This window comes from Mastacembelus armatus, chromosome 19 (genome assembly GCF_900324485.2).
Source record: "Mastacembelus armatus chromosome 19, fMasArm1.2, whole genome shotgun sequence".
NCBI lineage: Eukaryota > Metazoa > Chordata > Actinopteri > Synbranchiformes > Mastacembelidae > Mastacembelus > Mastacembelus armatus.
Window position 1 is genome coordinate 2,395,913 of NC_046651.1, and position 144,179 is coordinate 2,540,091.

Below are 144,179 nucleotides of genomic sequence, written 5' to 3' on the forward strand. Positions count from 1 at the left end.
CTGAGAAAAATTACCACCTGCATTCTGGCAAACTTGAGTTCCTGGCACTAAAATGGGCCATCTGTGACAAATTTCGTGACTACCTGTACTATGCTCCAACCTTCACCGTCTATACAGACAACAACCCCCTAACCTATGTACTGACTTCAGCCAGATTAAATGCAATGGGCCACAGGTGGGTTGGGGAATTAGCCGATTTCCACTTCGACATCAAGTATAGACCGGGTAAGAGAAATGCAGATGCAGATATGTTATCCAGGCATCCATTAGACCTGGAAACAGACGAGTACACTGAAACAGTATTGCCCGAAGTAGTATTTGCAGTGTGGCAAGGGAGTAAGGCAGCTCAAGACAATGATATACCTTGGATAGCTGCGTTACAACTGATCTCCAATGACAAGAATGTTCCAGTAGACAAGGTTCCGAGCATGACACCAAAGGACGTCAGGGATGCTCAACAGAAAGACCAATCGATTAAAGAAGTGATGTCACTGAAACAAAGAGCTTGGGTACCAAATGAAAAAGATAAACGGACAATGACTAAGGGAACAAGGAGGTTACTCTATGAGTGGAATAAGCTGGAGGTTGATGATGGACTATTGTACAGAAGAACAGAGCACAACAAACAACTGGTTCTTCCGGAACAGTTAAAGCCTATGGTGCTCAAGTGTTTACATGATGACTTAGGTCATATAGGTTGTGATAAAGTGACCCATTTGGCTCGCGAGCGTTTTTATTGGCCGTATATGCAACAAGACATTGAAAATTATGTAACGAAGAAATGTCCATGCATCAAACAGAAACACCCAAATGTTCCTCAGAGAGCTCCAATGGGATCTATCACAACCAGTGCTCCCTTTGAGTTAGTCTCCATTGATTACTTACACCTCGAGCCCAGCAAAGGAGGGTATGAGTATATTCTCGTCATCCTTGATCATTTCACGCGATTCGCACAGGCATACCCAACTAAAAATAAGTCTGGTAGGACAGCGGCAGAAAAGATATTCCATGACTTCATCCCTCGTTTTGGGTACCCAGAGAAATTGCATCATGATCAGGGACGTGAGTTTGAGAACCACATGTTTCAAAGACTACAACAACTGGCAGGAATTTCTCATTCACGAACCACACCATATCACCCACAGTGCAACCCGGTGGAACGTCTGAACCGTACGCTACTCCAGATGCTTCGTACGCTACAGGAGGAGAAAAAAAGTGAATGGAAAGACCATCTACCTCAAATTGTGCATGCTTACAATTGCACACGGCATGAGTCAACGGGGTACGCTCCATTTTTTCTTTTGTATGGCAGAACCCCACGGTTGCCGATTGACCTCATCTTCAATCACCAGACCGAGGCGGAAACACGTGACCATCAAAGCTATGCTGAAAAGTGGGCTGAAAAGATGCGTGTAGCTTACAAGATCGCAACCAATAACAGTCAGAAATCCTCAGAAAAAGGGAAGCGATTGTACAACAGGCATATCAGAGGAGTCGCACTTCAACCAGGTGATCGAGTTTTGGTTAAAAATCTCTCGGAAAGAGGTGGCCCAGGCAAGCTGCGCGCCTATTGGGAGACGGTAGTACACCGTGTAGTGGAGAGATTAGGAGATGGGCCAGTTTACAAAGTGCAAGCAGAGAAAGGTAGTAAAGTCATGCGAGTACTACACAGGAATTTGTTGTTGCCAGTAAATGACTTACCTCTTGAAGAAGAATTGCCGGTTTTAGGAAGAACAAAACGAACAAGGCACCAAACAGTGGACAGAAACCAAACCATGACGAACAATAACAAAACAGAGACGGACAGCTCTTCGGAGGACGAGGGATACACTTATCACTATAACCTCCGGAGCCGAATTCCACGTTACAACCTTGCAAACCCTCAGCAAAATGGATCTAGTCAGCCAACCCATATTCCTCAGCAACAAGCACCTGAAGTGCCTGGAGAATATTTGCAAAATCAACAAACACTCCGTGCAACAGCAAGGGCATTTGAACCGCAGGGACTGGTGACCCCACAACAGGATGGGTTGGAACAAATGGATGAACCACCTTTGCTGCAGGATGATCCTCAAGAGCGAGTGGAGCAGATGGATGGTGGAGATACTAGAGGACAGGAACTGAGAAGGCCGCACAGGTCAGTGAGACCAGTAGAGAGACTCACATATGACACCCTAGGACAGCCGTCTTATCACTCTGTGAATGTTGAAGCGAAGCCTCTCTTATGTGCCACACCTGTGCCGGTAACTCAGAACTTTTTGCCGTATCCTTACCATATCCAACCTCAGCCATATTGTTATAATTGGTACACTTTGGTGCATTAAGTCATCTTAGTACATCAAATGTCAGGAGACATTTATTTTAGTGGGGGAGAGTGTAGAGACTTGGAATTAATTAGTTAAAACAGGTACCCCATAATTTTCAGCAATCTTCAGGGTTTGTTAATTGATAGTTGTATTTTTATTGTAAATATGCACTGGTTCCAATTCAACTCAAAATGAGTAAGTGTATTACCTAGGCCTGCCGATAGAGGGCGTATGCGGCGCAGGTGATGGAGAGTAAAGCTGCACATCGCCAGAGGAAGAATAAATCCTCTCGTTGTGGAGTTACAGCAGCTCAACATGTGTGCTCTCTTTATTCTTTGTCACAGGTTAGTCAAAACATGGAAATAAGTACATCTTATGGTTTTGCATGCTACAAGATATCGCTGATGATGTAGTTGCATGTTGTGAAATGCGAAACGGATTTTGTTGTGAAAGATATCCGAGTATTGAGTGAATAAGTGTCGGGGTAACCATGCTAATGCTAGAGGTAGCGTCTAGGGATACGATGTACGACAAACTAGTCTAAACCAGCCACGGTAAAGGAACCATTTGTGTACTGAATAAGAGTATTAGGAAACGTTTTCATCCAATGACATTTTTCTGGATATTTTGTCACTGCATTGACATAGTGTAGGTTGTTTCCAATCGCCAGAAGAAAATGCTATTGAAGTTTAGTATATTAAACACAGTACATGGCGGCTAATGTGAAGTTAGCTAGTAGAAGGTGCTATGTAAGAAGTACCAATAATTCATGATTGTATAAATATGATTTCATGGATTATGGTATTGTAAATAATTGTACATGTTGAAAGTGAACGTGTTATGACCATTGTTTTTGTACTGCAATCTCATGATAGAATGTTAAAAAGAGGAAGAATAAATCCTCTCGTTGTGGAGTTACAGCAGCTCAACATGTGTGCTCTCTTTATTCTTTGTCACAGAACATAGGCCCCCCTGAGCTGAGTCTTCTGGGGGAGCAACAGCTGCTCATTCTGTATGCAGTATACAGAATGAGCAGCCAGTCACATAACTGGCCCCATCCTCTTGGCCTTTATTGACAGACAAAGACATTCTGCTGAAAGTTTGAAAACAAGCAGGGCAGTGTTCCTTGAGGACTAGGGTTGGGAACCACTGATCTAGAGGGTGCCACCGGGATTTCTAGAAGTGGGCACAAGATCTCTGAGACAACCTGTAGTTTTTCCAAAACCTATGATGCCACTGGTTCTTGGAAGAACTCCTGCTTTTGAAAGAGAATGCGAAATAAAAACTGATGTTTTTGTTCACACTACTGTAATAATTGTAATTAAGATAGATACGGTTGAAAATCACTAGAGTAATCCGTTAAAACCCACTACTTGTAATTAGTGGTCGACCGATATGGGTTTTCTCTAACCGATGCCGATATTTAGAAATCAGGTTAGCCAATAGCCGATCTATGATGCTGTTTTTTTTTTGGCCGATTTGTTTGGCCGATTTTAATTTTCCCCTTTCATCTCACAAGGTATAAAAGTGCCCAGGAATAAAAAGTGTAGTATTTTTTGTCCTTGCTTTTTCTGCTCCCATGCTCAGCAACTTCTGCCAGATATTGCACTTGGCCTTCCCTGATGTTGGCTGAGTGAAATACTGCCATACTGGGTTAAATTTGTTTTCAGCCATCAGACTATAATTTAAAAAAAAAAACAAGATTTGTCATTTTATTGCAGGGTACCTGTCATGATCCTTATGTTTGTTGACAGACATTGCTATAATTCAAAGGGCCATGGTCTAATATGTGCAACAAGTCATTTGCATGTGAAAGTAGAAACGTGCGCAGTTAAGACAAAACTTCAGGCTAAAACGTGCACATTAACTTTCCTCATTAAAAGTGTATTTTTTGGTGGGAGCATCGTGCCATGTTCTGTGTGTTGGACGCACAGACATTTATTGAGGAACGTTATCCTGCGTGTTTTAACAAGAATATTCGTCTGAATTTCATGTGTTTCTACTTTCACATTTGTTGCACACATGACCGTCAGCGTGAATTCTAATACGCTACAATGTAATTATCCGTTGGAAACGAAGGGTTTTCAACGGCCATCAATAGCTGAAGCCGTGTGTGTGTGCGACCATAATAATGTAGCCGCTGGGCTTGTTAGCAAGTTTTTTGTACCCATGCCTACAGCCTAAACTACAGCTCGCTAATAATACAGACCAGACAATCGCTCTCCAAAAGTAGCTTCATATTCAACCAATGAAATGTATAAGGCTAAATTAAAAATGAAAGATAAGTACTTTCTTACCATTTTTGGATGCTTTTCAGCTCACTAAACACTGGTGGTGACAACCTGCTTGTAGCAACACATCTTCACGTGTTCCACAACAACGCTTAACTGGTCGCAGATGGTTGCAGTGAAATAGGCCGATGCCAATTAATTAAAATGTGCAAAAAATAGTCGAATTAATCGGCTGTGCCGATAGATCGGTCGACCTCTACTTGCAATATGCTTGTGGTTTCAGCATGAAAATCAGAAAGTCTTAAAGGTCAGAAAACAAATATCTTGTGCATCAACTGTGGTCTCAAAAGCCTTTTCTTGCTAGCAAGAAAGGTTGAAAGAAAGAGAATGAAGGCCAGTGCATTCACAGCATTTCATAGTAAATTAGTCAATTTTTACATCTCCAGCTGACATAAGGTTGAAATAAACATTTTAAATTTAAGGTTACAATTATAATTCGATACTCAAACAGTTGACAAGAGGGTTCTTTTTATCAAATGACCTGTCTTCCATTTCTAGTTGACTATAAACTGTGTGCTGACTTTGCCTTCTAAGACATTTGAGCCCTTACCTCCCCTGCCTGTCCCTGCAGTCTCCTGCAGCATGACTGACTGGCTGACAGAGAAAGTGCTGATTATAGGTTATCATCTCCAGTGAGGGTGATTAGTGGAGGTGCTGAACAGCCCAGAAGCCAGGCTTGTCAGGGACCCTCTGAGGCAGATCAAGGGGGGCTACAGAGCTTCTCCCCAGCTCCACCGATCACCATTTGCCCTCAGGCACAACCTGGATCAACCTGCCATCATCCCTCCACCTCCTCAGAAAGTACCATGGAGAGAGAACAACAGGGGCAGACTGAGAAACATAGTTTTGTGTGGGACTGTGAACATTTTAGTAATAATTTCAAGACCAAAGCAATATCAGCAATTTTAGACTGAAGGTGCTTATTTACCAAGAGTTCCCACATATGATAAGTCCCTTGAAATTTCTTCATTCTGATCATGTCACTAAAAGCCTACAGTAATTTATGACAAGATATGGTCCTATAGACTAAACTCTAAAGAAATGTATAAATATGCACTTCATATAAATGTATCTAAAGAGATTAATTTTACACCAACACAACACAATGCACCCCACAGGCAGCTGCCCCTCCCATTCACCCCTACAGATCTGCCCCCGCCTTGCTTACATGCCCAGTATATTACATTCAGGGCTTAGTACATTAAAAACTCACTGTATCATGCAGATGATACCTGGTACTTTCCTGCTACTTTGCTGAATTTACCTGCATTTGATACAAAATACATCAAATTGATCTGGTTGTTGCATTAAATAATTCTATTTGATGTAATCATTCATTACAGATAACCGATTAAGGTGGATTTAATAAACAATTGTTGAAATGTTAAAGACAAATGTGAAAGCTCTTCATTGTTTTTCTAATCAGATGTTTCCTTTGACTTGTGTTCCGCTCAGAGATCCAGTATTCAGTACAGATGCTGTACCTCTACCTTAATAAAACAAATTTAACTTGCCTTGGTGATGGTAATGTGCGCTGACATACTGCTGCTCTGAGTAAGTGCATTCATACCACAAACCACTGTATTTGTCACAGCGTGCACAGACTAGACTGTGCCTGCAGGGTTTGTCTAGGAAGGTTTTTCTAGCTTTATTGTTAATCAGGGTAAGCCAGGTTCCTCTGAATTGCTACACACAACTCCGACTTTTCCGGTGATTCAGTCTGATGTTGTCCTCAAAGATTGATCGGTGTTTCACATACCGTAGCTGGAGAAACGTCTGAGACAATGAGAGTTTCATAAGCAGCGTCATGTGTTAGACCCAGAATTTGTTACAAACAGGCCCTGCACGACAACATAGTTACACTGTATACCAAAATAAAGTTTTATTCTTTTTTATCAGTGAGACTGCTACTTTTTTTCTCACTATTCAACCAACAAATTAGTTGTGCAGAACTATGTAATTTCTTTGATCAACATGACAACTACTACCAATGCCAAGTGGCCAGAAACATTAACACCATGTCCAGCTAATCAATTCAGTGAAAACAAAGACAAGACAATGCCACATCAGGGAAACCTATCCTTAATTACTAATACACAAGATAATAAATAAGTGTAACCAACATAATAATAAATGTTCTGCTCACAAATGGCCAACATGTGCACTACACAACTTCAGTGAACACTTTCATGTGGAACTACAAAATCCCTGCCAAAAACCTATGTCACTCATACACATGTAGCTGGTCAACCTGGGAAAAGTAGCCATATATCAGACACTAAAATACATCAGAACTGAATCAAAGTGCTGATTATCATGATATTTTAAATAGTACATTCACACAGTATTACCGGTTTCTGTTACAACTAAGCGCAAACTAGTGATGATGATGATGACAATGTTCTTTACCCAATGAAGAAGAAATAGCCATGTGATGTGACAGATGACAAGAAACTGAAGATTGGAAACTGTGGTATAAGAGAAATCAGACAGTTGAAATGAGCAAAGAGAATTTTCAATGTGGAGATGGACAGTGTCCTTTCAAACAACACACAGAGTCATAATAGCAGCTTGCCTGCCTTTAAAAGCATGAGTGTCATTAAATCAATAATTCATTTACTTTAATGAGATAAGTACTCACAAAACTAATTGCACACCGCCCCATTTAGCCCAGCCAGTCAGGGTCTTAATGCAAAATATCTCATTGCTATTGTAGCTGCAGGACAGAAAGAGAATGAGAGGGGAGATGGATGAATGGAGATGGAGGGATTGAAGAAGTAACAAAAAAGTGGTGAGAGGGAAAAGGAAACAGAAGGCAGAGACAACAAAAGTTGCGCAGAAAGCCAAATGGGAAAAAACCTTCACATATTTTTTAGATTTATGGTGACATGGCAGTGTGGTGGTTAGCACTGTTTCTCTGGGTTTGCATCCAGAGATGGAGACTGACTTAGACTTGAGTCCCACTTTACACAAACAGTAAGTCAAAATACTTGAGACTTGACTCGGACTTGATGTTTGGGACTCATGAACAATGTTTATATCCATTCATCCATTTTCTATATCCGCTTATTCCTTAACCAGGGTCACGGGAATCTGCTGGAGCCTGTCCTAGCTCTCTTTCGGGTGGAAGGCACAGGTACCCTGGACAGGTCACCAGTCCATCACACAATGACAAACAACCTCACACACTCACACTCACTCCTATGGATAATTTAGAGTCACCAATGACAATCAGACATGCATGTTTTTGGACTGTGGGAGGAAACCGGAGTACCTGGAGAAAACCCACGCAAGCACGGGGAGAAAATCAAAACTTCACACAGAAAGGCCGGGTTGTGAACCCAGGACCTTCTTTCTGTGAGGCAACAGTGCTAACCACTCAGCCACCATGCTGCCCAATGTTTATATATTTGTTAGAAATTTACGTTAATGCACAACAATAAAATAAATAAACTGTATGTTTACTATTTGCTTTTTCTTCTGGGAAGTGGCAGAATAGACACAGCAAAGTTGTATTTCTGCCCTCTATTGGTAGTCAGCATAACCAATTCGTGGCACACCTTGCCACAGGTGACTGTAAACTGCAAGTTAGTGCCATGAACATTGCAAACATCCCGACAAGTGCGGTTCAGTTTGTTATCAAATTTGATTATTATAACTTCATACAAAGCCTAAATATATTACCTACAATGTATCCTGGTACACCCATGGTCACTGAAGGGCAGGAGCTGACCCTGGCTGACATTTAGTGAGAGGCAGGTACACTCTGGACAGACCACCAATCTAGCGCAAGGCTGACATATTAAAAACAGAAACAACTCACAATCACATTTGCACCTAGTTACCAATTTGCCTAACTACAGACTGCATGCATTTGGAAAACTCCTGCAGGAACAAGGATAACATGCAAACTCCAGACAGAAAGTTCCCAGGCCCAAACAGGATTTGAATCCAGAACATTCAAGTTGTGAAGGGACAGTGCTAACAACTGCACTGCTGTGCTGATGTAACTTCCATCCATCCATCCATCCATCTTCTACCGCTTATCCGGGGCCAGGTCGTGGGGGCAGTAGCTGAATCAGGGATACCCAGACTTCCTTCTCCCTGGACACTTCCTCCAGCTCTTCTGGGGGGACACCGAGGCGTTCCCAGGCCAGCTGGGAGACATAGTCCCTCCAGCGTGTCCTGGGTCTTCCCCGGGGCCTCCTCCCGGTGGGACATGCCCGGAACACCTCCCCAGGAAGGCGCCCAGGAGGCATCCGAAACAGATGCTGGAGCCACCTCAAATGACTCCTCTCGATGTGGAGGAGCAGCGGCTCTACTCCGAGCTCCTCCCGGGTGACCGAGCTCCTCACCCTATCTCTAAGGGAGCGCCCGGCCACCATGCGGAGGAATCTCATTTCAGTCGCTTGTATCCGCGATCTCGTTCTTTCGGTCATGACCCAGAGCTCATGACCATAGGTGAGAGTAGGAACGTAGATTGACCGGTAAATCAAGAGCCACAACGGACCGGTACACCGACCGCATTACTGCTGCCGATGCCCCGATCCGTCTGTCAATCTCACGTTCCGTCCTTCCCTCACTTCTGAACAAGACCCCGAGATACTTAAACTCCTCCACTTGAGGCAGGATCTCTCCCCTGGCCAGGAGATAGAAAACCACCTTTTTCCGGTTGAGTACCATGGCCTCGGACTTGGAGGTGCTGATTCTCATCCCAGCCGCTTCACACTCGGTTGCAAACCACCCCAGCACATGCTGGAGATCCTGGCTCGATAGAGCCAACAGGACAACATCATCTGCAAAAAGCAGAGATGAAATCCTGTGGTCCCCGAACTGGACACCCTCTGGCCCCTGGCTGCGCCTAGAAATTCTGTCCATAAAAGTAATGAACAGAACCGGTGACAAAGGGCAGCCCTGCCGGAGTCCAACGTGTACTGGGAACAGGTCTGACTTACTACCGGCAATCCAAACCAAGCTCCTGCTCCGTTTGTACAGAGACCGGATAGCCCCCAGCAAAGGGCCCCGGACCCCATACTCCTGGAGCACCTCCCACAGGATGTCACGAGGGACCTGGTTGAATGCCTTCTCCAAGTCCACAAAACACATGTGGACTGGTTGGGCAAACTCCCATGAACCCTCGAGCACCCTCGAGAGTGTGTAGAGCTGGTCCAGTGTTCCACGCCCAGGACGGATGATGTAACTTATTTATTGTTATTATTATGCAAATGTTCTTAACATCAGCTCCATCGTATTAACCACCCTGATTCACAGAATGGTGATCAAGGTCCTGCTTGAACTTGTGGGTGTATAATTTTCATTTTAAACGTGCTTATCGTAAAGTATGCAGTAGAGGCTCAGTTACACTCAGTTAGCAGAGTTTAGACTGGATTTGGAGCTGATGTAGAAGACTATGGCTTGGTGTTAGTAGGCAGGTCCTGCTCATATCTATAGGGGTTGACCAAACAGCTGACCTGGCTTTTTGGAGGAGGGCCTTAAAAAAACAGGAGCTAAAACAAACTGTATCAGACAGAAGGTAAGAAGAGGTGCTGCTGAAATGCAGTGTGAAAAATGACATTTTTTTTTAACTTTAAAGCAACACTATGAAGCTTTTCGACATTGAAATTATTTCGACATTGTCTCTACAAGTATTTCAGCAGTAGAACAACTCTTAACCGAATGAATTCTACCGCCACTGCAGCCTGAGTGGGCTCACAACAGCACTACACAACTTTCATGTTCGGGTAGGATCACTTAGCCAGCGGAAGAGTGCGACCTGCTTTACGGCATACGTCACATGTTTTATTCATAGACTGGGTGGAGTTAGCCAACAGCTAACTATAATGAAGATGAAATGATCTAACACAGTATTCTCAAAACTAACGAAGAAACCAAAGAAGGTTTTATCGGAGAAATCGAAGAAAAGAAAGAGAGAGTGATCAGACACGAACCAGAACACTAATCAATATCAGACAGGCTTACACTATGGATTCGCCGGTTCCATCAGCTTAGTCAACAAATTCACATGTACTTTGCTGCCGACGGGGAAGCTTCATACAGCGAAAGTATTTACGACACTGGTAACAGACAATTGTGCTTCTTAACGAGATGTGGAAAACCGTGAGCACAAGGTGCACAGTGTTGCTTTAAAGCCTGTAAACACAGTAGTCAAAAAAACAGCATAGCATGTACCCTTTAACCTGGAGGTTGTGGCTTAATTGCACATCAGTCAGTCTTATAGAACAATGGCTGTGTAACAGGCAAGGGTGTGCATTACAGCTTCATCAAAACATAGCAACAGTATGTCACCTTCAAATCACCTCACTGGGCATACTACACATTATTAGTCCTCCCCATATCTAATTACACCAACATTGCTTTGTCCTGTTTTGATGAAACCACAAGGAATTATCCCCTGTAGTGTCTTGGCAGGGTTTAAAAATCACCTTTCCATTTCTGATATTGAGCAGGGATTCCGGAGTGATCAGTCTTCACAGAGATCCACAGCTCATAGCTCATCCTGTGTGTCAATGGGCCTGTAATGGATCACAAGGCTCTGCAGCACTGTGCTGACAGGGAGAAATTTGACTATATAGAATATACCCTTACTGTGCTTCCACTACCCAGTTTACACACCAATAGTCACAGATGAACTCTTACATCTCTTACAAACTGTCTTAGCCATACCTACAAACCTAGGTTTAGGAACTGGTGTTAGACAGACTCTAATCATTAAACATCCAATGACTATAAAACTGTTTTTTTCAATGGTGTCACCTGTTAAATATGCAAAACATGATACGATAATGCTTTTTGGTAACATTAAGGCATTTCAAAGATGCCAACTGCACACTTTAAAACAATAAACACCACAATGGTTTAAGAAGGCTTCCACATTCCAAACTCTCCCACACCTGATCAGCAATCAGTTTTTAAGTGACTCTTTTTCAAACTTTGAGGATTTTGCATGATATAGTGTCATGCATCAGAACTTCACAACAATGCACATTCTAAAACTTGGATTAGACAATTACCTGCACAACACTATGATAACTGGAGCATCCCTTGCATGACATGTCTATGTGTGGACAACACTTCTGAGGTTTCAGTCAGTACAGAAGAGCACTCTGTGATCTTCAAGTGTTTCTTATGGATATCCTGTGGTCCCTCCCTCTCTCTGTCAGCTGTTTCAACCCCCCGTCCAGCATGTATCTCTATAGAAACTGCACTCCTTCTTGAGCTGTCAACAGCCAAATCATGATGCTGATCAATGAGACCACAATCCTGGGACTGCAGCTGAGCAAATCAGAATATCATGTGTCTACTTAGGGATCCAGCTGTCCACCAAAGCCTCCTCTATCACAGCAGATGAAAGGATGGCCTGTCAATGTTGAGGACGAGTGATACATGATGCCCATTGATCAGGCCAGAGATACTGAGTGAGGGATGATGGGGATGGATTGATAAGATTGGGGTGCTGTCTGGAAAGAGCGATGACTGTGTGCAGCTGTGTGTATGTTTGTGTCTGTACAGCTGTTTTAGTGTCTGTTCTCACATGTCTAATCTGAGGTATGTGTGTTTGTTTGCCTGATCATGTCGTCTCAGATCTGTTAAGCTGATTAATGACTATGTCTCAGTGATTCACAAAGATCTTTAAAATGATGAAATCTGTGATAATGTCTGTAACTTTTCATAGATGTGTCAAGCTGTAGCAGCAGCAACCATACATGCCCCTAATGATTTCAGAAGCAGATGTGATAATGTTGATTCACTGTTTATTCAGGATGCGTAAATGTTTGTTATGCCTTGAGACTGTTGGAAGGTGGGCAGATGATTTAAAGGTGCATAGATTGGAGAGTTCAACCCATGGCCAGAGTTACTGACTTGGCTATCAATCAAAAAGGAGACTGAGAAAAAGAAAGATATGCTGCAATCAAACCGACTAACACTGAGGAAGTGACTATATGGGCTGCTAAGATAAAACACTAGGATTATTCCAATTACTCTAATATCTTTACAAATAAAGAAAAAATATGCAAAGATGTGGATGGATTGATAAAGTGGAGGAAACTTTTCCTTGTGGGACAGATGTGGATTTTATGAGTTTGAATGTCATTAAAACATACAAAGTGATGCCTCTTTGGAAGGTGCTGACAAATATGGTTTGTCATTAGGTATGAGCACTTACTGGCCAAATGAGAGTGTTGTTAATCCCTGGGCTCTGTGACACAGATGTGGTCAACTGAAACTGGCCACCACTATAGAGGCAGCTAGACAGAGCTCTTTGATGTATATCAAAGCCGAATCGAACATTCAGTTTCTAAGTTATGTGTTGCTGCTGCAGGAGGAAAGAGTAACATTTATTTCTCAGATTTATATATATTTTTTCACTTTCTGACTCTAGTAGAGTGTGTGTGTGTGTGTGTGTGTGTGTGTGTGTGAGAGAGCGCTTGTGCACTTGGCGTGAAACGGCCATGACTCACAGCTGAGAGTGTGAAGTCCTGAGGTACCCAGTGTGGTAGCTGTCAAACTTGAATCTCTCTCTCACTCATACACTCACACCACTGGGGACTTTTTGCTGTGGGGTAGTGAAACGCAGACTTGTAAAATATTCAACAGGTTTTGATACGTCCTCTCTCTCCATCCATCCTTGTGTCTGAAAAAAAGACATCTCACACACTAGAAGAGAGAGATTTGATAGAGCTCACTCTGTCTTCACTGGGAAAACACTATGTATCATGGTTTGGGCCTAACATACACAAACACACACATATATACAGAAAGACACACACACACACACACAAACCACATACACACGAAGAGCCTGAGAAGACATGAAGTAGTACTGTTGTCAAACCTTTCACCATTCAATATTATAGATGTGCATTTTACACTTTTCTTTGTGAGTTCCATTTACATGGTTCAAATGTTGTGATGGTCTTGGTCTCTATAGAGTGTGTATTGTCTGTGTGCACAGATGTAAAAAACTAAACTCAATGCCTCTTTTTAAATATCCCCGAAAGGACTGTGTCATTGATTTTATTTGTTACAGCATTTCTTATCCTTTTAGTGTGACAAAAGTGTGTGTGAGTGAGAAAGAGAAACATAAAGCGCAAAGGTTGTGGTGTGTGTGTGTGTGGGGTTTGGGGGTGGGGGAGGGGGGTAAAATGATCCCTCAGGGCAACATTGTAATGAGCCACTGGTTTAACACCAGGCTGCATAGCTAATCCATCATACATACACCTTGTATAACATGGCCTTGTTTCCATAAACACTAAATTACACACACTGAGCAAAATCTAAAACCAGCAAGACAACCTAAACTACATCTTAGACTGTTTATCAGTGCCGTCCAAAATTTATCATTAATATTTTACTTATCATCTTTATGGTTTATGTTTGGTAAAGCAAATAGGACTACAGTTAAGATTAGTTTTTATGAGCAACTACACAAAAAATTTTGGATGACAGAATCCACAGTCCTTGTTCTTTCTAAAAAGTATGGCAAATTTCAGCTGAAGTTAATGTAAGACTTTGGTGTTCTGAGTTAGTTCAAATGTGTGGCCTTTAGAGTTACCTGATTCTTCCATGTAGTGTTATATAAAGAGGGTTGCAACAAGTCCTCCACTGCTATAAAGCCTTTCGCAACAGCACTCCATTTCCCCACTACTAATCTGGAGTTTGTCTGAGACAGATGCACATTGGGTTGCCACAGCATATCCACAAAGCAAGCTGACATTTCTGCAAAGTTAGTTTATATAATTATGTTTTTATTTGATGCCACAAAACTGCATATTCATGCTACTGTAAAAAGGAGTGATGCAATAGCCTACATGAAAATGGATGGAGACAGGCAGAGACGTGTAACTTACACACAGGATGCCAGAGACTCCCTTATCCTTTTAGAATCTGAATCTTACCCAAAGATCACTGCTGCTCTCCAAACACTCAATGCCCACAGGGAGGCTACTCTTGGACTCACAGCCTGTTCCAAAAATCAACTTGTCCCTGACATGTTTTCTTCTGCCTTTGCCAAGATGGATGCCAATTTTGACTGTCATGGCCATAGTGAATGCCAAAAAGGCTCTCTGCTGTCCACATCCAGGTAAAACCCGAAACCTGGAAAATGGCAGCATCTGGACAAAGCCATCACCTAGTTAAACAGAAAATAACTTCCAACATTCATATAATACCACTTTACTATTATACAGTTTTAACTCAACTCGGTTTGGTCATTTTCCATTACAATTGAGTACCACCTCAACACGGGTGGGGTCATCATAGCACAGTGGTGCGAAACTGCTGTGACCTCCTTTATATGCGACACAAACACACACATACCTCCTCATAGGACCACGGTGTTGTTTTGCCAGTAGAGTTAGCCATTTGCCTTACTAAAGACTACTAGGTCACTCTCTGGCCAATCAGTGACCTACAATCTGTTGATGTCACATTTTAGTATCGGCTCGGCTCGCTTGGAACCTCAGCTGAAGAGGTACAAAAAAAGTACCTGGTACCAGGTACTATCGCGTAATGCAAAACCCAAAACACCAAGTAGAGTTGAGTACAGCTGAGTAGTGCTCGTGGAAAAGCCCAATAATACAACTAAATTTCCACACATTCAACAAGAGAACATGATGTTGACATAGTAGGAGAAACTGTACCCACTGTACATTCTGCCAGCAATCAATGCTGTGAAGCTAGGAGCGATGTGTGAATATAGAATGTGTTTTAGTGTATAACATAAAAAAAAACAAAACTAAACAAAAAAAAAAAAAGGCAGTCACGATACGCTTTGTTTCATCAATTTTGCTTTTCTTTGCAAACTTTAAGATGTTAAAATGATTTTGCTCCGTTACATATAAAATTTGAATGCCAGTAATGGTGACAGCCTGTTAATTGAAATAAAATTTGGCATTTTGTCATTCAATCAGAGTGACCACACACACTGTGAGGACAGGCACACACACAAACACGCTTCCCTGCGCTTCCAGCCTCCACCACTTATCATAGACTGACTATCAAAAAATATCATGGTCCAGGCTAAGCTGCAGTTTTGCCCAGATTAGGACTATGTATTACTATAGCTGTACAACTGCTTGATTGTGTTCAAGCAAAACTTCTAGATCAAACGTGCAGTGCCTGCAAATTGTATGACTTCCATTGTTGTTGTTTTTTTTTTTTTGTTTTTTGTTTTGCTAGTCTGCAGATTAACTGTTTGTGGCAGCAGTGCTCTAACAATATGTACAATATATGCAATGCTTCAAGTAATGATTTTCACTGATTTAAATGTGGACATAAACAACTCAGGTTTGAAAGCAAAAAACTGACCTTGTAAATCCTGCATGAGGAAGGAAACAAACTTTTTTAGGTCTAAAAATTACACACAATATGCATTTTTAATAGAGGATACAGGGCACAGAAAAATTGCTATGAGTTTAGAAGGGAAGCAGTGATGGTCAAATATTCACACATGTAAACCAAATCCCCCCTTCAAAATATATAATGTAAACCACCTGCAGTATATGGAAGTGAGAACTGATGTGAATACACCCAAAGCAAATACAGTAGGTCAAAACACTTTGGCTTTGTAATATGTGTTTGGTTTTGGTTAGTAATTAAAATTTTGATTTTCTTTCTATATTCTGTATTGATTCTGCTGGTAGTTTACCACACTACCACAAAAGTGTAAATAGTCTCCTGGATGTAAGCTATAAAGTGGCATTACAGTTTGGTACAGTAACTGGTATGTTATAATGCGTGCTGCACTGTATGGAGTGTTTGTCTCAGCTCTACTTGTTACTTGAACTGGAGTGCTGTATTGACCCAAGTCTAATTACATGAACATCTAACTGAACAGCACAGTCATCCAACTAGGCATATAGACTATAGTGTAGGTGCTAAGATACAGTTGTGTATTGTGATGATCAGTTTGAGTTTTATACCATGAGAATGAGAACATTTATGTATCACATTGTGAAACTTGCACTGGTTTAACTCCTTTAAACCCTCATATATAAAAGCATGTATGTATTAGCAGGGCTCTCCTGCTTTCTCCTCACTGTGTGCATGGCAGGGCCAACAGAAAAAAGACAATCAATGCTTGGCATCTCAGGAAAGCGGTGAGTGCTGGATTGATCACAACTCTAAATTGGGTCAACTAGATTGTCTATTTAAGGGGCAAGACCCCTTAATCGCCATTTTAGTTGAGATAGACTCTCAGACACACACTGTTCTTTCTGTAACATGCTGTTATCTTCATCTCAATGGAGCAAGACATGAGTTACAAACTAGCACGTAGGAAAACATTCCTGCCTGTGACACCCATGTCAGCACCCATGGAAAAAATGCATACCTTTTCATTTATGCACCATCTACAGTATTCTTGACATACAGTACACAATATAAAATATACTCTTTGCTTATTTGATATGACACATATAATACATTTGATATGACATTTTGCTAGTTGGTAGTCACTGAAGTCTACTTTCTGTATTTCGAGAAATGAACATGAGCAACATGTTCAGCTATTTGGCCTGAAGAATACCTCAGCTGCGAGATATACAATAGTGTTTCTTACATTAATTAATAGTTAAATACTGCATCATAATTACTAGATGTCTGTCTTAAGCCAAGCTCCAAACTGAAACTGAGAAAACACACACACACCCTCTCCCCTGTTGTCCTTGAGGCTGCCCTGTGACCCTTCCCCTTCAGGAAATTCAAGGTCATTGACTATAGAATTGTGGTAAGGCGGCAGAGGCCATTAACAGACCTGTTTATTTAGTTTCTAAAATGGCTTTCCGTAACAGCCCCCCCCCCCCAAGGAGCAGAGAAACAGCCATTTCAGCAGCTTTTCCTCCATTGCCCGCAGGCTCCATGTTTGTGTGGGTATACAGATTTGTGCTAAGTGTATGTGGAGGGGTGGGGTGGTGGGGAGTGTATTCCTGTGTGTGTGTGTGTGTTTTGAGAGGCTGTGCTTATTAAGCACATGGCATATGCAGAGTCAAAGTTGTGCCTCTTTTCTGCTACATCACAGCTCCCTTCTTTTTTTCCTTCTGTTCACCCTATATCCCCTTGTTGGCTGATGCATACACTATAAAAGAGAGGGTTACTCTTATTCATCCCTGAGTCTAATCCCAAGTCTAAGTGGTGTCCAGCAAACGATGTGGGCTTCATAGACAATTGGGCCACTTTCTGGGGAAAACCTAGTCTAATAGCAAGGGACGACATCCATCCCACTTTGGATGGTGCAGCTCTGATCTCTAGAAATCTGGCTGAGTTTATTAGCCAACCTAAAGTTTGACAATCCATAGTGTGTCTGCTCCTCATCATCTAAATCAGAGGTTAACACGAGAAGTTATTAATGCCTAATAAAAATTAAGACTACTCCTCTTACTGAACAGAAGAACAGAACAGTCAAATGTGGATTATTATGTCGGTGGGGTGGAGTGAATAGCCAGCGCTCTCTCCACCTTCAATACCATGACTGAGGTAAAACCCTTGAGCAAGGCACCGAACCCCAACTGCTCCATGGGCGCCACAGCAATGGCTGCCCACTGCTCCGGGTGTGTGTTCACAGTGTGTGTGTTCACTGCTGTGTGTGTGCACTTTGGGTGCTAATGCACTTTCCCCATTTGTGGGACTAATAAGGGTAATAACATAAATATCAGGACTCTTTCGTCTAAATCTCTGTTAGCAAATGATTTGATAAGTGATCTGTCAGGATTTGGGGTTTTGCGTGTTTTCTGCCTGTCTTCCCTTGTTCCCCTTTTTTCTCCTTTTTGTCCCTTCCTTCTTTCTCTAGCTCCAGCTCCTTGGCAAGGGGCATGGTTGAGGTGAATGAGAAGACATATGACGAAATCAGCGAGTACCATTTATACCTTTTGCCATTGGACGATTCACGAGTTTTCCAATGAAGAAACAAACTAAGAAGATGGATACTATGGATACTATCAGTGTCAGACTTACCTTAGTTAGTTGCCTTATCTCCAGCATAAAGAATCTAGTTACAGGATTTTTGTATGTGGACAGATTAAGTTGTAAAAAGATCTTCAGTTTCCTTTCTCTACTAAATGACATGCTCATCTCTGCATTTGGGTCCACCAGCGTATCATCACCGAATCCTCCGACCATGGACCATGCATAGGTAGACAAGATGCGCCAGGCTATCGCAGCCCAGGGCACACTTATCGGGCAGCACGGAATAAACCTTTACTGGACAAACCAAGTGAAAAAAATATATATTTTTGTATATTTTCTAAAAGTATATTGAGAATACTTTTTAAATATTAAATTTCATTATACTTGAAGTTGTGTTAAAATGAAACCACGAAAGTTGCACTTAATACACTGGAAGCTGCACTGTAAATCCGCTTTAGTACATTAAAAACATATTTTTCACATATTCAGTTCACGAGTAAGTATAACAGAAAAAACACCAAAAAACTTCAAATAGTAAAATGCGACCACTTGATAACCACTACTAGCAACAATTAGCCAAGTTTTTCCTGTCATATCGATGGGGCAGTTTTGAGAACGATAGTTCAAACTGCCACTGTTTTATCATTTCTGCTTAGATCAATAATGAATTTTGAAAAAATGAAAACCTGTCATATACTAGCACACCCAGGAACACATATATTGCGTACTTTAAATAAGTATATTGAAATATCGCTAAAGTTAAATATAGGCATAGTATTATATTTTGAAAAGAATTACACAAAAGTAAAAAAAAAACCATTAACATACTTTTAGAAAACATAACTAAATGTACTTACAAATATGTTTAAAGTAAAGGGAACTTTTAAGAAATATGCAAAATTATTAATTAAATATTGATAGTTGATTAATATATTGATAGTTGATTGTGTGGGATTAATAGATATCAATCCCACACAGACCTTGGTCCCATATTTCCATAGACTTTGTGAGTGGACTGCCACCTTCAAATGGACATAAAGTCATACTCACCATTGTAGATACGTTTTCCAAGGTCACACACTTTGTTCCTCTTACCAAAATCTTACTCAGAGTTTTTAACTGAATTTCCAGACTTCCTGTCTGATTTAGTGCTTAGTTCAGATAAAGTCATTATAGTGGGAGATTTTAACATTCATGTAGATGTTGAAAATAACAGCCTCAGCATTGCATTTAATTCTATATTAGATTCAATTGGTTTCACTCAAAATATTAACAAACCCACCCACTGTTTCAATCACACCCTTGATCTTGTTCTGACAAATGGCATCGAAATTGAACATTTAACAGTATTTCCCCAAAATCCTCTTTTATCAGACCATTTATCTGGCAGATGTTTATCATTTAAGAAAATGATTCCATCTTTATTTACATCTATGCCATGTGCCAACACAGTGGAGGGTAGCTGCCTCAATCCTATTCCCTGGCAAGTTTAATTAATTAATTTAGAAACTTTCTTATAAACAGACCAGTTGACCGGTTGTGTATACCTTTAAAACTTTGCTTAAAAAAAAATTTCTATGGAAGACCAAATGAAAGTTTTTGGTCCCTACCAAGTTGATGTATAGTTAATGTATCCATGTCTTAAAGCAGGCATCACAAAAGCTGGAAAGGAAGTGGCATTACACAAATTTAGAAGAATTTTATCTAGCCTGGAAAAACAGTCTAATGACATATTAAAAAGCTCTCCGTAAAGCCAGAACTGCATACTATTCATTACTAATAGAGGAAAATAAAAACAATCCCAGGTTTCTTGTCAGCACTGAATCCAAGCTGACAAAAAGTCACAGCTCTGTTGAGCCCAGTGTTCCCTTAGCTCTCAGCAGTGATGAATTTATGAGTTTCTTTACAAATAAAATCACAACTATTAGAGATAAAATTCAGCAGATGCTTCGTATAGCTGATATAAATGAATCTTCTACTACAGTAGCTCTTGAATCATCTGTAAGACCTCAGTTATGTGGTCACATAACTGCCCTTAGATAGATCTCTCTGAATAGATCTCTCATAGATCTCCCATAGATCTCTCTGAATTCACATCAACAGTTGCTTAATCTAAATCATCAACAGGCCTGTTAGACCCCATCCTAGCGGGGTTGCTAGGCTATCCCTGCCATTAATCAAACCCCCTCAATCAGGATTTAGAGCACATCATAGTACAGAAACAGCACTATTAAAAGTCGCCAATGATATTCCCTCAGCCTCAGATAATGGACTCTCTGTACTTGTCCTGCCAAACCTTAGTGCCGCATTTGACACTGGACTGGAGCATGTGATTGGAATCAAAGGAACAGCATTAAAGTAGTTCCAGTTCTATTTATCAGACAGATTCCAATTTGTTTATGTTCATGATGAACCTTCCACACACAAAAGTTAGTTATGGAGTTCCACAAGTTTCTGTGCTAGGACCGATTCTCTTCACCTTATACATGCTTTCCCTAATCAACGTTATTAGGAAGCACTATTAATTACCATTGTTATGCAATACTTCTCACATACAAATCCCTTCATGATCAAGCTCCTTCATACCTCAAAGACCTCATAGTACCATATTATCCCAACAGAGCACTTCGCTCTCAGAGTGCAGGTCTACTTGTGGTTCCAAAAGTAGAATGGGAGGCGGAACCTTTAGCTATCAAGCTCCTCTTCTGTGGAACCAGCTCCCAGTCTGTAATCAGGAGGCAGACACTCTATACTTTTAAGTAAATAAATAAATAGGGGCCCAGATAGCAATTGACATACAATCACAATAGCATTAACCTAATGCTAAGCTAAAATACCTACTAACCTAAAATACTGTATAAATCCTAAGATCATAAATCACAAATCAAATAAATACATATAGACACTGGCACCTGAAAATAAGCCATGGCAGCATAATTGAAATACCACAATAATAGGAGTAACAGTGATGCCACTTGACTTTGTTTTAAAATGGACAGACAGGGTTTAGGAACTAGTGTACCTTTGAATCAACTTTCCCTTTAGGCTCATTTCAAAGCTAGACAGAGATGTAGATGCTTTAATGTTGCTTTCAAGCTTGTTCCAGATCTGTGGGCCTCTACAGGTCACACTAAAACTTGTACATTTGAGTTCTTTCCCCTTAAGATGTGCTTATTTCTAATACTTTGTCCATGTGAAGGAGAAGTGATTGGGATAAGATCACATAGTCTGGCATTGAGTTTATAAACTACATTGTACCTCAAGTAAGCATTGTGGATTTTATATTTTTTCAAGATAACTTGCATATGTATTACACCATATAACATTACAGTAGTTTAAATGGGGCTCAAATAGAGACTTATACAGGGTTAAAAGAGCTTCATATGCAAGAAAGTGTCTCAGCTTGACTCCTAAGAACTTAATTGATTTTACCCTCTCAATAGCCTTGCCATTTATCTTAATATAGACTTGGTCAGCATTATTTTGATTTAAATTCATACAGAACACAATAAAATTTGTTTTATTTATATTTAAAATTAGTCAATTATATTTTAACCATGTGTTCACCTTTTCCAGTTCCTCATTTACAGTGGGTACGGAAAGTATTCAGACCCCTTTAAATCTTTCACTCTTTGTGTCATTGCAGCCATTTGCCAAAATCAAAAAAGTTCATTTTATTTCTCATTAATGTACACTCAGCACCCCATCTTGACAGAAAAAAACAGAAATGTAGACATTTTTGCAAATTTATTAAAAAAGAAAAACTGAAATATCACATGGTCATAAGTATTCAGACCCTTTGCAGTGGCATTTATATTTAACTCACATGCTGTCCATTTCTTCTGATCCTCCTTGAGATGGTTCTGCTCCTTCATTGGAGTCCAGCTGTGTTTAATTAAACTGATTGTAAGCGGGTAAGCGAATCACTTTTGTCTTGCAGGCGTGTCGTGTTGTGTGTGTTGTGTGGTTCGTCTGCAGACTGGCGGCAGACTAGCTGTGGTTTGGCACACCTGGGAACCGGCTAGACTTTGAACGGTTCACTGGCTGCTGCATTCCGGTGCTGGTCGGGTACCTTTCTGTTTTGACCGGTGTTTGTTGCTATTTCCTGACTTAGCGCTCGTTGGCCTACCGGTTAGCTTAGCTAGCTAGTTAGCTTGCTAACATGGCCTCTCCCTCTCTCTCTCTTTCTTGCTCGGTGTGCCACATGTTTAGTTATTCCTCTGCCTCCTTTAGCGATAATGATACCTGTATTAAGTGTAAGGTTCTGTTAGCCTTGGAGGCGAGGATCACTGATTTGGAAGCGCGGCTCCGCACCTTCGAACAAAAGCCAGCTAGCCTAGCCCCGTTAGCTGGTGTGGAGCCACCGAGCTCAGGGTCTGTTAGCGGTCCAAGGGCAGCTCCGGAGCAGCCCGGAGAATCAGCCTGGGTGACGGTCCGAAGGAAACATACTCCTAAGCAGAAGCCCACGGCTCATCACCTGCCTGTTCACGTTTCTAATAGATTTTCCCCGCTCAGCGACTTACCCGCTGAGAAACCGACTCTGATAATTGGCGATTCCATAGTCAGGAACGTGAAAAAAGAGACACCAGCGACCATAGTCAAATGTATTCCTGGGGCCAGAGCGGGCGACATCGAGTCAAATCTGAAGCTGCTGGCTAAGGCTAATCGGAAATATGGGAAAATTGTTATTCACGTCGGCAGCAATGACACCCGATTACGCCAATCGGAGGTCACTAAAATTAATGTTGAGTCGGTGTGTAACTTTGCTAAATTAATGTCGGACTCCGTAGTTTTCTCTGGACCCCTCCCCAATCTGACCAGCGATGACATGTTTAGCCGCATGTCGTCGTTCCGTCGCTGGCTGTCTAGGTGGTGTCCAGCAAACGATGTGGGCTTCATAGACAATTGGGCCACTTTCTGGGGAAAACCCGGTCTGATAGCGAGAGATGGCATCCATCCCACTTTGAATGGTGCAGCTCTCATCTCTAGGAATTTGGCCGAGTTTCTTAGCCGACCTAAAGCCTGACAATCCAGGGTGGGGACCGGGATGCAGAGACTCAGTCTAAAACGCTTCTCTGCAGTTTCCTTAGAGCCGCCGCCCCCTTCAAACCACATAGAGACTGTGTCTGCCCCTCGAACATATAAATCAAACAAATCAGAAGTTAACAGAAGAGGAGTTATTCATAAAAACTTAATAAAAATTAAGACCACTCCTCTTATTGAACAGAAAAACAGAACTGTCAAATGTGGATTATTAAATATTAGGTCCCTTTCTTCTAAATCTCTGTTAGTAAATGATTTGATAACTGATCACCAAATTGACCTACTTTATCTTACTGAAACCTGGTTACAGCAGGATGAATATGTCAGTCTGAATGAATCAACCCCCCTCAGTCATAAAAATTATCATGTTCCTCGAAGCACAGGTCGAGGTGGAGGAGTAGCTGCAATCTTCCACTCAAACTTATTATTAAACTTTCATCCTCAGAACAGTTATAACTCATTTGAGAGCCTCACTCTTAGTCTCTCACATACAAACTGGAAAACACAAAAACCAGTTCTACTTGTCATTTTGTACCGTCCACCTGTTCCTTACTCAGAGTTTTTAACTGAATTCCCTGACTTCCTGTCTGATTTAGTGCTTAGATCAGATAAAGTCATTATAGTGGGAGATTTTAACATTCATGTAGATGTTGAAAATAACAGCCTCAGCATTGCATTTAATTCTATATTAGATTCAATTGGTTTCATTCAAAACGTTAATAAACCCACCCACTGTTTCAATCACACCCTTGATCTTGTTCTGACCTATGGCATCGAAATTGAACATCTAATAATTTTCCCCCCAAATCCTGTTTTGTCAGATCATTCTTTAATAACTTTCGAATTTAAAATGATGGATCATGCAGCGTCTGGAAGAAAATTCCACTACAGCAGATGTTTATCCGACAACGCTGTTAATAAATTTAAGAAAATGATTCCATCTTTATTTGCATCTATGCCAAGTATAAACATAATGGAGGGCAGCTGCCTTAATCCTACTCCCTACCAAATTGATCATGTTGTTGACAGCGCTGTAACCTCACTGCGTGAAACGCTTGATTCTGTAGCCCCTCTGAAAAAGAAGTTAGTGATTCAGAGAAGACTAGCCCCATGGTATAATTTACATGTTCGTACCTTAAAGCAGGCATCACGAAGGCTGGAAAGGAAGTGGCGTTCCACAAACTTAGAGGAAATTTTTCTAGCCTGGAAAAACAGTCTACTAACATATAAAAAAGCTCTCCGTAAAGCCAGAACTGCATACTATTCATCACTAATAGAGGAAAATAAGAACAATCCCAGGTTTCTTTTCAGCACTGTAGCCAGGCTGACAAAAAGTCACAGCTCCGTTGAGCCCAGTGTTCCCTTAGCTCTCAGCAGTGATGAATTTATGAGTTTCTTTACAAATAAAATCACAACTATTAGAGATAAAATTCAGCAGATGCTTCCTATACCTGCAATAAATGAATCTTTTACTACAGTAGCTCTTGAATCATCTGTAGGACCTCAGTTATGTTTAGACTGCTTCTCTCCTATAGATCTCTCTGAATTTACATCAGTAGTTGCTTCATCGAAATCATCAACGTGTCTCTTGGACCCCATCCCGACTAGACTGCTTAAAGGCACCCTGCCATTAATGAACTCATCTTTATTGGACTTGGTAAATTTATCTCTAGTATCAGGCTACGTACCACAGGCCTTTAAGACTGCAGTAATCAAACCTTTACTCAAAAAGCCTAGTCTTGATCCAGGTGTCTTGGCTAATTATAGACCAATATCCAACCTGCCATTTATTTCTAAAATCCTAGAAAAAGCTGTTGCTAAGCAGCTATCAGACCACTTACACAGGAATGAACTATTTGAAGATTTCCAATCAGGATTTAGAGCACATCATAGTACAGAAACAGCACTGTTGAAAGTTACCAACGATCTTCTCTTAGCCTCAGATAATGGACTTGTTTCGATACTTGTCCTCCTAGACCTTAGTGCAGCATTCGACACCACTGACCACAACATCTTATTACAGAGACTGGAGCATGTGATTGGTATCAGAGGAACAGCGTTAAAGTGGTTCCAATCCTATTTATCGGACAGATTCCAGTTTGTTCATGTCCATGATGAACCTTCCACACGAACAAAAGTTAGTTATGGAGTTCCACAAGGTTCTGTGCTAGGACCGATTCTGTTCACCCTGTACATGCTTCCTTTAGGATATATCATTACGAAGCACTCTATTAATTACCACTGCTATGCGGATGACACTCAGTTATATCTATCTATTAAACCTGTTAACACAAACCAGTTAACCAGACTTCAAGCCTGTCTAACTGACATAAAGGCTTGGATGACCAGTAACTTTTTACTTTTAAACTCGGAGAAAACAGAAGTCATTATATTTGGGCCTAAAAATCTCAGAAATAACTTTTCTAAAATTATAGCTACTCTAGATGGCATAGCCCTGGCCTCCAGCACTACTGTAAAAAACCTTGGAGTTATTTTTGACCAGGACATGTCCTTTAACTCACACATAAAACAAATTTCTAGAACTGCATTCTTTCACCTGCGCAACATTTCCAAAATTAGGAACATCCTGTCTCAAAATGATGCAGAAAAACTAGTCCATGCGTTTGTTTCCTCAAGGCTAGATTACTGTAACTCATTACTATCTGGATGTCCTAATATCTTAATAAAAAGCCTCCAATTAATCCAGAATGCCGCAGCCAGAGTCCTGACAGGAACTAGCAAGAGAGATCATATTTCTCCTATATTGGCTTCTCTTCATTGGCTCCCTGTAAAATATAGAATAGAATTTAAAATCCTTCTTCTCACATACAAATCCCTTCATAATCAAGCTCCTTCATACCTTAAAGACCTCATAGTACCATATTATCCCAATAGACCACTTCGCTCTCAGAGTGCAGGCCTACTTGTGGTTCCCAGAGTTCTCAAAAGCAGAATGGGAGGCAGAGCCTTTAGCTATCAAGCTCCTCTCCTGTGGAACCAGCTCTCAGCCTGGGTTCAGGAGGCAGACACTCTCTGTACTTTTAAGGCTAGACTTAAAACCTTCCTCTTTGACAAAGCATATAGTTAGGGCTGGCTTCAGGCAACCCTGAACCATCCCTTAGTTAGTTATGCTGCTATAGGCCTAGACTGCCCGAGGACCATCGGTGCACTGAGCTCCCCTACCCTACCCCCACCCTTCTCTCCCACCTCATGTATATTCCACCATTGAATGTTACTAACCTTGTGCTCTCTCTCTCCCCTAGTTTGTGCTCTCTCCCTCCCTCTCTCTCTCTCTCTCTCTCTCTGTACCTTCTGCAGGTGTCCCTGGTCCTGGAGCTGTTTATCGCTGATGTGCAGTTACTGGCCCCACCAACTTGCAGTGTCTATTTGTTGTTTATTTTTGCTGTTCTTTTCTCTCTGCTCTATCCACTCACCCCAACCGGTCGAGGCAGATGGCCGCCCAAACTGAGCCCGGTTCTGCTGGAGGTTTTTTTTCTTCCGTTAAAGGGAGTTTTTTCCTCTCCACTGTCGCCAAGTGCTTGCTCATAAGGGAATTGTTGGGTTTTTAGTTTTAGTTTTTGTAAAGTGCCTTGAAATGATTTGTATTGTGATTTGGTGCTATACAAATAAAATTGAATTGAATTGAATTGAATTGAATTGATTAGGAAAGGCACACACCTGTCTATATAAGACCTTACAACTCACAGTGCATGTCAGAGCAAATGAGAATCATGAGGTCGAAGGAACTGCCCAAGGAGCTCAGAGACGGAATTGTGGCAAGGCACAGCTCTGGCCAAGGTTACAAAAGAATTTCTGCAGCACTCAAAGTTCCTAAGAGCACAGTGGCCTCCATAATCCTCAAATGGAAAAAGTTTGGGACGACCAGAACTCTTCCTAGACCTGGCCGTCCAGCCAAATTGAGCAATCGTGGGAGAAGAGCCTTGGTGAGAGAGGTAAAGAAGAACCCAAAGGTCACTGTGGCTGAACTCCAGAGATGCAGTAGGGAGATGGGAGAAAGTTCCACAAAGTCAACTATCACTGCAGCCCTCCACCAGTCGGGGCTTTATGGCAGAGGGGCCCGACGGAAGCCTCTCCTCAGTGCAAGACACATGAAAGCCCACATAGAGTTTGCCAAAAAACACATGACGGACTCCCAGACTATGAGAAATAAGATTCTCTGGTCTGATGAGACCAAGATTGAACTTTTTGGCATTAATTCTAAGCGGTATGTGTGGAGAAAACCAGGCACTGCTCATCACCTGCCCAATACAATCCCTACAGTGAAACATGGTGGTGGGAGCATCATGTTGTGGGGGTGTTTTTCAGCTGCAGGGACAGGACGACTGGTTGCAATTGAAGGAAAGATGAATGTGGCCAAGTACAGAGATATCCTGGAAGAAAACCTCTTCCAGAGTGCTCAGGACCTCAGACTGGGCTTAAGGTTCACCTTTTAACAGGACCATGACCCTAAGCACACAGTGAAAATAACAAAGCAGTGGCTTCGGAACAACTCTGTGACCGTTCTTGACTGGCCCAGCCAGAGCCCTGACCTAAACCCTATTGAGCATCTCTGGAGAGACATGAAAATGGCTGTCCACCAACGTTCACCATCCAACCTGACAGAACTGGAGAGGATCTGCAAGGAAGAATGGCAGAGATCCCCAAATCCAGGTGTGAAAACCTTGTTTCATCATTCCCAAGAAGACTCATGGCTGTACTAGCTCAAAAGGGTGCTTCTACTCAACACTGAGCACAGGGTCTGAATACTTATGACCATGTGATATTTCAGTTTTTCTTTTTTAATAAATTTGCAAAAATTTCTACATTTCTGTTTTTTTCTGTCAAGATGGGGTGCTGAGTGTACATTAATGAGAAATAAAATGAACTTTTTTGATTTTGGCAAATGGCTGCAATGACACAAAGAGTGAAAGATTTAAAGGGGTCTGAATACTTTCCGTACCCACTGTATATTATTTTGAAGATGAATTAGATTTTTGTGCGACAAAAATAAGGTTGTATCATCAGCAAAAATAATTTTATCTAACACAATTGTGGAATTATCAATATCATTGATATATATGATGAAGAGAAGTGGCCCTAATTTTGAACCCTGCGGGACCCCACACCTGATAATCTTCTTTAGGGAGTTTATACCATGTACATATTGCTCTCTCCCATAAATATAGCTTCTGAACCAGCTTAACGCAGTGCCCCTGACACCAAAATGATGCAGCTTACCTAAAAAAATCTCAAAATCAATAGTGTCAAATACTTTCCACAAGTTAAGGAAAATCCCAATTGCACGTTCACCTTTATCTACAGCCTCACTGATTTTTTTTCAAGGTCAACGATTGTCATACAGGTTGTGCTTTCCTTTCTGAAGCCATATTGTGATGGTTCAAGGATACTGAATTTATCTAAATAATCACTAAGCCTGCAATAAACTATTTTTACAAATACTTTACCATGTAAATACTGGTATTATTTTTGCTGTCTTTATTGCTTTTGGTACTACCCCACAAAGCAGGGAAAGATTAATACAATAAACTAGTGGTTCCAAAATATCATTCATTATGGGTTTTATCAATTTACTACAGATACTGTCTACGCCTTCTGTATAGGAGCTTTTCATGCTCATAATGATTTTAGAAACTTCTTGTGTATCAGTTGGTGTAGGAAAGAAAGAATTTAAGTAATTTCATTGAATGCAGTGCTGGTAATATAGTGCCCTCTACAGATTTTTTGAGATTCTCCCAAATGGTGATGAAATAATTATTAAAAGTGTTTGAAAGGGCATAATTATAGTATATATAAAAAAAAAAAAAATTCCCGTCTCGCCCCTATGGGTGGTGTGTGTGTCTTCCTCAATCTCGGGTCCTCTACCAGAGGCCTGGGAGTTTGAGGGTTCTTCTCAGTATCTTAGCTGTTCCTAGCACTGCACTCTTCTGGACTGAGATCTCTGATGCTGTTCCTGGGATCTGTTGGAGCCACTCTCCCAATTTGGGGGTCACTGTATTTACTGCATCACCGGTGTCAGGTAGCACTGTGGTTTTATGATCCCGGCCAAGGACTTTATTGCGCACCTTCCAGCATTGCCTTTGATCACCCTGAGAGGTTTTGATAGGGCCATGGAATGTCACTAAAACCAAATCTGCATTCTTACAAGTTTATTAAGTGCAACACTCATTAACTGATAAGTCAATTCATAGGTTTGAAATTTCTGACATATAATCTTAATTAGGATATATAATCACAGGCCAGTTTTAACAGCTAACCACTAGTGCTGCTGATTACTGTCAGATTCACTGCACGATCCACAAAAGAGCTGAGTGTGCTTGTGTGTATGCATGTGAGTGGTATTACTCAATGCAGAGACTGAGACCTATTTACACACTCAGTGTGTGGACTGTGATGCTATATGTGGGGACAAAATGGTTGTTCCTCATACATAAAGCATTATAGATAAGGATAGAATAGATTACGAATATCTAAATATTCACATTAGGCCCATAGCTTGATAAACGTCAGTGCTGGTTTGTGGCTCCACTGGCCCACCACCTGTGTTGAGAATGAAATGTCTCAATAACTGCAGAATGGATTGCCATTAAGGAATGTACAGGTATTCATGATCCCTGAACACCTCTTGCACTACCACCAGGTCAATTTGGACCATGTAGTTGCAGAACTGTTGCCTTCTACTTAGTAACATAACTTCTATTTATGGAATATCAGATATAACCTTCTAATTCTAAGACAAAGGTTTGCCTAACTCAGACCATAAGAAACATGCAGAGCACATTTGATGATAATGCTGTTATCAAATGAAATTTATGAATTGCAACATCAATGATGCAAGTACAAAAAAAACATAAAAAACACAAAAAAATAAATAAAACAAAACAAAACAAAATATCCAACCTGGACAACAGATAATAGAGATAAAGTATTCATTGGCATTGCTTACTAAAGCTTGTTGGAAGGCATCTTGACTTTGAACTCTTGGCTGTGGGGATGTAAACTAATAAACTCCATTGTCTTGTCCTCATAAATCAGAAGTCATTGTCAGCAATCGCAGCAAGACTCTATATCCTAGGATGAGGAGGTGTGTTTGTTAGCTGATATAGTGTAGCGCAGAGGCATGTCTGCAACTTCGGATATGGAGTTTTGTTGTCTGATGATTTAATGAGGTTGGTGCATGTGCTTGTGTGCACATGCCCACACCCATGCACACACACACACACACACACACACACAGCTTTTTAGTGTATGTGAGTTCAGAGCAGCAGGGCTAACAGAACCTTGATGAGAGACAGATGAAGTCAATCAAAAAGCTATCAGAAAGGAATAACACTGTGTGTTTCCCTACCTATGTGCTCCACATGACAAACACATACACACAATGTCTTATGCATTCAGGCACAATGAAACACAAAGGTACTGTACTGTATACAGTATACACAGGCAATCCCAAACAAGTTAAAACCTCCTGAAACACATCAGAAAATACTATCCATGGAATAATGTGTGTGTGTATATGTGTGTACTTAAAAAAAGATGAAAATATTGACTGTTGATAGTCAAAATTATGTAACCGAGCCAATGCTTATACTCCTAATGCTGCCATCTTTGTGTTGTCTGAATAATTGTTGTTGTTTATGCACAGTATGTTTAAGAGTTGTGTTACTTTATATTTTTCCTGACAGTTTAACTCATGAAATAGAAAACAAAAATGTGTGAGTCCACCTCAGAATTTTCTGACTTAAAAGTCTCAATTCCCTCTCGTCCACATGTACTGGGCATGTCGTAAACTAAACAAGTACTGGAGTGATGTATTCAGCACACTATCTACACTACTACACATTAGACTAGAACCCAGCCTTTTGCTGGCCCTGTTAGCGTAGACGAGGAAGGGACAGCATTTGACTAGGTAGAAACCTAGTTCTACTTTGCTAGCACAACGGGCCATCCTGCTGCGGTGGAGGGAACTACACCCACTCATGCTCAATGGCTAGAAAGCATCATGTCCTGCCTGAAACTGGAGAAAATCAGGTGCTCATTGCAATACTCTAGGTAAATTTAAAAAGATGTGGGGCCCATTTAAGAATACATTCCAGACTCAAGCCTAAGATTCATGTGGGTGATATATACCATGCTCCATACCATTGGTGCAGGGTTGGGGATTCAGTGTGGGATCAGTGGGTATGCTGGCAGTGACAGGGAATGGAAAGGAGTGGTGGGCGTTATGTTTTTCTTTACTTTAATTTTGTTTATTTATTCATTTGAATTTACAAAATTAATTTATTTACAAATTCTTAGCATACCTTAGCAAACTATCTTATTTTATTGTGGTCATACTACTTACTTTATTTTATTCTACTCGTCATGATCATTTACCATTATAATTGTTAACCCTGCCTGTTTTGTAGTCATTTTGATTTGAGGTGTTTATTTGTTTTTTTATTTAGTTATTATAATTATTTTATTTCATTACTTTGGGATTGACTATGTCTGTATTACTGTTCACTGTTCACTGTTACTAATCATCTGTTGCCTTAGTATGTTCTGTTACTTTTGTTTAAATTAATAAAACATTATGCTTCAACAGGCTCATTTCCTAAAACAAGTGGCCAATTGTTACGCCCCAGCCTAGGGGTTGCCGGAGCGTAACACGATTGTGGAGTTTTCCTCCAAACCTCTTCCACTCTCAACAAACACGAACGAATAATCGAATTACAATTAACACGAGTATTTATTCTGTTTAAACACAGAATACAATACAGAATGTACAACACAAACAAAACGCTAATTTAGCCCTACTCAAAACAAAACGCTCGAGCCCTACGATATCAAACAAACGAAAATCAATAACAGAAACGCTACAATAGCCCTACGATCTCAAACAAACAAAAGATCAAATAACAAAAACGCTAAACAGCCCTATAATAGCTAATCAAAAGAAATAACACAAAATCACAGGTCACTAGCCTGGAAACTCCTAAAACAAACAGGAGAAAACAAAACACAAACGTAGCCTAAATCTCTAAGTATTTCTAAACTAAATAACGAAAATCCTAGCAATACTAAATCCTTTAATCGAAACAAAAACCTAATCTCTAACTAACTAACTAACTCGAAGTCGAAATCTCTATCAAAATAGCTGGGAATGGCAAAGGTGGGAGAATAGCTCTTCTGAGCAGCAGACCGTGGGCTTCTTATAGTCCTTCCGGAAGTGTTGGACCAATCCCGGAAGTCCAATCCACGGTCCTCGAGTCCACGCCCACTCCAGCATCCGTCACACACACACACAAACATACACACTCGAAATGGGGAGGGGAGAGCCAACAACACACAACCACACACACAATGACCCCTAGGGTCATAACACCTCCCCCCCTAAGACCAAACATTTTCCCAAGAAAATGTTTGTCTCTCTTTTTTTTTTTTTTTATTTTTAACATCGGGATAGAGCATCAGCCATCACATTTTCTAATCCTTTTTTATAGTGGATCTCCATATTGTAGTCCTGCAACAATAAGGACCAGCGCATAAGACGATGATTGTTGTTTTGCATTCGAGTCAAAAAGATGAGAGGGTTGTGGTCAGAGAAGACGAGGGTCTGCTGTGTATTTGAACCAACATACACCTCAAAGTGTTGTAACGCTAACAGTAAGGCTAATGCCTCCTTCTCAATGGTGCTATAATGTAGCTGATGTTTCTTGAATTTCCTCGAAAAATAACTGATTGGATGGTCTATGCCCGCATCATCCTCCTGTAGGAGTACTGCACCTGCTCCGAGAGCACTAGCGTCCACCTCCAGTTTAAATGGACGGGTGAAGTTTTGGGGCAGCAAGAACAGGAGCACTACAAAGTAAAGCCTTGGCGGCCTCAAAAGCAGACTGACATTTCTCTGACCACTGGAACGGAGTTTTTGGACTTACTAAGCTCGTGAGAGGAGCTACTACTTCAGAAAAGTTTTTGCAAAATGCTCGATAATATCCGGCCATTCCTAAGAATCGGCGGAGCTCACGGCGTGTCAGAGGGGCTGGGAAATCAAGGATTGCTTGCACTTTAGTAGCAATAGGAGAAACGTGACCTTGGCCAACCTGTTTTCCAAGGTAGGAAACTGTTGCTTTGCCGAACTCACATTTAGCTAAGTTGAGTGTAAGGGAAGCCTGTTTTAACCTGTCAAAAATCTTTGTCAGCGTGTCTAAATGTGTGGACCAGGTGTCAGAATATGCTACAATGTCATCTAAATATACCTCACAATTGTCCACACCTGACAGTACTATGCTCATTAGTCGCTGGAAAGTGGCTGGTGCATTTCGAAGTCCAAACGGCATGACTGTGTATTGCAGAAAGTGGTCCGGAGTCACAAACGCTGAAATCTCTGAAGCACGAGGTGTCAAAGGAACTTGCCAATAACCTTTTAGCAGGTCCAATTTTGTGACATATTTAGCGGCACCCACACGGTCGATACAGTCATCCATACGTGGCAACGGGAACGAGTCTGGTTTTGTAACGGCGTTTACCTTTCGGTAGTCGTTACAAAACCTGAAAGTCTGATCAGGTTTGGGAACTAACAGAGATGGCGAACTCCAAGGGCTAATGCTTGGAATAGCGAAACCATGGTCTAGCAGATAGTTTACTTCTTGACGCATTATTGCACGCTTTTCTGGGTGAGTACGGTAAGCATGTTGCTTAATGGGCTTATGGGTTTCAACATCAATATCGTGACTTAACACATTAGTTTGGGTGGGAATGTCATTGAAAAGTGCTAGGTTATTGTTAATGAGGTTATGAATGTCAGCTCGGGCGGGTTCTGGCAAATACGCTATGTGACTGTCTAAATGGTTCAAAATTTCCGAGTTCTGAAAACGTACACAGGGGACAGAATCATGTTTGTCGCTTAACCCGTCATCACTGGGTTTGTATGATGGGCGGGTGACAGACACGGGGGTAACAGGAACTGGTTTAGGAGACGAAAGTTCTTCCTTTCGACCAACATACTGTTTGAGCATGTTGATGTGACAGACACGAGAGGTTTTCTTTCGGTCTGGAGTCTGAATTACGTAGTCAGTCTCGCTAAGCTTTCGGTCAACTACGTAAGGGCCAGAAAATTTGGTTTGTAGGCCGGAACCAACAACGGGTAACAGAACTAACACACGGTCACCTGGCTGAAAAGTCCGTGTAACCGACTTTTTGTCATAACGGTCCTTCATTTTGGACTGTGCCTTGATTAAGGACTCACGCGCTACATCACAAGCATGATGTAGTCTTTCTTTAAATGAACTAACATAGTCCAAAATATTCTTCTCAGGCTTGGCTTCTCTGAGAGCCATGTTTCACGCAGCAAACGCAATGGTCCACGCACAGTGTGGCCAAAAACTAAGTCAGCTGGACTAAATCCTAGCGACTCCTGGCAAGTTTCTCTCACGGCGAACAACAACAATGGTAAGCCTTCGTCCCAATCTCGACTTGACTCGGAGCAAAACTTTCGTAACATGCTTTTCAGAGTTTGATGAAACCTTTCCAGTGCACCCTGACTCTCGGGGTGATATGCACTAGACTTTGAGCTCTGCCATGACCTGAGCGAAAACTTTCGACATGAAATTTGATCCTTGATCACTCTGAATATTCTTGGGCAAGCCAAATGTGGAAAAAAATTTCACAAGTGCCTTGACTATGGCACGAGCTTTTAAGGATCGAAGTGGCACTGCCTCGGGGTAACGAGTGGCAGCACACATTATCGTGAGGATGTATTGATTTCCGGATTTAGTTTTTGGCAACGGACCAACACAGTCAATAATGACGTGCTCAAACGGTTCCCCAGTTACAGGAATTGGTTTCAATGGGGCAACAGGAATTACCTGGTTGGGCTTACCGGAGACTTGACACGTATGACAGGAACGACAGAATTTTACCACATCGGACTTGAGTCCTGGCCAGAAGAAGTAACAAAGAATACGATTGTATGTCTTTCGTATTCCCAAATGTCCTGCCATACTGTGATCATGTGCTAGGGTCAAAATTTGGAAACGAAGGTGTTGGGGTATTACTACCTGACAAACAGAGTCATGTACATTACCAGAGCTCGGAGTCCAACGTCGCATCAACACACCATCATTCACAAGGTACGACACACCTCGATTACATTGTTGACTTTGTAACAATGACATACAGGAAGACAAAGTATCATCATTTTGTTGTGCCTTAATTAGCTGTTGTCTGTCCACCGACAGAGACAGGGTTTTGTCATCAGGTCGTAGTTCAACACACACAGATTTTTCTTCTTCACATTTTGTAGGTAGACTTGGCGGATCAGAAGTGCTCATAAAAGAATCACTGAGATCCACCAAGTTTCCAAACTTTTGTGCTTGAGCACGGGTTACAGCACACATGGGAAATATTACAGGTGAGTTTAACACAGAGTCATCTGACACACATGCGGAAGCGATCGGACATTCGATCACTTCCGGTGACGGGAACACTTGTCCGCCAGCTAACTCATTCCCAAGAATAAGATCTATCCCTTCTATTGGCAGTTTTTCTCGAATGGCAACTTTACATTTGCCTGACAGAAATTGGGATGATAGTTGCACAAAGTGTAATGGGGCACGTACAACATTCATTTCAACTCCCCACATCAAAATGTCGGACCCGCAGTAAGACTGGGCCGAGAGAGGTAGTACGTCTTTACGTAACACAGACTGCTTTGCACCAGTATCTCTCAGGATCGTAATTGGAATTTGGATTGACTCATTTTCTAAGGAAACAAACCCTTTTGTAACAAATGGCTTAAATGCCTTGTCCACTTTGTTATTTCCAACCATGCCCACAGGTGGCAGGGTAGATGGCGGAGTTTGTATAAGAGCCACTGGAGATGATGACTTAGCAGATTTAACATTTCTATTCTGCTCTTTTTTCTTCAGAATGGGACACACAGCAATGAGGTGACCCTGCTCATGGCAGTAGAAACACTCGCGTTTTTCAGCGGTGACTGGGAATGTACGTCGGAAGCTTTTTGGAGAGGGATTTTTCCTCTCAACGAAACTCAAGTCATGCCTGACGGGTGGAACGAAGACGGTTTTATGCGTTAGCGCAAACTCGTCAGCCATAACAGCAGCATTGTCCAGAGATGTAACTTTCTGTTCGTTTAAATAAAGTACAATTTTCTCTGGTAACAGATTTTTGAATTCTTCCAATAGAATTAACTCACGCAAATTGTCTAAGGTTGTAATTTTACTAGCCTGACACCATTTGTCAAAAAGAATGCCTTTCTCTCGTGCAAACTCTACATATGTCTGTGTAGCAGTTTTTTCACAGTTTCTAAATTTTTGTCTATAAGCCTCTGGCACTAGTTCATAAGCACGGAGGACTGTGGTTTTAACTGTATCATAATCTAAACTGTCTTCAATAGACAGTGACGCACACACTTCTTGGGCTTTCCCAACAAATTTGCACTGAAGCAATAGAGACCACACATTCCGTGGCCAATTTAAGGTGGCAGCTATACGTTCGAATGCACTGAAATACGAGTCTACTTCAGACTCTCTAAAAGGTGGTACTAATGCAATGTCCCTACTAACATCAAAGCCTTCGTGGGGTCTGGAAATAGGTGACTGAAAGGAGGGACTGGCAGCTAAAGCAGCTCCCTGCTCCAACTCCAGAACCCTTACCTTAAGGTGCATGGCTTCCACCTCCAACTGCTTGTTCCGTAATTCCACCTCCCGAATCTGCAGTGTAAGTTTCAACTCCTGTTGTTCGTCCAGCTTGGACTGGGAGGTCTTTAGGTGGGGTAGGAATACCAGCCAGATCACCCGGCCCGACTCCATTTGTAGGAGTTGGCCCACCAACTAACCCTCTTTCCGTCAGCTTTGATATGAGGAGTTGTTTAATCTCCTCCTTCTTTGCATTTAATGGCACATGCACGTCAAAAAAATTGGCGATTAACACCAAATCAGCCTTGCGGCACCTATCCAACTTATCTACAGTTGGACTCAAAGTGAAATCCTCCAATTTAAACTCCTTACTCATGCTGCCACCACCACAAAAAGAAAAAACTGCGAAACAGACAAAAGAGTTTACACTTACCGAACACGCTAGGAAAAGCACTACAAAAAAAAGACGACGGTACGCAAAACGCGACGGATGAGCCCCCAAATCTATGATTTGGGAACGGTATGCAAAACGCGACGGATGAGCCCCCAAATCTATGTTAAGATTTGAGGACAGTACGCAAAAACTCGACGAACGAGCCCCCAAATCTATGTTACGCCCCAGCCTAGGGGTTGCCGGAGCGTAACACGATTGTGGAGTTTTCCTCCAAACCTCTTCCACTCTCAACAAACACGAACGAATAATCGAATTACAATTAACACGAATATTTATTCTGTTTAAACACAGAATACAATACAGAATGTACAACACAAACAAAACGCTAATTTAGCCCTACTCAAAACAAAACGCTCCTTGAGCCCTACGATATCAAACAAACGAAAATCAATAACAGAAATGCTACAATAGCCCTACGATCTCAAACAAACAAAAGATCAAATAACAAAAACGCTAAACAGCCCTATAATAGCTAATCAAAAGAAATAACACAAAATCACAGGTCACTAGCCTGGAAACTCCTAAAACAAACAGGAGAAAACAAAACACAAACGTAGCCTAAATCTCTAAGTATTTCTAAACTAAATAACGAAAATCCTAGCAATACTAAATCCTTTAATCGAAACAAAAACCTAATCTCTAACTAACTAACTAACTCGAAGTCGAAATCTCTATCAAAATAGCTGGGAATGGCAAAGGTGGGAGAATAGCTCTTCTGAGCAGCAGACCGTGGGCTTCTTATAGTCCTTCCGGAAGTGTTGGACCAATCCCGGAAGTCCAATCCACGGTCCTCGAGTCCACGCCCACTCCAGCATCCGTCACACACACACACAAACATACACACTCGAAATGGGGAGGGGAGAGCCAACAACACACAACCACACACACAATGACCCCTAGGGTCATAACACAATATATTTATTATAATGCTAACATATGTGTGTGTGTGTGTGTGTATACATATATATATATATACAGTATATATATATATATATATATATATATATTTTTTTTTATTTTATTTTTTTTTTTCCTATAAACATTAGTCTTCATCAGTGTCTTATAGATAAAAACATAAAAGACAATTATTTTTTACAGTCCAAGAGTAGACAGTAATAATGAGCCACTGTAATACAATGTCTCTTGCATAAACAAGCAGAATGAGGAGTTATCAGCAAGCAGCATGATGTGAGTAGCGATGTGTGTATTTATTTTATAACAGCTTGGTGTCATTTCCCAGGTACACACCGTGGATGGCCGTGTGTCCCTTCCCCTCTCCATTGAATATTTCTCCCTCTCTCTCTCCCTCTCTCTCTGTTCTCTCTCTGTACCTTCTGCAAGTGTCCCTGGTTCATGCAAAATGTTGGTTAAGGTGGTGCTCAGTTAAATTATTCCTTTTTTTTTTAAGAATTCTTGCATTATTTCTGCACATTTGTTTCAAGTGTTAAAATTTTCTGTTGAAATGATCAGGTACATTGATGTTGTAACACAAAAAGATTTGTTCTGAAACATCTATTCTTTGCATGAAAATATTTTTTCCTCAAATTAATAACAACTTAGGCAGCATGGTGACTGAGTGGTTAGCACTGTGGCCTCATAGCAAGAATGTCCCAGGTTTGCAACCCGACCTTTCTGTGTGGAGTTTGCATATTCTCCCTGTGCTTGCATGGGTTTACTCCGGTTTCCTCCCACAGTCCAAAAAACATGCATGTCAGGTTGATTGGTGACTCTAAATTGCCCATAGGAGTGAGTGTGAGTGTGTGAGGTTGTTTGTCTCTATGTGGCCCTGTGATGGACTGGTGACCTGTCCAGGGTGTACCCCTGCCTTACACCCGAAAAGAGAGCTGGGATAGGCTCCAGCAGATCCCCATGACCCTGGTTAAGGAATAAGCGGATATAGAAAATGGATGGATGGATGGATTATTAACAACTTGCTTCGCACTGCCTCATCTGATAAACTGGTAACACTTTAACTTACAGGCCAAGACTTACAGTGTTAATACTGTAAATTAAGAGCATATTTCTTTGTAATATTAGCTTATTTTTACTGTATGTACCAACACATTTTTGTCAGCACAGGTGAATAGTGTAAGACTTTTGAGGAAAAGGAGGGTAAAAACCCAGGAACTATAAATTCGCTTACAGTGTATGTATTTTTTAAGTACAGGGCATTTATTCCAAGATTATTAGGTAACTTTAACCCTCTGGGGTCTGAGGGGGTTTTTGGGGCCTGGACAAATTTTGACATGTCCTGACATTTGTGCTTTTTTCAGTGTTTTTTAAACATATTAATGTCCAAAAACATGTATGTCAGGTTGATTGGTGACTCTAAATTGCCCATAGGAGTGAGTGTGAGTGTGTGAGGTTGTTTGTCTCTATGTGGCCCTGTGATGGACTGGTGACCTGTCCAGGGTGGACCCCTGCCTTTCACCCAAAGAGAGCTGGGATAAGCTCCAGCAGATCCCCGTGACACTAAAAATAGGAATAAGCGGGTATAGATAAATTAATGGATGAATTGAAGTGAATTGAAATTGGGTCAGTGATGGTCTGAGGAGGCACATCTTTGGAGGGTCAGACACACCTCCAGGTCTTAACCAGTGGTAACCTGATTGCTGTGAGGTACTGGGATGAAATCCTCATGTCTGGCCTCATGTGGCCAGAGCGTGTAGGCCATTCTTTGATGATGAAGTCATTAATGTCATTGACTGCCCCTCACTTTCCCCTGATCTAAATCTAACTGAGGACCTGTGGGACATTTTGCCTCAGTGCATCCAATGCCACCATGTCCACCACAGACTGTCTAGGAGCTCACTGACGCCCTAATCGAGGACTGGGAGGATCCACCAGGACATCATCCATTAACTAGTCAGGAGCATGCCCAAATGTTTTTGCGAGTACATACACACTTCAGTCACAATATCAGTTGCTATGCTGAAATAGACACAACTTCAATCAGTCTGTGATTTAAATTTTTCACTTTGATTTTCAGTGTGATTTTGAATACAGCTCTCCATGGGTTGATGGTATCGGTTGTTAAGGTATGATAAGTTAAGAATGTTGTAATGTAATGTTTAGCTCTAAAGAGTCTATACAATGTTTTATTAGTAAAGATTCTCAACTTCCAATGTGTGATTTAAGTGTTCTCTTATTTTTTTAAAAATCATATAGTTTTTGGACGACTATGCATTATGGCACAGTAGAATGTGATATATTAAAGTTTTTGAATACACAAACACAAGAATGTATCCCGTAGAGTAGAATGTAATACTGGGAACAAGGTCTGTGATATTATTTCTGATTCCTCCTGTTTTAAATCATATTTTAGTTATAATTGTTCCTGTTTTTCGACAGGAACATTGCAAAACTATTACTTATTTATATATTTTTTATATTTTAGAAATTGAATTACGAACAGTTTATAGATAATACAACCACTTCAGTATCGATCTAACAACTCATAAACATATGCAACAGTGGAAACTATATAATACTCATCAGTTTGACATCACTGACTGGGCAATATCAGATTTTTAATAAAAAGCTAGTGGTGGCACACGTGTGTATTGATTGAACCCTACTTTGCAGACAAAGCAGATGAAGTGAATGTTAGAAAACAGGTTCTTCATGCATATCTGCAGCTGAGGCTTCATTTTTAATACTGCCAGACATAAATGAATAGGACAAGATGGTGAGAACCAGACAGACAGGCCTAACTCAAACCACACAAGCACATTTCATTCCTCTCTGACAACTTGATAAAGAAAGTCCTTAATGCCTAGTGCATGGTGAGGCAATAAGAAACAAGTGACCCTTCCCATATGAGCCACAGAGAATGTATTGAACCGATTCAATTAAGGATGCAGATTGATGGCAGGAAGAAGGGGGTGTATAGGTAAATGAATGCATGGATGGGTCTAGGTGGGCTGCCAGTCAGACCAGCTCAATGAATACAGATAGAGAGACTGGTGGTAATTACTGAGACAGGTGAGCTGGTGGAACAAAGAGGTAGGAAGACAAATATGGTAGATGATAGAAGGGAGAAGGAGAAGAAGGGAAGCCACTATCAGTCAATCATTCAATCAATCTGTACAATCACCTTTTTAAACTATGTTCTGAGTTTAAAGTGTATTTACAATTGCAGTAATGTAGTTCCTCTCCCTTCAATTCCAAGTAACATCAGCTAGACTGTACCACATTACTCCATTTTTGCTATGAACGTGAAAGTACGGATACTATACAAACAGATTCCAATTATGTACACAGAGATACTAGTTTTCTCAACTACTGATACCAGCCATGTCAACGATGGAGACTGGAACTCTATTAGAGGTATGCTGCTGGTGCACAATTTACAAGTAACCTTGATCATCTTATTGCACATAATAAGGCTGCAATTTTCATTACCAAACTAACTGCTAATGGTTGAAATAGAAGCATTAAAACCTTAAATAGTAAAATGTAGCAGAGTTTAGTTTGCTTTAAGCAATATTACCTGAGTATTGCGTTACCTGAGATTAAGCAAGCTGGGGATGAGGAAACAACTTGAAAGCAGTAAAGTGGACACACATAAAGCTTATATTTAAAATCCATACACGTGAAAATCTCTGAAAGACACCAATGCAAGTTAATCAGGTTTCATTGGAGACAACCCTAATTTTTTTTCACATCCATGCTGACTTTTTCCTGTTGTTCTCAAACTGTTTTGGGATTTAAACACTCATAATGATGATTCTGACAATTTTGCGACAAACTTTATTACTATTTCATGTTCTTTGACTTTTATGTAGTTTAAATTTAAATAATTTTTATATCAAAGATCTTTTTAATACTGAAGTGTATTTTATTAAACTTGTTGGTATTACATTAGAGCCCACATTCTGATTTTCGATTTCTTTTCAACTTTCCGTCCAAAATTATGCTGATTTTATTGTGCAGTCTTTTAGTGCCCTGATGTAAGCATGGTCAGATCACTGGATGAGTGACAGTACCAGACCTCCTCTTATCCACTTAACAATTTATCATCTTTCTTAAAAAATCAAATTTCTTTGATCGGTGCTCCAGTGCATAGGATACTTAATAGCTCTTTGATGGTCATGATACTGTTCATCCATGTCTGATAATGATACATCTGAATCCATCCTCAAGGTTCTGCTCTTGTAACTTGTAACTTTATTTATATAGCACATTTAAAACAAACAAGTTGAGCCAAAGTGCTGTACAATAAAAAACAATACAACACAATATACATATGATTAAAATTTAAAAGCCAAGGAGTATAAATATGTTTTCAACCGGGATTTAAAAACAGGTAGGCTAGGAGCTAGCCTAACCTGAGGAGGCAATTTGTTGTCTGGGGGCTGCCGCAGAGAAGGCTCTGAGCCTAGTTTTTGGTGCTAAAAGTAGCAACTGGTCATAGACCTCAATGATTGTGAGGGGACATAGACTTATAACAGTTCCGAGATATAGGATGGTGCAAGACCATTTAGAGCTTTAAAAACAAACAGCAGTATTTTAAAATCAATTCTATACTTGACTGGAAGCCAGTGAAGAGGCCCTATATTGTTGTATACTGTATCTTATCACTGCTATGCAGATGACATAACACTATATATCTCATTTAATTATCATAAGAATTGTATATTTTACATACCCCAATACAGGAAATAACAAAAATTTTAATGGCTAATCATATTTTATAGCTTAACGCTATTAATGGTAATCAATGTTCCCTTTCCAGTCTTATCCTTAAGTTGCAATAAAGCCTTTTTTTCAGTTCAAGAATATTGCTAGACTCAATCCTCTTTTGTCTCAGGATAGAGATGATTATTCATGCTCTTATTTAATGCTGACTGTAATTCCCTATTCACTTGTGTTATGACCCTAGTGGTCATTATGTGTGTTGTTGGCTCTCCCCTCCCCATTTCGTGTGTGTGTATGTGTGGAAGAAGGAAGGAGGGGGCGTGAAGTCCAGAGGCCCGTGGATTGGTCCGTTCGGACCGGATTGGTGTTCCTGGATTGGTCCAGCCATCAGGAAGGAAGCAGCCCACGGACTGCTGTTCGACAGAGCGATTCTCTCATCTTGATCACTCCCAAACAACCGTTGACAAAAAATAGTATTAGATAAGTTCAGAGTTAGTATTTGTTTCGATTAGAGGATTTTGTGTTGATAGTGTTTTCTTTGTTTACGATTAGCAGTATTTAGATTCTTAGGCTACATTTGTGTTTTGTTTTCTCCTGTTTTGTTTTAGGAGTTCCAGGCTAACTACCTGTGATTTTGTGTTGTTTTCTTTAGATTAGATATCGTAGGGCTATTATAGCGTTTCTGTTATTGATTTTCGTTTGTTTGATACCGTAGGGCTAAATCTAGCATTTTTGTTTGAGTAGGGCTAACTTAGCGTTTGTGTTTTGTTGAACATTCTGTATTGTATTCTGTGTTTTCGACAGAATAAAAATTTCGTAAATCGTAATTCGGATTTCCGTGTTGGTTGAGAGTGGAAGAGGTTGGAGGAAAACTCCACAATCGTGTTACGCTCCGGTAACCCCTAGGCCGGGGCGTAACACTTGTTTTAGCAAGTGGTGCAGAATTCAGAAGCATCAATCCTGATAACTTTACACTGGATCCCCATGAAATTCAAAATCCAATTCAAGATTCTTGTAGAATCCTGTATAGACAGATACTTGTTTACATTAGAGATGTACTGCACCCTATTTTTGAATCCCTGTTTCATTTATTTTTATAAAGTGACTTTTGCCTCATCTTTTACATTTTATTGTGCAATACTTTGTGATGTCTGATCTCTAAAGTACAATAATAGTACAATTCACTACTACTGTATAAGCACAGTATGCTCTGTAGTACCTGATAGAGCACACATATTGTTTAATATTTTCACATAATATGCTTGTTTCAATTAGGCAACATGGTTTTCTCTGTTACTGTGAATTTAGAGTAGGGTGCCGATCTCAGGGAGTCTAGCCTGAATGTACATCTGCCAACCTTCTTGTGTACTGGGAGACAGAGATGGGAAAAATGTGAAATAATTCATGAAAATTGAATGTCTAATCACTGAGCGCACATGGCTATGGGGAGCGTGGCACTCTACCTATAAAAACCTCTATACTTTGGGTTACACATGCTCTGAATAATGGTACATGTTCATGAGAGCACTGAACCACATCTACTCATGTTGGATATGTGTCTCAACATACACACACACACACGCACACGCACACACATAAAAAAATGCAACGTCAGAATGCAGAAGTGCTCCCAAGCCTGGGAAATGGATATCACCAAAAGGAGGTCCAATTAAACAGAGAGAAAAGGATCAGCATTAGCAGAGCGAGCTGAATATATCGAATATAAGAAGCACTGATTTCCACAATCTGTATCCAAACATGCTGCTGTTTAAAATGGAATTCCTTCTAATTTTGGCTGTGTTTTCTTCTGCCTGGACTTAAGCACTCCAACCCCCCATTGGACTTCAATAGGAATCTAATTAACCAAGATCAATATTAACACCATCTCTCTCTCTCTCTCTCTCTCCTCTTCCCCTATATTTTTCCATACCAGAATTTAAACATGATTGGAAATTCATTTCTACAGCCCAGTGATACTGCCACAAAGGAGGAAAAGAGGAGGTTGATAGAGTTCACAAAACACAGAGAACAAGCAAAGCGAGAAAATGGAGGGAAGAAAGATGAACAAAGGATGAGAAATTACAGGTACTGTACATGTGTAGGCAAGTGAACGAAAATGGCTACAGAAACTGTAATAGGAATCAATAAGCACTAAGTTCAGTCTGTAAATGTCTATTTCCTATTGTTTCCACACATGCACAAATCTTCAATATACAAAAGTAAATACTGTAAATTGAATCAACACCTTGATGGTGTCTGAGGGCCGATATGCTGTCAGCAACAGAGAGTGCTGGGAAATTCTGCAGCATTTTTTACTGCTTGTTCACATATTCACCACTGGAACTGCACTTGTCATTTGACTGCTGTTTAGTTGTGTACAAAAGTCATTTTGTGGAGATGCCATGGATCTGCATATGGGTAAAGTTGTTACACGATATGAAAGGTACATTCATGTTGCTGATTGTATAGTTTAAGCCCCCTATGATGGTGTAAACGCTCAATATAATACCTTTTCAAACTTTCATTAATAAAATTCTGATGAGACTGTGATGGACTGGTAACCCGTCCAGGGTGTACTCCTGCCTTTCAACCAAAGAGAGCTGGGGTAGTCTCCAGCAGATCCCCGTGACCCTAAATAGGAATAAGCAGGTATAGATAATTGATGGATAGATCATTTTGATGAGAACAAAATCTTTCTTTCTACAACATTTTTAAATGGTGTGGAACAGATCATCAGTGTTTCCTAGTCTCTAGATTTTTGTTTTGTTTTACATAAAAAATAATAAATCACTTATATAATAAAAACAGGACAGTTGTACAGAACTGTATGCCTCAATATTTCATTAACAAATTAAAAATAATTTCATTTGAGAAACTCCCTCAAAGTATTTTAGATGGTTTTAATGTAAAAGGAATGTGGTTATTTTATGACTTTTTAAGATCCATGTGTTGCATGCAACTTCTAAATTTGTTCACAATGCTGTCAAACCTCCCCTCAGCTGAATTTTTGGGAGGCTAAAAGAAAGAGTGGAGTGACACATAGCTGAAAAACAGATGAAGAGTAAAAAGCATCAAATAGAAAAAACAGCTGATGGAGTGGGTCAAAGAAAGAAGAGAAGGAGTGCAAGAGAGAAACAGAGGAGGTGAGTGACTGGGTGATGGAGCAGCAGTGGGGTAAACAGGGCAGTGTGGAAGCTGCAGTATGTGAGTCCCAGAGCACTCTTGCTTCCCTCATTAGCCACAATGATGAACTGGGAGAGTGATCAAAGGTTGGGTGTGATCGAGTTGGCACACAGCTGTCACACTGTCACCACTATAGGGAGGCCGAGAGACACAGACACAGGCAGGGGCACAGAGGGAGAGAGGGAGAGATAAAGCTGATGGTTGTGGTAACAGTGATATGAAAGCAGGAGAAGTGAAAAGAAGAGCAGGATAGAATGGAGGGAAAAGGGATTGGAAAAGCACATGAACTGAAAGGTTAAAATAGTGGAGGGGTAGAAAACCCAGAGGGAAAAAGTGTAATATACAGCCAATGAAAAGAGGGACAGACAAGGAAAGGTGAAAAGACATGGAAAAAAAGAAAGTCAAAGCAGATAAAAGCAGGAAAAAACAGTTGTGGTGAAAAGACAGAAAGAGAAGAGCTGAAATGGAATGGGGAGAGAAGAGACAGGGAGAGATGTTAGGTTAAATAGCCCGTTCCCATTCTCAGGGTTTTAAATATGGACACTAAGTACCTTTTGAGTCTCATACAGATGCTAGAGACTACTTGACAAAGCACCCGTGTTCAGTTCCCTGGGGATGGAAACATGTTGGCTTTAAAATAAGAAAATAGATTGAGAGAAAATAAAATAAATAAAAGATTAAAGGATGTACGTAAAGAAAAATGAGGACAGAAAGAAAGTCAGAAAGGATAGAAAATAAAGGAGAGAACAGTAGAGAATGTGAGGTGAGAAGACAAATAAAGTAAGGAAAGAGAAAGAGGTAAAGAAAAATGCATGGCATGCCCTTCATGTAGATTTAGTCCAGAGTTCAATGGCCTTCCTCTCCTATTGTTCTCATGTGCCGTGCACTGTTCGTCCATCCCTCCAGCCAAACCAAAGAGATGGAGTACATAGCCACCCTCAAACTCATCTCTCTCTTCCACCAGTGTCTGTCCCACACTTCCTCCTCTGTCTTTGTTCTAATCATTCTACCCTCCACCTGGAAGAGAGGTGGGTTGGGAGGCAGAGGTATAGGCTACTCTTGTGCCTGCTTTAAGACATGATAGAGACTATGTTTATACCATGCACATTTTTCACTTGAAGGCCAATTTGATCAATTGATGATTGTATGATTGTATGATGTTGTCATGTGTTGGTGCGTGTGTGGAGGTGCGGGAGAGAAGGTGGGACCCAAATGCAGATAAAACAAGGATTTATTTCCTCCTGGGAACTCCAGGGCACAAAAGCACAAACTCAAAAAACCGGAGGAGACGGTCGAACTCAAACACTTCCATGGGGGGGTAACATCAACTTAATCCAACTACTAACTAATGCTTCTGCAGGGAACAAAGGAATAAGGGAGGTATAAATAGAGGGGAAAACCCAACAGGTAATTGAACTCAGGTGAAACTAATAAACACAGAGAACTAACGTAAAACTGCCAGAGACCAGAACAGGGGAAAAAGGAAGACCACACAAAATAAGAGTCCTCTGGCAGGAAGTCCCTAGAGGGACTCATGACAGATGTATGATGACCACTTGATTGTGGTGATGAAGAAAAGGAGTGGAAGACACTGGGCAGACAAAGCAAAGAGAGAGACATAGAGCTGGCATTTTCTCCTCATCATTAATTATAACCATCTCCACTTAGAGGTCAATTACCATAAATCAAAGTTAGAATAATAAGCCCATCAAAGCCTTGTTCAGTCACTGGCCTCTTCTGTCCTATCACCCACCTTCATTATATTTTATGTTAACATGATGGAGGAAAAGCATGGGGGTGAGGACCTCCCCCTTTATTTGTTCCCCTCCTTTCCCTGGCCATGGGTATGGGTATGACAATGTGGTGCACTCACAGTGAGAAACCTTAAAATTGTTTTACCATTTGATCTGTAATTACTATTAGACTAATGTAAAAAAAGTACAGATGCAAGACAAAGTAATGGCACTGTTTGGACATTTCTGGTTTTCTGCATAAATTGATAATTTATAGAATTTGTGTCTGAGCAGATGGCAGCAAAGTCTTTTAGCTCCTGAAATTTTCACTCTTTTTTGCTTAATGACCGATGGATATTACTGTGGAGAGAAGTCTCTACAAGAGATGACCTCCTTTTACTACAGCAAGGCAAATCTAATGTACTGTATATTCCGCTATTTCAGCTGAGCTGAAGAGGTCTCTCCATGGATACTGAGGTGGTGCTAAACTACAGGCTGGGACATGCTCAGTCTTTGGGTCACACTCTTATCCTGTCCAAATAAATCTTGTATCTAATAAACACATCTATTCCTTTCCTTTAATCTGATAAAGTCCTGTTTTACTAAGTTGGACGTAATTACATTTACGTATCACTTCAAACATGGCACAAGTCAGAGCTGCATATAGTCACATTAAAGGATCACTATGCAAAAGACTGTACCATGCTGATGGGTGATATTGTTTGATGTTGCAAGCTTAGCAATCACCACCACCTCACACATTATATGTCACTAAACATGCTGTTCAATCTTGTGCAAAAATTAGGAGTTAGATATCTCTTTCCCTAATATACCCAGCTATGGGTTTACCCAGTTATGGGTATATCAGAATTAATTTGTGAGGAACATAGACACAAACGTTGTAACAGATTCACCATAGCAGCAATATTATGTACTCCATGGTCGAAAAAGGCTTAAGAGGAAAATCATATTTCAACAGGAACATACCTGCAAAGAAGTGAGAAGTATTGTATGCTGATACATTTAATCAGCCACTTACTAAACAGAGCTGATGTCTGGTCATGTGTGATATCCTAGGGAGTTGCACAAACAAAAAGCCTAGTACTTTTTGTTTGCAGTTAATCACCTATTTGTGTGTGTGTGTGTGTGTGTGTGTGTGTGTGTGTGTGTGTGTGTGTGTGGTTGGAGAGGTCTGGGTGTATGTGCCTCTGCCATAAGAAGTCGTCTGAGTTGTTTTTAACACAAAAGCAATTTCAGCCCAAAATGAGCACCAAAATTGCAAATTGCAAACTTTAATTGAAAATTTGTTTTGTATTAAATTGTATTTATATTTTTCACTTTTCTAACAATAAACTATACAGCTATAATTTAGTGAGATTAAAATTCAAACTGGACTATACAGCGAAAGAGTTTCTTACTTTATTCACGAACCTCTGCAGGTCTGAGCTCATCACAGAGTTGCGGTACTTCATTTAGCATATTAGCCTATCCGCTGAAACCTGAGGAAACAAAGCTATAATGTTACCCTGCTAAATAAACACAGTCATGTTGTTTTCTGTCTTCCAGCTATCTGGGAGCTATGGTCCTGAATCTTGGTCTCCTGCTTTCTTGATGTCTGCACAGTTGCTGCTGCTGCTCTGAACTATTTGAAGCCCTTGAAGCATTCTGGATTATAATTTCTTGTCTGTGAGCTTTACACCTTTACATTTTTTTAAACTTTGTTATTCATGTAAAATTAGTCAGCAAGAGTCCTACACGGTGCCAGAACCCCCCGGCCTGTTTGATGGCCACATCTGGGCCATGTATTTGAAACACAAGAACATGGCTCAATGTTTAATGGTGATAAAGGTCTAACACTTAACTGGTAAGCGAGTGGGTAGAGTTGTGGGATCAAACCAACTGTAGTGAGTTGAGGGAGACAAGAAATGGAAGGAGATGATATCTACACACTGCCATAGTGTGTCACATAGACTGCTTGACCTGCTATAAAATGACAGGGTTGCCTTTATCTCTCAGCTATTTCAAACTGCTATGATTTTATTTTGTCTTCTCCAATGTGGATACTAAACATACATTAAAATGTGAAAAATATAGGACAAGTTGCATCATATTGATTTAATACAGAGCATTTTATGTATCAAAACGGGGCAATTCCATACTATAAGGGATGTGTGGTGACTCTAAATAAGACAACAGTGTAACAAAGAAAATCCACTTTTTTTTTTTGCAAAAATATGTTCTGAAATTTAGCTGTAGCTAATGTCCAATGTCTTTTGAAAAAAGCAAGGGTGTATGTTTCAAAATTTATCATGAAATTTGTTACTGTCGCTTTACTGCAGCTTAGCGCAGAAACAGAAACCTCTTAGGAAACACATATATCGAATGTTGTACCAAGAAGGCTACACTGTGGAAAATCTCATCTGATGCATCTAATTGGACCTACAGGAAACCCCATATTACTTCATTTTAGGCAGGCATCGCTTATGGACAGGAGGAATGAGGGAAGGAGGAATGATTACAGCAATCAGTAACTCTCCTCCCAACCCACTTCTCCTCCAGGTGGAGGGTAGAAGTTTGCATATGTTTTAAGACAGATTTGAATAAAGAGAAAGAGGAATCTCACATGGGTATAAGAAGGAGAACGTGCAACCTGCAAACAACACAAGCCAGTCTCACTGTTTCTGGATTCCAACCTTCATGCTGAGAGGTGACAGCAATAACAACTTTACCACTGTGCCACCAATAACATTAATCTACAAAAACAGATTAATTTTTGGCTACTTGGGCTGGCAGAAAAAAGGTATACACACAACACAGACAAAATATATTCTGTGTATTAAATGACACCAGATAAGTTCAATGCATGTATTGAATCCAGAGCAACATTAGGATTGGCGTGTAGTTGAATTCTTGACCATGTGATGAATGTAAGCCCAGCATTTACTCTCCCTTTTGCTTAATTTCAGTCTCCACCAACTGAGAAAAATGCTCTTTAGTTCATGTTTCCCTACACGCAAAAGCATACAGAAGAAGCAGGAAAGTAAACACACAGACATACTGCCCAGAGATGTACACTGACAACAGTATGCAAATTGTAAGAAGTATATCTGAAGAGCATTCTTTAAAGATATTTCAGAACATGTTATAAAACTTTTAGGCCAAGCTGAAACTGAAAATGAAAAATTGACAGTTAAGGGGACAATGTAATTATGAATCACTGAGTCTTGAAGTGCACAAGACAAAAGACATCATCTTCAAAGTGCATTGACATTAACAATATGGTCAGAGATTATTTTTGTGTTATGTTATGAGCTTCAAATGATTTACTAACTCAGCTGGAGTCTGAGGTTTGACCATGATCTCCAACTTTGAAACACAAACACTAAAAAGAGGGGCATCTGGTGGCCTAATGTTTAGATACCTTCTGGCTAATTCTGGCATATTTACAGAAATGTTCATTAATATGCATTGTCCCTGAAATGAATAAAATACAGTAAAAATAAAAAAAGTAAAAAGATGCATCACACATTTACACTACCAGAGCAAGAAAGTAGTTGCTATGTGAATACCCTAAATATGTGAAAACATACAGTATGCATGTCCACAGTCTGGTGGCAAAAGTGGATAGCACAAATTTGATGGAGCTTTTTTGCTTCCCATTGCACTGGAAGGGATGTCCAGGTTATAAGCAATTTTCAGGATCTCAAGAATCTTTTTGTAAAGATGTTTAAAGGTGAAAGTTTTTTGTTTTGTTTTGTTGTTTTTTTGTTTGTTTTTTGTGAAGTGCCTTGAGATGATTGTGTTGTCATTTGGTGCTATACAAATACAACTGAATTGAACTGAATTGAATTTAAAGTAGCAAGAGTCGTCTAGTAAATGTTTATTTTCTTTTTGATATTTGAATACCACAAAAAATAAAACAGCTATTTAATGATGCTTTAATGCTAATGTTTAATGCAACTATTTTTTCTCCTGCACACTGTCATGGATAGAAAAGAAAAGCTGAAATCAAATATCTATTGGGATTAGTAAAATAGCATAATGGATCCAGAATTAAAAGTAGCTTAAAGGCAGGTTATGTAGTACACAGTGAGACAGTGGTTTATATTGAATTTAACAGTTTGCTTATGTTTGTGTCTTAAGCAAATCTTTTTTTACACATAGCATCCATATCACACAGTCTAGGCTCTTTTCGTCCTTGTGCCTGTCCACTGAGTCAACACATGTTCAATGTTCCCCCTCTCTCTCTAACTCTATGGGGAGAATGTGCTACATACCACTCCTTTAGGGCTCCAAACATCAGTAGGTGGTTTCAACACAATTAAAGAACTGCTTAATAAATAATAACCAGCCCCTCACATTTAACCATAATAAATCCATTATAATGGCAGACCATATAGTTTCTCCTGTTTTTACTCAATAATTGATGAGGACAAATTCCTCCAGGTGCTAGTTAGATCAACAGGAAATTAGTATTTATTGGAATACAGGCCTTTGGAAAAGGTCATATTGAATATTTGCTCAACATCTAGTCTTCCATGCAACACTTCTATATGGTTATATAAAAGGTTTTAATGGAAAGTCTATGGCTCAATACAGTCAACAGCATTTGAACAGGGTGGAAGCAGATGCAGAGAGAGAGGAGGAAAAGCTAGGAAAGAGACACAGAGCAGATGGGTTATTTTCCAATTCAAACTACAGTGCAGGGAACAATGAGCTCTGCTTTCTATGTTTATTACAATCGTGAAAGTACTGAGAAAAACATATACAAAGCAACTATGCCTTCAAGGATAGCACATTGCAGGGAAACTAGTCATGCCTAGATAGACAATATAGTTTTTAAACAGCATTTAAATATTTAAACAGTGCATGAACAAGGCAATAAGTGCAACCCCATCACATTATAGCACATACAATACGCAGACATGGTACTCTGTGAGGTGCAAAGTCCAACAGTTAATCAGAGATCCTTTCTTTTGTCTATATAATAGACAGAGGAACTGTAAACACACACAAACACGCATATACACACAGAACTGGCAGTGTTTGTCTCTTCATGTTTCCTTTGTGGAGCCATGTCTTTCTGAATCCAAAAGTAAGCTGTATATGTGTATGCTGCTTTTTATTAGTTTTGATGATTCTGCTTACAGCTGGTTAAGATCTGATCTTTGTGGTAGAATTCCAAGTATCATTGTCAGTGGTCTAAAAACCTGAAAAATTATATAATAAAGGTTTCCCAATAGATTCAATATTAGACCGACATTTTATACTATATGTGTACTCTCAGTTGGCAATATCGGGTGAACCTAGCTAAAAGTAATAATATTAATATTAATAATACATGAGTCCCACAATAAATCCTCTTTCATGATTGCAATAAAATTCAGTTTGTGTTACAAATACAGGTATTTATAGAGGTATGTTTTAGCCTACTCTCACTGATATAAACAGTGAAAATACTAGATTAAATACTAGTATTTAAAGTACTTAAAAATCTGAAAATGTTTTTTTCGTAATGCAGTTTCAAATGCGTGCACTCAAGAATCTTACACTTATTGTAGTTATTATTTGCTGTTATGTTATGTGCGAAGGAGAGGGAAGGACCCAAATGCAGGACTAACACAAACTTTTATTTCTCCTGGGATCACCAGAGCTCAGGAAAAACACAAATAATAGTAACCTCTTGCATCAACTCACAGCTGGTAACATCAGGTAGTCATGTAGTCCATTGACATTAACAATGCTCAGATGGAGAACAAAGGTATTTATACAAAAGGACACCTGGTTAATAGGGCACAGGTGCCAACAATTAGAAAACAAGCTGCCGGAGACCAATATCGGGGAAAACAGGAACTCTGTCCAAAATAAAAGTCCCCGGCAGGAAGTCCCAAATGGGAATCAAAACAGTATCCCCCCCCCCGTCACAGTCACAAGTTCTGGGACTACTCAGGAGGATGGCCTCTCAGGCGAGTTGGGACTTGGGGATGTTCTGGAGGATGACCGCTTGGGAAGAAGACCTCTGGGGGGGGGCTTGGAATCCGGGACTGCTCTGGAGGATGACCCCTCAAGAAGGCAGGGGTCTGGGACCGCTTTAAAGGACAGCATCTGAGGATAGCTGGAGACTGACATGAAGGTCTGGCTGAGAACTTGGGTGAAGGGCTAGCCATGGACTCTGGCTGGGCAGCGCCGAGGGACTCCGCCTGGGGGCTGACCTCTGGTCGGAGAGCGCTGGACTTAGGCCGGAGAGCATTGGGCTGAGGCTGTAGAGCGCTGGCCTCTGGCTGAAGAGTGTTGAGCGGAGACTGGGCGGCGGCACTGGGCTAGCTGGAGATTCTGGTGAAAAGCTGGCCAAGACCTCAGGTGAGAGGCTGGCTGGGAGCTGAGTTGAGGCGCTTGCCTGAAGCTCAGGCGCAAGGCTGGCCAGAGACTGAGTTGAGGGGCTTACTGGAAACTCAGCAGAAGGGCCGGCCAGGAGATGAGGCAAAGGGCTTGCTGGAGACTGAGGTGAGAGGCTAGTCAGAGACTGAGATGAAGGGCTAGCTGTAAGTTCAGGTGAAGGGCTAGCCGAAGGCTCAGGTGAGAAACCAGGGCAAAATCAGGTCTAACCCAGGACTCATGTTAGCAATATTAAACCAGGACTAAACCTGGACTGAACCAGGACTAAATCATTACCGCCATGCAGAGCACCAACTGCCTTATCTGAGGGCGATTTTTAAGCGGTACAACAACAGCAGTGGGACTAACCTTCTTCTTCTTACTGGCAGGTCACAACCAGTGTTCAAAGGTGAGTGTGTATCTTTAGGGTGTGTAAGAGGGACAGGCCACACGCAAACAAGAAACATAATGAACACAGCCAGTTGTCTTTTGGTTTTAAGACAATTTCTCCGTAAAAGTAATGAGTAACAAGAGCCTTTATAGAAATGTAGTGGAGTAAAATGTATTATATTTATCTTTCAAATCTAGTGAGGAAAAGGTAATAGGTTTCCCCAAAAAATACTACTCAAATAAAGTACAAATTTTCAAAAACTGTAGTTAATTACAGTACTCACGTAAATTTACTTTGTTACTGTCCACCTCTGTGTATAATTCTCTTCATGGCTCAGCTCCACAGTACATCTCTGACATGTTGGTGCTATATGAACCATCTTGGACTCTGAGAATATCAGAGACAGACCTTCTGCTCATGCCCAGAGTCAGGACTAAACATGGAGAAGCTGCTTCACTTTTATGCAGCTAAAACCTGGAATAGTCTTCCTGTTGATATTAGACAAGCCTCATCTCTGGCAATGTTTAGGTCCAAGCTAAAAACATTTCTTTTTACCTCTGTATATGACAACTGAAAGTGTTTTATCTCCACTTATTCTACTTTAATTTCATTTCAAGTTAATCTTCTGCTATTTGCTGTTTCTTATTTTAATTCTGACCTATGTACTTTTAACTTGTGCTTTATTTCTGTAAAGTACTTTGAATTACTCTGTGTATGAATTGTGCTATACAAATAAACTTGCCTTGCCTTTACAGCCACACTAGCTACCAGCTTATATGTGTTATGCCTGTATGTGATTTTTTTTTTTCAGTGTTGCAGTTTTGACTGAATCAGCAGTTGAGCTTGTTGCATGCTCGAATATACTTGATCTTATGGATCATATTATCTATCCTGCAGTAACAATATTTCTTCTCAGAATTCAATAGCTTTAATGGCTAAAGGTTACAAAAAGATATTCCATTCTGTCAGCTGTTTTTTGTAAATATTAATACATGTGTTCAAGTTAGTTGAAAAAAGTTCCCACACACAGAACATATTTGTGCCTACAGTGGAAACAAATTAGAAGTGATGACACAGTAGAACTATGCTGGCCTTCTCTACTGCTGCAATACAGAGACTTCTACATGGAGCCTGTGGACAAGGCATAATTAAAAAGGTAATGGTGATGACAGTGCCCTGGTTGGCATGGCTCAAGAGCTGCACATCACTATCAGGGCAGCCAGAAATCAGAGGCAATGTATTTCAGGCTATTGCCCCACAATCCATCTCTACCAGCCAGAAGCATGTATTATATGCAACATCTCACACTGTCTGAGTGGACCAGTGCTGGGAGTCACAGATAGGACCTTATCTCACAGTTTAAAATTTAATTGTCATCTTCCTCTACCTTCACTTCAATCTTTAATGAAGATTAAGGAGCCCCAACAAAAGCCTTATCAACATGACTGAAGGAGAGCAGAGGGCTAATCAAGAGTAACCTCACACACTCACACACACACACACACACACACGTTAGTCTTGCTATAGATGTGAGAATAGACATTCTTATAGCACTCTACCCTTATCTTAAAGTGCAACATGCAGGTTCTTTTTGTGTTTGTGTGCTAAATGTTTCTTAGAAGTGACCATTTGAAAAGTAAATGCATGATTTGTTTTAAAAGACATAAGAGCAGAAATTCAGGAAAAAGTTGGCCTTTGTAGATACAGATGTTTTTCAAAGCACTTTTTTCCCAAAACATCATGTAACAAAGGAAGTCAGCACACTGTAGAGTCTTAAGTGATGAGACATAAGAGACATAAACAATTTTCTTGACACTTTTTAATAAGACAAAATGTTTTATATTTTTCATTCATGAATAAAAACTAAATGACAATTTGAAAGATTCACGAATGGACACAAAGAATTACTGTCTTAAAGCCTACACAAGGCCTTGTTTGTGCCATTAATTTACAAGTCAATATATTTTTCTTACTTTTTTTTTTTAAACAAAGTTGGTTCTTTAGGGATTTTGGCACTGTGAACCTGTTGATTGTTTGTGTTTCTTATCACACTGTATTATCTGACAAAGTAAACAAAACTATAAAGGCAATGGACAACATGTCAAGAAGCATCAGGCTACGAGGACAGCGAGGAGCTAATAGTTTAGTATTGAATGTAGTAAAGCACCAGTAAAGTGTAGTGGACCTAAAACAGCAGAATATGGTCACGTTCCTGATTGAGGCAAGGGTGATATCCCTCTGACAATTTATGACTATGAAACTCTCTGTGACCCACTAAGGTAAACAACAGGGGATGGCCCTCACCAACAAGCACTGCGCTGTCAAGACTCCATTTGTTAAAGAACAGATCACTGGCTCTTCAGAAAGAAATCCCTTTTTTTGGTGCTTTACACCCTGCCATAAATTACTTTGAATCTACTCCTTTTTCAGGCAAGACCTCAAACCTATACAATGACTTATGAACTGGTCTTCATATCCTGTCCTTATATTTCTGCTAAATATGTAACATGTGTGACAAGACCTACAGAGCATTGCTGTCAGACTACAGTGTGATATAGAAGTCGTGCTATTGTTTATCTGTTATTAATACTTGTAGTTAATCTATATAACTTTGAAGTTTTATTGATTTCATTTATGATGTCGCTGAACTATTGACTCTGGTTAGTTACTAAGTTTGTCATATGTTTGAACTTTGCTGGGTGGAAAAAGAAATTATAGTTCCCATTTTAGAAAAACATTCTTAAAACTTACAACACAATAAGTTAGTCTCTTGATTCACACATAATCAGTGAGATTTAAACCAATCACCATCAAGGATGCAGCACTTCCTGGACCAATTACATCGTGCCAAGCAGTCATGGGCCAAACCAGATAGATTTCCCCGCCCAGCGCGTCAACTCAGAAAAAGACAATACACACATAAACACACCCTGAACTCTTTGAAGAAAACTCTGAAAGAAGAGAACACTTGCAACTGAACCCAGAGAACTCTGAAAGAATGGAACTCTGAAAATCAATCAGATCTTGAAGAACAGAGTTCTGTACAGAAATGGACAGCGTTCCAGACAGATTCAAAGAAAGTTAAGAGATTTCCAGACTCATCAATACTCTCTCTCTCCCTGAGAAGAAGATGAGGTAGAGGCTGCTTTGACTGCCCAGCAGAGGAGAAACAAAGGCATTCTCCCTGCATGTGGCTGTACTACAGCTCATCTCCAGCTGACCATTGTCATATCAGAGAACTGTGGTCCTCAACAGCTATCCTGAATGAAGGGTGAGCTAGTGCAATTACTTTTGAAGTGTCGCAACAGATGTCACAGATTTGCATCACTACTAGTATGAATAGTTTTGATACAGACAATTCAAAGTATATTTTCGTGATGTATCATGCCACCGCCTTAAATGTTAAGTCTTCTTTAACAACCTTCTGCTTCAGCACCTGGTCTGTTAAAACAAGTTAATCAACTAGCCAAAATTTGTCTTGTCAAAAAGTTGAATTAGCCTTGTGATCTGTTTCAGTATTCAAGAAGCACCGTACAGTCAGTGACTTTTTCGTCATTTGACATTACTTCCCCTTGGAAAAGATGGCTTTATGAACTAAATTCATCTACAATCCACTGAGAATTAGACAAAAGGAATTAAAAAAGAACACAGAGACAAACTACAAAAATGCAGTAGCACAGCAACATTTATGAAAAGGTCAGATCATTTATCAAAAAGTGCTGTGGATATAATGCTAACGTTATTTTCAGTTGATATCTTTCCTGTTGCTAAACTTGGCAGTTAACCATCTATACTCCTCTGGGTGTTTGCCACATATAGACTGTCAAAAATGTCCTCAGAATTATGTTCATGAATTAAAATGTATCCATACAATATAAAGTCATAATATAATGTCATGTACAGACACACATTCAATAAGTGGTATACAAGTAACACAGTGTGTTCTTTATCTCCCTATAACTCAGATCCACTCTTTGGGTGTGAATTCTCTGCTGTTTTATGGGAAAATGTACATGTGCACATGTTTAGACGGCTTTCCCTACAAGTCATTAAGGTGACAAAATTGCTCTTGCACTCCTCCCTCAAGTGAAATACATAACCATTTCCCAGAAATCATACTTTGATATGGAAACTTTTGCTCCCTATTCAGTGTGTCTGTGTGTATACTCATATGTGCATACATGAATTGTTATAATATAAATTTAATACAAATACCATCTTCTATATGATAAATGCTGCGGAGAGTGCCTTGGAGCTTTATTGAAGGCATGACTGTGTCATGAGATTAAAACTGAATCCAGGATATCAGATTTGAGTCTTCTCTCCTGGACTGGCTAATAGCAGCTGATATTAACAGGATGTTTGTTGTTGATTTTGGATAGCCCTAAGAAGCTTCACTAAGTGTCTGTGTGGTTCTCTATGTTTGTGTGTACCTATAAAATTATGTCAAACTCAGACTCAGTCTAAAATGCCTCTCTGCAGTTTCCTTATCCCCACAATCCCCATAGTTTGTCTGCTCCTCGCAACATCTAAATCACCTAAATCAGAAGTTAATACAAGAGGAGTTATACATAAAACCTAATAAAAATTAGTGGTCATTAATCATTTAGTCAGTCATAAAAATTGTCATGTTCCTCGAAGCACAGGTCGAGGTGGCGGAGTAACTGCAATCTTCCACTCAAACTTATTAAACTTTCATCCTCAGAACAATTATATCTCATTTGAGAGCCTCACTCTTAGTCTCTCACATCCAAACTGGAAAACACAAAAACCAGTTCTACTTATTGTGTACCGTCCACCTGTCCCTTACTCAGAGTTTTTAACTGAATTTCCAGATTTTCAATCTGATTTAGTGCTTAGTTTAGATAAAATCATTATAGTGGGAGATTTTAACATTCATGTAGATGCTGAAAGTAATAGTCTAAGCACTGAATTTAATTCAATATTAGATTCGGTTGGTTTCACTCAAAATTTTAATAAACCCACCCACAACCCCTATTTTGTCAGATCATTCTTTAATAACTTTTAGATGATGGACCATGCAGCATTTGGAAGAAAATTACACTACAGTAGATGTTTATCTGATAATGCTGTTAATAAATTTAAGAAATTGACTCCATCTTTATTTACATCTATGCCATGTGCCAACACAGTGGAGCTGTGTGGGAGCAGCTGCCTCAATCCAACTCCCTACCAAATTGATCATGTTGCTGACAGTGTTGTAGCCTCTCTGTGGCAAACATTTACTGTGGCCCGTCTAAAAACGTAGTTAGTGAATCAGAGGAGATTAGCCCCATGGTATAATTTACATATTTGTACCTTAAAGCAGGCATCACAAAGGCTGGAAAGGAAGTGGCATTCCACAAATTTAGAAGAATTTGATCTAGCCTGTTAAAACAGTCTATTAGCATATAAAAAGCTCTCCATGAAGCCAGAACTGCATACTATTCATCACCAATTCCAGGTTTCTTTTCAGCACTGTAGCCAGGCTGACAAAAAGTCACAGCTCTGTTGAGCCCAGTGTTCCCTTAGCTCTCAGCAGTGATGAATTTATGAGTTTCTTTACAAATAAAATCATAACTATTAGAGATAATAGCTGCCATAAATGAGTCTTCTACTACAGTAGCTCTTGAATCATCTACAGGTACCTCAGTTTTGTTTAGACTGCTTCTCTCCCATAGATATCTCTGAATTCACAGTTGCTTCATCTCAATCATCAACAGGCTTTCAAGATTGAAGTAATCAAATCCCCTCAATCAGGATTTAAAGCACATCATAGTACAGAAACATCACTATTAAAAGTCACCAATGATATTCCCTCAGCCTCAGATAATGGACTCATCTATGTACTTGTCCCGCCAAACCTTAGTGCTGCATTTGACACTGGACTGGAGCATGTGATTGGAATCAAAGGAACATCATTAAAGTGGTTCCAGTCCAATTTATCAGACAGATTCCAATTTGTTTATGTTCATGATGAACCTTCCACACACAAAAGTTAGTTATGGAGTTCCACAAGGTTCTGTGCAAGGACCAATTCTCTTCACCTTATACATGCTTTCCCTAAGCAACATTATTAGGAAGCACTCTATTAATTACCACTGTTATGCAGATGACAGAGCTGTATCTATCTATGAAACCTGATATCACAAACTGTCTAACTGACATAAAGGGCTGGATGACCAACTACTGTGAAAAACATTATTTTTGACCAGGATATGTCCTTTAATTAACACATAAAAGAAATCTGCCTTTTTTCACTTGCATAATATTGCCAAAATTAGGAACTTCCTGTCTCAAAATGATGCAGAAAAACTAGTCCATGCATTTGTTACCTCAAGACTAGATTACTGTAAGTCATTACTATCTGGATGTCCCAGTATCTCCATAAAAAGCCTCCAGTTAATCCAGAATGCTGTAGCTCTATAAACAAAGGCAGCTCTAGAAAGAGAGATCATATTTCTTCTATACTAGCTTCATCTGAGGGTCTGGGTTCAGGAGGCAGACACTCTATACTTTTAAGGCTAGACTTAAAACCTTCCTTCTTGACAAAGCTTATAGTTAGGGCTGGCTCAGGTAACCCTGAACCATTAGTTATGCTGCTATAGGCCTAGACTGCCCAAGGACTTTTCATCGGTGCACTGAGCTCCCCTCCGCTACCCTCCGCTACCCTCCTCTCCTCTCCTTCCCCCTCACATGTATTTGCCCCCACCGAATGTCACTAAAACCAAATCTGTCAAGTCTATTAATTGCAACATTCATTAACTGATAAGTCAATTAATAGGTTTGAAATTTATCACATATAATCTTAATCATGACATATAACCACATGTTAGTTTTAACAGCTAACCACTGGTGCTGCTGATTACTGTCAGATTCAAGTAATACCATTCACTCTGCCATAGCCTAGTTACACACACAACTCCTGAGTGCATTTGTTACTATCAAGTGAAATCAACCATGTCACCATGGACGCTACACTTCCCACATTCGCCCAGTACGTGAGCTGTTCCACCAGAGAGGAGTGAACCATAGACCTGTTGTATGCAGACATTAAGGATGCATACAGCTCCTCTCCTTCCCTCAAATTGGTAGGTCAGAACAAAACCTGATACGGTTCAACCCTGGCTATTTAGCTTTGGTGAAAAACTAGCCTGTTATCACAAAGATCATGAGGAGATGGTCAGAGTAAAGATCAAGGAGGCCAAGGAGAAACACAGGAGGAAGCTGGAGTGGAAACTCCAGCAGAACAAAATGGGAGACGCCTGAAGTGGCATAGGGACCATCACTAGTTTCAAGCCAACCAGCAGTAGAGGAGTGGAAAGTAGTGTGGACTAGGCAAACAAACTGAAGCTATCTTTAACAGATTTGACACTATGACTAAGGCTGACCCTGCCATAGTCTCTTTCACTGCCAGCCTGCAACCAGCGCCTACTACACACTACTTGATATGTCACCCTTAATACTTATTAGACTATTTGTGTTGCATTATATATTATTCCTATGTTAATTTGGCCAGTTGTACTGAATGCTGTATTTTATCGTGAAGTGTATTGAATGCTCAGATGGTGAATACATTTATGATGTGAGTGAAAATAAGTTGCCTTTTTTTAACTTAAGTTATTATTTCCTGTTGAAATACTGTATTGTAATAATTTGATATCTCCTTGTGTAGAAAAATCATCCAGGCATCCATTATTTATCCATATATTTCCTTCCATATTAGGAAATTACAAATAAATGGTTGGAACCATTCAGTGGATCCTGTGTTTAAATATGCACTCTACATCAGATGTACAGTGAACCAGCTACAGTAACTACTGGGTTTTTTTCATGTGTGACGTGCTTCACCATGTGTTCAGCATTAGCCTGAATCTTCAGAGGGTACCCATGCTGTGGAAGAAGTTATGCCTCATTCCTGTCCCAAAGACATAGAACCTATATAGTTTTTTATACAGCATATCATTAACTAAATAGCTTTTCTAGCTCCACTTAGCTCCAGCCTAATGTTACCTTTGTTTATGCTCCTTTCCAAGTACCAATAAAGGTTTGACATGGTCCAAGCCATTCCAGTAGTGTTGCTTTACGGAACTTACTTTCTGCCATGTGTTTAATTTTAGACAGTGTTTTGTAGATGAACTTTTGATGAGCCAGGTTACTGGTTGCATTTGAAGCAGGGCGTTTTACATCCAATCACAGTAAGCATAAGGATAACATTGTGGTTTTGACTAGTCTTGAAACAAAAGTCTGAGTCCACTGTGTCTGAGACCGAGACAAGTCCAGTCAAATCCAAAAGGAGAGACCAAGACCTTCAGAAACTGATCTCAAGCTCAGTCTTGAATGCTACAATACTAATGTACATCAACTATAGCTCTCTGTATATGAAGTTTGAGGTGGTAAATATCAGTCTGTTCACTAATATCCAGAAACTTTTTTTTCTGCTCTGAATCAGGTGTTGGTAAACCTGGAACCCAACCAATGAAATGAAAATGGAGATGTGGTTTAGAACTACCTTGACTTATAAAACTCTTGAACAGTGTCAGTGTGCAATTCACAAGTGTGTAAAATGAAGACAATGAAAAATAATAGCTGTGTTTTATCAGCTTAGAAATATTGTGTATGTTGATATTTGTGACTTTGTGAAGATCAGATCACATTTCATGACCAATTTATGCAGAAAACCAGAATACTGGAAACAGTGCCTAACTTTGTCTTGGAGCTATAAACGTTTAACCCTGACCCATACCCTGACCTAAACTCTAGCATTACCTGCAAACAACAACACATATTAAAAAATGGTGGATCACTCACTCAAAACAACGTTTCACTATTTTTCCTACCAATCACCCTTTGAACCAAAAACATGAAGTGTCTGTATGGTTGATTTTTATTCATCACCCCCTTTGAATTTAGTATTGAGTTTAAAAAAGCTAATGTTATACATGGCATCGGATAAACAGAACCTTTACATATATGCATTTGTTCACGTATGAAACATGATGCCTTTTGCTAAAATCTGAGACGCTTCAATGGATAAATAATATCAAGTCAAGACATTACTCTTTTGACTGTGTAATCTTTCTAGCATCACATTTTTCAGTTCATTATGCTGTGACACACTCTCTCCAGCCTACATGCCGAGCATGCGGCTTTTCAGTCAATTGAAAGAATATGCTGAGGCTGCTTGTTAGTGTCAGTTCTCACCAATTTAATGACCAGCAGCAGAATGTTGTCTTTCATGTGTGTGTATGCATACATACTGGCCCCTGTCTTTATATAAGTGGGCAGATTTTTGTTTAATATCATTGTTTTGGATCTATTTTTCACATATTAAAAGCACTTTTTGAAGTACATTAAGATTTGGATTTAGGATAAGTTAGGTTTCAAGTGGGCGATTAGGCATTTAGTTGTAATGGTCAAAGGCTAGGAAATACTTTGTCAGTGGTGTCCTCACAACTACAGAAAGACAGGTTTGTGTGTGTGTGTGGATTTTTTGTCTTTGTTCAGATTATTTTGAGCATAATGGCATCCAAATGAGGACCTTTTGGCAAAGTTAGGACATTTAGCCTGTACTCACTTTTTCAGGTTCCTGTTTGTAGGTTAAGACTTGGTTTTAGGGTTAGGGTCTAGGGAATGCATTCGATCTATGAGTGTCCTAACAAAGATAGAAATATAGACAGACTTTGTGTGTGTGTGTGTACTGCATTCTAGTTTATGTTCCATCAAAGTAGTAAAAATATAAAAATTTATAATTACTTAAAAATAATATTACATTGAAAATTGTCAAAAGCTGCTATCACATATCCAGGTTAGACAGCTCCACTTCACCCCTTCCTCTAAAACTCTCCAGCCTCCCCCTCTCTCTGTCCTTTATTTCTACATCTCTCTCTCTCTCCCTCACTCTCTCTCTTTATTCTTACATTCATCATGTTGACAACAGCACAGCTACTTTTGTGAAATGGAGAAAAATGTTTAAGTCAGCTGTTCTGTCTCTCTCTCCCTCCCTTCCTCCATCCCTCTTGGCCATCTATATATGTGTATGCGACTGTGTGCATGTGTGCGCGTGCATGTATGTGCACCTATATGGCTATGTTTGTAAGGTGAGGACCAGTTTATACCTTGGGAGTGACAACATTTTCATCAGGTTATGGGATTTTGGCTGATGCTGACTTTCTCACACATTAATAGTATTGGTTGTAAGATTTAGATTAGAATTAGGTTTAGGGTTAGGGTTAGGGTTAGGATTAGAGTTAGGCATTAAAGTGCAGTGGTTGAAGCTGAGGTAAGGCGTTAGGGAAGGCTTCCTGTTTGTAAGGAGAAATGAATGGCCAGGTCCTGTCACAGAAAGAATGATACCTCATTGTCACTGTACTGTTTACCAGCCAGATCTGGTAGCTACAGTAGAAGCAAATGTGGGATCAACATCTGTATCTCATTACATTATCATTTGTGCCTGGGTGTCAGTTCATATCTTGGGTGCTTCTGTTCTGTTCTAAGGCCCCCTGTACATGTTGAAACATTTTTGTTCACATGGGGAACCCAGTGTTCCTATGGGAAGTTTAATGTCTGTACACAGAGAGGGATACACTGGCTCCGACTGAGTCCAGATGGGATTCCTCTGGTCCAGATGCAGTAAATTGGCCCAATAGAGTTCAGATGGGGCTGCTTTTGATCCAGATGTAGAAAATTGTTCCAGTGGAGTGCAGATGGGCTATTTTTTGTCCAGTTGTAGTAAACTGCTCTAAATGTGTCCAGATGGGCTACTTTTTCCCCAGATGCATTATGCTGCTCCAGCTGAGTCCAGATAGATACTGTTTTGTCCTGTACACGTAAGACCTCACCCTTACCAAACTGGAAACCAAAGTAGGCATGAACTGGTTTATGGGGGCCTTGGGGTTACCAAATGGGAACATTTATTTGCAATTTGGTGGAATCTTTTTTTGACTCCTGATCATGGAATCATGAGTGGTCACCAAGCCCCCATATAGGTCACACAAAGTGGAGTTTGGCCACGTAAAGCCACGCCATTGGTGCTTCTTTTGAATTTTTTTTTTTTTTTTTTTGATAAAATTCTAAGATATTTTTTCTTTCCATAGAGTGGCAAACTGGTTACCAAATGTACATTTTAAAAGCCCTAGTATAAGACAAACAGAAAAGTACTTCTGGTACAAAAGACTGCAAGAACTGCTGCTCATGTAATTCTAATATAACTAAAAGTGACCATTATATATGCAACTGTAACACACACTGCACACTTAACTGGTCATTAACTCAGAGTTTGACACCAGTTTCCTCAGGTTCCTTTGCAAGAGTGTTACAGTGGAAACTTGTTAACACTTCAGGGATGAGGTTGATATTCCCAACGGCAAAACTGTTCCTTGGGTTCTCATTTGGAAACCCCTACAAAAAAGACTCTCCATTTATTATAAAATTAAAGTACTGTGTGCCAAGTCAATGTCCGGTCCTTTAAGTCCAACCTGATTCCATGTCCAAATGACACTTGTAAAAGAAGATTGGACAATAAAGGCTATAGAGCCAGTGAATGTTTTATGTACCAAAGTGTCACAAAAGTGTCTGTTACCCTGGTTATCTGAGTGTCAATTTGGGAAACCTAGAACTTTTATTAGTTTTTTGCTAAAGGTTTCAACACCCTGAATAGCAAAAGGAATAGATGTCAAAGCCTCAGTGGACACCTTGTCATGGTGTTGTTGTTTTGTTTAAAAAGGCTATAAATCTTGATATATGCCCATTAATTTTTGGGGAGTGACTTTGTCATTTAACTTCTCTGCTGTGCTTATTGTAGCCTTCCAAATGCATGCTGTGTGCATGCAGTTTTTTTCTACAAAATGTATCATGATATTTGGTAGTTGTTATTTGGTAGCTTCAATAGTTTCATTTTCTCATTATTGTTTTGGAACAACAGGGGTTTGTTCAAAACCAAAACCAACAATTGTGTTGATGACATGCTGTACTATATTTCAGTAATTTCACTGAGCCCCCAGATCACTGCCATAATAGCTAAAATGCTAAGTTAAAACAAACGCCCAAAACTTCTGAAAATACATCCTTTTAGGTGGAAAACAACATTTTAAAGCCATTTAATTATATATAATAGTTTCAAATCAAATTAAATGATAATTACATACTACACACACCAGCTACTGCTGCATGTGAGATTTATTTACATTTTCCATCTGAGATCAAATAAGAATTCTGAAAAAAAAAAAGCCATCTTCTTATGGAGAGAAACTTAATGGGTTTAACACAGAAAAATAAATGTCCTTTTCTCCTGTCACAGTTTCCATATGATACTAATAAGGAAAAACACTGTGTTTAAATGCAGCTTATTATTATTATTAGTTATTTATTTATTAACTACAACCTCCAGTCTGTGTGAGAGAAAGTGGGAGAGAGAGGGGGAAATGAAGGCAAGAAAGTTAAACATCTGGTACCACCTGCTGGTCATAGTCAGAGGAGATGGAACACAAACACATCCACTCACTGTTGTCTATTCTTTTTCTTTTAAGACCTTTAAGCGGTGTAAAGACAAATGTAAAACAGATCTAAAGCAAACAGTTCACAAAGATGTAATAAAGACCACTGGAAATCAGCACTACGCTTGTCTGAGTGTGCTGTTGGGGAGGAACGGTTTATTCAGGATGATGTTTGAAATTCATTGCCTGAGAGTTATCCAGCCTATTATAACCAGTAAAACAACATGAATATTCAATGTGAAATGCCTCTCTTGTCCGGATGGCCCCACGGACTCGCTGGCTGATTGTGATCCATGGCAGCTGACAATCGGCCCATTGCAGAGGGCCATAATCCAGTGCTTGTGTGCCGATGATGGTGTGAGGTGGCGGCCTCAAACAGAGCAGTAATTGGACATTACTCCTGCAGAGAAAGGCTAAAAGCATTTCTGCCACTCTTTGTGCTGACATTCCTCTTTTACTCTCATCACACTCTTCACCATTTCCCTTCACTCTAGCGAGTGTTCCTTTAATTGTAATGGCCTTTCTGGGAGTGTTAAAAGCAGTTCAGAGGCACCGGACATCACTTTAACAAATACAAATAGAACCTTTGTCATTTAAACCCCTGAGCTCTCTCTGCCTTTGTGTTTGGGTGCCTTTACAATGTAAGCCAATCAGGACATTTCAGCCTTTTCTCCCTTTTTTGCCAGTGATTATACTCACATACATCACATCTGACTGAACTGATGATATATGTAGTGTAATATTGTGTGGCTGTGTGTCTGTGACTGTTAAATCATCATCATGGTGATCTTTCCTCTTTAGGCCCAGATGCTAGTGTTTATCTGTGTTAATAATGTAAGGGTATCTCTAACAGCTCGCTGGTTTCGTTGTGCTTTCACCATTAAGGCCAAGCTTTAATTTTTAATGAGGAGGAAACAAACTCTTAGAGCTTCACTAACATTAACTAAATACTACAGGGTCAAATTCCATCATTCAGCAATCAAGACAATCAGTGTCACAGGTGTAGTTTGAATTAGTTAATGTGTGCAGGGATCAGACATCAGTCAACAATTATAGTGCTGAATGTCTCTCTGGTTGGATCTTGTTTTAGCCCATGTTTAGTGTTCCAGTATATGTAAAACTGTCACATCTACCTCTGACTGGGAAATGTGAGACAAATGTAAAATAACAGTGTAGGAGTGAGATTTGCTTCCTAACTGGAACAACAACACAAGATACCATTAACATGTGGGTGGCAGCATACTGTAGACTTAACTGTATAATTATGAGAAGACAAACTTCATGAACCTTTATACCAATGACACACCAACAAAAAGTTTTTGAGGCTACCAATGACTGCTAGATCTCAACATTCAAAACTAGAAAAATAAAAAATGGAAAATTCTGTATAAAAAACCTACCAAAAAATTGCCAGAAATGTAGGATTTACTTGAATGGAAAACAGGATTTACTTTATAGTATACAAAGATGCCATAGAAAGCATGCTATGTTTTTGTTGGGGAATAAAGGGAAAGCACAGCAGTGGCACCAAAACAACTTTAAGCCCGCAAAATAAACCATGTGTGCTACAGGCATGAGTTGGCACATGTCAAAAAACAGGTTATGTGACATGGCTAATATTGCATTTTAAAATCTCAAAAAGAACCTCACATGTGGACAGCAGTAATTTCAATTTTTTTTAAGGAAAATTCAATTTATCCTTATTTATTCTATTTTCTATTCTATTTATCCTTACATATTGTGTGGCGTAAATGGCTTGGAAGTTGGCAAGTATCACATCTTTCAGATTACACTGACAATTGCTACTAAGTGGTCAAGACCTTGTCACAGATGTGAATGGGTTCTAGAAGTGGTTGCAAGAGATTAGGTGCAAACTCCATTTTCCAGATGAAGTTTCTCACTAATGAAGAAAGCACCTTCCCCAGACACACATGGAGTTGGCACACAATGACACAAGAAAACCAAGTCTTATAAAGGCAATAACAAATAGAAAATAAGCTTTTGTTGAGACTAGAGTTCAATTATAAGCCAGTATTGTTCATATATATCAGTGGTTGGTAAACATGATTTTTGCCACACAGTTCTTGTACCATGTCACCAATGCACATATCATCTTGGTGCTTCAGAGGAGCTGTAACTCTCTAACAATGATCCTCTCCTTGACTCTTACATAACTTTTCAATTAGTCACCACACCAGTGTAATTGGGCTGCAGAGCATTGATTGGGCCTGGAAGCCTGTTGATGAACACTAGACAGAACAGGCTAAAGCAGGCCAAGCTGTACTTGATATTATAGGGGAGTGGAGGGGGGACTGCATGCATGTGTACTTCACCTTATTAAGTGTATTATAAATTCCTGTCACTACCTTATGACATACGTTGATTAAAATAATTACTATCAAATATTTCATGAGCGCTGCTGTCTTTGCTGTATGATGTTCCAATCATGGTCTCTTATCATGATTTAATACACTAACATCCAACTAAATCCATGATACAGTTTCATAATCTTCATCCTACTAATGTGTGTACTATTTTCTTAATATTCTAAATATATGACATAATATAACTGAACCCTAATATGAAGCACTCAGAAGTGTCTGTACATTGAACTCAAGAGACGCAGAGAAATGCAGAGAAACCACATGAGCTGTGTATATTTCCAAAGATGTAAGCTGGTTGTGATTGATCTTTCCTCCTGCTATTAGATTGGTATTGATGTGCTGGTAGGACAGATGGCCACACCTACAGCCAGGGTCACGCTTCAGAAGCTCAAATTTAATCGAAATAATAATACATTTTTTATGATCAAGCTGCACAGAGGTTTGGAAGCAAGCAGGGAGTTGCAGGGAGTGTGCAGGGTAACATTAGTGCTGAGCATTTACAGCCAGCATTTACGAGTCTGCACTAAAACAGACCATGCATGCAGTGGAAGCTGGGAAACATAACAGCAAAACACTTTGTTTTTAAGATCCAAAAGCTAGAACACAAGTTCAGTCAGTGCTAGGTTTGGAGAGGCAAAGTCGATATTTGAGTGGAATTCAGTTGAGTATTTAATATCTCTGCTTTTAAAATGTCTCTGCCTGATTAACACCTGCAACTAAAAGAAACTCACTAGATTATTCTTAGTTTTCAACAACCTTGTAGCCTTCTGTGGTAAAAACAAAACAAGGGAGCATATACAGGCTCACATTCTAGATAAAAATGCCAATATGAATAGCTGTATATAACATATCATTGATGCTAGTGCTGACTAATAAATACCAGGGTCTTAACTGTAGATGATGTCACTCCAGCTGGCCTGGAAGCCGAAGGACTATTTTCTTATTATTTCCATGTTACAGAGGAAGGGAGAAAGCACAAAAGAGGGGAAAGAGTAAAAGGGATGGTAAAGAGAAAATCAGATAAAAAAGAAAGGTAGACAGATAGATAGAGATAGAGACAGAGAGAGAGAAAGAAGAAAGTGTGCAGCAACGTAGCAGAAGCAGGCAGAATTAAAGAGGCTTTTTTGTGACGTTTAATATCCATTCATTGGCTGGATTGCTGACACAGTGAGAGCACTGCGCTCAGGATTTATAGCCACTTCTAATGGGCATGCCCAGAACCAAAGCACTGCAGTCAGCACATTCTCCCTCTGCGCACACATACTTGAAAAGATGGCTGGCTGTGCACACACACACACACACACACACACACACACACACACCTGGATAGCTGATGTCTAAGCGAGTATAATAAATATACCCACCCGATGTTGGGCAGTACAGATGTGGTACTGTTGTGTGATTGTTTGCAACAAAACAGGAGGCACACACACACACACACACACGCACACAGACAGACACACACACACACACACACACACACACACTTTTTTATAACTATCTCAGTGAGGACACACACTGACATAATGCATCCTCTAACCTTAACCATTGCAACCGAATGTCTAATCCCAACACTAACCTAAACCAGGTCTGAACCATCAAAAGGCCAATTGAAGGTTGGTCACAACTTTGTTTATAAAGAAAGTTGTCAGATATTATCTTTATTAATTGTAGTTGTTATTATGATTTTAAAAAGTTTTGCATGTTTAATTATATTTTCCAAAAAATAACTGTATGTCTAAAATTGTACCAGAGGTATGTAAATTAGAGCACAATTGTAATAAACTCAAAGTTGTCCTCACGATGTATAGCCGCACAAACGCAGAGACAGACAAAGACAGAAACACTGACCTGCCCAACTGGGGGTCTCCATGTATTGCCGACTGCTCAGGGTGAAGTAACCTTTGTGTTGCCCTGAGTGACAATCAAGGAACAAAGAGAAAAAAGTTAGCCATCACAGATTCATTTTAACATCAAACATCCAGGAACAGATGAGACAGAAGTCTGATTTACACGTAAAGTTTCAATACTTTAAACCACCAGAGATTCTTGTATGGAATCAATTGAGCAACCTTGGATATTTTTTTTTCTTTAGCTATAGATTTAAATTAGATATGTAACAACTTTTATTTATTCTAAGGGACATTGTGGAAATGTAAACAAATGCACAATAAACAGACTGTTATACAATTTATTCAGAGCACATAGCTAAAAATAATTCAGTCTAATATAGGAATCCTGCAATAACGCTTCCTTCATTAAGGATATAAGGTTCAGTTTTTGTTAAAACTGTTTTAAAGAGGTGTTTGGATCATGTAGTTTGTTGTGTTCAAATCTATTGTAATACACAGACAAATCCACTGTGTTCAATGGGTGTACACTCATCAATACTGACATGAAGATAAAAATGAAATGGTATTATTTAAGTGGTATACTATTTCATACAACCTGTCAAAGACCATTGTGACACACTCAACCTCAGTCCTCTGACTGAAATCATGTTTAGTTTATCAGAAGTCACAGTAAAATCTGATTGTGCTGCTGCACTGTCATCATATATTTCTAAACACACACACATACACACACACGCACACACACCCTCACACACACACACACACACACGCACACACACACACAACAAAAACTGTCAAATTCCTCAGACACAGCTGGAAAAAAAGACAGAAGAGAAAGATGGAAAAAAGAACTGCAACTTGTGGGGACTTCTGTCAGCCAAACAGCAGCTGTGACAGCGGTGCCTGTTGGTGTTGGTGGGATGGGGGTGGGGTGCCACCACTCCCTGCTCACTGCTGTATTATGGTAATTAGTGGGATATAATGTTGGAGCCAGGCCTACTCTGATTAAAAATGCATGTGGTAAGCATGCGATTGTAGCAACTGTGTGTGTGAGCATCTTTTAAATGGTTGGCATTAATCTGATCTATAGTTCTAATTCCTCTAGTAGTTGTGTTTGTATACGGGTACTTAGTTTAAAATCACAGTTGTGAGGACATTTTGGCTGATCCTCACATCTCAAAGGGCCGTTTCAGGGTGAAGACTTGATTTAGGGTAAAGGTAAGAATAAGCTTTAAGTTAGTATAAAGAGAAATACAGATTTAATTTAATTTTGGTCACAAGGCTAAAGTAGGTAACAGAGATAAAAACATACAGTAATTGAGAGAAGTGCAGGATAGAGTGTGTCATCAATTCAATCAAATAGATAGTAAGAAAAAGAGATGCTACACTGTGAAGACCCAAAGAGAACAAATTAAGGTTAAATATGTAGAGTAAAAGAGGTTAGATTAGAACAGAACAAAAAATCTGAAATGGGAGATTTAGCTGCAGAGCAGACATAAGAGAGCAGTGTGTGATAGATTTTTTTTTAACAACAGCTAACAGATAATTAGCTGTCAGTAGAATGTATAATACAGTTTTCATCGTCCCACCAACTCCAAGCAATATCAGACATATGAACATATAATTTAGCAAATATAGACAAACTGTCCACAGCAGATGCATTTACCATTTGTGGCACACAAACTAATGAATACTGCTTCTGATTTGGACTAAACACATTTTTAATTGCTCAAATTTACTCTCTACAAAATACTTAAATATTACGCTCAAGTTTTTTTCATGTTCACATTTCCAGAATATTCCACAAAAATGTGCAAAATACAATTTTCTGAACATTTTACTTTAAATGAAATGAATTTAAATGGGTACAAATACTACAAAATTTACATCTAGGTTGCTAACAACACTCATGATTAAAGTTAATCAAATTATTGCAAATCAGTAGTTTAAGGAGGAATAAATAAAATAATAAATAAATGTTCCTTCTTGTATGCAAACTACAGGACTAAGAGTGTTCTGCAGAAGATGGACACTTTCACTTTAGACAGTGGTGAACCAGTCTCAGGGCCCAGGGGGGTCAGGAGGTCACTGTTGTGAACAGGAATCTCTAGAAATGTCACTGTCTTGCATGCATAGTAGTGTGTAGAATCCTCTTCAATTAAAGAGTGTGTTGGCAGGCTGCAGTTGTGGTGTATATGTAGCTCATGAGTGCCCATATCCTTTACTATTTATAGTAAATCATTTTTCATTTAGTGTCTGCACACAGGTTTTTGTGCATGTGCAGTTTAGTGCATGCTCTTTTGAGCAGACATGTCCCCTGTCTCATCGTGAGAGATATAAAATCCAGTAATCTGTTCCTTTTGCTCAGTGGCAATAAAACTGAAGTGTTGGTCTTTGGGCCAACAGCAGATATGGAGTATATAAAGCAGATCCCTTGGTCTTGCATTGTGCAGAAAAGGCCTAAAATATAGGTGTGGTTCTTGAGACGGGCTTAAACATTCATCTCATTTATGTAATATAACAAAGAAAGAGATGTTTCAATTGCTAGTAAAAGATCATTACTTTCATTCCAGGACGGAAAAATCCTTTCCATGCTGTTGTTTATTCAGTACTCTGTCCCAGAAATCAATTGAGCAGCACCATATTATACAAAATAGTGCTGCCAGCTATCTCACAAGTATAGAAAATATGGACACATTTCACCCGTTTTGCCCTCTCTGCATTTCCCTACTGGTGGCATTCAGACTCAATGTAAAACTTTTATTACTTTTTTTTAAGGTGCAGATAGGTGTGCCTTACATTATGAACCATCTCACTCCTTTCAGTCTGAGATCAGATGACCTGTTGTTCCTAACTGTCTCTGCAGACAGGTCGTGGGGCTAATTTTGTTATTTATATATTGTATTTTTTATTGATTTTTCCCTATGTTTTGTAATCTCCCATGTATGTTTTCATTTTTTCTCTTTTATTTTTATTATCATTTTTATTATATTATTCATCATGTAAGTGTCTGGCCAAAATCTGATTTGTAACAGAAATCTTATACCAGCTGGGTGTAGAGGACTAACACTAGTTACCACTGTGTCTGCACTCTGTAAAAAGCTCATCAGTCATCACTATATTTATAAGTGGCCTCTCGCCTGTTGTTGCTGCCGCTGGCTCTAATGAATAGCATGACGATAAATAACATTTAGGATGGTAGGTTGGGAGGAATTAAATCAGCAGTCACTTTCACCAGTATGGCCATAGGACATTATGTCAGTTAATAGAAGGATGTGATGTCATGACCCAACAGCTTTTACAGCATCGCCACTTTGTCAGATCAAGTGCGACTTTTGAAATAGTGATCGGCTTGTATGTGTGTGAGCGTGTGTGTGTATCTCAGGGCTGAACACCTTGACTAGAGGCCCCTGGCAGGTGACTGGGCCTGATTCCATTAAGCAGTAATTTGGCTGACGCTTAATCAAATCAACTTTAATACCGCCAATCAAATTACAGCAGCCTCCTGTGTACCATCACACTGAGCCAGAGAAGAAGAGATGGAGGGAAGGAGGAGAAACATAAAAACTGAGACAGGGAAATCTAACAGCAGAAGTGAAAATGAGAAGGCAAGTGGTAAATCATTAAATGTATGGAAAATTATGAAATAAATAGTGAACAGAGGGGGTGGGGAATTTGACTGAAGTGGAGGAAAATGAGAAAGAGGGAGAAGGTAAGTAATGGTAAAAGAGTAAGAATTGATGTTGATGAATTTTGAGGAGTTGTATAGATGCAAAAAGAATTGGAAAAGAGATATAAGGCAAAGAACTGAAGAAAGGAAATAGACAAGCAAGCATGGAGCAATCTGAATGACTTTTGGTAGAACTCAGACAACAGGAGAAAGAGTGTGAGACACACTACAGTTATAGAGGAAACTATAACTATTTTCACTGCCACTTATATGAATGTTTTTCTGAGTCTAACTATTAAAAATTACTGGGTTGTTGGAATAAATAGTGCATGTTTCTAGTATAACAGAAATGTTTATGTAGTGTGTTTAACTATGCATTTACCAATCAATGCTACACTGTGAAGACCCTAGAATTTTGGTGTTGGGGTAAATCCTGGCAGAGTCCTAGTCTGTGTGTGTGCAAAGAGGAATACCATTATACCTGCTCATGCCATAGACATGTGAGAAAGTCATCAATAAAGTCACTGAGCTGGATATAGAAAATTTCTCAATTCAACTAGTATGACCATGATATCATGACATGAACGTGGAAAGTAAATTAGGAAACTGAGCCAAAGACACAAACACAGTTAAAATAAATAATATATAAAACATAACTAATTAATTTTCAGTATATCTGTATGCAAATTATGCCACGTTAAGTCAAGATCATAGTATTCAACAATCCAGACCATGGGAGGTGGACAGTTTCAGGGCAAATCATTTATTCATTGAACCCAATATATTTTTATATTATTATATTTGAGTCAAGATAAGCAAACCTTGCCTAATGTTTAGATTACGGATTTATTTCGACCACATTCAAATTGGACTGGGTTCAAAACGTGTCATATGCAAAAGTAGATGCCCAAATGCTTAGACATGTTGGTGGCATTGATAATCCTAATTTAGATACCATATAATACATTACACATAATAGTTTTTTGATGGAACATGTAAAGTATTTAGGCACTTTCTACTTTTAAATTCAGAGAAAACAGAAGTTATTGTAATTGGGCCTAAAAACCTCAGAAATAGCTTTTCCAAAATTATAGCTACTTTAGATGGCATAGCCCTGGCCTCTGTGAAAAACTTTGGTTATTTTTGACCCAGACATGTCCTTTAACTCACACATAAAACAAATCTCTAGAACTGCATTCTTTCACCTGTGCAACATTGCCAAAATTAGGAACATCCTGTCTCAAAATGATGCAGAAAAACTAGTCCATGCATTTGTTACCTCAAGGCTAGATTACTGTAACTCATTACTATCTGGATGTCCCAATATCTCCATAAAACGCCTCCAATTAATCCAGAATGCCACAGCCAGAGTCCTGACAGGAACTAGCAAGAGAGATCATATTTCTCCTATACTAGCTTCTCTTCTCTTCTTCTCACATACAAATCCCTTCATAATCAAGCTCCTTCATACCTTAAAGACCTCATAGTACCATATTATCCCAATAGAGCACTTCGCTCTCAGAGTGCAGGTCTACTTGTGGTTCCCAGAGTTTCCAAAGTAGAATGGGAGGCAGAGCCTTTAGTTATCAAGCTCCTCTCCTGTGGAACCAGTTCCCAGTCTGGGGTCAGGAGGCAGACACTCTCTGTACTTTTAAGGCTAGACTTAAAACAAACAAAGCATATAGTTAGGGATGGTTCAGGGTTAGTTATGCTGCTATAGGAGCAGCAGAATGAAAAGCGTAAGATGCCAGTCGTTCTGGTACTTTGCAAAATATTATATCAGTTGTACCTTGTTTTAAATCAGAGGCTGTAAAATTTAGGAACAAACAACAAATATTCTCAAACTGTAATAGTGACGATATTTTAGTTCAAGACAAAAGGGACAAATTTAAAGATAGTGGGAAAGAGTTTCCCCTGAGTCAGTGACAAGGTTTCTGAGCCTAGTACGTTTTGGGGCATTCTTCCAGCTATCCCACTTCCCTCATGCAGTCATGCAGTTCAACTGAAACACAGAATTCGCCCCTTCAAGTTAAAGTCTACATCATCCACTCCTCACTTCCATCCTAACCAAGCAAGAGTTTACCCAGTGGGTGTTTGTTCACCGCAGGCCTGCAAACTCTTCCGATGGGGAAGATGAATGGCTGCAGCCTAGATGTATCTCAGCACCACCTTAACTAAACCACATGTAGCAAATGTTAATGAGAGTTCCCGAATGCCACCACAAAAAGAATATACACCTGTTTAAGCACACATTCACTGATGAATAACAGCAAGCATAGCATCACCGACATTAACAGAAAAACAAATGCATGGGGAATGATAAGAGGACATAAGAAAAGAAAGATCAGCAGGCACTATATGAACAGGAAAAATAAGGGCTATCAAGCAGAGGAGGAACAGGAAGCAATAGCAGGGAGCAAGGAAAACATGAAAATCAGGAGAGGGCTGAGATCCAGTTGCATTATGTACATGGAGAGAGAAAGTCTTATAAAAAACAAAAAGCAGAGTGAGTTTGCTGAGATAGGTATGATGTAAAAATGAAAAACGGCTAAATGTAAACCCTCCAAAATAAGAAACAATGCAGAAAAAACTGTCCTACAAAGGGACACATCCACAAACAATGAACCATGCATAAATAATCATAAACAGCACAATGCTTTACTTCCAATTTGTGTTGATTTAAGAAAATGTAAGAAGGCATAAAACATAACAAGGATGTAAAGCCACGTCATAAAAATCCATCACGTCATACACAAAAATCATTTGCGCCCTGGGATGAAAGGAGAAAGCTGTCTGCTGTTTGTGTAGGAATGGATTCTTAGTTTCTAGCAGGAGCATCACTGTGGTTTTGGCTTGGAGGATAGAAATGCTGTGAAGGTTCAACATGGATAGGTAAGATGTGAAGGGTGCTTTTTACAGTAATGACAAGAGCTGAGCAGACAGTATGTTCGCTGTTAATGCTAGAGACTCAGCTTCCTCACCGGCAGCAATCACACAAATTTCATCTGGCTTAACTGGAAGATTCTTCACTAAGCATAATAGGCCTTTTTATTTAGAGATGTGTATGTGTTGCTATTGATCCCTCTTTGACTTTTTTTTTTTCATCCAAGAACATTTTACAGATACAATGATGCCTCTGTATACTTTTGGACCATTTTGCATAACCACAATCATTTTCTGATTAAACTTATATCAAATTTATTATTATAGCAGGACAAACTTCTTAAGAATAATTGTCTTGTTTTTAAAGGGGTATGATAATAAATATAAATGCAACACTATCTGACTGGATCCCACAAATATTCCAGTAGCCTTAATCCCACCACAGTGTAAATGACTCTGCTTGCTGATCTAGGTATATCCATGTGGTTTACCAGATGGCAAATGAGGCTCAACTGCAGGGCCACAATGAGGAATCAGAGGCTTGTCTCTTACTTAAGTGACATTTGATGGGACAGGGTGCGGTTAGAACCTCAGGATGTCATTGTATTTCTCCCTAGTGAGCGTGTAAAAGTTAGGGTATTAAAGATTTCATTGTGTACATCTGAACCAAACCCACCAAACTAAGCACCAAAGAAAAAGTTCATCTGGTTGAAATTATGTGACAACATAGATGGTACTTTCTTTATGTACTGTCGGTATTGGATTCTATTCCCAATCAATCTACAGTATAGCTGAGAAATACTTGCATTCAGAATTACAATGCAGAACTGAATTGGAAGAATGTAACATGACACCCCTGTGGTAAAATTTAATAGATTTGATTCAAAGCATTTGATTGGTGCATTCCAGATGTTACAAAGGTGTAATCGCACTGATTTTTCCAATCTGGAATCTTTTAGTAAGTCTTCTTTCCTTTGACAATGGCAGCCGAAGTGACACTGCAATTACAGTGTTTTCTCCTCGAAAACCGTAACAGTCAAATCTGTAATGTGACTAATGGAAATGCCTACAATAGATAATCATTTTATCTGGATTTTTTCCACACTTAAGTAAAGCCTTCAAAGTCTTCTGATGTATTCTGTCTCCACCAACCACACAATTACGATCACAAGAGTATTTTTACGTTTCAGAAACAGGCAAACGTGTCTGTAGCCCTTTTACAATAAAGAATGTCTGTCGCTATGCTAACAGATCTACCTCCAAGTACCCTCAAAAACACCCTTGTTGGTGGTTTGTGAGTAAAGGAAAAAAAAATTAGGACAGGGAAAAATTCTGCAAACTTGAGTATCTCCCTTTCAGATCTTTTCCTCTGGCTGATTTTCACAGTATCACATATCTCCATCTTTATGGTTGACTGTCTTTACTTATTGAAGACTCACAGTATGCAGAATGGCCGTTTCAGTTCTCGCCCTCGTTTATTGTGCCAGGTCCACATAAAAGCTTGATTGTAGCCATATAATGCAGTATGCTTGGCTGTGTGTTATGGCCCCTGATCTTTATGTCTCTCTGCACAGGAGGAAGACCCCAACCTCAGCAAAACATCAGCAACATAAGCATTCATGCTTGTGCTGTGCTGTATGTGCATACATGATGGAACTCTCCTAAACTGCTGCCGCCATCACCACCACCACCACCAGTCCATCTGCATACATTCTCCCAGGGGATGCATACTATTGGAGGACTTAAATGAGGCATGCATAAATGGATGAAGCCCTTCTTGCATCATATGCAAGGCCCCATGTGTGTTTCCTAGTTGCATGTGTTTTATTCTCACCTCTACATGCCTGGTGGTGGCAGTTTGGTAATTGAAAAGGAAATGGAGTAAAAGAAAGAAAGAGACGGTGGGGATATGGAAATGGAGAAGGATGAGTAGACACAATTAATCCCTGGAATAATTCAGGGATCAGATGTGTTGTAAACACTTGAAATGGAAAAAAGAGGGAAGCAGGAAACAAGTGAAAGGGGTCAGATGAAAGAGTATAAAATGGTAATGTTATGTGTCCCACTGTGCGTATACGGAACAAAGTGTGTGTGTGTGTGTGTGTAAGTGTGTAAGAGAGAGAATGTGCATGTATCTCTGGATCTCTATTGAATTTGACTACACCTTTCTCTTTGTAAACATCTGAATGCGCCCAGGTCCAATGGGTGAGCGGAAAACTGCGCTCTCTGGGAGAGTGAACTCTATTTCACGGGTTAGTGCTATAGCGAACAGCAACACTATCTAGTCTTCTAGCTTCATGAAGCACAGTACCGCTAGAATTCCATCTCACAAATACTGTTTGTCCATTTTTAGTTTCAACGCAGTGGCACTATCTCCAGGAAAGCCATAGCTTTAGGTCATGAGGGGGAGGATCTCCAAACAACAAACATACCCAGACTAAGGGACGACAACAAGAGTACCACAGGTCCCAACTGAAGGCTGGAACATACTGTATTTCCCTGGACTGCATTAAAGATTTGCATGGCACACAGAGAAGAACAGGAAAGAAACAAATATGATGACTATGGGTCAATTAGTCAGAGTGCAGAAATACCTGACCAGTAGTGAATAAATTATATATATATATATATATATATATATATATATATATATATATATATATATATATATATATATATATATATATATATATATATATACACATATACATATACACACACACACAGACAGAGACTAGCTCTGAAACCTTCATGTATAATTTATTTATAAAATACAGTCTGTACTCTTTCAAAAATTATTACAGCTGTGAAATGTAAACCACGCCTTCAGTTTAAACCAAATAAGAAGACATTTTGTACAAGCAGAAAGAGGAAGAAGTTAGTGGAGAACACCATGTAATTCCTTTTGTCTCTACTTGAGAAGCACTGGGCTTTAGAGGATGACATTCAGTCCATAGAGGCAGACACACACACCAACACCTTTAGTGGTTTCCACATGACTTCCAGTACTGCTAAAACTGCTGAGCTGAGAATAATCTAAGCTAGCATTATCAGCTTGTGTCAGTAGTGGAGGGAAACAATGCAAGACTAATGGGTGGGTGGTAGAAGTGATTGTGTGCACAAGGTAGTGTGTACTGCCCATAGTAGTGAGTGGGAGTGTATGTGGTTGTTTGTTTCTGTGTTTCTCTATGTGGCCCTGTGATGGACTGGTGACCGGTTCAGGGTGTACCCCTGCCTTTCACCCAAAGAGAGCTGGGATAGGCTCCAGCCTATCCCCGTGACCTTGGTTAGGAATAAGCAGGTATAGATAGTGGATGGATGGATAGTGTGTGCTGTACATGTGTCTGCACAAGAGTAATCCAGTGGTTACTTTAATGCTAACTCAGGCTAATGTATTCAGTATGTCTTGGATTATTGCACCTTCAGAGGGGATTGAGCTGGAGCTTCTGCTAACTCAGGCTAAAGTGCAGTGCTCACCAGCATATAGCAGACCATAAAGGGAGAGCAGTGTTTGGTGGAGGTAAAGTACACAGAGACAAATCCCCAGAAGGAACCACTTGACAACTTGCCTTATGTCCAAGCACTCCAGTCACAGTATCACTTTAACATCCGGATTAATCATCCTTATCATCATGACAGGCCCCTGTGTCCTTTTACTGGACCCCACCTGGGCAAGAGAGGGAATGATATAGCCTAAGAATGACTTTGTTCCCTTTGGTTGCTTTGGCCGTATGTGTAGGATCATTGTTCTACTGAACAATGAAATGTTAAGAGTTTGGGTGCATTTGTCTGAGTCTGAGCACACAGAGTGCTCCTGTATAGGCTACCTCTGCATTCATTCTCTAGCTGACATGCTTTGGGCCGTGATCTGTTCTGCAATCAAGTGAACTGTCGACTGTTTTCTCCACACTTTCCTCTTTACATCACATTAAGTTTTGTTTCATAAGTCCATAAAAAATTATTCCAGATCTCTGTTGGTTTCTTTCATTGTATTTCATGGAATGAAGCCTGACCATTCTCTTGTTGAGGTTTATCATTGGTTTGCATCTTGTGGTGAATCCTCTGAGGTTCTGGTCCTAAATTCTTTTCTTGATTGTTGACAATGATACATGTACACCTACAACCATTCCTTGCTGTGTAGCCCTACAGGTGAGAGCTAATCTACCAGATTGTTTGCTATTTTCTAGAGTTCCCGTGTGTGCCTACATCTCACCCAACTGTTTTTATTATAGCACCACTGATATGTCTCTGATATAGTTTAGCTTTTTGAGCCTTAATATTATCTGCTTCACTTTTATAGTCACTTCTTTGCTCCACATATTGACATGTAACTCTGATTCAAATTACAATGAACTAATGCTAAAATGACGCACCTGCCCAAGAAACATTCAGTGGCCAACTGTCCATTTAGTTTTAAACAAATTGGACCCTAAGTGTTAGATGGGCTCTATCTCACACATTATTGTAATTTTGATGTAAATCTGTTCAGTGAATAACAAGCATTGATTTCAAATTGACTGCTAAATCAGAGTATCAAGAACAAAGAATGTGTAACTTTCCAGATTCTTTATTAGTAGTACATCATTTTATTATTTTAGGCATGCATATCAGTTCTGTAAATTTATTGCCATCTTGTTTTCTAAAATAAAAAATCACCCACCCATCCATTCTTTCCTAATGCAAACTCTACATAAAAAGGCTCCAATCTTTCCTTCTAAATCCTAAAGCTACAACGACTTTACTGTCAGTGAGTGACTGCCATTGTCACTGACTGAATAAATGGCTGTTAGTAGTCATACTACCCTGATTGGTGGCTAAACATGCCAGTCAGTTCAGCTACAATGTGCAGTTTACAGTAGATTCGAGCACTAGTAGTCATCTTAGAAGTCCACTAAAAGACTGCAAAAGCCACAGAATGATTCACAGAGTGATAATTACAGATAGTAGCAGACTGGTGGTGACTCATGCTATTAACTTTATAAACAGTGCTAACCATTAACCCTAAGATGAATTATAGATTCTCACATTTCCTTTAAGTGCCAAAATGTCCTGCACGGTCATACAATATACACGTTTGTATTCAAAGTATTAATACATGGTTTGGATCATTTATATAAAGATGAATTTGTGATTTCACAGAGAAAGCTCTGTTGGAAATACTGTATGGAGCCCTCTTAGTCCAAGTACCATTATAGAAAAACAAGTGTTCTCCTCATGCAAATCAATTCCAAATCATTGTTGTGAACGTGTGTGCATGTGCTGCATTGCTTTGCTGTGCTGCTATGGCATGTGTTGTATTTGATCACAAAAGGAGAGAGCACAAGGCAAAATAGAAGCAGTGTGAGTAGTTGCTTGTGTTGTGTGTGTGTTTGTATACAAGGTGGTTGCCTTGACACATTTTAGCTCAGAGATGGACACAAAGCAGCAGAGAACAAAAAAGCCATTAGGGAGTCGTGCTATACTCTCAGGAGCAGTGTGCGACTGAATTTGAGTGAGTGTGTCAGGGATGGAGAGAGGGCTCTCTCCATTTGGCATGATTGGTACACATAAAAGTGCTATTCTGCTGACAGTTGCAGAAAGACACAGAATGGCGACATATACACACACATTTTCACCCCCATTCCTTTTTACTCGGTTGTCCCACTGCTGTTGCTTTATTGATTCTTAAATGACACCAAAGCCCCTGCCATGAATCTGCTGTGACCACTCTGCTGGCCCCATTCCATTATATCTGGAGAGCAAGTGGCAGAGAGACATAGAGAAATGCATATGAAGCTGTGTCTGTGTGTGTGTGTGTGTGTGTGTGTGTGGTTGCGTGTGCATGTGTGTGTGTGTGTGTGTGTGTGTGTTTGGATGTCTGCAGAAACACAGAAACCTCTATAAGCTCCCTAACTCACCATCTTTAATTAATAACTCCAAAATAAACAACTCTCAAGCATGTTGTGGATAGAAACTATTATATCTGAATAGAGAGCTCTTGTTGCTGCTAGATTGTTAGCATCATCCAAATTTTAGCTAAATGATTAATGTAATTTGGTTTATCAAAATTACCTTTGCCACTCTGGCCAGATGAGCAACAGGGTAAGTCTGTCAGCTCACCCAGCACACAAGACTCATTACAGGGAGAGTTTTGACTGCTGCTAGACTATAAATCCACCCTACAGACATGCTGCAGTAAATACTGAAAAATTAGACCAATATATAGATCCAGTAATTTGGTTCAGTCGGCAGTGAAGCTTTCAATAAAATGATGCACAAATGTTAAACAATTTTCCAAAAACTAATCAACAGTCACATATAAAATGATGTGTATGACTATTATCTACTGACAATAGATAGAAAAAGGTGGTTGCCAATAATCAAACCACAAAAAAAATTATCTTGACATACTAGAGGTTCTTAAGCATAAGAGCATAAGAATGCTCTATGTGGAATGTAGTACAGGCCTATTAAGGGACTTTCTATTAAAGGCCAAGAAGTACACTTGTAGTAATTCAAAATGATAATTTTTCACAGCGGTATGTTTGTGGTGCCCTGGTGATGGCATAGCATCAAGAATGCCATGGTTTTAATCCTTCATAGCCTAAAAAAGAAACTCCCATATGCAGTTGTCCTCTCTGCCACCAGGTGTCACAAAATATATTAACGTTTTTGGGGATACCAAATATACAGGTACAGCTCCAGATAAATCATTATAATCAGTTACACCGGATTTCATGTCAAACATGGAGCACAACACCATAAGTTATTAAAAGAATAAACACTTTTTAAATAATTTCTTTTCACTTCATTTTTATAGACAACACACTAGAAACAGTCATGTAGACTGACTGTTGCAGCAAGGCACATATCGCATATGTGATGGTGTAACTTCAATTAATTATTATTATTAACTGATTCCTAACCCCGGTCCCTGGCGTGGACTGTAAACTGTATTTGGGCTGTATTTCCAGATGTATTACAAGAGATCGTCAGACAAATTTGAATAAAGCCCAACACACTATATATCATATGAAAGCAGAAAGTCTCGATTCAAAAGGTATAAAGCAATTTAGGATTGCATAATCCCAGCGACTACAGTTTCTTTATGTTTAACAAGAGTACAAATGCTTCTTACCTTTGTTTTATGGTTGATTTTGCTTTATGGTTGATTTTGCCATTTTTTCACTACAGACAGACAGTAGTTCTACCTTCAGCAGGCTTCTGTGAATCACGAGTCCTCAATCAAACTTGTTCATTACGTTTTACAGCGTCAGTACGTAAGTCAATGGGAAAAACAAATGGGAGTCACGACTCAGAGAAGAACCCACCCAGAGGGAGAGAACAACTTCTAATGACAGTAAAATCAGCCAGTGGTGACTGACACATGTACCCAATGAAAAGCCCTTTCGAACGATGTATCACACTGTATGGTTTGCAAAGAGGAGGGGGGATTTAAATGGCACACACTGCTACAGTACCGTCTCCCTGACAACGCTCGACAAGCAGCAGGCACAGCTATGGGGGAAGGGGAGTCATATTTCATATTTTACAGTGTGACATCACTCATAGAACATTACAGTGCAATATGGGACACTTGATTGACGTTTGTGACGATGATTCAGCTCAATATGAAGCTACTATACAGCTAACAGTTACTGTACAGGCTAACAGTGCTAGCGTTGGCTTGTGGCAGAATAAAACTGTTCTGAGGAAAAATTAGAGGCTGAATTAGATCGGTGGACACCTGAATCTCTGTGCTTTTATTTATAGCAGCATGGTTGGCTGATAATATTTACATAAAGGAGTGATTGCTAGCCAAATAACAGAAACATCACAGAAGAGAAAGGTCCAGACAGGAGGAACCAACTGCTTCTATTGGCTGTTTCCATCTTCTTTTACAATAAATACATCTTTTATGAGTTGGACTGTCCAAATGATCCGCCTGGACATAGTCTTACAAAAAACAATGCAGAAAGTTTTAGCTCCTTTGTGACAAAATTTGGACCTGTACTGATCCACGTGTAACATTCAATCCATTCTGTTACTAGAATGACCAGAACAACCTGCATTTAGGGCTTTCTAGTCCAAAAAACACAAAAACAATTAGGCGAGGATTATTCAGTAATTTTTTATCAAGCTTGTGTCTGTAAGTTTAGTACAGTATGACCTAGCCATATTCTGACTTTTTCACAAAAAACTACAAAGTGTTTCCTTTCCAATGATACCAAGCTCATCAATATAACCCTTAAAATGTAAGGACAACAGCTAGTTTAATTTGGGTATGCATTTTTCAGCCTTGGGGGTGTGTATCTCATTAAACGTGCATCAACATTTTTTCTAAATTTATGCAGTGGATTATACAGTGGTTTATGCAAGGTACACAGTAGCTAAATGGAAACTTTGTGTCCAAATTGTGTATGGAAGGTTTGTTAAGCCTGGCTCGCACTACAGGATTTTTAAAATCCTAACCGATTGTGAATCTTGTTGCAGCACAGACATAAGGAGAATCTTTACAGATTATCTTCCCTCAAATCTTAAACATGCACACACTACAAGATGTTGCTAAGATTATCGTGCCAGAGGGAGTGCCCCACGTGATCCAGAGGAGATCAGCTAGCGCGCTAGAAGCTTTCTATACCTCGTACATTTAAAACCGACGCAATTTCTCCCCAGCTCTTCTCCTTATCTGTATTGTGGTGCAGCTTTGATGAAATATTAAATAGACAGTCATGTTGTTGCTACATCATAAAATGTTGCTCCTCCATCTCTGAAATCACACAGGTACGTACTACAGGTTTCATCAAAGCTGCACCACAACACAGAATGAATTGTGAATGAATGCAATCATATGCAATTTTGACTGTTACATTTGACTGTTTCATTTTATGAACCTCTTTTTCTATAGCAATTTTGAAAGAGCTGCTTACTAAAATGGAGATGGTTCTGGATCAACAAAATGCTAGTTTAAGGCTCCTCCAGCATCGGGAGACACAGCTGGGTTCTATGGAGCATTTCAAGGAATTGCCCCTTCAGGACCTTGACCACCTCATGGCCATGGAGCAGAGGCTCAGGAACTCCGAGTTTAAAGAGAATCTGGTGAGTACTAATTTGATATTTGCTGAGGGGAGGAAGGGGTGTTCACTCACAGTTCTTTTCGATCCTGATTGGGTGAACTGTCTTGAAACTTAGGCTGCACCTGAATACTTTCAAAAATAGCTTCTTCTTCCTGCTCCTTCGTCCTGTTCCTTAACCTTTGAGAGCTATGTCATGAGATCAACCATAAGAATAAAAGAGGTTCCTTCAGGAGTAGGAAAAAGGAGCTTCTGGAGTCTCTGCACAATCTGACCACACTAACCTCAGCAGAAACAAAGGGGGATGTTACGTTCAGATACAGCTGTTTAATAAAAACTACAACACATTATGTGTTTAAAAGTAACCAGATTATGGCAGGACAAACAGTGAAATAGTTATTATCAGAGTTTATGAATATTTGCTTCTCTTCAGGTTAACTATCTGGGAGTAATCGGGGGGGACAGATTTGAAGGACACAACATGGCGAGTCCTAAAAAATTACTGACTAATGCGCTGCACTTGAGGGAGGTTATAATTGGTAAGTAAATTTGTGCATAAAACAGAATTTCAATATTAGAAAACATGATTAAATAATGTTCAACAGCACATAAAAACATAACATAATATAAAGGCTATGTTTTAATGTATCCATTCCATTTCCCATATCCATCTAGCTGCAGTTCGACAAAACCCATTGGCTGGGGTGGCTGCAGAAGCAGAACTGGAGGCAATCATGAAACGCTGGCTTCAGCTTGCAGCAGATCAATAGGGAGGGAGAAAGAGAAGGCTCCTTGCCAAATAAAACATGGCATAGGCAGGTGCTCTTCAACAGAAAAAGGGGAAAACAGCACAGCGCCTACACTCAATCTAGTGACTTGTGTTAAATACGTTAGTTGTAAAGTTGTAAAAGTAAGTTATTTGTTCATGCTATAGGTAAATTAAATAACCAGGGGGCGTGTGGTTATATGGTTTTAATGCGCTTCCTGGGCACAATGGCTCTGCGTCGTGCATTAAAATAGTATAACCGCACGCCCTCTCTAATTCTTACTTATACACTACTGTGCCAGAATTTAGGTTGGTGTCAAATTCCAGTGAAATTTGGTTGAAGTGCATCTCATATAAATGCGCTTACATTCATATTTTTAATTGAATTGCTATTTTCTACTGTGTTCCTTATTTATACAATCTCAAAACTCAATTCGACAGAAAAAGCACCTCAGTGTGACTGCACACTTTTCCTAAGAATGCTTTCAAAAATATTAATATTATATTATTATTATATATTAATACATTTTCTGATCATCAAGATTATTAGGACATTTATGAGTCTGATTTATGAGTCTGATTATCATTTACTGTGTGAGAGAGTGCAGACGCTTTTCTGCTTGCTCCTGCTTGTGACGGTTTTACTTTGTTTTTATTCCTTTTCATTTTTATCCAATAATTTTAAAATTCAGTTTTTAACATTATTTTTACCCTCTTTTACCTGGACTTGAAATTTTAGTGAGGATTTTTACTTTTGCTTTTAACAACTAATCTGGCCTAGTACATCCAGAATGCTGCTGCTCGGGTCCTGAACCAGGAAGGACAATCACATTACTCCTGTTCTCAGATCTCTGCACTGGCTCCCTGTCGCTCAGAGAATAGACTTTAAAACAGCACTGCTTGTGTATAAGTCTCTTCATGGCTCAGCACCACATTACATCTCTGACATGTTGGTGCCATATGAACCATCTCGAACTCTGAGAACATCAGGGACAGGGCCTGCTTGTGTCCAGTCAGGACTAAACAGGGAGAAGCAGTGTTTCAGTTTTATGCAGCTAAAATATGGAATAGTCTTCCTGATGATGTTAGACAAGCCTCATCTCTGGTAATGTTTTAAGTCCAAACTTAAAACTTTTCTTTTTAGCTCAGCAGATGACATATGATTTTAATTAATTGACAATTTGTGTATATTTTATATTTTTTATATATATTTTATATTAGTATTTGTTTGGTTTATTTGTTGCATATAAGATTTGTGTTATACTGTAAGTACTTTAGTAGAATTACTTTAAAAGTTACCCATACAAACGCTACTAAAGACTGCATTAGATGACAGAATGGCACTATAAAAAAGAGGAATCTGTTGGTCCATATGCCATTTGAACATCCACTTGTTTGTAGTACAGCAATTTGTAGTACAGCAATAAAATACCTGAAGTGTCTTGAATGACTTGAACAAAACTTTAATGCATGACAGTGATCATCAAAACAAATTGTTTCCATACCCAAGCCAGTTAGTACAACTTTGCCATCTTTCACAATAATATTCTCCATCTTACAAAATACTGGTATCTCCTCCAATACCTCAACACATACTATACTAAAATACAGTATGTGTTGAAATATAATATGCAATATTCAGTGCCATAGAGCTTTACCTACTTCAGAAATAGAATATTAGTCAAAATAGCAGCATTTAGTTTATGTCTGTTTAGTCTCTGGACCTTCTTTCAAATCAAAATGTACATGTTGTGGAGCATCAATGGTACCAAAAACAAAGTGGGCCTTATAGGGCTTGTCAAATGCTCCAAGAGAACTGGTTGAGTTACAAGGGGTCACCTGTTTGTCCAGAACAATAAAAAAGTGGATACAGCTCTTCTTCATCCCAACAGCAAGTAACCAGGGTTTCGTGGTGCCACAGATAGCATTTGTTTGTTCACTGATGCTTGTTTCACTCTGAGAATCGACAAATGGGCAAATGTTAAAAGCTGAAAATCAGATCACAGATTCAAATTAGTGAAGGTATATAAAATTATTTAAAACTTTTTTTAACTTTGAAACCTATAATACAAACCTTCTTGAACACAACAAGATGGTTATTAGATTGGGATGCAGATATTTTGCCTGGTCCTCACTGGCCTTGGGCTGAAGGAGTAGGATAACTGAGGACAAATCACTGTCCCATCCTGTAAATGGGGAAAAACTGTTAAATTTAATATAGTGGTACTATTATACTACACATGAATGTCTACCTTCATTTAAAGCTATAGATGTTAGGATCCTAGTATTTGGATTTCCTGCTCTGGACTTTTATTTTGACATTTCCTGTACTCCCTCATTTTTTTTTGTAACTTGATTTAGTCAGTTTTGATTAGCTTGGTGTCCAGCAATTACCAGGATCTGCTTCACCTGTGACTCTCAGGATATAAGCAGATCTGCAGCCACACTCCCTTTGCCAGATTGTAAGCAACCTCATGGTGCTCACTATCCAGCCCTGCCTGACATGATTTTTGTCCGACCAAACCTGAAGCCTGAAGGCATTAACTCTCTGGGGTTGACGAACACACTGGTGTGTTTTGTGGCATCTTCTCCTGACAACTCCAAAAGGAACTTGACTTTGTCTTTGTTTTGTCTTCTTGACTCTGTCAGTTTTGATCGTACAGATAAGAGCAATATATCATTCGAATCTACAAAGGGTCTACTTTTAGTTATATACACACTAATAACAAAACTCTGTGCTTTTGTAAAATACAGCAGACAGGGCGCGCTCTCTGTCTTCTCTGTCACTTCTCTTCACAGACAAGTAAATAAAACAACCTGAATCTCAGCGAATACTTGCCTCAAAGACATGAAAAATATATGTACAGAAAGCTTGAAAGGTCTTCTTTTAAATGAAACAATTCAAGTCAAAAACAAATAATCTCTTGTTATGTTTCTCCTGTCTCACCTCAGTATAGCTAATGTGATCCCACCTCGCAATGAGTGCACTGTTCATAGGGAAATAATCTGAGGTAATTATGTACATGCCCCTGAGAAATTGCATAAAAGGTCAAGCTTTATCCTAGAATTTGCTCACTTTTTCTGCACATTTGGATGATCGCACACAACGCGGGTGAAGAAGCATATCGGATGGTTCCAGACAGCAACGAAGAGTTTACTTTGTTTTCAGAGGAAAAAGGTGACTCAGATGACAAACGTTTGCATTTGAGTCCCAACGGAGGATATAATTCCTGACGAGTAAGCCTTTTATTTACTGAAAGGCTTATTATGCAGGTCTGTGTCTTCTCAGGTGAATCACGATTATTCATGATCAAACATGCCTTCTTGCATATGCCCTTTCTAAACAAAAAGTGTCTTAGAAAATTTAAACCAGTGTATTGCTTCCTGTGAATGAGTGAACAAGATGACTTTCACACCATTTTGAAGCAAACACTCTGGGCTACAAGATGCATTTCTCAAAAGTTTTGTGAACCAATGTTCTGTATGTGTTTTATGGCCTCATAAATTGGATTCACTAACCATGCATGAACACTGTTTTCTCAAAAACACAATCATGTATAAACTTCCTGCTCACATATTATTGTAGCCCAGTTTGTGCTGATTACAGTGTTATCAGACGTTAGCCATTAATGTATTTAAAAGCAACTGAAAAAAGCACAAATGTCAGGTTATGTGTCCAGGGTGTACCCCTGCCTTCCACCCGAAAGAGAGCTGAGATAGGCTCCAGCAGATCCTGTGACCCTGGTTAAGGAATAAGCGGGTATAGAAAATGGATGGATGTCTGGGTATGTCAAAACTTGTCCAGGGCCCCAAAACATCAGTCAGGTTAACCCATCCTAATGGCCTAACCTGACTCCTGATGGCCTAACCTGATCCTTGAATGCCTGACCTGTCTTCTGAAGGCCTCACCTGATTCCTGATTGCCTAACCTGACTTCTAAAGGCATTACCTGCTTCCTGAGGGCATAATCTGATACATAACTGCCTAACCTGGTTCCTGAGTGCCTGACCTGGACCTTAAGTAAGAATTCTACTTGCCTGCCAGCCTGAAATGAATAGTAAACCTGATTTGCTTCCGTGAACTTACTCCTGCCTGCTACTCATTACCTGTTCCTGAGCTTCCCTTAGTTTCTACCTGTTAAACCAGCCAATTATCTGGCTTGAACCTGGTTTCTAATCCTGCTTACCTATTAACAGATCTGGACCAGCTTCTGACTCTGTTGGCGCCTGGTTGTATGATCTGGACTGAACTCTGACCCTGTCTTTGTTTCTGTCCTGGAGCTACATGCATCTATCACTGAATCTGGATTGAATTTTAAGCCTGTTTCTTTCCTTATTTAAGTAATAACCTGACACTTTAGTTAACTCTCAGAATTAGTTTTGTGATTCTTGAGATTTTGTGTTTTTGCATGCTTGTACAGTAGAAGAGTATAGTATTCTTATTTGACTCTGTACTTGAAAAATTGGGAAATTAAGTCATACATTGGTGTGTTTTCGATTTTTATTCTGTATTGTTGCCTGTTGGACCCAAGTCCTCTATCACAGCAACTCATCTGTGTTTTAATGAAAACGATAAAACTCAAGTCTTCCTGTCAAGCTCATCTCTCACCTCAAACCACAAAAGAACCCTCCAAACCTAATAACACCTAAAATCAGAAAAAGCTGGGGAACTGATATAGAAAAGTCATTTCCCTAATAAAACAAACCAAACTACCTGAGTTTGGTGTCATCCATTTCTGCTTCATTTGATGTCGCTTCTGCACAGTAGATGACTTCAAGGTAGCTTGAGTCTTGCTTTTGCTGAAGATAGTGAGCCATCTAAAGAGACAATTAATCCAATGTAGACAAATTAAAAACACAATTACTTAAAACATAAGCTGACAAATTTATCAGTGATATAGACTATATACATGTTTAAGTCAAAGTTGAGCAATTATTTATTGTCATACAGAATTACAGAAGGAATACAATACTGAAATGTTCAATCTGCAATCTTTGCTTTTCTGTGTTCTCTGACCACAACTTGGACCGCAATTACTAATAAATAAAAATAATACACGGCCTGTTCATTTAAAACTGTCGGCTACACAGCCTTATTGAGTTGACGTGACGTGACATTCCTTAATCATATGCATTGAACACCGATTGAACACCGACCCCACCGAACCTGACTGCAATATCGTTAAAAATATTTTTGTGACTTAATGCAGAGGACCGCTCAATTTGGATCAACCGCACATCTCTGTAGCTACCTAGTCGCCAACACTTAATGCTTCAGCCTGTGGAAAACAGGAAGACCTTTCTAATCAATATGAAGCCATGGAATTACAAATGCAATGCAAGCGCATCTCTACAGTGGGTACGGAAAGTTTTCAGACCCCTTTTAAAATTTTTCACTCTTTGTGTCATTGCAGCCATTTGCCAAAATCAAAAAAGTTCATGTTATTTCTCATTAATGTACACTCAGCACCCCATCTTGACAGAAAAAAACAGAAATGTAGAAATTTTTGCAAATTTATTAAAAAAGAAAAACTGAAATATCACATGGTCATAAGTATTCAGACCCTGTGCTCAGTATTGAGTTGAAGCACCCTTTTGAGCTAGTACAGCCATGAGTCTTCTTGGGAATGATGCAACAAGTTTTTCACACCTGGATTTGGGGATCCTCTGCCATTCTTCCTTGCAGATCCTCTCCAGTTCTGTCAGGTTGGATGGTGAACGTTGGTGGACAGCCATTTTCAGGTCTCCCCAGAGATGCTCAATTGGGTTTAGGTCAGGGATCTGGCTGGGCCAGTCAAGAACGGTCACAGAGCCACTCGGTGCAAAGCCACTCCTTTGTTATTTTAGCTGTGTGCTTAGGGTCATTGTCCTGTTGAAAGGTGAACCTTTGGCCCAGTCTGAGGTCCTGAGCACTCTGGAAGAGGTTTTCTTCCAGGATATCTCTGTACTTGGCCGCATTCATCTTTCCTTCAATTGCAACCAGTCGTCCTGTCCCTGCAGCTGAAAAACACCCCCACAACATGATGCTCCCACCACCATGTTTCACTGTAGGGATTGTATTGGGCAGGCGATGAGCAGTGCCTGGATTTCTCCACACATACCGCTTAGAATCAACGCCAAAAAGTTCAATCTTGGTCTCATCAGACCAGAGAATCTTATTTCTCATAGTCTGGGAGTCCTTCATGTGTCTTTTGGCAAACTCTATGCGGGCTTTCAAGTGTCTTGCACTGAGAAGAGGCTTCCGTCGGGCCACTCTGCCATAAAGCCCCGACTGGTGGAGGGCTGCAGTGATAGTTGACTTTGTGGAACTTTCTCCCATCTCCCTACTGCATCTCTGGAGCTCAGCCACAGTGATCTTTGGGTTCTTCTTTACCTCTCTCACCAAGGCTCTTCTCCCACGATTGCTCAGTTTGGCTGGACGGCCAACTCTAGGAAGAGTTCTGGTCGTCCCAAACTTTTTCCATTTGAGGATTATGGAGGCCACTGTGCTCTTAGGAACCTTGAGTGCTGCAGAAATTCTTTTGTAACCTTGGCCAGATCTGTGCCTTGCCACAATTCTGTCTCTGAGCTCCTTGGACAGTTCCTTCGACCTCATGATTCTCATTTGCTCTGAGATGCACTGTGAGCTGTAAGGTCTTATATAGACAGGTGTGTGCCTTTCCTAATCAAGTCCAATCAGTTTAATTAAACACAGCTGGACTCCAATGAAGGAGCAGAACCATCTCAAGGAGGATCAGAAGAAATGGACAGCATGTGAGTTAAATATGAGTGTCACTGCAAAGGGTCTGAATACTTATGACCATGTGATATTTCAGTTTTTCTTTTTTAATAAATTTGCAAAAATTTCTACATTTCTGTTTTTTTCTGTCAAGATGGGGTGCTGAGTGTACATTAATGAGAAATAAAATGAACTTTTTTGATTTTGGCAAATGGCTGCAATGACACAAAGAGTGAAAATTTTAAAGGGGTCTGAATACTTTTCGTACCCACTGTATATTGACAATGTTACCACTTGCTGTGCGCCATCTATCTGCTCTTCAAATGGCTTGTTAACAAATTAGCCTAATGTCAATCCCACATTTAAACTAACATTCCACTCAGTTAAAGAGTTAACCCTTTACTAAGCCACATTTAAGACACAAAAGTACAAATGTTTAGTCGACACTATTACAACATTAAAGTATTGAAAATCGTTTAATAAGCAATTAAAAGAAACTTACTGCTGTCCCGCTTCTCATGAACATGAAATGGCGGCTGTCCTCCTCAAACTTTGGGCAAGGTCAGAGGTGAGAAGCAGCTGGTTGTGGCTTACCAGCGAAGGTGAACTTTAGTCGGTGAACATTTAAATCAACACTGAGGGGCAAAGCATCGTATTCTTGTTATTGAAATAACACATTATTTGTCACTGCACAATTTACATCAGAGAATTTACTGTTTTTTTACTTTTAAGTGCGCAAACACACTTAACCAGAAATTACTTTTCCTTAGAATCCTAAAAATAAATTTCTAAAAATTTTGTCCAGGTTGGTGGATTTGGTGCAGCTCTCCCACTTCCTACCATCCCTTCCTTCCTGTATGAACAGTGTATAGCATGCCTTAAAATGTGAGTGTTATTCTGTTCCCTTTTAAATGGCCAGTTTAAAGATCCTGACCCACAGTCCTCTGGACACCAACTTGCTCTTTATATCTCGGAACCTCCAATTGATCAGTAATAAATAAAATAAAAAAACATCCTCTAGAATGTAGGAACACACAGACACAAGTACACACACACTGAAAAATGTTGCAAAATATCAGCTGACCAAATGTGTCCTCAACCAACGTTTTAGATACCTAGTATTACAAAGGTTCTAACCATTTTCACTGGTTTCCAATGGAGACATCAAATTATATTAGAATCAACACAGCTAATAGCATAACATAGCAAAAAGATATGTGTCTGCTTAACTAGTGCTCAGTCTAAAAATTACTTGCCTTCTGGCTCTTCACTGCATCTGTTAGGAGTAAAGCAGACAACTAAATGAGATCAGAAACTGCAGTGAGACAGTTGTGTGATTGCTTTTTTTAAGGCTAATAGTGTTTGTCTTCAAACCACTCTAGGATACAATGCAATCTGTATTGGTAATGTTGAGGCAGTGTCAAAAATGTGCCACAATTACCCAAACACATTCACAGTCCTTTTCTGCAAAGATGTGGCACAGAGTATCTTTTATCATTTCTAAAATGTGGTATCTCAATTGCATGATGGTTTTTAACCAAGCTGCCCTACATTAAAACTACAATACAATAGCATACATATACATAGAATACAATAGAATTCCTGCAGTTTGAGACTGAGAAATGTGTTTTCCTCAACTGAGTAAGTTTTTTTTTTTTTTTAAAAACAGGAAAACATGAATATTCACATCAGGGACTCAAAAACAGTAAATTTAGCAATTCATTACTGAGGGCAGACCAGAAACATGAGTATGGAGAATATTTCTGTTAGGCCCCGAGATCTCTGTTTCCTGTTTGTCTTTTATTTTGGTCAGTTTCCTGTGTGCCGGTTCTGTTTGTATTAGTCCTAGGTAGCTTTGTGTTCATTAGTCTGATTACTTTCACCTGTGTTCAATTGGTTCTTCAGTTCTGTGTATATTTATCCTGTCTTCCTTTGTTCCCTGTCGGAGCATTAACGTGGGTCTGGTGTAGCGCGTTCGTGTGATGTCTACCTGTCCGCCGTGTCGCGGAGATTTTGCGTTTGCCTGAGTCCTGGGAGATCCAGGTAATAAAGTGTTTTGTCCTGCAATTGGGTCCTCACCTCTCCTTCATCACACACCAACACCACCGTACCGTAACAATTTCTTCTCTTCATCAATCATTCACTAACAGCCACAATTTTTTGTCTTTCAGATATTAGAAAATTTATAGAAAAAAGTCCCCTTCATCATTCTTTTTTCCTACTGATTTAGGAGGGTTACATTTACACGTTACTTTACGTGTATGGGTACAGTATGAGGAGTGGCCATATTAATGTGTAGGTGCATTAGGTGGAAGTATGACTTGGGTAGTTAATACTCACTCCTAAGACAGAGAGACATACACAGCTTGGCCAGAAAGTATTGCTTGCTCATTGTAAATAAAACATAAAGTCCCTGCTTCCCAGAAGAAGCCTGCATTACTCTTTCTGCAGGGGACAGCAAAGCTTGCAGCTACTGTAGAGATGTCTCTCTTCCCAGTCTCACTCCCTCTCTCAGTTCAGTTTGATTCAATTCAGTGTGATTTACCAGCATGAGTGTAAAAGTCATAAAAGTTCAACATATTTACATAAATGGGTATGTGTGTTGGTTTGATATGGTTTTCAAGAATACAGAGAAAATCAATAGTGTAATAACTCTGCATACTAGCAGTTACAGAGGAATACTTACTGCTGTAATTGTAAATGATACTGATGACAAATATATCAGTAATTTTTCTCACTCCAAATTAGTTCTTTTAATGCCAAAACATCAATATAAAAGGACTGCTTTGTGTCACACTAACAGACTAGCTAACTAATACAGCAAAAAACTAGTATATCTGAATCCATGTACCTGCATGGCTCTGTGTAACACCAAATAATGTATATTGTATTAGCTGGAAGTATATCAGGACTCACAGAACTCTCATTACATTTTAACTGAAAATGATAGCAAATAGGAAATCCTTGAGATTTTAATTTAAAAAATATGGACAGTCATGTTTCTGGTTGTAAAGGCTGTAGTTCACAAGAGAAACACAAGTTTTTCATGGTCTTTCAATATGCCATTTATCTGTAGAAGAATATTGTATAGAAAAAAATGGATAAGGAAATGGATGGATTTTTTTTTTTACGATTTATTACTTTATTTTATTAACTTTGTATAGCATCCGTATGAAAGCGGGAGCTGTAAACACTGTGAGCTGAAGACATCAAACTACACAGATATGATGGAAGTTTATCCAGGATAGCTTTGTAAATAAAAATAATCCAACGCATTCATCTTTCCTTCAATTGCAACCAGTCGTCCTGTCCCTGCAGCTGAAAAACACCCCCACAACATGATGCTCCCACCACCATGTTTCACTGCAGGGATTGTATTGGGCAGGTGATGAGCAGTGCCTGGTTTTCTCCACACATACCGCTTAGAATTAACGCCAAAAAGTTCAATCTTGGTCTCATCAGACCAGAGAATCTTATTTCTCATAGTCTGGGAGTCCTTCATGTGTTTTTTGGCGAACTCTATGCGGGCTTTCATGTGTCTTGCACTGAGGAGAGGCTTCCGTCAGGCCACTCTACCATAAAGCCCCGACTGGTGGAGGGCTGCAGTGATAGTTGACTTTGTGGAACTTTCTCCCATCTCCCTACTGCATCTCTGGAGCTCAGCCACAGTGATCTTTGGGTTCTTCTTTACCTCTCTCACCAAGGCTCTTCCACTGTGCTCTTAGGAACCTTGAGTGCTGCAGAAATTCTTTTGTAACCTTGGCCAGATCTGTGCCTTGCCACAATTCTGTCTCTGAGCTCCTTGGGCAGTTCCTTCGACCTCATGATTCTCATTTGCTCTGACATGCACTGTGAGCTGTAAGGTCTTATATAGACAGGTGTGTGCCTTTCCTAATCAAGTCCAATCAGTTTAATTAAACACAGCTGGACTCCAATGAAGGAGCAGAACCATCTCAAGGAGGATCAGAAGAAATGGACAGCATGTGAGTTAAATATGAGTGTCACTGCAAAGGGTCTGAATACTTATGACCATGTGATATTTCAGTTTTTTTTTATTAATAAATTTGCAAAAATTTCTACATTTCTGTTTTTTTCTGTCAAGATGGGGTGCTGAGTGTACATTAATGAGAAATAAAATGAACTTTTTTGATTTTGGCAAATGGCTGCAATGACACAAAGAGTGAAAATTTTAAAGGGGTCTGAATACTTTCCGTACTCACTGTATCATTAAGCACAGACAGTTGCAGTTATGGTGCTATGTCCTGCTCTAAAACCAGAATGGGTTTCATTCAGAATATTATTATTTACAAGGTATTGTTTTAGCTGGAAATTTATTTGAGATTAAAGTATTTTAACTCGAATGGGTAATTTTGAAATGGGGTGATAGTTGTTTAAATCAGTTTAAAATATGTGAACAATAATTGTGAATAATACTTTCTGAACACTTATATTGGTCCATGCAGAAATAGGAATCTCTCCTCAGTTGCTTTTCATGAGGTTTCGGTCATTATTTTTCAAATAAATGCTTTTTCTTCTCTAATTCAAGCATCCAAGGACAGAGGGTGTCGTGCTTTACAAGGTTGTAAAGTTGAAGTTGTGATGTCTAGCAACTGTATTTTCCAGACTATAAGTCATACTTTTTTTTACTCCTCTGGCTTGTTCTGCGACTTACAAAGTAAAGTGATTTATATGTGTATATTTACAGTCATTTTGTTGAGTAGTCACTTGTGTTAGATGACATTCTTGACTCAATTGAAGATAATATTGTACCGCTGAAAAAGTAAAAATATTTATGTTCACATTAAACTCTAACTCCTAGTGTAACACATACACATAGATAGATAGATAGATAGATAGATAGATAGATAGATAGATAGATACTTTATTACACTACCTATCTAACATAAATGAAAATGCAGACTTCAAAGTGCAGGTAATAAAGTATGTGTAGCACTGTGTGATGATAATAGGTACAGAAATAGTTGGGAGTCTGCATGCACTGCTCCTGTTAATGACTATTCTTTGTATTTTTTTTTTTTTTAGGTAAACTGGTTGAAATTAACACAATAGACAACAGTATCAATGTTTCATGAGTGCCTTAGGGTGTAACATACAAAGTTAAAGAGTAAATTGACCAATTTGTAAGTTAGCAAGAGTGAGTTGCTACACCTTGGATTTGAACGACGGATACGAGTCTGTGGCAACCACAGCAGTGAAATACAGAGCTGTTTAAGGTCGGTTAAAACTTTGAGTTGCACAGTATAAAGCCACAAGTATGCGTTCTCAGTAAAATGCGCTGAATTGATTAACAGTGTTAAGTTCATGAGATACTAGTGTAAAGTGTCAAGCTAAGCTAAAATGTGCATGTGTGGACATATGTACATGTGTGGACATATACCAGTAATACTGTGTTTTTGTTGGAGTATTTGTAATGTAATAGCTACTCAGCAGAAGAAGAGTAGTCAGTACTCAGTGAGCTTCTGAAAGAAATTAAATTAGATTCTGTGAGACTGAATGAGTATGGGATCTATACTGAAATTAGGCAACAGGAGCTGAGCAAAGAACATACAGGAAAGTGTTAGGATGACAGCTGAACCCATTCTGGGTGATTTAATAGACTGACAGGTTTCAAATTTTTATAGGGAGCTGTGTAGTCTTTCTGATCTGTGCATGCTTGTTGCCCCAAAGGAAAGAGGAGATGAGGTTATTGAGATCAATGAAAACCTTTTTCCTAAAAAGGATATGGTCAAAGACGTACAAAAATATAAGTAAAACCACAACTTTTAACCAGGCCCACCTCACCCACCAGGGTTATGGCGAGGCTGATGTGTTGCACGTGTGTGTGTGTTTTTCTGGGGTTTTTTTGTTTTTTAAGCAGGGGAGTTTGAGGGCATTAGCAACTTAGTGAGAGATATTCTAAGATATTCAGAATATCAAAAAGGAAAAAGGGGAATGTGAGAGTTATGCGGTAAAAGCAAGAGAAGTTTTTAAAAATAATATGATAAAAGCTCCAGAACATTTGTATAATGAATCTAGAAGTGCCATTTTTCTCAATAATGATGTTTTACTTGTGTAATTATAGTCAGACCAGAAAATTCTCAAATGTCAAATGAAAGCAAATGAAAAGAAATGCAACAGACCTAACTAGCTAAAACATACAGAGTCACATGATAATTTAATAACACCACAATAATGCTGGTCAGGTACAACATACTGGTGCTAGCTGACACATTGATAAGCCAATGGGTACAGTATATTAAAAAGATACTCCCACTAGCTATCAGTTGGTTATCAATTACTTTATCATTCTTTGTAGATTACAGGGCCATCCAATGTAATTTTAGAAGGCCCTGGAGGAAGCCTCTGGCTTTCATTACTAACCCAGAAAACAGCAGAGAAAAATATTTGTCTTTTCATAGCTACCTGACATTGGCTCCAATAATCCAATTCTCTGACTAAAACATGTTTACTGTAGCTCTGAGAACATGTCACTACATAGATTTTGGCACAGTATTTAATGCATATTATTTTTGACTATTCTATTACAATAGTTGTTACCTTTCTTGTTCTATTATTATAATCTTATATATAGAAAGAACAACTGTTTTGAAACCAGAAAGAATTTACTGCAAATAGGTACTCCAATGCCATTTCACTCTCTTTCTTTTTTTTTTCTCTGTCTGAAGTGGACTGGATAAACCTCTAAAGCAAAAGGACTATCAATATATTCTTTATTGTAGCTTCCGACAAAGCCCTTTTGAATGCTTTATGTCGCCACTGAGCGAGTCTGCTATGAGTAGCCATAATCCTTCATAAAGAGTTATGACTGGTGGCTGATATGCTGCAGAGGTATTTAGGAAACGACTAGAGAAGAAGCGAAAAAGAAGAGGTGCAAGGAGATAGCAGAAATACTCATCAAGGATGGAGAGATAAATGATGAGAACAGCACAAAGGAAAAAGTAAAAGGCACACCACTGCATTCTCTGAATTGGATAGGTGTGTGCTCTCTAGCTTATTTGATAAACAAATGTCTCAGCCATTTGAATGTCCAAGTTGGGCACTGAAGCCAAGAGAAATGGGCTTTTAGATGGCACATGAATTATATTGTAGCTGCCTCAGTTACTGTACTATACTCACACTGACCATGTCAGTGTGTGTTTAAGTAGGAGATTGGTTGTAGCAGCCTGGAAAACAGCTGTAACTTGTAGATCCTGCTATCAATACAGTTAGTTTTCTGGAGCAAGCAGCAACTATCTGTTAAAACCACCTTTCATTGTGTCTGAACACATTTACCTTTGCTGGCAGAGACACATCAAGCTGACATTAAAGAACTAGCAGTGATGGAGACCAACTGTTATGTCATCTCATGTCACCTTGGTCAGGGCCAAAAAATGGCACTTTGATGACATTCATCAGACATGGTGCAAAACAAAACAAAACAGTCTGAAGTTTCAAGTCACTGTGTGTGTGACTTAATTGCAACTTTAATCCAAGTGCCCAATCAAAGTGCTTGCTTCAGAATAGCATGTGCTTCCATTTCAGACAAAAACAGAACATTTTTCAGTGTAACTGATGGATTACAATGCATAGGATTTTCATAGTCCCTTCTGGATCTGAATGTATATAGGTATTCAAGTATGTAGTTATGCAATTGTTAATGCTGAGTTAATCAGGAGTGATTTATAGACAAAGAAATAACTGTTTACAACTAATATTTTTCAAGTAAAGTGACCCCATGCTTTACAGATGCCCAATCAAGTACTACAACACAATAAAATAGATGGGTAGACACAAAACCATCATCACTCCATCTTATATTCTCAACATAGTAACACACAAGTGGACACAGTAACATTGGCAACATTTGGCCAAAGACATTTTAGATTATCTCAGCTCTTACAATTCAAGGAACATTTTAGTGACAATAGAGTGTATGGGAGATGGAGTAGCAGCAAAGGAAATGAAAATGATCAGGCATAGATAAAGAGAAAAAGCAGTGGGAAAGAAGGATAAATGGATGCATAACTGATGAAATGGTACAAAAACTAAATGGAAAGAGAGATGGTGGGGGGTCACAGAGAGAGAGAGAGAGAGGCAGGGCTTCTTAACCTAATGAGATATTGATTTGAGAGACACACCTCCTCAGGGCTTCCGGCTGACACACAGATAAATGGGCAGCCATTCATTACCCAGGGAGAAATATATAATGTTCATGCATGGGGAGAGAGAGAGAGTGAGGGAGACAGAGCACTCAGAAACAGAAATCTCAAGCACTTAAAAAAAGCAAAAGCATAAAATGAAGGTAAGAAGTTGGAAACACAGACATAGTTAGAACATCTGAAAATGATACAGAACTGTATAGAAAATTTTATTGTGAAGGAGTTATGCGTGCACTTTAAAGGTGTAGACATTTTAGGGTCAGGTATCGTCAGGTTTGAGCAGAGGTCTGGAATCAAACGGATGGTTAAGACTCAGGCAGAGATTGTTGAAAGGATTAATAGCATCCCAGCATCAGAGAGAGCAAACACAGACTCATGCTGGGCTCACTGGGCCACTACTAACTGGGAATGCGATGCTGTAGAATGAGGGTGGAATTTTTTTTCTGAAGTTTTTGTCTGTCCCTGAGACCCACATGCCTCTAGTTTTTTTGCAATATGTTATGTTGGTCTGTGCTGGTGGAGCTATGTAAAAATAATGACATGGTTCTTTACCAGCCAGATGCCATGAACCTCATCTCAGTTTAAGGGAACATTACTGAGATCCACTAGCCTCCACTCAAACAAATCCCATTTGCAGGAGAAGAAGGAACGCATCTCATACTTTCATCCATAGGTGCCTCAATAAGCCAATTTGATACGCGAACATAATGAAGGTCAATTGTAGAATTACTTGCTGCTATCACCAGTTAACTACCAGTTTACCACCTGATCACACAGAACATGTTTTAGAAGCTTGTGATGCCATTTTACAATTACAATTCAGAACAGAAAAATACCTGACGCCATTGTCCAATCAGATGTATTGGTTGTGACACAACTGGAACCACTCTGGAAGAGTGGTTAATGCTGGTTGTTGCTGGATGCCTGCAATGTTATTATTTATCCTAAAATAAGTTTTGAAGAGACCATCATATAGGCGAAGCTTCTGGACTCACCATGGTCTTTCCTCTTTCTGAGGGTCTTATGTAATCACACAAAACCTCATTTCTCCATATCCAATGAGTTCCAGAACAGGCTGTCACCCTTATCAGAGATATAGCAAGTTTAGATAAATAAATATTTGTAGAAATGTTTAAATAGTGGTTAGCCTAAAGAAACTGATTCAGTTGTTGTCTAGTAACTATTAAAATTGGCATAGAGAGCAGATTTTTTTTCTGTGTGTGATCAGGGCCTTAAACTGGAAGAGTTTGAACTGCCTGTATCTGTGTCACACATCTGGCAATGACACAGTGAAGAAAGTAGGACGCAAGTTCATGAGGTGTTCTTTACTTAAAATAAATCACAAAGTTTGACTGTTTGCTCTCTACGGTTCTCTCTTTTTTTTCTTTTTTTTTTTTAAGTAAACCTAGGTACATCTGATCTGAGATAGCTGACAGGCACCAGGCTGGGTCAGTCACACTCAAAGACTAAATACTGAGCAATGGTTAGATGCTCTTCTTCACAAAATGAATAACAAGTGTGATGACTAACGTGTGACCACCTAATTGCTGGAATGCTGGGTGGCAAGTAGGTGGTAGCATGATTTGCGGTAGCTGACTGGAGCTGTTCAGATGAGCAGGGGGCTATTCAGGGGCTGTAGCACAGTGGAACACACGAATATTCAGCTAGGTTGGTTTTATTCATGGTTCTATCAGTTTGATGATTTATCGCTCACCAAAGTGCAGCACAGTGGTGTACAATGCTATAAGACAAGAATTTCCAGCTCTTGAAAGTTATTGGCAAGACAGTCATTTTATCCTTTGTCACAATGATTGTTAGGTAGGTAGTCAACCAAGAATATCTGTGTTGACACTTTGACCAATGAATGCAACATCGTACTGAATGATGCATTGCATTGTGGCAAAATTTATCTATGTTCAAATTTTGTTCTTGGACGACCCTACAAAATGAGTCCCTCTGTTAAGGCAATCTTGTGCGGCTAGAATGTGAGTTGCTTCATCGATTAAAATTTAGATATATTTTTAACTTATCCATTGACAAATTTGCCTCAAAAAATAAAAGCCAGGAAGACCATGCTTCATGACAGAATTAATAAATAAATACAATTGCTAAAGCAAAACCAATGATGAAAACTGCCTAAATATCAATTAAAAATGATTCTATATAAGATTATTTTTGTATTCTGCTTTCTAATGGGCAGGTCCCAGCAATGCAATAAATACTAATTTAACACTAGTTTTCGTGTACTCAAACATGGGTATGAAATTTGCACAGAAAATAGTGTCTTAAAAGCAATGCAACAAAAGGGGTTCGTGTGTAAACGGTAACAGTGTGTTGGGTTGCCAAGTGACTAACACTATAAATAATTCTAGCTTACTGTCATAGTGACATTTAGCCATTCATTCAGTTCCACTCTTTTAAGAAATAAGGTATGAAATTAAGTCTAATATTAGCCATTATGTCTTCGACTGGTCTGGTTCAGCAGTTAGACACATCACAACAGAAAAGCAAAATGTCATCCAACCAAACAGATGTTTTTTTTTTTTTTGTCCCTTGTCCCTAGCTAACAATAAAACCCATAGCACACGCTTTCCTAGGCCTTTGTCATCACAGTAACAGTCATATGATCCATAATGACTGTTACTGTGTTAAAAACTGGGAATAATGGAAACAACCATAAACACATGCTTACAATTTTGGAACAATAAACATAATTGTGGAATAGTGTTCTGCCAATCAGAAGCTGGAAGGTACCAATTCATTTTGTTTTGCCCCACTTCCACTCTCATCAGCTCTGATGGTGGTGGCTGATGGTATGTTCCAGCTTGTGATTGGCTGAACACACCTGATCCAGGTGATCAGCAGTGGGTAGTGCAAGGCTAGTTAGAAAACAAGCAGGGCAGTGGCCCTCGAGGAACATGGATTGCCCACCTCTGCTTCAGGACAACTAACATATGAACACATGATTTTAGCACCACCCTGGTAAATCTTCCAATACATTACAAGTTATGACCAGATGTAGCTAAATGAACAGAATTCAGTTTACAGTGTTATAAGGGTTTAAAGTAGAGTACCAGTCAAGAGTCTGGACACACTTCACCACTGAATTGAATGAGAAAGTGTGTCCAAACTTTTGACTGGTACTGTATATATGCAATAACATAAATGTAGTCTGTATAAGGTCTACTGTTGTTTTTTTGTTTTTTTTTTGTAGGTATGGAATGATACCTTGTTGTTGGAAGACTATTGCAGATCTTAAAAATGAAGGTGTAGCATTGAAGCTGAAGCCAGCATCTCTCATTCATCATTACATATATTGATGCATTCATCCACTATCTAGCACACACGCACACTACCAACACAGTTATGTCAGCATGTGGGGCCATAAAAGCGATACTTAGAGTATAGTTTGTTCCCTAAGAAATGCAACAGAAGCAAACAGCGCTGCACCAACCAAACATTTTCTTGTTGCTTTATGATCTAATTTCACTATCCTGTGAAACAGATGACCACATTAGCAATCGCTATTGTATTCTCACACTGGTTAAATGTGTTGTGTGTTTTTGTTGCAATTAACTCTGTTTAGGTATTGTTCCTGAGAGTGTGCTTGCATTTGCTTATACGACTTCTTAAGTGGGCTCATGGTAGAAATACATTTAGGAAGTGACATATAATAATTATAATAAACTATAAATAAACAAAGCAAAAGATTTTGATGATAAGAAACTAAATAAGAAAAGCTTTTTTCTAGGTGGAAAAAGCAGAAATTATGAACTATGAATAATGCATGTGGTGAGTATGAAATTATACAATTACAGCTTTAAGATAATTTCTGTTTTGAGAGCTTCATATAATTGTTTAGAGACTATAATGTTCCCTTTGCCTTCAAGAAACCTAATTGAACTAAGTAGAAAGGAGCTGCTAGTAAGGAATGACTCTTCCTTTGAAACAGTAGACATCTAAAGCTGCAAGGTTCAACTAAAGTTTTTTTTTTTTTGGCTTTCATACTGCCACTAGTGTTTGATGGCTCTCTGGTAATTTAACACACATATAATGAAACTTACAGGACAAGATGTAGAGATGCATTGCAGGGAAAGAAAAGCAAATAATACATGACATTGAAGGAAGGGGAGAGGAGGAGAAGTGAAGCTGTTGATATTCTAAATGCTATAGATACCAATTCAAAGCATACTGTAACATGAAGCAGTAATAACACTGTTGGTTCAGCACAGCGCAGCCATATCCCTGCTTTAATGGCCTTGTACCAACACTACACGCATGAAGGCTCAGAAGTGCAGGCTTTCTCTTGCCTCTTGTGACATTTGTACCTTTTATGATTTGTGTAATATATTAAGTAAATTTGATGTTTTAGGTGTTGTATATGCAGTTGTTGCATTCAGTGTTGGTCCTTTTTATTTTGCAGGCTAATGCTGAGAGAGTACCCCCATTTGGTTGAGGAACTGTGTGTGATAGTAACCACTGTCACTGACATGGATTAATGGCGGTCACAGTACAGTCTAAAACTTTTTAAAATCCAGCAGGTCATTGGCTAGGAGCCTGCTGAGTCTTGGCCTGGGACGAATATTTAAGTCTGCATGTCTGTCTGTTCAAGACGGGAATGTATGTTTCTATGTTGCATTTAAATTTTTTTTTTTTTATGTTTGACCTGCTATAGTGTAGAATCAGTGATCATTTAAATTTAAACAGCATCTAAGCCTTTTTATTATTCAGAATTCAAGTTTATTGTTATGTGCACAGTAAAAACACTGGTTTCGACCATACAATGAAATTCTTGCTTTGCACATCAACCTTATAAAAAATACAAATAAATAGAAAAATATTTTAAAAATCCAATCCAGGTAGTTAGTGTTGTTCAGGAGTCTGATGGGTTATGGCTTACAAAGTTAACTGTGGGTCTTTCTGCCCTTGATTTCACACTCATGTAAAGTATCCCAGGTGAAAGAAGTGTGAAGGGACAGTGTTGTGAATGTGTATTGTATCTTATGATGTTTTAGCTCTTGATAACCCTAATGGTGACTGGAGACTGGTTCAGCCTAAAGACTGGATACCAAAACGAGAGTAGCAATGTAGTATATGCCGTCCATTGTAAGGAGGAATGCTCAGAGCTCTACATTGGAGAAACTAAACAACCACTTAACAGAAAGATGTCCCAGCACAAAAAGGGGCATCTCCTCAGGACCTCAGTCAGCTGTACACCTCCATTTAAAGGAAACAGGACACTCATTTGAAGACAGTGATGTACACATTTTGGACAGAGAAAATAGATGGTTTGAGAGAGGGGTCAGGGAAGCTATCTATGTACAAGTGGAAAAACCCTCCCTTAACCGGGGCGGAGGGCTCAGACATAATCTGTCTTCAATCTACCAGGCTGCCCTTTCATCTGTTCCCAGGACATTAAGGAACAAATCAAATGATTTCCAGAGAGGACAGCCTCTGTAGCCATTTGGTCAATCAGAGGGATCACATGAGTCCACCATTAGATCCTAACGACTCTCACCTGAGCTCACTCCTTTTGATCACCTAACGAGCCTATTCAGGCTAGGTGTGAAGTGACATAGCTCACTAGTGAGTCTATGGGTCTAAAGGTGGAGTGAAACCAACTTGGGAGATATATTGGAGGTTCCTGTCCAACTTTTTTCTCAGACTGATGAAGCCACCTGGAGGGGTGGTGAAACGTCTCGACTTAAAAACTGCAAGTCCAGTTGCCACGACTCAACCTTTAGATAACTTCCCCAGACGACTGGGAATCTTTACAGACAACTCTGATGGTGTAAATGTCCTAGAGTGATGGGAAGGCTACTCCACAAATAAACTATGCAGTTTTTATGAAATTCTGGAGAGCTTTTCTGTCCTGAACAGGACAGTTTCCCTACCATACTGTGATATAAGCTGGTGATCACTTTCAGCCATCTGTAGAAGGAGGATTTCAGTTGACATGCCAAACTTCCTCAGTCTTAAGAAGTACAGTTGCTGCTGGGACCTCCACAAGTGCTGCTGTGTTGTGATCCGAGCCTGACATGTCTCAACTGTAATCAAATACTTAATTTTGAATCTGGATGTCTCTTTTAATTGCTACAACACAATAGACATCTTATTGCTCTCTGAACTACCAATAAATGGCATCAACCTCTGTTTCCCATTGCATGGACTAGGAATAGCTTTAGCAAGTTCAATTAAAGCTACAATGAATAATATTCGTTGATTTAATTGCTTTCCTTGATCTGGGACTCACCAATAAGTTAGCCAGCCAAGGCTAGCTTCTGGAAAAAAATCATACCAATGCAACAAAAGGGGTTGCATTTGTGCTTTTTTCAGTTGCTTTTAAACATAGACTACAATAATATGTGAGCAGCATGTATAAACATGATTGTGTTTTTGAGAAAACAGCATTTATGCATGGTTAGTGGAAAACAAAAAATCTTGAGGCCATAAAACACATACAGAACATTGGTTTACAAGATGTTTGAGAACTGCATCTTGTAGCCTAGAGTGTTTGCTTCACAATGATGTGAAAATCATCTTGTTCACTCATTCACAGAAAACAATATACTGATTTAAATCTTCTAAGACACTTTTTTGTAGGAAGGGCATGTGCAAGAAGGCATACCTGATCATGAATAATTCTGTGATTCACCTCAGAAAACAAAGACCCGCATAATGAGCTGCATAATGAGCCTTTCAGTCAGGAATGTGGCTGAGAGGGAATTACTGTAATGCAATGCAAATGTAAACGTTTGTCATCTGAGTTGTGTTAATCCTCTGATGACAAAGTAAACTCTTCGTCACTGTCCAGAACCATCCAAAATGCTTCTTCACCAATGTAACATGCGATCATCCGAATACGCAGAAAAAGTAAGTAAATTCTATGATAACCTTAACGTTCTATGCCACTTTTTGGGGGCAGACACATAATTACCTGGCTCAGCTTATTTCCATATGAACAGTGCACTCAGTGTGAGGCGGGATCACATTAGCTATAATGAGGTGAGACGGGACATACCGCTCCTTATTTTCATACAGATTACATAGAAAGAGATTACTTGTTTATGACATTTCAAGCTTTCTATACATATATGTCTCATGTCTTTATGGCAAGTATTTGCTGAGATTCAGGTTGTTTTATTTACCTGTTTCCCTATATGCTTTCTTTATTTTACAAAAGCACAGCGTTTTGTTATTATGAGTGTATACAAATAAAAGCAGACCCATTATAGATTTTAATAATATATTGCTCTTATCTGTAGGATCAAAACTGAGAGTAATTTAAGTTATTTTCTGTGTTTTCAGGAGCAGATACAACAAAACGTTCCGGTGTGTTCATCGACCCCTGAGGGTTAAAAATATTTTTCCTTCATCCTTCTCTGTGGCTCTCCATTATCCCTCACTTCTCTATTTTTTTCATTTTTTCTCTCTTTTATTCAATCCATCCTTCATGTACCTTCCATTACAACAGCTCTATAAATCTATAAGTAGCAAAGTGTTGCACAGAGCTAAGCACAAGTGTAATATAGGGTTATGACACCAACTAGCACCAAGGGGCAGAAAAGCACCAGAAGATTTAAGCTTAATAAATGCTGTATTTTCATTTAGCACTGGTTTATGAGGAGTCAAACCAGATAATCAAGGAAGGTTTGGGTGCATGAATACATCTCAATATGACTATTCATAATGTAAAAACAGCGCCTTGTCCTAGATCTCTGAAATTGTCAGACACCTATTAACTCATTGGCTGAATTTTAAAAAAATAGGTCAATTAGCTTGCTAAGCTAGAGCTCCATGGCAACGCAGGATAAGATATGACAGGATAATGGTAAACTTTAGTCTTCCCCATGTTAAGCCCTGAGTCTTGGTTTCCTGTTTTGTATTTTATTTTGGTCAGTTTCCTGTGTTCTAGTTCTAGTTTCCTGTGTTCAGTATTAACCCCAGTTAGCTTTGTGTCTGTGCTCATTAGTTAGATTATGTTCACCTGTGTCTTGAGTTCTGTATATATGTCCTTGGTTTTCCTTTGTTCCCTGCCGGAACATTAGTTACGTATCCTTGCTAGTTACCTTGATTTATGTTCACGGAAGAAGAGCTTTTGTTTCCCTGTCTGCCTGACTGCCGAACGGCAGAGAACCAAGTTTGCCTGATCCCTGGACGATCCAGGGAGAATAAACCCTGTTGTCCTGCATTTTGGGTCCTCACTTGTTCTTTCCTTCACCACCACCACAAGAGCATAACACCCCAAAGGGAAATCAGGAACTGGAGTATTAGCATGGCATCGTTAGCACAATGGCTACCGGAGGGGAAGCTCAGGCACTGTAATGCAGCTGCATCGACTCGAAGAAGCAAAGGCTCAATGGCTGAACCTTTTTTATGTTAAAGTTTATTACAGGCGACCAGCTAGTCACTTTAGTTGAAGTGATTGTGGCCCACTGACCTCAAACATGTTAGAATGTACTGCACATGTTGAAAATAGGCTTAACAATCCAAACGGGCACAGTATGCAGCAGCATGTAACGCTATGAAATGTGTTTGTTGCTACACCATCTGAGCACTGCTGGGCTGGCTGTTACATCGGTCCAATAACGTTATGTTTACATAAAATATAGGGCATAAACATTAGCAAAACAACTACTACAGCAACATTGGCAATTTGCTGAGGGTATATCTTGAGAGCCACTTGTTTTTTTGACTAAGAGCAGCATGATGTCATATTAATACTATATCAGGCTGTTAATGCTTCACCCAAATTGCTACTTATATTTCTACAGAGGATCTTTACCGTGTTTGGATTAACACAAGAACTACCGTAATTCTGTACCAACTGGAATGGCCATAGCAGTCATTTTAATAATAGTGTTAGAATAAAAACTATACATTTAGATGTATGGGTTTTTATTTCAACAGTTATTACACTCCAAAATTTAAAAATGGTCAAAATAACTGCTTTGGTAGTTCTAGTGTTAAACTCATGTTAACATCTACTAGATTCAATACCTTGATAAATCGTCTATTACACTGTATTTCATGAAGTTTAACCAGCTTATTTCTATTACTACTACGCTAAAAGGAAACGTCAAATGCATAGAAACTGAAAAACAGAAAACTTTATTATCTTAAACAAATACTAGATATAATTGTCAATAATGTATATTGAGTACTGTGCAAAAGTTTTAGGCACTAAAAATATGCGAGGGATGCTTTTAATTTAAAGGGATGCCTAAATTTAAATTATATTAATAGTTTTTATCAGGTTTCAATTCAGTTCATATAAACTACAAAAAAGGGAACAAAACCTAAATCCTTAATCCAGTAGCAGTTGTCCTGTAGATTTGGGCTGCCCCAGTGTTACGACTAGGCAGCATGGAAAAAAATCCTATCATAATTTTTTGATAGTTGATGTCGACATATATCACGATATAAATCAAACCACTTTCAGTCAGGTTTAAAGGTTCATTTTTACTCCTAAGTGACATAAATATAAGGTTAATTTTGCTTTATATATTATTTTCTTTTAAAAACTGAACATAGCAAACATAGAACATTATACAACTGTATTTCAAGGAAATAAAATAGTTATATATAATTAAACTCAAATCTTTATTCTGAACAATCAAAAGCCTTAAGTGTTACAGGACAAGACTGTAAATTTGGTCACCTCCAAATAAATAAAACAAAATATTAATTTATAAATCTTGACTCTAAAACTACAATATTAAAGCTTTCACGTTTTTACACAAGAACAGAAATGTCCAGATAAACTAGGTCTGCAGTGGGTGTCACACTTGTTTTAAGGGACCACCAACACTTGCTTGGGGTCTGGGACTGTAGTCTTGCATTGTAACTTCACTTCTCCTATGCCAAGTGCCAACACAGTGGTGGGCAGCTGCCTCAAACCCACTCCCTACCAAATTGATCACGTTGTTAACAGTACTGTAGCTTCACTGTGTGAAACGCTTGATACTGTGTTCCCTCTGAAAAAGAAGTTAGTGAATCAGAGGAGATTAGTCCCATTGTATAATTTACATATTTGTACCTTAAAGCAGGCATCACGAAGGCTGGAAAGGAAGTGGCGTTCCACAAATTTAGAGGAATTTCATCTAGCCTCTATTAACATATAAAAAAGCTCTCCATAAGCCAGAACTGCATACTATTGATCACTAATAGAGGAAAATAAGAACGATCCCAGGTTTCTTTTCAGCACTGTAGCCAGGCTGACAAAAAGTCACAGCTCTGTTGAGCCCAGTGTTCCCTTAGCTCTCAGCAGTGATGACTTTGAGTTTCTTTACAAATAAAATCATAACTATTAGAGATAAAATTCATCAGATGCTTCCTATAGCTGCCATAAATGAATCTTCTACTACAGTAGCTCTTGAATCATCTGTAAGACCTCAGTTATGTTTAGACTGCTTCTCTCCCATAGATCTCTCTGAATTTACATCAGAAGTTGCCTCATCTAAATCATTGTGTCTCTTAGACCCCATCCCGACTAGACTGCTTAAAGACACCCTGCCATTAATTAACTCATCTTTATTAGACTTAGTAAATTTATCTCTAGTATCAGGCTATGTACCACAGGCTTTTAAGACTGCAGTAATCAAACCCTTACTGCACCACAAAATCTTATTACAGAGATTGGAGCACGTGACTGGTACCAGAGGAACAGCATTAAAATGGTTCCAGTCCTATTTATCAGACAGATTCCAGTTTGTTCATGTCCACGATGAGCCTTCCGCATGCACAAAAGTTAGTTATGGAGCTCCACAAGGCTCTGTGCTAGGACCAATTCTGTTCACCCTGTACATGCTTCCTTTAGGCAATGTCATTAGGAAGCACCCTATTAATTACCACTGCTATGCAGATGACACTCAGTTGTATCTATCCATGAAACCTGTTAACACAAACCAGTTAACCAGACTTCAAGCATCTCTAACTGACATGTCCTTTAACTCACACATAAAACAAATCTCTAGAACTGTGCAACTTAACAAATTAGGAACATCCAGTCTTAAAATGACCGTGCGTTTTTTACCTCAAGGCTAGATTACTGTAAGTCATTACTATCTGGATGTCCCAGTATCTCCATAATAAGCCTCCAGTTAATCCAGAACGCTGCAGCCAGAGTCCTGACAGGAACTAGCAAGAGAGATCATATTTCTCCAACATTTGGCTCCCTGTAAAATACAGAATAGAATTTAAAATCCTTCTTCTCACATACAAATCCCTTCATGATCAGGCTCCTTCATACCTTAAAGACCTCATAGTACCATATTATCCCAATAGACCACTTCGCTCTATGCAGGTCTACTTGTGGTTCCCAGAGTTTCCAAAAGCAGAATGGGAGGCAGAGCCTTGAGCTATCAAGCTCCTCTCCTGTGGAACCAGCTCTCAGTCTAGGTTCAGGAGGCAGACAGTCTGTACTTTAAAGGCTAGACCTTCCTTTTTGACAAAATAGTTAAGGCTGGCTTCAGGTAACCCTGAACCATCCCTTAGTTATACTGCTATAGGCCTAGCCTACCTGAGGACCATTGGTGCACTGAGCTCCCCTACCCTAACCCTCCCCTCCCTTCCCTTCCCCTCTCTTCCTCTCCTCCCCTCTCACATGTATATTCCGCCATTGAATGTCACTAACATTTTCCTCTCTCTCTCCCCTAGTTTGTGCTCTCTCCCTCTCTCTCTCTGTACCTTCTGCAGGTGTTCTTGGTCCTGGAGCTGAATATCGCTGATGTGCAGTTAGTGGTCCCACCAACCTGCAGTGTCAATTTATTGTTTATTGTTGCTGTTCTTTTCTCTACTCACCCCAACCGGTCGAGGCAGATGGCTGCCCAAACTGAGCCCGGTTCTGCTGGAGGTTTTTTCTTATGTTAAAGGGAGTTTTTCCTCTCTACTGTTGCCAAGTGCTTGCTCATAAGGGATTTGTTAGGTTTTTTTGTTTTTGTAAAGTGCCTTGAGATGATCTGTATTGTGATTTGGCGTTATACAAATACAACTGGATTGAATTGAATTAACTTCTGGTGCCACAGGAGTGGCAGCCTGTTACAGCAGCTCCGGCTCACCACTGAGCTTTTTTTTCAGTCCTTTTCTGCCCTCTTTTTAAATGTTTATTCTGCACTATGGACATCAAATATGGAGTTTAGTCTGGTCTTTGGACTACTTTTCTTACTCTTTATGACTGTGTCATGAGATTGCATAAAAAAGTCCTATTGTTTACAGTAGATACGTCATATGTAGTACGTCATACCAGGAGAGGATGGTACAGATCCGTTCTCCCCTCCATTATTATGTAGAATGTAAGATTTCTCCCAAATAAGATGGACAAGCGGACAGCACTCACCAGACATCAAACTGAGTATCAGCAATGCAGCCTCTTGCTGTTCACAGCAACATGGCTAACTATGTTAACTCTGCACACAGTTGTTGCTTTTGATAGCTTCCGCCTGACACAAGTGAACAGAATAACAGAAAAGAAGGGAGGTTGGCAGTATTTGTGAATAATAGATGGTGCAACTTTGGGCACATCATTATTAAGGAACAATCTGCTGTAACGACATCAAACTGTTAGCTGTTAGCATTAGGCTATTCTTGCTTATTATTATGATGACTGAATAAATTCTACCCCTGTTAATGCTGATGCTACCTGTGACATCCTGGACTCAGGTGTGAGCAGGCTGCAGACATACAGGCCACCCACAGGCTCCTGCTTATCTCTGGGGACTTTAACCTTGCATCTTTGTCCTCCACTCTCTCCACATGCACCCAGCATATGACCTGCCACATCAGAGACAATAAAATATTGGACCTAATTTTTGCCAACAACAAGGAGGCATACAACTCATCTTCCTTCCTGCCTCTTGGAAGATCAGACCACAACCTGGTTCACCTCCTGCCCATTTACAAACCCCTTAAGTTTGTTCCCTTAAGGAACCATGTGTTACCTGCATATTAAGGAAATGGTCTAAAGGACACTGAACAGGCTCTGAGGTACTGTTGTGACACTACTATGTGAGAGGACATTGACAGTCTTACATGTCACATCGTGGACTATTATTAATGAGCTCAATTTGTTCTTCAATAGATTTGATCATCATCATCATGCCCCTCCACAGACATCTCTGCTGCAACCCCTCTTTGTTACACTAGATCAAGAACAAGGACTTGCAGCAAGGAAAGCTGCAGATGTCCGGATGGCATCAGCTCATGAAGTCCTGCGCAGACTGTGTGGGACAGTTGTGCCTTTGTTCAATTTGACCGTGGGAATAGGGAAGGTACCACAACTGTGGAAAACATCCTGTGTAGTAACCACCCAAAGGACCTCAACAGCTACAGACTGGTGGCACTGACCTAACAGCTGATGAAGACACTGAAGAGGCTGGTCCTTGTCCATCTCCGCCCTCTGGTGAGCTCATTCTATGGACCTGCTTCAGTTTGCTTACCAGCCTAGCACATGTGTGGATGTCGCCATCATCTACCCCTTACACAGAGCTCTTTTTGACCCATCATTTTCTTTGATTTCTTCAGTACCTTCACAACAAACAGCTGAGGCTTCTGAGGGACAAGCTGGAGCACATCGGGTGGATTTCCATCTATAAGACTAGATTTGGATTACCTCACCAATCAATGCAGGGAAGACCAAAGAGCTGGTGGTGGATACCCACAGGCATTGATACCTTTTATCATCGCGAGTGAATATCTATTGAATGGACATTGTGAGAGTAGATTTGACTTACAAATACCTGGGTGTTCACCTCAACAATAAATTGGTTAAATACCATAGATGCACTTTGTATGAAAGGCCAAAGCAGGCTCTACATGCTGAGGAGACTTAAGGTCATTTGGAGTACAGGGGACACTCCTGAAGAGCTCTTTCGACACAGTGGTGGCATCAGCCATTTTTTAGGGAGTGGTCTCCTGTAGAAGAGACTGGACAAACTGATCAAGAGGGCCGGCCCTGCACTGGGAAGTTCCCTAGACCCAGTGCAGGTGGTGGGAGACAGAAGGCTAACATGAGAATGAGAATGACTCCCACCCTATCCATGAGACTCTGACAGCAGTAGGCAGTTTTGTCAGTCACAGACTGCACCATCTGCAGTGCTCTCTGCTGTTGTCAGATTGTACTACCAGCACCGCTCCAAGTATTCACAACACCTTATGCTCATTTGACCAAAGACTGCAAAAACTGTAAATATTCCACTACACCAAAGTGCAATATGTCCTGTGTTTTTTAATATATTTTTTGTATATTATATATTTTGTATTATATTGTTATTGTATATACATTTGTAAATACAGTATTGCTGCTATTCTTTTCTTTTTGCTTCTGTTGCATTCTGTAATTTCTCTACTGTGGGAATAATAAAGGGTCATCTTATCTTCACGTGCTCTAGAGGACAGTACTGTTTTAAGTCATTTTTATTGTTTTATTGGCCAGTCTTACCCAGTGGGCTGCACAATGAACCTGGGGTCAATCAGACACCTAATGGTGTTGTGTGATCTAAAACATCTGCACAGTACTGTAACACAGTGAATGAACTTTTACAAGATGTGCACATACAATCAAGTCAACATTACAAAGGTATAATCATAGTCTGTTCTAATACTGATATTTAACTATTTTAAAAACTGAAATTTTTTTCATTGCATCCACATTTTTTTTATTCTGGGTGACCTAATAGAGCTGATCTTTGAGGTGGTGCTTTTGTAACCAGCCCCATATGCAGAAATAGTGAAGATCCCCATCCCGAGCCTCTCTGTACAGTTTGAAAGTCCAGAGAAACGGAAGAGAGGCAACAATTGCTTGAATTGTTTTTAAGTATTAGTCATTGGCTGTTTTCCCCCTGTGGGATTTAGTTATATTCTACAATGCCTATTAATTGATATGACATAAACTTTGAATTAGTAATGTTAGATTTCATCATTCTTTTTTTCAAAAGCATGTACAGTACATAAAGTGTAATACAGGAAATACTATTATATTCCCCAAAAACACATGGGCCCATAATCATATTAAACATGAATATTGAATGTATTCTACAGAGAGAAGATATTTAAACACATAAAATCAGAGATAATATCACTGTAAATACTGATGAAGTTTAAACATTAATGTCAGGAATTGGGCTTTGCTCAGTTTCTTTCCTAAGCCTGCTTTTTTTTCCTTTTTGTCCATTCTTCCTTTCCTTACCCGCAGGCAGCAGAGAGGAGGTGCTGGCCATGCACAGCTGTTTCTCATCCACTCATCAGAGGAGAAGCATTTAGGCTACGGTTCCTCACTTCCTAGCTGTCGGAACATTGCATGTACTCACCAGTGATTCCAGACACGAAGGGAAGAGGCTTACCAGTTTTCCAATATGTGGCCAGATTCCTTGGCTGAGAAGCAGTGGACTGTAGTTCCTTTTCTACAAGCTGGAATAAGTACTTATTATTGCACATCTACCTCTTGTCTCTTCATTCTTTGCACACAGGACCACTCTAGTAAACCGTGACAGAATCTTCCAACCATGGACCCAGCAGAGACTGACAAGGTGCAATCTGCCATCTCCCTGCAGGGAGCCCAAATTGGTCAAATAAACACTCACCTTGTCATGGTTCTAGAGATGACGCAAGCTAATGCCGCTAGCATCAGCCAGACCAGCACCCATTGAAGGAGATCACCTGGCTCATTCCCATGTCCTCCATTACCAACCAGATTGCCGAACCCTCCGATTCTGTCATGGCTCCGGCTAACACCCACTAGGAACCTCTCATTCCGACAGCCCTACATTATGACGGAGAGGTAGGATCGAATAGGCAGTTTCTATTCCAGTGTCACCTTTTGTTCGAGCAACAGTCGTCCACTTATTCTACTGACAGAGCCAAAATAGCATTCATGTGTGGTCTTTCTGGACAAGCTGCCGCCTGGGCCTAGACATTGGCAGAGTCTCGATCACCAGCGTTTGAACAGTTCGACAATTTCTGCAAGGAATTCATGAGGGTTTTTGAGACACCAACCCAGGACTCTAAGATAAGTAGCCAGCTTCCATCAGACAGGGGTTTGACATGGTCTGTCAGTATTTGGTGGCCTTCCTACTGTATTGGACAAAATGGCCAGTTAAAGGATGTGTTGGCACTCTGAGAGGACTGCCGAGCACTCAATCAGCTGATTTTCTTTACTACCAGACTCGACAGTCGACTCTGGGAAAGTGACAGAGAGAGAGGCAATGCTAACCATGGGAGACGTCTAGCCTCACAACCTGAACATCCGCAAGACACCTGGATACCATCTTTTTACCCGGAGGAGGTCAACGAGGAACCCATGCAGCTGGGAGGAACCGGAACGTGCTACCTGGAGCGAACTGTTCAAACGGATTCGACCTCTTCTGAAGTAAAGCGAGTGGAGCTTCCAGGAACATGGAGGTTAATAGGAACCTGAATTAGTTAAATTACCAACAAGTAGAGAAATAGTGTTGCTTGATGGGCGACTTTTAGGCATTGTGACTCACAGAACAGTGCAGTTTGAACTGTTAGTTTCAGGCAATCACTGGGAACTAATCTCTCCTTTCATGCTAGCTACCTCAACTTTTTATATGGTACTGGGACTTCCCTGGCTCAGGATAACTCCCACATCAATTGGTCAACCATACAGATCAAGAAATGGAGTGTCTTCTGCCATTCGCACTGGCTTCGGTCTGCTAAGACTATAGGGGAAGTAGGATCGTGCATCACCAGGGAGAAGATCAACCTGGATGGAGTACAACACGAGTATCATGATCTTCAGGAGGTGTTTAGCAAGGACAGGGCCCAGACTTTACCTCCTCATAGAACTTATGATATGGAGATTAATTTACGCCTTGATGTTCTGTTACTGAGAGGATGGTTGTTCAGCTGCCTCTTAAGAAGCATAGTGCTGTGGAGAAGTACATTTCCAAGAGCCTGGCTTCAGAACTAATTCGACCTTCATCGTCACCGATAGGAGTCGGATTTTTCTTTGTGATTAAGAAGGATGGTTCAGGATGGCCTAGTAATGGCCAAAGGGAATTAAATGCCATTGCCGTCAGAAATTGATATTCTCTACCCCTCCTTGATTCAGCTTTTGATTTCATCAACCACGCAAAGATTTTCACTAAGTTAGATCTTTGTAAAAGCAGTTAACCAGACTTCAAGTGTGTCTAACTGACATAATGACCTGGATGACCAGTAACTTTCTACTTTTAAATTCAGAGAAAACAGAAGTTATTGTATTTGGGCCTAAAAACCTCAGAAATAACCTTTCTAACAATATAGCTACTTTAGATGGCATAGCCCTGGCCTTCAGCACTGCTGTGAAATTTTTGATCAGGACATGTCGTTTAACTCACACAAATCTCTAGAACTGCCTTCTTTCACTTGCGCAACATTGCCAAAATTAGGAACATCCTGTCTCAAAATGATGCAGAAAAACTAGTCCATGCATTTGTTACTTCAAGGCTAAATTACTGTAACTCATTACTATCTGGATGTCCCAGTATCTCCATAAAAAAACCTCCAGTTAATCCAGAACGCTGCAGCCAGAGTCCTGACAGGAACTAGCAAGAGAAACCATTTTTCTCCTATATTAGCTTCTCTTCATTGGCTCCTACTTGTGGTTCCCAGAGTTTCCAAAAGTAAAATGTGAGGCACAGCCTTTAACTCCTCTCCTGTGGAACCAGCTCCCAGTCTGGGTTCAGGAGGCAGACACTCTTCTACTTTCAAGGCTAGACTTAAAACCTTCCTTTTTGACAAAGCGTTTAGTTAGGGCTGGCTTCAGGTAACCCTGAACCATCCCTTAGTTATGCTGCTATAGGCCTAGACTGCCCAAGGACCATCGGTGCACTGAGCTCAGCCCTCAGGGAGGGTTAGGATAGGGGAGGTCACTAACTTTGTCACTAACTTTGTGCTCTCTCTGTCCTCTCTCTCCCTGAGAACTGACTATTTGTAAAGCCGGAGAAGTGCGAGTTTTCATCATAGAAATTACAGTAAGGTTGCAACACCATTAACTTGTCTCATGGCCACCAAGTCCTACTTCACTTGCCTGTGGCAGAACAGGCTTTTGCTATGTTAAAGAAATTATTCATTACAGCACCTTTTCTTTGCCACCCTGACTCCTCTCTTCACTTTCAGGTGGAGGTGGATGCTTCGGACTTTGGAGCGCTTCTAACGCAGAGATCTCGGGAGGACAAAAAGCCACACACCTGTGCTTTTTTCTCTCACCCACTCACCCCAGCTGAGAGAAACTACAACATTGGGAATAGGGAGGTGTTGGCTATTGTGGCCACCTTGCGAGAATGGCGACACCATCTCATGGGTGCCCTCCATCCATTCGAGATCTTCACAGACCACAAGAATCTGGCTTACTTACATGCCACGCACAGGTTAAATTTATGCCAGGCTCGATGGGCACTATTCCTGGGTTGTACACAGTTATTTATCACCTGGGTAGCAAGAACACCCGACCTGATACAAGGAGGTTGAGGTTAATTCTAATGACAGTACCATCCTGCCTACCAGGTGTGTTTTTGGGGTAGCCAGATGAGAAATCGAGAGGAAGTTGGAGGAAGCCACTGCCAACTTAGAGAGACCGAAAGGGTGTCTGTTCGTTCCCCCTTGCCTGCGATCGGAGGTGTTGCAATGGGGGCACAACTCCAGGTTGGCGTGCCATCCGGGTGTTCATGTGAACTCTTCAGTTAATTCAGCAACGTTTCTGTTGGCCCAAGATGTTTGCAATCTGCTGGTGGAACGTCTTCAGGCTGCGTGGTCTCCCTAGATTTTTTCCGACCAGGGTTCCCAGTTCTCCAGTGAACACCAGTGTAGAAGGCGTTTCGTAAGGGTCTGGGGATTTTGGCGAGTCTGACCTTGGAATACCATCCGCAGTCGAACGGTCAGTCCAAACGTGCCAACCAGGACCTGGAGACTGCCTTCTGTTGTATGTCCAGCCACCAGCCATCAGCACAGTCCAACTTCCTCCCGTGGATCGAGTATGCCCATAACTCCCTGGTTAGCTCTGCTACTGGTCTTGCCCCATTCATGACAGCATATGGCTACCAGGCTCCTTTGTTCCTGACCCAGGAATCAGTATTGGTGGTACCTTTGGTTCAGAACCATCTATGCCAAGCCCACTGTGTCTGGTGGGAGGCGCGTACAGCCCTCACCCGCACGTAAACCGGTACTGTCAGGAATTGGGCTTTGCTCAGTTTCTTTTTTACAGAGAGAAAACATTGAAACACATAGGTTCGGGGATAATATGACTGTAAATACTCGTTATCCACTCGTCAGAGGAGAAGCATTTAGGCCACGGTTTCTCACTTCCTAGCTGATTGCATGTACTCACCAGTGATTCCAGATTCAAAGGGAAGAGGCTTACCAGATTATTACCAACTGCAACGAGATTCCTTAGCTGATGAGTGGTGGACCATATTTCCTTTTCTACTGCTTTAATAAATACTTGTTATTGAGCACCTACCGCCTGTCTCTTCATTCTCTGCACACGGTTCCACTCTAGGAAACCATGCCAATTAAATAGTTATGCTACCTGTTTCTCTCTGCTGCAGATCATTCTCAACCTCTAGGGATAGTGGCACTATTTTCACATGTACACCTCTGTTAGGAAAGAGAAACAAAATCACTACATTGCAAGTTGCTTCTGTAGTGTTCTAACACTGCAGACAACCTTTCTCAGGTCATGTAGCTCACAGTCAAAATAGATCAGCTGCTTACTAAAGTTAACAGCACAGTACAAGTAAAAGCTGCATTATTAACATCATTATCATGTAATGGTCAGAAAAAATGAGCTGCAGTTTAGTACAAATGTTGCGGTAAATGTTTTCTGTAACTTCAAATAACTTCTGAACAACAACATCAAAAGATTGACATTGTTCTTACTTTCAGTTACTTCAAACACATAGTGGCACACAGAAACCTTCATTATCTACTCTCAGTGATAACATGTTTGACTTTATTGCTGCTTTCCTAATAATATGCGACAAACAATATAAAATAGCATGGTCACTGGCTAATGTAGCTACATACAAAATGTCAAAAAAACGTAAGTGACAATGATAATAACTGACCTTGAAGAAACATCCTGTTGAAGCAGAAATGGCCACACTGGTTGGGGAGCCTTGTCTCAGTCTGAATCATACTTGAAAGAGGGGACAGATAAGATGACTTGTCTTCCAAGCTGTGTCCCATCACAAGTCTTCAGCAAAAATCATTGAGACTAAGAGATGGTGACTAGGGCTGAGAATAGAAAACTGTTGGAATGCTACTACATGAGTAACCCCAGGGAGAGGGGTTACATGAAGAGGATGTGGGACCTATGGAAACTTCGAAACCCACCATTTAGACTAGCACCAAAACAACTAGTAGATCAGTGTTCAAATATCCACAAACGGCAACTGCTATCAAAACTAGAGATTGAACAGATATGACAAAAATGCTACGTCAAGGGGGAGCCAGGACGTGAGGTCGGGGGGGGAAACGATACCATCCCCACCCAAGATTAGGTATCAAGGCCCAATAACAAGCCCCCACATGCTCAACACAAGAGCAGTTGACCTGAGATTGAAGATCATGAGAAAGCTGAACACCTGGAACCTCCGCTGCTGGTTACCAAGACTAAGTGAAGTACCCTCTAAAGGTCTACTAGAAGATGTGAATGCAGCATTACAAACAATCCCTACTGTGAACATCACTGAGAGCAACAGGCTGATATACACCACGGCAACAGTGATCATTGAGATGCTTGGTCACAAAATATACACCACCACCAAGGAGCAGTGTCCTGCATGGAGAAGGAGGTTGGAGACAAAAATAAGGGCAACAGGGAGTGAAGTTAGCCAACTACAAGAACTGCAGAGAGGTGGGAAAAAAGAGTTGGGTAACAAGTACAACAACAAGCTGTTGATACCAGAGGCCCTGGAGACTGCCAAGCAATGACTCACAGCCCTGGCCACACGCCTGAATTGGTACACCAGAGAAATAGAAGCAAGGAGAATAAACAGGGTGTTCTCCACCGAACCGTCCAAAGTGTAAGAGGCGGGGTAGTAACATGAGAACAGACCCAACAAGGCTGGAGACTTAACAATACTGGAAAAACATATGGGAGAAGGAGGAATCACATAACACCAATGCCTAGTGGTTGGTGGACCTGAGAGCAGACCACAGCAACTATCCTGAACAGGACCCAGTAACCATCACAATGGCAGATGTCCAAGAAAGGTTCTGAAGCATAGAAGAACTAGACAGCACAGAGTCCTGGCATGATCCACATCTACTAGCTAAAGAAGCTAACTGCACTCCATGAGCACCTGGCAGCTCAAATGAACCAGCTGATAATTGATGGGACTCACCCAAAGTGACTAACTGAAGGCAGGACAGTCCTGATCTAGAAGGACCCGCAAAAGGGAGCAGTGCCATCTAACCACTGCCCGATAACCTGCCTCTGCACAACATGGATGCTCCTGTCAGTCATCATAACGGCTAAGATGAATAAGCACATGGCTCAATACATGACTGGGGCCCAGAAAGGAATGGACAAGAACACCAGGGGAGCAAAACATCAACTGCTGGTAGATAAAACAGTCGCTCGAGACTGTAAGACCAGACAGACCAACCTGTGCACCGCCTGGATTAACTACAAGAAAGCCTATGACTCAATGCCTCACACATGGATCCTGGAATGCTTCGCGCTATACAACATCAATAGGACACTTAGAACCTTCATAAGGAACTCAATGGGACTGTGGAAAACCACGCTATTGGCGAACCACAAGCCGATTGCACAAGTCTCCATCAAGTATGGCATCTTCCAAGGAGATGCTCTGTCCCCACGGCTGTTCTGCATAGGCCTGAACCCTCTCAGCCAGATCATCACTAAGACTGGCTTTGGATACCGACTACAAAATGGAGCAACCATCAATCACCTCACCTGTACAGCTTGATGTCATCAGCTGGATGACCAGCAGTGAGCAAGACATCGACTCACTGATCTACACCACCAGGATATTGTGGGGGTTTTACACCATGTCAAGGGGTCACTTGAATGTTTGCTTGACCCATTTCTGGTATGTGGTTCTGTCTCTTTTATTGGGTTAGTGTTTTATGGTAGTAGAGGTTTGTAAATAACTGCCAACAATTTGTTTAGTGCTGGTAGAGGCCTGAAGATAGAGGACACCTGAACAAACATGTAGGGTCTTCTCCAATCTGAGTCCACCCCTTGTGACAAAGCTATATATCCCTGGTGTTGTAACACTAAGTCAGAGGATTTCTGCAAGGACTTCCTCTCTGGGCCCGTGATTAAACCTGAGATGATTCATCACACATGTGGTTGTTTCTGAGATTTAGCAACTCTCAAACTTAAAGAAATTTCCACGACAATATACAGCAGTGACATTGGAATGTCATTTGGACTGGATAAGTGTGGTCGGATGATAACAAAGAGAGGTAAAGTTGTCAGGACTGAAGGAATTGAACTTCCAGTAAGGCAAGTCCTAAGAAGTCAGCTAAATAAGAAGAACAAAGTCCAAGTCATAATAAGCTGGTCAAAAGAGGAGGTGGAGGCCACTGATGTCAAAACAAGGAAGCTCCTCACAATCCATGGAGTGTTTCACCCCAAATCCAACATCCTGCGACTGTACACTAAGAGGAAGGATGGAGGCTGAGGACTCGTGAGTGTCAGAGCCACCAAGAGTACATCAGGAAGATGACGCCAAGCGATGGAGTACTTAGTGAATATCTCAGGCAACAGAAGCCTGAAGGAGGGAGAGGTGCAAGAACCATCATGGCAGGACAAACCCTTGCACAGTATGTACCACTGACGGATAGAAGAAGTGGCTGATATCAAAACGTCCTATCACTGGCTGGAAAAGGCTGGACTGAATGACAGCACAGAGGCAAATCATAGCAGCACAAGAATAAGAAGAAGAAGTACTTTATTAATCCCCAAGGGGAAATTCAATTGTTACAGCAGTTTGTCTAATTTAAAGTTATTACATTTAATATTATTTAAATTATAATAATTAATAGCAATTAATAAAGTAATTATGTATTTTTGGGGTGTGTGTGTGTGTGCGTTATTGTTTATATTGTGGAATTATAGGGTCTTATGGCCGTGGACACAAAACACTTTCTTAATCTCTCAGTCTTGGCTTTAGGAGGGATTAGTCTGTGGCTGAATGAACTTCCCATTAGCCACAATTCCTTATGAAGTGAGTGGGCAGGATTGTCCAGTATGGAGTTGATTTTGTCCACCATCCTCCTCTCTGCCACAGCCTCCAGACTGTCCAGTTTGTTATGACCCTAGGGGTCCTTGTGTGTGTGGTTGTGTGTTGTTGGCTCTCCCCTCCCCATTTCGAGTGTGTATGTTTGTGTGTGTGTGTGATGGATGCTGGAGTGGGCGTGGACTCGAGGACCGTGGATTGGACTTCCGGGATTGGTCCAACACTTCCGGAAGGACTATAAGAAGCCCACGGTCTGCTGCTCAGGAGAGCTATTCTCCCACCTTTGCCATTCCCAGCTATTTTGATAAAGACTTCGATTTCGTAAATTAGTTAGTTAGAGATTAGGTTTTTGTTTCGTTTAGAGGACTTAGTATTGATAGGATTTTTCGTTGTTTAGATTAGAAATATTTAGATTCGTAGGTTACGTTTGTGTTTTGTTTTCTCCTGTTTGTTTTAGGAGTTTCCAGGCTAGCGACCTGTGATTTTGTGTTGTTTCTTTTGATTGATATTATAGGGCTGTTTAGCGTTTTTGTTATTTGATCTTTTGTTTGTTTGATACCATAGGGCTAAATTAGCGTTTTGTTTGTGTTGTACATTCTGTATTGTATTCTGTGTTTAAACAGAATAAATATTCGTGTTAATTGTAATTCGATTATTCGTTCGTGTTTGTTGAGAGTGGAAGAGGTTTGGAGGAAAACTCCACAATCGTGTTACGCTCCGGCAACCCCTAGGCTGGGGCGTAACATAGATTTGGGGGCTTGTCCGTCGAGTTTTTGCGTACTGTCCTCAAATCTTAACATAGATTTGGGGGCTCGTCCGTCGAGTTTTGCATACCGTTCCCAAATCATAGATTTGGGGGCTTGTCCGTCGCGTTTTCCGTGCCGTTCCCAAATCATAGATTTGGGGGCTCGTCCCTTTTGTGTAGTGCTTTTTCTAGCGTGTTCGGTAAGTGTAAACTCTTTTGTCTGTTTCGCAGTTTTTTCTTTTTGTGGTGGTGGCAGCATGAGTAAGGAGTTTAAATTGGAGGATTTCACTTTGAGTCCAACTGTAGATAAGTTGGATAGGTGCCGCAAGGCTGATTTGGTGTTAATCGCCAATTTTTTTGACGTGCATGTGCCATTAAATGCAAAGAAGGAGGAGATAAAACAACTCCTCATATCAAAGCTGACGGAAAGAGGGTCAGTTGGTGGGCCAACTCCTACAAATGGAGTCGGGCCGGGTGATCTGGCTGGTATTCCTACCCCACCTAAAGACCTCCCAGTCCAAACTGGACGTACAACAGAGGAGTTAGAACTCACTCTGAGGATTCGGGAGGTGGAGCTGGAGAACAAAAGGTTGGAGGTGGAAGCCATGCACCTTAAGGTAAGGGTTCTGGAGTTGGAGCAGGGAGCTGCTATCGCTGCCAGTCCTTCCTTTCAGTCACCTATTTCACGACCCCACGAAGGCTTTGATGTTAGTAGGCACATAGCATTAGTACCACCATTTAGAGAGTCGGAAGTGGACTCTTACTTCAGTGCATTTGAGCGTATAGCTGCCACCTTAAATTGGCCACGGAACGTATGGTCTCTTTTGCTTCAGTGCAAATTTGTTGGGAAAGCCCAAGAGGTGTGTGCGTCACTGTCTATTGAAGACAGTTTAGATTATGATACAGTTAAAACCACAGTCCTCCGTGCTTATGAGTTAGTGCCAGAGGCTTATAGACAAAAATTTAGAAACTGTGAAAAAACTGCTACACAGACTTATGTAGAGTTTGCACGAGAAAAGGGTGTTCTATTTGACAAGTGGTGTCAGGCTAGTAAAGTTAAAACAGACAATTTGCGTGAGTTAATTCTAATGGAAGAATTTAAGAATCGGTTGCCAGAGAAAATTGTACTTTATTTAAATGAACAGAAAGTCACATCTCTGGACAATGCTGCTGTTATGGCTGACGAGTTTGCGCTAACGCATAAAACCGTCTTCGTTCCACCCGTCAGGCATGACTTGAGTTTCGTTGAGAGGAAAAATCCCTCTCCAAAAGTTTTCTGACGTACATTCCCGGTTACCGCTGAAAGACGCGAGTGTTTTTACTGCCATGAGCAGGGTCACCTCATTGCAGTGTGTCCCATCCTGAAAAAGAAAGAGCAGAATAAAAATCTTAAATCTGCTAAGTCATCATCTCCAGTGGCTCTTGTACAAACCCCGCCACCTACCCTGCCACCTGTGGGCATGGTGGGAGATAACAAAGTGGACCAGGCATTTAGGCCGTTTGTTACGCGAGGGTTTGTGTCATTGGAAAATGAGTCCACCAAAATTCCCATTACTATTCTGAGAGATACTGGTGCCAAGCAGTCGTTGTTACGTAATGACGTACTACATTTTTCGGCCCAGTCTTACTGCGGGTCCGACATTTTGATGTGGGGAGTTGAGATGAATGTTGTACGTGCCCCATTACACTTTGTTCAGTTGTCATCCCAATTTCTGTCAGGCAAATGTAAAGTTGCCATTAGAGCTAAGTTGCCAATAGAAGGGATAGACCTTATCATGGGGAATGATTTAGCCGGCGGACAGGTATTTCCGTCACCGGAAGTGATCGAATGTCCGACCGCTTCCGTAACTGTTTCTGATGACTCTGTGTTAAACTCACCTGTAGTATTTCCAATGTGTGCTGTAACCCGTGCTCAGGCACGAAAGTTTGGAAACTTGGTGGATCTCAGTGATACTTTCGTGAGCACTTCTGATCCGCCAAGTGTTGACCCTAAATGTGAAAAAGAAGAATCTGTGTGTATGGAATTAAGACCTGATGACAAAACACTGTCTCTGTCGGTGGACAGAGAACAGCTAATTGATGCACAGCAAACTGATGTCACTTTGTCTTCCTGTATGTCTCTTGTGAAAAGTGAAAACTGTAAAAGAGATGTGTCTTACTTTATGAATGACGGTGTGTTGATGCGACGTTGGACTCCGAGCTCTGGTAATGTACATGACTCTGTTTGTCAGGTAGTAATACCCCAACCCTTTCGTTTCCAAATTCTGACCCTAGCACATGATCACAGTATGGCAGGACATTTGGGAATACGAAAAACATATGATCGTATTCTTCGTTACTTCTTCTGGCCAGGACTTAAGTCCGATGTAGTAAAATTCTGTCGTTCCTGTCATACATGTCAAGTGTCCGGTAAGCCCAATCAGTTAATTCCTGTTGCCCCATTAAAACCAATTCCTGTAATTGGGGAACCGTTTGAGCACGTCATTATTGACTGTGTTGGTCCGTTGCCAAAAACCAAATCCGGAAGGGACCCTGCCGCCTTCTCCTTTGTCCCTCCCTCATCTCTCTCTCTCCTCCCTGCTCTACTGCTATCCCTCTACTCCCAGGTAATTGGTCCCAGGTGCGGGAGGCCGAGCAGCACGATTATCAATCAGTCCACTCTGCCATAAAAGCCCTGATCCTCTTCGGTCTCATCGCCAGTTCGTCCGTCTACCTCCCCTGGTAGTCACGTACAGTCCGGCTTCTTAAACCGCTGACTAACCTGATCCTAACTTACCTTTTCTTGTCCTCAGGCTGCCAGCTTTCGTCCCGTCACCTACCCGGCCACTTCCTCGCCCTGCGATCCTGCCGGCTCGCCATCTCAGTTCCCCGACCCGGAGTCTCTCTCCGCCGCAGAAGCCAACGCCTGAACCGGTCCCCTGTCTTCCCTTCGGAAGCTCGATAATCAACGGCTCAATAAAGACCTTACCGGGTGGTTACCTGCAATTGGGTCCTTGGTTCCTTTTTTACCAAACCTGACAGAACGAACTGGCCGCGACCCGGAAGCCGGCGAGAATTACAACGGTTCCTTGGCTTTGCCAATTTTTATCGCCGGTTCATCAGAAACTATAGCACCCTGGCACAGCCCCTGACTCTCCTCACTTCCACCAAAACACCCTTCCGTTGGAATCCCCAGGCCGAAACGGCATTTCAGTCCCTGAAGTGTCGCTTCACGACCGCCCCTATTCTAATCCAACCTAATCCCCAACGTCAGTTCATCGTTGAGGTGGACGCCTCCGATGTGGGCGTCGGGGCGGTTCTTTCACAGCGGTCCGAGGAAGACCAAAAACTGCACCCCTGCGCCTTCTTTTCTAAACGCTTGTCCCCTGCTGAGCAAAATTACGACGTGGGGGACCGAGAGCTGCTGGCAATAAAGCTAGCTTTAGAAGAGTGGAGACACTGGTTAGAGGGAGCAGAGCAGCCGTTTTTAGTCTGGACCGATCATAAGAACCTGGAATATCTACGGTCGGCCAAGAGACTTAATTCCCGTCAGGCTCGGTGGACCCTGCTTTTTAGCCGTTTTAACTTCACTGTCACCTTTCGTCCAGGTTCCCGCAATCAGAAGCCGGACGCCCTCTCACGGCAGTTTTCCCAGCTCCCCAGGGAGGCTCCTGCCGAAACGATTCTGCCAGCCCAGAGGGTTATCGGCGCCCTCACCTGGGACATCGAGACCCAGGTTAAGGAGGCACAAGGCCAGGAACCGGACCCGGGAGGGGGTCCCCCGAACTGTTTGTTTGTCCCCTCAGCTGTACGTCCACAGGTACTGCAATGGGCCCACGCCTCCCGGGTCGCCTGCCATCCGGGGGTCACTCGGACCCGCAATCTCCTGCGGCGGCGTTTCTGGTGGCCCGCTATGGACTCCGACATCCGGGAGTTTGTGGCGGCCTGTTGCATCTGTGCCCGGGGAAAGACCTCCCATCTAAGAACTGCCGGACTGCTGTTGCCACTGCCTATCCCGTCCCGGCCCTGGTCCCACATCGCTGTGGATTTCGTCACGGGGCTCCCCCCTTCGGAAGGTAACACAGTAATCTTTACTATCACTGACCTGGGAGCATCCGTTAGCCTGTCCTCAGGATTCCATCCTCAAACCAACGGCCAGTGCGAACGAGTGAACCAAGAGCTGGAGGCAGCCCTGCGCTGCCTGACAGCAGAAGACCCCGCCTCCTGGTCATCATCACTACCCTGGGTCGAATACGCACACAACTCACTGTGGTCGTCGGCCCTCGGGATGACCCCCTTCGAGGCCTCCCTGGGTTATCTGCCGCCCCTTTTTCCTTCCCAGGAGGCAGAACTGTCGGTGCCGTCAGTCACACACCATCTTCGGCGCTGTAAGCGCGCCTGGACCCGGACCCAGGCAGCGCTACGGCGCTCCTCGGCACAAAACAAACGGCAGGCGGACCGACGTAGAGCCTCCGCCCCGGCGTATCAAGTCGGGCAGTCAGTATGGTTGGCCACCAAGAATATCCCGCTACGCTCAGATGCCAAGAAGCTGTCCCCACGGTTCATCGGCCCGTTCCGGATTGCCCGTCTGGTCAACCCCGTCGCGGTCCGGCTGGCCCTACCTTCCACAATGAAGATACACCCTGTCTTCCATGTTTCCCAGCTAAAACCTGTCTCCTCCAGCGCCCTCCAGACTCCGGCCACCGCTCCTCTGCCCCCCCGCCTCATCGACGATGCCCCTGCCTACACTGTTCGTCGGCTGTTGGACGTTCGTCGCCGGGGTCGGGGACTCCAGTACCTGGTGGACTGGGAGGGATACGGTCCAGAGGAACGTTCCTGGGTGGCTCGTTCCGCCATCCTGGATCCAGACCTGGTGCGGGCATTCCACCGTCGCCATCCAGGCAAGCCTCGGGGACGCCAGGTGGCGCCCCGTGGGGGGGGGGTCCTGTCATGAGGCGGCAGGGACCCTGCCGCCTTCTCCTTTGTCCCTCCCTCATCTCTCTCTCTCCTCCCTGCTCTACTGCTATCCCTCTACTCCCAGGTAATTGGTCCCAGGTGCGGGAGGCCGAGCAGCACGATTATCAATCAGTCCACTCTGCCATAAAAGCCCTGATCCTCTTCGGTCTCATCGCCAGTTCGTCCGTCTACCTCCCCTGGTAGTCACGTACAGTCCGGCTTCTTAAACCGCTGACTAACCTGATCCTAACTTACCTTTTCTTGTCCTCAGGCTGCCAGCTTTCGTCCCGTCACCTACCCGGCCACTTCCTCGCCCTGCGATCCTGCCGGCTCGCCATCTCAGTTCCCCGACCCGGAGTCTCTCTCCGCCGCAGAAGCCAACGCCTGAACCGGTCCCCTGTCTTCCCTTCGGAAGCTCGATAATCAACGGCTCAATAAAGACCTTACCGGGTGGTTACCTGCAATTGGGTCCTTGGTTCCTTTTTTACCAAACCTGACACAAGGTTCCAATTTTATGTCAAAAGTTTTCGCTCAGGTCATGGCAGAGCTCAAAGTCACACACCGCACGTCCAGTGCATATCACCCTGAAAGTCAAGGCGCATTAGAAAGGTTTCATCAAACATTGAAAAGTATGTTACGAAAGTTTTGCTCCGAGTCAAGTCGAGATTGGGACGAAGGCTTACCATTGTTGTTGTTCGCCGTGAGAGAAACTTGCCAGGAGTCGCTAGGATTTAGTCCAGCTGACTTAGTTTTTGGTCACACTGTGCGTGGACCGTTACGTTTGCTGCGTGAAACATGGCTTTCAGAGAAACCAAGCCCTGAAAAGAATATTTTGGACTATGTTAGTTCATTTAGAGAAAGACTACATCATGCTTGTGATGTAGCTCGTGAGTCCTTGTCAAAGGCACAGTCCAAAATGAAGGACCGTTATGACAGAAAGTCGGTTACACGGACTTTTCAGCCAGGTGACCGCGTGTTAATTCTGTTGCCCGTTGTTGGTTCCGGCCTACAAACCAAATTTTCTGGCCCTTACGTAGTTGACCGAAAGCTTAGCGAGACTGACTACGTAATTCAGACTCCAGACCGAAAGAAAACCTCTCGTGTCTGTCACGTCAACATGCTGAAGCAGTATGTTGGTCGAAAGGAAGAACTTTCGTCTCCTAAACCAGTTCCTGTTACCCCCGTGTCTGTCACCCGCCCATCATACAAACCCAGTGATGACGGGTTAAGCGACAAACATGACTCTGTCCCCTGTGTACGTTTTCAGAACTCGGAAATTTTGAACCATTTAGACAGTCACTTAGCGTATTTGCCAGAACCCGCCCGAGCTGACATTCATAAGCTCATTAACGATAACCTAGCACTTTTCAATGACATTCCCACCCAAACTAATGTGTTAAGTCATGATATTGATGTTGAAACTCATAAGCCCATTAAGCAACATGCTTACCGTACTCACCCAGAAAAGCGTGCAATAATGTGTCAGGAGGTAAACTATCTTCTAGACCATGGTTTCGCTATTCCAAGCATTAGCCCTTGGAGTTCGCCATCTCTGTTAGTTCCCAAACCTGATCAGACTTTCAGGTTTTGTAACGACTACCGAAAGGTAAACGCCGTTACAAAACCAGACTCGTTCCCGTTGCCACGTATGGATGACTGTATCGACCGTGTGGGTGCCGCTAAATATGTCACAAAATTAGACCTGCTAAAAGGTTACTGGCAAGTTCCTTTGACACCTCGTGCTTCAGAGATTTCGGCATTTGTGACTCCAGATCATTTTCTACAGTACACAGTCATGCCGTTTGGATTAAGAAATGCACCAGCCACTTTCCAGCGACTAATGAGCATAGTACTGTCAGGTGTGGACAATTGTGAGGTATATTTAGATGACATTGTAGCATATTCTGACACCTGGTCCACACATTTAGACACGCTGACAAAGATTTTTGACAAGTTAAAACAGGCATCACTTACACTTAATTTAGCCAAGTGTGAATTCGGCAAAGCAACAGTTTCCTACCTTGGAAAACAGGTTGGCCAAGGCCACGTTGCTCCCATTGCTACCAAAGTGCAAGCAATACTTGATTTCCCAGCCCCTCTGACACGCCGTGAGCTCCGCCGATTCTTAGGAATGGCTGGATATTATCGTGCATTTTGCAAAAACTTTTCGGAAGTAGTAGCTCCTCTAACGAGCTTAGTAAGTCCGAAAACTCCGTTCCAGTGGTCAGAGAAATGTCAGTCTGCTTTTGAGGCCGCCAAAGCTTTACTTTGTAGTGCTCCTGTTCTTGCTGCCCCAAACTTCGCCCGTCCATTTAAACTGGAGGTGGACGCTAGTGCTCTCGGAGCAGGTGCTATACTCCTACAGGAGGATGATGTGGGCATAGACCATCCAATCAGTTATTTTTCGCAGAAATTCAAGAAACATCAGCTGCATTACAGCACCATTGAGAAGGAGGCATTAGCCTTATTGTTAGCGTTACAACACTTTGAAGTGTATGTTGGTTCAAATACACAGCAGACCCTCGTCTTCTCTGACCACAACCCTCTCATCTTTTTGACTCGAATGCAAAACAACAATCATCGTCTTATGCGCTGGTCCTTATTGTTGCAGGACTACAATATGGAGATCCACTATAAAAAAGGATTAGAAAATGTGATGGCTGATGCTCTATCCCGATGTTAAAAATAGAAGAAAAAAAAAAAAGAGAGACAAACATTTTCTTGGGAATATGTTTGTTCTTAGGGGGGGAGGTGTTATGACCCTAGGGGTCCTTGTGTGTGTGGTTGTGTGTTGTTGGCTCTCCCCTCCCCATTTCGAGTGTGTATGTTTGTGTGTGTGTGTGACGGATGCTGGAGTGGGCGTGGACTCGAGGACCGTGGATTGGACTTCCGGGATTGGTCCAACACTTCCGGAAGGACTATAAGAAGCCCACGGTCTGCTGCTCAGGAGAGCTATTCTCCCACCTTTGCCATTCCCAGCTATTTTGATAAAGACTTCGATTTCGTAAATTAGTTAGTTAGAGATTAGGTTTTTGTTTCGTTTAGAGGACTTAGTATTGATAGGATTTTTCGTTGTTTAGATTAGAAATATTTAGATTCGTAGGTTACGTTTGTGTTTTGTTTTCTCCTGTTTGTTTTAGGAGTTTCCAGGCTAGCGACCTGTGATTTTGTGTTGTTTCTTTTGATTGATATTATAGGGCTGTTTAGCGTTTTTGTTATTTGATCTTTTGTTTGTTTGATACCATAGGGCTAAATTAGCGTTTTGTTTGTGTTGTACATTCTGTATTGTATTCTGTGTTTAAACAGAATAAATATTCGTGTTAATTGTAATTCGATTATTCGTTCGTGTTTGTTGAGAGTGGAAGAGGTTTGGAGGAAAACTCCACAATCGTGTTACGCTCCGGCAACCCCTAGGCTGGGGCGTAACAAGTTCCAGTCCAACAACAGATTTTGCCTTCCTGATCGACTTGTTTAGTCTGTTGGCCTCACCAGCCTTGATGCCACCTTCCCAGCACACAACTGCAAAGAACAGTGCACTCGCTACTACAGACTGAACATCTTCAGTAGCTTGTTGCACTTTCAAGAAGAACAGGCCCTGAGCATAAGATAACTCCCAGGCCTCTGGTAGAGGACCCGAGTTTGAGGAAGACACACACACACCACCACCCATAGGGGTGAGAAGGGAATTTTTTTAAATACATACATACATATATATATATATATATATATATATATATATATATAAGGAGATACAAACTTACATGAAAAATTATAACAATCTCACTTTCTTAAGGGGCTCTGTGCCACCAGAACAATAGTTTTGCCCTACAGAATGCCTGTATGAAATATAACCCCATTCCCCCAGCCAGGACCCTGTGGTTTTATGATAAATCGGTCTCTGATCTGCTATATACAAGAGGAAAACATACATAACCATGACCTGGACACAGGACACAGCTCTGCTGTTTAGAGATCTCAATGGACTAAAAAAATGTGTGCTTAATGTCTTTGTATCTGATCAGTGTTTACTTTTAGCTTCATTTGATAGGGCATCTAAGCCTGGTGCATCTGCACTTATTGAGATGAAATGGGGATATAAGATTGCCACTGCTCTGCAATATACAGAATGCACAATTAAATCAGAATTCTTGAGACTAGTTTCATCTTGGGACGTCAAAATGCTTTGGTATTCTTGATTACTTTATGCATTTTATTAATTGCTCCAAATTCCTAGCCTAAGGTCTTTTAAAGTCTTCCTTTTGGCTTTTTGTGAGTTTCTGTCAGCCCCAAATGTCCTCTTCTCTCCCTACAGTACATGTGACTCTTTGATAACTGATTGACTTGACTTTGGTCAGTGAACGAAGGAGCAGAAGAGGGTTCAAAGTCAAAAACTTTTGCTTTTATTCCCTGGAAGCAGCTACAGCTCTACTGTAGTCTTCCTATTCCCTTTCCCTAGGCTTTGAACAGCATGAAATTCTGTAGTTTGTCTCTTTCTCTCTCTGTGTACACCCTCCCTCCAAGCAACCGTCCCACTGAGTTTCTGCACAATTAGCCTGGTGGGAGAGATGGATGGCACAACGGTGTAGGTGACAATGGTAGAACAGAAAGCGGAGAGAAAAGGAAAAGGTAGATGAGAAGCGAGGAAAGAGAATGGATATAGAAGGAAATGAGCGGAGAGAGAAAAGAAAAATCAAGAGAGAGGGGGATGCTAAGGGTACAAGATGGGACGAACAGAAGAGAAGAAAGACAGGGTTGAGAAAACAGGTAGAAGCATATCAAGTACCTGCTTCATTATATCTACATCATGCATTGGCACACACACACACGCCAACATGCTGATACAGGATGTACATGCTCTCAGTTGCAGTAACACAGAGACAGTATACAGATATCTGCTCTTGGCCAGCACAAATGCAAAGTAATGACCCCTGTCAGGCTGCTTCCTGCTCTTTAATGAAAACACACAGCCCCTTTCCAGCTAAAGTCTCCTCTGGCTTCCATCTGTACATGCTGCCATGCACAAAGTCCCTTTAATTACCCAGCATGCAGCAGGTAGGTCCAATACTGTATGTTGGAGAGAGAATGGAGCTCTCATATTAACACACTCATCCAAGGGTGAGGTGACTGGAGTTATGAACACAGGCCATAGATATCACTGGAACTTTCTATTGGACATGATGACTCTGGATGGAAACATCCAGGCTTCAGTCTCCAGGCTGAAGTGTCTTTGGGCAAGACACTGAACCCCAAATTGTCCCTAGTGGCTGTTCCACCAGTGTATGAACGTGTGAGTCAGTGGGTGAATGGACAAATAGTGTAAAAAATGCTTTGAGCGTAGAAAAGCACTATACAAGTATATGACTATTTACAACATAAGGTAATACTGTAATTTATATACAAACAGTGAGAAACACTGAACAGGAAAAGCAATACTTTTATACTGAAGTCACATTGGGGCCACAAGCCCAGATGGGCTGGAATTTACATTTATTATAAATATTGTCATTTTTTCTGAGGTTTCTTTTATTACTGGAACTGAATTCAGACATTGCAGATTAATTTAAATTCCGCATACTTAAAATTCACATTGTCTCACTTACACCAATTATATTTATCAATCTAAAGCTTTTTGGTCTATGTATCACAGATATAAAAGCAAAGCAGTGCACAGCAGATTTTTTTAATGTTGTTATCACATCTCTTTCTAATCTACAATCACAATTTGCTATGAAATGCTCAAGAGAAACAACCTTTCTGTCTACAATTAGTTGAATTTACAAATCAAAGTATCCAGCAATAGTATGAAATTCTAGGAAATAGGCTGAATTCTTTTGCTCTGTCAAAGTCTTTGTCTTTGTGTAGCACTATTCCATTTTTATCAGATTAAAGTAATTAGCCACAAATCTGTCTCTGAGACATCTGAACAATGTAACTTATTGTCTATTAGTGCCTCTCCAGGCCTTCATCGTTTTATGGAGCCATCCTTTCTCCTGTCTGTTATCCTCAGTGGTCAAACAACTAACATGACAAACAAAGAAATGCAATGGGGGAAAGTAACACCGCAACAGCAGCTTGATAGAGACAAATTATAAATTAAATTTCTATCCTTGAGAGGCCAGGTTTTCATTAATTTCTCCTCACTGCAAACACACAATCCTTTAATCCCCTTTTGTGTCCTTTTTTATCATTTGAAACCTTTAATACCAAACCATATTAATTAATGAATGCTCTCGTGGCAGTGAATCCAGGAGAAAGCTGCTGCAACTGCAGGACATCAGGGATCTCTTTGGCATGAACGATTTATGTCTCAGGGCAGCTGTTTAAGATACTGTCAAGACTAGCTTGCATCTTTCTTTTTTTCCTTCTGACTGCCTTTCCTTTTTTCATTACGCTGTCTGTACTTTCTCTTGTTTTATTCTATCTATTCTCTATTGTACTACTATCCTCACATAGTCACTGGGCTAAAAGACAATCTCATTCTTAAAAGTCAAATATATGACCTGCAAGAATCGACTTATATTAGTTTACGTAGAATAACCATACTTTATGTAGCTTCTCTTTCTTTAAGTCAAACTCTTATGTGTGATAAAGTTGCACTCTGTTTAATAATTCTTGACAGGAAATTAGAAAGCTGCAAGATCCCTGGTTTCAGTGCAAAATATGGTTGCACAATATTTTGAGTCAGCATGGTCAATGCAGTAGACTTTTGCACAATAGTGACATCACAGGCCATGCAAAGTGAAATAGACAAATTAAGGCCTGATATGATTATATAAATATGTTATATATATTTATATATATGTGTGTGTGTGTGTGTGTGTGTAATAATTTTTGGTTTTGCAATTTAATTTTGCGTTACTATGGATTTTGATTATGATTTTTTACAACACCTTTGTAAAAAAGTTTGAAGAAGTGGCGTCCTCATATAAATCTGTGGCATGGGGACATTGTGGATTTGCTGCTGAATACAGTGACTGGGACAGAAAACAGTGAACACAAATAAGGCTGTCTGCAAGCATTGCCTGACCCATATCACATATGCAACACTTCCAACATAAGCATGCATGTCCACCATCACCATCCAGCTGTATCTATTAATAAAAGCAGAACAGTCAAGCAGATTAACATCGGTGAAATAACAGCAGTCTCTCACAGATGACTTGCAAGAAACGTATAGTACCAATTCAAAGAAACACAAGAAAATAAACTGCACAGTGGGGACATTTATTGCTAAAGATTTGCAGCCCTTTTCAGTGGTTGGAATTGTGGAGTGTTGTCCCCTAATGAAAATGCTCAATGCACGTTACACTCTGCCCTCCCGTACATATTTCACCAACAACGTAATCCCTGTCCTTTATGCAAAGACATTGAAGATGATTTGGCTAAAACGTAAAACCTCACACTGGCACTGACAAGCCATACAAGCACACACTTGGCAGAAGAACTGAGAAATGTAGTGACTGAGCAGCCAAATGAAGTGTTTTTATGTTTACATTTAAGTGTTTTTTTATACATACTATTGTACTTTATAGTATATACCAATAGTCAAGACTAAGAGGCACTTTAACAAACCTTAATTTAACATAAATTTTAGAAATATGATTTAGAAATTTTCCATAGGTCAATAATTCACAATTCAGTCAATTCACTACCCTTTTGTTATATTCGGGATAAAAACATCCACAAAAATAAACTGCTGTTAAAATATATCAGATAAATATTTTTTAAAACTTTTTTTGCATAAATATGTTAATCAACTTCAGTTATGATCAAAACTACTAAATGTTTAAAAATAATCCAGGATTTTAACTCTTTAAATTCTCTAGAATGGCACCTGTTAGGTGGCAGCCAGTTACAGCAGCCTCTGTTTGTCTTTTTGTTTTTTGCAAGTTTTTTACTGAATTATCATGTTAATCCAAGTCTGGTCAAGATCTATGCTTTCTCTGATAACAGATGAAAGTGGTTGAGTTGGTTCTCACTACTGCGAGTGGACAGAAGGAAACAGAGCATCAAGAAAAGAGGAGGTGGTCTCTCTGTTTTTGTTAACTCCAAATGGTGCAACCCTGGACATGTAATAGTGAAGGACTGCATCTGCACTCCAGACATTGAGCTGTTGGTGGTTGGACCGAGGCCATACTACCTTCCCCGTGAGTTTTCACACGCCATTGTTGAGACTGTTTACATTCCTCCATCAGCTGCAGCACAGAATGCATGTAACATCATCCACACAGTTGTCGCTGGTCTCCAGACAAAACACCCCATTGCCCTTATACTAATTAATGGGGATTTTAACCATGTCAGTATTTCGGATAATCTGACCAACTTCAAACAGTATGTGGACTGTGCAACACGAGAAAATAAGATTCTTGATCTCCTTTATGCCAATGTGAAGGAGGCATACAGCTCTTCAGCCCTCCCTCCACTTGGTGGATCAGACCACAACTTAATATATCTAGTACCAACATACAAGCCCTATGGACAACAGTCTGCTACCAAGAGGTATGTGAAGGTTTGGTCAAAGGATGCAGAGGAGGCCCTGCAAGAGCGCTTCAGGGTTACAAACTGGGACCTTTTCATGGACGCTCATAGTGAGGACATCAAAGGCATCTCTCACTGTATCACAGATTACATCCACTTCTGTGAGGACAATATTGTTCCATCCAAAAAAGTTTGTTGCTTCTCCAATAATAAGCCATGGATAAATAAGGACATTAAAGGTCCCCTCAACAGGAAGAAGAAGGCGTTCATGGCAAGAGACAAGGAGGAACTCCAAGCTGTGCAGAAAGAACTCAAGTGGAAGCTGAGGGAGGCAAAGCAGCTCTATAGAGACAGAGTAGAGCACAAGTTGAGACAGAATACACAGGAATGAACTATTTGAAGATTTTCAATCAGGATTTAGAGCACATCATAGTACAGAAACAGCACTGTTGAAAGTTACCAATGATCTTCTCTTAGCCTCAGATAATGGACTTGTTTCAATACTTGTCCTCCTAGACCTTAGTGCAGCATTCGACACCATTGACCACAACATCTTATTACAGAGACTGGAGCATGTGATTGGTATCAGAGGAACAGCGTTAAAGTGGTTCCAATCCTATTTATCGGACAGATTCCAGTTTGTTCATGTCCATGATGAACCTTCCACACGACCGATTCTGTTCACCCTGTACTTGTTTCCTTTAGGATATGTCATTAGGAAGCACTCTATTAATTACCACTGCTATGCAGATGACACTCAGTTATATCTATCTATTAAACCTGTTAACACAAACCAGTTAACCAGACTTCAAGCCTGTATAACTTACATAAAGGCCAAAAAATCTCAGAAATAACTTTTCTCAAATAATAGCTACTCTAGATGGCATAACCCTGGCCTCTAGCACTACTGTAAAAAACCTTGGAGTTATTTTTGACCAGGACATGTCCTTTAACTCACACATAAAGCAAATCTCTAGAACTGCATTCTTTCACCTGCGCAACATTTTCAAAATTAGGAACATCCTGTCTCAAAATGATGCAGAAAAACTAGTCCATGCATTTGTTACCTCAAGGCTAGATTACTGTAACTCATTACTATCTGGATGTCCCAATATCTCCATAAAAAGCCTCCAATTAATCCAGAATGCCGCAGCCAGAGTCCTGACAGGAACTAGCAGGAGAGATCATATTTCTCCTATATTGGCTTCTCTTCATTGGCTCCCTGTAAAATATAGAATAGAATTTAAAATCCTTCTTCTCACATACAAATCCCTTCATAATCAAGCTCCTTCATACCTTAAAGACCTCATAGTACCATATTATCCCAATCGACCACTTTGCTCTCAGAGTGCAGGTCTACTTGTGGTTCCCAGAGTTTCCAAAAGCAGAATGGGAGGCAGAGCCTTTAGTTATCAAGCTCCTCTCTTATGGAACCAGCTCCCAGCCTGGGTTCAGGAGGCAGACACTCTCTATACTTTTAAGGCTAGACTTAAAACCTTCCTCTTTGACAAAGCGTATAGTTAGGGCTGGCTTCAGGCAACCCTGAACCATCCCTTAGTTATGCTGCTATAGGCCTAGACTGCCCGAGGACCATCGGTGCACTGAGCTCCCCTACCCTAACCCCCCCCCTTTCCCTTCCCCTCCCCTCTCTTCTCTCCTCCCACCTCATGTATATTCCACCATTGAATCTTACTAACCTTGCGTTCTCTCTCTCCCCTAGTTTGTGCTCTCTCCCTCTCTCTCTGTTCTCTCTGTACCTTCTGCAGGTGTCCCTGGTCCTGGAGCTGTATATCGCTGATGTGCAGTTACTGGTCCCACCAACCTGCAGTGTCTATTTGTTGTTTATTGTTGCTGTTCTTTTCTCTCTGCTCTATCCACTCACCCCAACCAGTCGAGGCAGATGGCCGCCCAAACTGAGCCCGGTTCTGCTGGAGGTTTTTTTTTCCGTTAAAGGGAGTTTTTTCCTCTCCACTGTCGCCAAGTGCTTGCTCATAAGGGAATTGTTGGGTTTTTAGTTTTAGTTTTTGTAAAGTGCCTTGAGATGATTTGTATTGTGATTTGGCGCTATACAAATAAAAATTGAGAATAATATCAAAGAGGTGTGGAATGGGATGAAAATAATGACTGGCTATAAGAAGTCGCACACTGCTGTGGAAGGAGACTCAAAGTTTGCTAATGAACTTAACCTGTTCTTTAATAGATTTGACACCACCTCTGCTTCTTACTCTGACCCAGTGTCCTCACACACCATCCCACCTCCCTCTACCACCTTAGCTGATGCCTTGGGGTCTCTTCACATCGCTCCCCTGACATCTCTGCCAATACTGCTTCCCCAATGCCCACTGATGCCATCTCCTCTATCAGCAGCCATACAACATTTAAGTATACCTCACCTCCAATACCTCCTCCCCTGCCCTCACCATCTGACTCCTCATCAACACAATAGACAGGCCCAGCCTTGCCACAGAACAGGTGAGAAAGAAACTATTCAAACTAAAGACCAACAAAGCAAAAGGACCAGATGAGATAGGCCCTAGAGTACTTAACCTGTGTGCTGGACAGCTTGCAGAGGTTTTTCAGCAACTCTTCAACCTCTCTCTGAGGCTCAAAAAGGTGCCTAAGTTATGGGAAACTTCCTGTATTGTCCCATTACCAAAAAGAGGCCGTCCCAGTACCCTTAGTGACTTCAGACCAGTAGCGCTAACATCATGTCATGAAGGTGTTTGAGAGACTGGACCTGCAACATCTGAGGTCTCAAGTGTCTGAATTTCTGGACCCCCTGCAGTTTGCATATCAGGAACACATCGGAGTGGAAGATGCCATCATCTTCTTAATGTACAGAGCATACTCCCATCTGGAGAGGCAGGGCAACACTGTGAGAGTCATGTTTTTTGACTTTTCAAATGCTTTCAACACTATTCAGCCCCACCTGCTAAGTGCAGAGATGCAGGATATGGAAGTTCCTGCAGACATGGTGGAGTGGATTAAAGACTACCTCACTGGGCGGCCACAGTTTGTTTGCTTAGATGGCTGCGTATCTGATGTGGTGATGAGCAGCACCGGTGCACCCCAAAGAACTGTACTGGCACCATTCCTGTTTACACTCTACACCTCAGACTTCTGCTACAACTCAGGAACTTGTCACCTCCAGAAGTTCTCTGATGACTGTACAATCATTGGATGCATCAATAATGATAACAATGAGGAATACAGACATTTGATAAAAAGCTTTGTTGATTGGTGTAACAACAACTGTCTAAAGCTGAATATCAATAAAACCAGAGAACTGCTAGTGGACTTTAGGAAGAGCAGGAAGTCCCTGTCTCCATCCTTGGAGAGGAAGTAGAGATTGTGGACTCCTACACATATCTTGGAGTCCACATTAACAACAAACTGGACTGGTCAAACAATTCAGATGCACTCTTCAAGAAAGGACAGAGCAGACTGTTCTTCCTCAGGAGACTCTGTTCCTTTGGTGTGCGAAACAAGCTACTGAAGATGTTCTATCAGTCTGTACTAGCAAGTGCACTGTTCTTTGCAGTTGTGTGCTGCCATCAGGCTGGTGAGGCTAACAGACTAAATAGGTTGATCAGGAAGGCAAAATCTGTTGTTGGACTGGAACTGGACAGTCTGGAGGCTGTGGCAGAGAGGAGGATGGTGGACAAAATCAACTCCATACTGGACAATCCTGCCCACCCACTTCATGAGGAACTGTGGCAAATGGGAAGTTCATTCAGCCGCAGACTAATTCCTCCTAAAGCCAAGACAGAGATTCAGGAAGTGTTTTGTGTCCACTGCCATAAGACTCTATAATTACACAATATAAACAATA